The sequence below is a fragment of the Rhinopithecus bieti genome, unplaced genomic scaffold (assembly GCF_001698545.2).
Source record: "Rhinopithecus bieti isolate Rb0 unplaced genomic scaffold, ASM169854v2 scaffold_1618, whole genome shotgun sequence".
In the NCBI taxonomy this organism is placed as follows: domain Eukaryota; kingdom Metazoa; phylum Chordata; class Mammalia; order Primates; family Cercopithecidae; genus Rhinopithecus; species Rhinopithecus bieti.
Window position 1 is genome coordinate 7374035 of NW_016803937.1, and position 102619 is coordinate 7476653.

The 102619-nt window shown below is 42.1% G+C and overlaps 1 protein-coding gene across 1 annotated transcript; it reads right to left on the reverse strand.

The window, feature by feature from the left end:
* Positions 1–29436: 29436 nt before the first annotated feature.
* HSD17B2 (hydroxysteroid 17-beta dehydrogenase 2) lies at positions 29437–94199 on the reverse strand. The gene is made up of 5 exons (XM_017861086.1): positions 93671–94199; positions 59795–60007; positions 57015–57200; positions 36746–36883; positions 29437–29886 (listed from the first exon to the last, which is right to left on the reverse strand). Exons 1-5 carry the CDS (start codon positions 93933–93935, stop codon positions 29525–29527), a joined length of 1164 nt encoding a protein of 387 aa, XP_017716575.1. The 5' UTR covers positions 93936–94199; the 3' UTR covers positions 29437–29524.
* Between the last annotated feature and the right edge of the window lie 8420 nt (positions 94200–102619).

The window sequence follows — 102619 nt, forward strand, 5'->3', positions numbered from 1 at the left end:
CTTTCTTCCTTCCTTCCTTTCTTTCTTTTTTCTTTCTTTCTTTCTTTCCTTCCTTCCTTCTTTTTTTTCTGATATGTCTTTGTCTGGTTTTGGTATTACGATAATACTGGCCTCACAGAAGGAGTTTGGAAGCATTCCCTACTCCTCTATTTTTCACAATAATTTGCGTAGGATTGGTAATCGTTCTTCTTTACATATTTGGTAAAATTCAGCAGTGAAGCCATCGGTTTCTGGGCATTTTTTTTTTGCTGAGAGGCTTTTTTATTACATCTTCAATCTCATTACTTGTTATTGGTTTGTTCAGATTAAGGATTTCTTCGTGGTTCAGTCTCAGTAGGTTGTATGTGTCTAGGAATTTATCCATCTCTTCTGGGTTTTCTACTTTATTGACATACAATTGCTCACAGTAGCCTTTAATGTTGCTTTGAATTTCTGTGGTATCAGTTATAACATCTCCATTTTCATCTCTGATTTTATTTATTTGGTCTTCTCTCTTTTTCCTTAGGTAATCTGGATAAAGTGTCATCTATTTTGTTTATCTTTTCAAAACCAACTTTTGTTTCATTGATCTTTTGTAGGTTTTTTTTTTTTTTTTCTGTTTCAATTTTGTTTATTTCTACTCTGATCTTTATTATTTCTTTTCTTCTACCAATTTTGGGTTTAATTTGCTCTTGCTTTTCTAATTCTTTAAGAGGTGGTTTATTTGAAGTTTTTCTACTTTTTTGATGTAGGCAGTTATCAAAAGAAGCTATCACCTTCCCACTTAGTACTGCTTTCACTGTATCTGATAGGTTTTGGCATGTTGTGTTCCATTTTAATTTGTTTCACCTTAGGCCTCTTACTAGCAATGACACTCGACCTTAAAACCAATAACCTTAAACTAAAGTACCCATTAGAGACATTCAACTTCTCCAATATACTAGGTTTGTATTCCACCACAATTCACCATACAATTCACCCACACAAGCCTATTCACAGGCCAAAATATGGCCTCACTTCTAGACCTAATTTGACTAGAAAAGTCTATACCAAAGACCCTTTCACAAACCCAAGTTTCAGCCTCCATTACCATATCTACTCAAAAAGGCCTAATTAAACTCTCTCTCTCTTTTTTATCCCATCCCTTTTAACCTACTCTTAATTAATCTATTACCCCAAGTAATTTCAATTGCAACATAAACACTAACAAATATTGATCAACCAGCAACTTCCACCAATCAACATCCATAACTGTACAAGGCAGCCACACCCACAGAATCTTCATGCAACAACCCCGCTCCCTCACCCTCAAAAATCATTCAACTCTCTATACTATTGAAATCTATCATAATTACCACCCCATCGTACTCAACTATTCACCGAACCAATACCAACTCTACTAATAACACTAATAATAAAGTCCCTCTAATGTCAATATTTAACTCTCATGTTTCAGGTTATTTCTCAATAGCCATCATCACAGTATAACCAAAAACAACCATCATATTGCCCAAATAAATAATAAAAAAAAACTATTAACCCCACGAAAGCTCTGCCAAAATTCAACACAATACCACAACCCACAGCACCACTAATAATTAACCCTAGACCTCCATAAATAGGAGAAGGTTTTAAAGAAAAACCTACAAACCCTGTAACCAAAAGAACACTCAATAAAAATCATGCATATGCCATTATTCCCACATGGACTATAACCATGACTAATGATATGAATAATCATCATTGTACTTCAACTACAGGAACACTAATGACCAATACCAGCAAAACACACTCGCTAACAAAAATTATTAATTACTCATTTATTGATCTTCCCACACCATCTAACGTTTCTACTTGATGAAACTTTGGCTCACTTCTTGGTGCCTGCCTAATTCTCCAGATCATCACGGGATTATTTTTGGCCATGCATTATACATCAGACACCTCAACTGCGTTCTCTTCAGTTGCCCATATCAGCCGAGATGTAAACTAGCCGAGATGTAAACTACGGCTGAATGGTCCGCTATTTTCATGCTAACGGCGCTTCAATATATTTGTCTGCGTCTTCTTAACACATTGGCAGAGGCTTAAACTACAGATCATTTATATTCCTAGAAACCTGAAATATTGGCATTATCCTCCTATTCACAACTATAGCAACAGCATATATGGGCTATGGGCTCCCATGAGGCCAAATATTATTCTGAAGCACTGCAGTAATTACAAATCTACCATCAGCCGTCCCATATATTGGAACTGACCTTATACAATGAATCTGAGGTGGATTCTCAGTTGATGAGGCCACGCTTACACGATTTTTTGCCTTCCATTTCATCTTACCCTTCATCATTACAGCTCTAGCAACTATTTGCCTTTTCTTTTTACATAAAACAGGATCTAATAATCCTTCAGGGGTATCATCAGACCCTGACAAAATCACTTTTCATCCCTACTATACAACAAAAAATATTCTAGGTTTCATTTTTCTCCTCTTCCTTCTAATAACTCTAGTACTATTTTTGCCTGACCTTCTGAGCGACCAGATATTTACACTTTAGCCAACCCCCTCAACACCCCACCCCACATTAAGCCAGAATGATACTTAGTGCTTGCATATGCAATCTTATGATCCATCCCTAACAAACTAGGAGATGCACTGGCCTTTGTATTCTCCATTCTCATTCTAGCAGTTATTCCCATACTTCACATGTCTAAAAAACCAAGCGTAATATTCCGGCCAGTAAGTCAATGCCAATTCTGAATGTTACTGGCTGACCTGTTTACACTCACTCGAATCGGAGGGCAGCCAGTAAATGCCCTTTTATTGCCATCGGAAACACAGCATCTGTTATGTACTTCTCTACCATCCTTACCCTCATACCACTAATTGAAAATACACTACTTAAATGAAAGTGCCCTTGTAGTATAATTCAATACTCTGGTCTTGTAAACCAGAAGTGAAGAATTCCCTCCCCAGGACAACTCAGGGAAAAAGCATTCGCACTTCACTGTCCACACCCAAAGCTGAAATTCTAATTAAACTATTCCCTGAATTTTCTCAGCACACACTTTAACTACCATGCCAGTGCTAATTAACTAACACTAATACATTAGTGCTTTTACATACTTTGTGCATTACTGTTAGTCCCCATGGATAATATATAGTACTATAATGGCTTATTCGTACATAGTACATTCATATATGAGAGTACATTATAATCTAGTGCACATACATATAAGCACATATTAACAATCCCTTAGCCAATTATTGCACATCTACTGTTTTGAACCATACAATAAAACCTCACCCATATGAATACTGACCCGTACTAAAAATCCTTAATATTACATAGTACATACATTCGTTTATCTGACATAGCACAACTCAGTCAAGAAATCCCACACCAACATGGATATCCCTTACCAAATTTTGGTCTCTTAATCTACCAACCTCTGAGAAATCATCATCTCACTCAGCAGTACTACCGTCCTTGCTCCAGGCCCATAACACTTGGGGGTGACTATCCTGAAACTATGCCTGGCATCTGGTTCTTACTTCAGAGCCATAACATTAAGATTGCCCACGTGTTCCCCTTAAATAAGACAGCTCGATGGACTAGTGACTACTACCCTATTAACCAGTCACAGGAGCACTGTCATTCATTTAGTATTTTTAACTTTGGGGGATGCTATCACTCACCATCGCAGAAGGCCTGGTCCTTTCCGAATCCACTGTAGACGAACTCGGATTTGATTCCTGCCAAATCATTGTAGAAGCTGTTCCCCTAGTCCTGGGTAGGTCCAGAAATTCTGTACAAGAGTCAGGGCCTGGAGTCAAGAACCTTAGCAATCTACCTGGTGCTCTATTCTAGTGTAGCTGAGCTGTCACCCAAGCCTCAAGACAAAGCCCTTCCCACTCTTCCCTCCCCTTTCCTTAAGCAGAGGGAGTGTCTCCCCATTGCCAGCACTACCCCAGACCTGCAGCAAGTACTTACTGGCTATGGCTGATGTTCACTCAAGGCCCAAGCACTCTTCAGGAACATAAAAGAACCGAAAGTAAATTTGCCAGAGAAGACATGCCTTGCAGACAGACATAAATTCTATAGAAACCAGGTAAGTACTCAAACCAGAAAGACACTTATCTTTATGCCAGAAAAGACAAGAAGTCTTTTATTATCCCAGGAGTGTTGTGAGGTCCTTTATTAAGGCAGTCTTATAACCAAAGCAAATCCAAAATGAAGCCAAACACCTCTACCAAAAAGAGGGTGGCTTGGCATCAAAGAAGACTCACCAGGGCAGAAAAGGCCAGCCATGAAAGGCAAACCATGGAAGTGGAGCTCCAAGGACCCAAGTGACTACTGAACACTAACTCCACGAATTGCCAGTTCCTCCTGATAGTGATATTTCTTCAGGTCCCCCTTCCAACACCATTTATGTCAAACTAAATCACTAACGGAGAGAGCCTCTCTAAAATAAAATTATATTTATTTGGAAACAGGGCATTGCAATGGGAATATGTATGCCATAGTAAACTATTAAGTTGGTGCAAAACTAATTAAAAGTAGTGGCAAAAACCATGAATACTTTTGCACCAATGTGCACTAATATGTGCATATTCAGGGAGGAAAAGGAAGACAGACGTTTTTAAAGGAAAAATCAAGAGGATTACATAATTCTTTTGAGATAATTATCCTTGGTTAAAAGGATCAATAATGAGGGTAGTGCCAGTTCAGGACTGGACAGGCAGTTGCTGGGCAGATGTCCTCACAGCAGGTTTTGTTTGTTTGGTTTTTTTTTTGTTTGTTGTTGTTGTTGTAAGGTTGCAATGGCCTTTGTGCAAGATTGTGGCTTTTGCAAAGTGTTTGTGATTGTTTTTATCAGGCATTTATCCATGAGAACCTCCCTTCATGGCCTTTTAAGACTCCATTTGTCAGTTTTTTTGTTTTTTTAACACAAATGACTTTATATGTATTAATTTATTTTGTTTTGTTTTATTTTTCGAGACAGAGTCTTGCTCTGTTGCCCAGGCTTGAGTTCAGTGTTGCCATCTCGGCTCACTGCAACCTCCACCTCCCCAGTTCAAGTGATTCTCCTGCCTTAGCCTCCAGAGTAGCTAGGATTACAGGCACGTGCCACCACGCCCAGATAAGTTTTGTATTTTTAGTAGAGATAGGGTTTCGCCATATTGACCAGGCTGGTCTGGAACTCCTGAGCTCAAGCGATCCTCCCGCCTCACCCTCCCAAAGTGCTAGGATTCTAGGCATTAGCGTCAGCACCTGGCCATGTGACTTTATTTTTATACTGACAACTTTAACCGTACTATCTTTATTGTAAAATTCTAATTTATCTATCTTCAATTACTCTTAAAGAATCCATTGTTGCCTAGTTTACTCTTTATTTTCTTGCTGAAGACCAAACAGAAAAATAAAAAAATGAATGGAAAGGGAAGAAGACAGGAAGAAAAAAAAGAAAAAGGGAGGGGGAGAGAGGTAATAACAGAAATAAACAGAAAGAAAGAAAGAAGGAAAGAGCCATCAGAAGGAACAAAGAGGTTCTCATCCCTATCGTACCCTCTCTAAATATCTCTTAGGTGGCCAGAAACTTAACTTTTTCTGGGAATAACCCTCAAGCAATTACCAACCCAACTGATATCAAAACATCCCATCAGGTGGAGAAATTCGGAGATGTGTGTTTAACACCATTTCGTAGGATTTTCCTAGCGATTAGGCTGCAGTTGCCCTCAATGCTGGCCTGCTTGATAAGGCAGCTTGTAAGACTGCTTTCTCTTCTCTTTGCTCCCCTCCAAATTTTTCCTTCACCTCCAAATGAACTGCTGGCACATGAATCCTCATCTTAAGGTCTGCTTCTGGGAGATCTCAAATCAAGGCAGCAACTCTGAACCAGAGATTTGAATAATAGCTATTGGTAATGTACGAATGACAGATTAATAGATAGATAAAAGCTTGGACAGATGGATGAAATACATGGATGGATAGATACACACATCCATTGTGATGGGGTGTGTTTATAGATGGGGATGGTTGATTAATATATGAAATCAAGAAGAGAATCATTGGAAAGGAGAAATATTACAGACATTTTTATCTGGAAGTTCATATTAATTAAATTCAAGTTTTACTGAATGCATTAAAATTGCTTTTAATTTTTTTTAAATTATCATTGAAAATTTTAACCCTATACAATAGTAGAAAAACTACTAGTATCATAAATTTCCATATATCCATCTTCTAGTCTTCAAAAATTATCTACTCGTAGTCATCTTGTTACATTTCTACCTCCACCCACATATCCCACTCTATATTATTTTAAATAAAATCCCAGATTTCATACAGTTTCATCTGAAAATATTTCACTATATATGTATAAAAGATAAGGACCCTTAAATAATAATCACAGTATTATTATCACATCTAAAGTAATTAATAATTTCTTAATATCATAAAATATCCAATAAGGATTCAATTTTCAAATTGTCTAATATATTTACCTAATTTTTTTTACAGTTTTTAAAAGTCATGATCCAAACAACGTCTCTACATTGTGGCTGGTTGATGTTTCTTTTAATCCTCTTTTAATCTGTGTATCTCTGCTCCATCTCTCTTTTTTTTCTTCTCATGCATTTCTTGAATAATTACTTGATACATTTTAATTTAACAAAAACTTGGCCAAATCGAATGCAAATTACATTTTTGCTTCCTATGAGTCATGCAATTTATAACTCAGGGTGAAGCCAGTGCTTTGACTTTATTTCTTACTGTCTGAAGACTAATAGTGGAAACTGTTATTTATATTGTGAAAAGCATTCTTGAAATGTAAGTGCTTGGAGGCTGTGGAAACAGACATATGTATATGAAAGTAAAATTAGGAATTCTCAGAAGCTGGATAATTAAAGAGAATGAGAAAGCCAGCAGTAAATGCCAAATTACTGTGCTTTATAAATCTGGAAATGGATCATGCCATTTCCCTGCTTAAAATATTTCTATGCATTTCCATTACACAGAGAAGACACTCCAAACTCCTTATCCCGACCCTGTGTGATCCTGGCCTGTCTCTCCAACTACAAGCTCTCCCTCTCCCTCACTACACTACAATCACATGGCCTTCTCTCTAAACCTCTGATCACATTATGCACTTGTATTCTCAGTCTGGATAGCATTGTTTCTAATTCTAAAAATGCCTACTGACAGTGGAGAACTAAGAAAGTGCTGAGTACTTCTCAAGTTTAAAAACGTATAGCCAAATCTGAAAGCAACAGACAAGCGGCCATGGGGGATTTTAGCCATAGTAGTAAGCAGAAATAAAAATCTTGTGGCACATGTGGGTATCTAGACAAGCAAATTCTTTAGGAACTGGACCTTGGACCTATGCTTTGAAATGGAATGACCCTTGGTGATCGCTCATTTGGGTATAGAATTCTGGGCTGAAATTTGTTTTCACAGACACATAGACCAAGACCTATGACTCCTCACAGACCTTTTCTGTAAGCAGTATTAAAGAACGAGCTTAGGAAAACAAAGACAGTTGTGTCGTGCAAGAAGCATTAGTGAGGACAGAAATCAGCAAATATTAGTTGGAAAATCTAAATATACAACTATTGTAAATTGTATAATTATTTGGTTTTAAAATAATACCAAAGACAAAATAACATAGAAGACAGGAGGGGAGCATTTTAAGGGGTTAAACTGTGCTTACGTCCTCGATTTATTTAAAAGGAGACCTAAAATACAAGTTTATGTAGATATGATTTTTAAAAATATAACATTTAAGTGTACATGTTAAAGTTCTGAGTAAGCACTAAAGGAACTGAAATAGATTATGGTTAAGTTAAAAATAGAAGGTCAAAGAAAACTGAATTCATCCAATACAAGACAAAAAGAGGAAAAATAAATAAACAACAGCATATAGCATGGCATAGAATAGATAAATAAATGAATGGAATATAAGAAGCACAGAAATACACCCGCGTCTATACGGTCAGTAATATTTTTTTTAAAGGCATCACAGCAATTTGGTGGCTAAGTCTTTTTAACAAATGGGGCAGGAACAACTGAATATACTTGTTTTTAAAAAAAGAAGTGAAACATGACCCCCCTATTCTCTCTTGTGTGGGCCATGCAGGTGTAAGAATTTCTCAAAACTCATTGAGCCATATGCTTAAGATGTGTATGTGTGTGTGTGTGTGTGTGTGTGTATTGTATCTAAAATATTACTTAATTTTTAAAATCTTTATTAGAAATGATTACATCTGATTCCTTATCAACCTTTGTTCTCAGCCTAAATGTCAGTTCCTCAAAGAGGTCCTCCATAACCATTCATTGTAGGTTAAATTTAATCCTTAGTTCTTTACCTGCTCCCTGCCTCCACACCCTTTCTATGGGTGGAACTTACTTCCCCATCTCTGGATTGGGGATTGGCCGTGGGACATGCTTTGGCTAATGGAATCTAGGTGGAAGTGACAGTATGTAGGTTCTGACTTTAAGTCTTAGGAGGCATCACGTGTTTTCACTTTCCTTTTGTACTTACGCTCTTCCCATGAGAAGAGCTTCTGCTGGGTAGCCACTACACCTTCAGCCTACTCCCCAGAAGGAATCCAAGCTGAGGGAAGCCATCCTAAACCAACTGAGCCCAATCCACAGCTTAAAGCAGAACTGCCAGGCTGCACGCATCCTCAACAACAGACCCCCAGTTGATGTGAGAATAAATGGTTGTTGTTGAAACTATTAAATTTTGGAATGGTTTGTTACACAGCATTTTGAAGGTCGTAGCCACTCAACACTCTACTCTACACAAGTAAGCCTTCTTTGATTCTCTCTCATGTTTCCTGGTTTATTTCTTTGCCAGCAATTATTGAAATTGGTTTATTAGTGTATTTGTTTGCTATTTCATTGATTATTTCCCCACTAGCTTGTGGACTCAAAAAGGGCAGAGACCTAATCTTTTTTATTCATTGTTTTATCATTCATGTAGAGCCTAGGTCCTGGCATATAGTAGTTTCTCAGTGAACATTTATTAAGCTGAATTGAACACTGCTCTTTCTAGGCTGGTGGAGGGAATGACATCAAAGGAAGTTTGTTTTAGAGGGGGAGACCTGATCCTGTTTCAAGGTTGAGAGACAGAATCCTATAAAAAGGGAAAGACTGAAAAGTTAGTGAGAGCTAAAGATAGAGATAGAGATGGAGATAGAGATAAAAACAGAGACACAGAGCTAGAAAGAGATAGAGATAGATAGGGAGAGAGATACAGTCATGTACAGCATAATAACATTTTCGGTGAATAATGAACCACATATATGAGAGTGGTCCCATAAGATCATAATGGAGCTGAAAAATTCCTACTGCCTAATGATGTCATAGCTGTCATAAAGTAATAGCATATTACCTTTTCTATGTTTAGATGCACAAATACTGACCATTGTATTACAATCGCCCACAGTATTCAGTATAGTAACATCTGTACAGGTTTGTAGCCTAGCGGCAATCAGCTATAACACACAGCCTAGGGATATAGTTGGCTCTCTCACCCAGGCTTTGGTAAGTGCACTCTGTGATGTTTGCACAACAAAATTCCATAACGATGCATTTTTCAGAACATATCCCTGTCATTAAGGGACACAAGACTGTATGTCAATAGCTGGCTGAATATTATCTCAGTGTCAGGAATTTCCTCTCCTTTTTCTGGGTATTCCATGAAACTGTGTTCCTTCCTACAGCTTCAATATTCAAAGCTGTCAGGGTTAAGCCTAACTCCCTAACATGGGTTTCAAGCTTTTCGTGGTGCGACCCTTGCCAATCTCACAGTTACATTCCAAGTTCCGCCGAGCAGTGTGTGGCTTACAACACACCCAAGTTTGTATCTGAGGCTTTGCACAAATGCTGTCCCCTCTGCTTCCCTCTTCTCTTGCCCAGTAGCTTTCTTGCAGCTGGCACCTGTTCTTGCTTCAAGTGTCCCCCTATACGTCACCTCCAGGAAGCCATCTCTGACTCACTGGTTGGATTAGATGGCCTATCCCTCGCCACATGTTGGCACTGATTGCATTCTTAATAATAACTGCCATGTACACGAGGCAGGCTCTAACAATTTTATATGCACGCACTCATTTCAGATTTATAACAGCTCTCACTATAAGGCAGGTATATTATTGTTCAGTTCTTCAGATAAGAACAATGAAGCACAGAGGGAAAGAGTAACTTGTCTGAGATCCCGCAGCCAGCAAGCGGTACAACCAAGACTTAAAGTTTGTCTCTGAAGCAGTCTGGATTCAGAGTGTGGGCTTTTCATTGCTACACTTAACTGCCATACTACGTTGTAGAAGGTCTAGTACATTACTGTTCACTAGACATATACTGTGAGCCACGTATGTCATTTTAAATTTTCTAGTAGCCACAGATTTAAAAAGTAAAAAGGAACAAGTGAAATTAATTTTGATAATATATTTTGTTTAGCCCAATATATCCAAAATGCTAGCATTTCAATGTGCATGTGACGATAATTGGCGTGACTATTGTTATACTGAATTTTCAGTCAAAAAGTTATTGAGCATTTTACATTCTTCTTTATTTTTGTACTAAGGCAACCAAATCTAAGGTATATTTTACATTTTACAGCATATCTCATTCGGCACCAGCCACATTTGAAGTGCCTCACGGCTACATGCAGCTGAGTGTTACTTTATAATCCCTGAGAGTAATCTATAATCCCTGATTATAATGCTACAATCCCTGAAAGTAAGGGCTGCATCTAGTTAATTGTTGTAACCATCCCCCCCACCTTCCCAGCATAGTAACTAGCACACAGTGGGTTCTTTAAAATTTCAAAACAAGTAAGTCGTTGTATGAAAAAGACACTTGCACACGCATGTTGATAGTAGCACAAATTCACAATTACAAAAATATGGAACCAGCCCGAAATAAAACGTGATATGTGTATATATATATATCTATATATATAGTGTGTGTATATATATGCGTATGTGTATATATATGCACATTATGTGACATGTACACACACTATATATACACACACACATACACACATATATATACACACACACTATAGAATACTACTCAGCCATAAAAAGAAACAAAGTAATGGCATTCGCAGCAACCTGGATGGAGCTGGAGACCATTATTCTAAGTGAAGTAACTCAGGAATGGAAAACCAAACATCGTTATGTTCTCACTTACAAGTGGGAGCTAAGCTTTGAGGACACAAAGGCATAAGAATGATACACCCATTACCCAATGTGTAATATTTTATTCCTCACCCTCCTCCCATCTTTCCCCCGACTTTGGGGACTCAGGGGGAAAGGTGGGAGAGGGATTAGAAACAGAATATTACACGTTGGGTAATGGGTGCGCCACAATCTCAGAAATCACCACTGGAGAACTTATCCATGTAAGCAAACACCTCCTGTTCCCCAAAAACTATGAAAATGAAAAATAAAATAAAATTTCAAATCACCTTATTGGTCACGTGGGCCTCCTCATTGGCAGATGCTTGGACTACTAACTAATTTCCATACCTTCAACTCTACAATATCATCAAGTCTTCACTTTCCTTTATTTCGTTCTCATTCAGGCCCAGTAAACTTAGCCTGGGGCCACATGTAGGATGACCTCCCAAACTAACTGGGTCTTGGGAAACATGGAAGGGCTTACAGAAATAGCCCTTGGTTCCCTAAACCCAGATACTATCTCCAAGGAGGAGGTTACTGTCATAATGTCAAGAAGCTATGGGATGATGTGGTCACTCACTTGGCAAACTGTCCATTCAGAAATTTCATCCTCTAAGCCATAGGAATGTCAACCCACTAAAGAATCTGCAGGCATGGAAGACTGATTGCATTAGTGGCCCCAGTTACTCATCTTTCCCTGCATACATGCCCTTTGCCATGTGACTTTGCAGCTCCTGTCACTGAAGAGGCAGAGTGTCTCTTGACTTGCTTTGGACAATAGAATATGATCATAGCGGGGTGCCAGCTCTATGCCTAGACCCCAGGGGCTTTGCGTGCATCCCACTTGTTCTTCCTCATGCCTCTGTCATTGCTATGACATAATGGCCAGGCTGGACCTCTGGAGAATAAAAGCTATGAGAAGCAGAACTGAGTCATCCCAGTTTTTCCTGCTGGGGTCAAGCTGCCTCAGCCAACAACCTGTCTATCCCAGATATGCAAGTGAGCCCAGTTAAGATCAACAGAGCGCCCTGGCCACCTAACCCCACAGACCTGTGAGGAGACAAGGCTTATTGTCGTGTGTTTGTTAGGAAGTAATAGTGTGTCAGTTGACAACCTAGTCAGCAGAAGAAGAAAATAACATTAATTAAGTGCCTGTTGTGTACTAGGCACTCTGAATGGGTGCTTTCAATATATTTTCTCACTCAGTCCTCTGTCTTTTGTAGATGAAGAGGTTTTGCAAACATTATTTGCCCCCAACCCACAGTTAGTTAATAAGTAGCCTAATACATAGTGATCTGAACCTAAATCTATCACCAAAGCCCAGATTTTTTTCTCTATTTAGGAAGATCTGCTGAGCACTGATCAGAAGTGCTGTCTTAAGATGAATTGGCCGGGCGTGATGGCTCAAGCCTGTAATCCCAGCACTTTGGGAGGCCGAGACAGGTGGATCACGAGGTCAGGAGATCGAGACCATCCAGGTCTACACAGTGAAACCCCGTCTCTACTAAAAAAAAAAATACAAAAAACTAGCCGGGCGAGGTGGCGGCGCCTGTAGTCCCAGCTACTCGGGAGGCTGAGGCAGGAGAATGCCGGGATCCCGGGAGAACACCGGGGCGGAGCTTGCAGTGAGCTGAGATCCGGCCACTGCACTCCAGGCACTGGGCGACAGAGCGAACTCTGTCTCAAAAAAAAAAAAAAAAAAAAGAGAAGTTGTTTGCTGTTGAGAAAGTGTCCCCACCACAAATGCACATGGACCCAGATTCCTGTGGGTGTGACCTTATTTTGGAAATAGGGTTTTTGCCTGTTAAATTATGTTTTAATGAGGGCATACTGGGTAGGTGGGTGGTTTAATCCAGTGACTGGACACAGAAAGGGGAAATCTGGACATGAAGACACACAGACACAGAGGGAAGGATAGGATGTGAAAGCAGAGGTGGAGGCCTGGTGCAGAGGCTCACTCCTGTGAATCCGGGACTTTGGGAGGCTGGAGGCCAGTGGATCGCCTGAGGCCAGGGAGTTGAAGACCAGCCTGGCCAAACATTGACAAAACTTCTGGTCTCTACTAAAAGTAACAAAAAATTAAGGCTGGGGCGTCGTCGGTACATGCTTGTAACCTCAAGCTACTCGGGAGTCTGAGGGCAGGAGATCACTTGAACCCGGGAGGCGGAGGCTTGCAGTGGGCTGAGATTGTGCCATGCACTCCAGCCTGGCGAGACAGAGTGGAGACTCCATCAGGAAAGAAAGAATGAGAGAAAAAAGAAAAGAGAGATAAGAAGAAGAAAGGACGGAAAGAAGAAGGAGAGGGAGGAAGGGAGGAGGAGTGAGGAGGGAGGTGAGGCGAGGGAGGGAGGAAGGGAAGGAAGGAAGGAAGGAAGGAAGGAAGGAAGGAAGGAAGGAAGGAAGGAAGGAAGAAGGGAAGGAGGAAGGAAAGGGGAGGTGGAGAGTTGGAGTGAAGCCACCACCAAGGTCCCGGGGTGGCATCCACTGCAGCTGGATGGCAAGGAAGGATCCCGCCGTAGAGACTTTAGATGACATGGCCCTGCAGACACCTTGATTTCAGATTTCTAAGCTCCAGAAATAAATTTCTGTTGTTTTAAACCACCAAATTTGTGGTGCTTTATTACAGCAGCCCCAGGACATGAACAGAGTGTTTTCAAAACGGGTAGCTTTAACACTTCTTTTGTTTTTGCGTTTCTTTTTTTGACAGTTACCAATAGGAAGACATATAAACCGTTGCAAAGAAGCAGAATAACAGAGTTGCTAAGAGCATAATTCAGGCTCCAGAGATCTCTTAGGCTCAAATTTCAACTTCCGCACTTGCTAGTTATGTGATCTAAGGCAAGATACACAATCTCTTTGTGCCTCGATTTTCCTCTCCATAAAACAGGACTGATGCAACAAATTGGATGCATCTCTGAGGAATCATGCTGAGTGAAAAATGCCAGTCCCATAAGCTCACATGCTCAATCGATTCCATTAAAATGATGTTCCAGAATTGACACAATTTGAAAACTGGAGGACAGATCAGTGGTTGCCAGGACTAGGAACGCAGAAATGTGGTTGACGTGACTATAAAAGGGCACGGTGAGGGATCCCTGTGGTGATGGAAAGGTTCTGCACCTTGACTATATCAGTGGCAATTTCCTGGATGTGAGACTGCTAGAGTTTTGCAAGATACATCAGGGGAAACTGCATCATGGGCTCAAGGGATCTCTCTGTATTACATTTCATAACTGCATGTGATCTGCACTGATTTCAAAATAAATACTTTAACTTTTAGAAATGGAGCTAATAAGAGTATCCACTTTAAAACTTGTGTTAGTTTGTATCTCGATGAGTGAATGAGTGAATACATGAAAAACAGGTTGGACAGGGCCCAGTGGAAGTGCTCATGAGTCTTTATCATGATCAGTTATTGCTCAGTACTACATCCTGTTTCAGAACCGTTTTCAGTCTTGCATCTTGAAAGGTACCTGTGCATGTGACACCTGGGCTCAGTCTCTACTTTCTCATTGCCATGAGGCAATCTGAGTAGATGGTCATTCATACAGGTGAGTCAGACGTTATGACAATTGTCTACAGTGCACAGAGCCTTTCCAGTATCACTTCATCCATGCAACTCTGGAAAGAAGGCGCTTTCACATAGTGAGGGATCCAGCAGCCGTGCATGGATGCTTGCAGCAACCAGTCCGGGGCATGTTAGCATGGGTCTGAGCACACTTGGTTCTCTTGGTGTGAGATGCAGTCCTTTACTCTCAGGGATTATAGCATTATAATCAGGGATTATAGAGTCCTCTCAGGGATTATAAGGTAACCATCAGCTGCATGTAGCCACAAGGCACTTCAAATGTGGCTGGTGCTGAATGACATATGCTGTAAAGTGTATAAAATATACCCTAGATTTGGTTGACTTAGTACAAAAACAAAGAAGAATGTAAAATGGTCAATAACTTTTTGGAAGACACTGCCTACCTCCCAGAGCAGCCCATGGGACTACTAAGCACAGAGCTTTGCAGGCAGCACATGGCTGCGCCCTGTAAATGGTATTAGGAGTACTTAAGGCAATCTTCCAAAGATGGAAACAGTGGTAGTTTGAAACGTTCCTTTTCTGTATTCACACAACCATGTACACCCTTCTCTCTTCCCCTCCCCATTCCCAACCCCAGTGTCTGAGAAGTCTTTATAATTTAGGAGTACCCACGTTACTGGCTGACCAAACCCGAGGAGGTTGGTGTTATCTGAACTCAGCACTTGTTTATAATAGAGAACTAAGTCAAAATCTCCATCGGAGACACAGACCTTATAATATTACTATCATGTCAGCACAGAGACCTGGAAGTTTTAAATTCCATGAAATTCTATGCTCAACGATTCCCTCCTTTATACACTTTTTATTGAAGCACAAATCATAGTGTACACCTCAGTGAATTTTCACAAAGCGAGGGCGCTTGTGTAACCAATGTCTGTACTTAAAACAAAAACAGAACATGGCCAGCCTTCCTGAGGCCCCCTCATGTCTGCTTCTAGTGAAGAGTCCCCTCCACCCAAAGTAACTACTATCCTGACATTTATTTATTTATTTATTTATTTATTTATTTATTTATTTATTGGAGATGGAGTCTTGCTCTGTCACCCAGGCTTTAGTTCAGTGGCACAGTCTCGGCTCACTGCAACATCCACCTCCTGAGTTCAAGCAATTCTCCTGCCTCAGCCTCCCATGTAGCTGGGATTACAGGCACCTGCCACTACGCCCAGCTAATTTTAGTATTTTTAGTAGAGACGGGGTTTCGCCATGTTCGTCAGACTGGCCTCAAACTCCTGGCCTCAAGTGATCCACCCACCTCGGCCTCCCAAAGTGGTGGGATTATAGGTATGAACATGAATTAGGTTTTTCTTTTTTTGAAATGTATATAAATGCTTGGGCTTGAAGCAGAACTCCCTTCTTTTATGTAACAGTGTGGGCCAAGTGGGCAGAGGGGACCACTAGGATTTGGTTTGGCCTTTGTGTCCCAGATCAGATCAGAGAAGGACAAGCAGTCGGGAGTCACAGGGCAGAAACACTGGAGCTCCTGCTCCAATAGGTGGGATGTATCACATATGAAATAGTGAAGTTATGAAATGCTTCATCCCTTAGCGTCTATTTTGGCTGGTATGAGTCTAGCTACACCAACTTTTAAAAAAATTAGTTTTAGCATGGTATATCTTTTTAAAAATCTTTTTACCTTCAGTCTTGGGATGTTTCTCTTGTGGACACTCACTTGTTTTCACTGTCGTGGTGGACATTAACCCTCAGGAGTTTGAGGAAAGTGTATTACTGTTCACTACAAAGTGAGTTTGGGGAAGCAAAGTGGTGTTGTCTCTGTTCTGAACCCACTCTGACCTTCTCCAGCTTCTCACCCAGTGCTGCTGCTTTATGATTTGCCAAAGTGGGGCTGTCTCCCATCTCTCACCAAGCCAGGAATCTCACTCTCAATTACAATGAAGCAGAAGTCACAGGACACAGCGATATAGAGATGGGTCAGGATGTTGCACTCTCCTTTTACTTCACAGCAATTATGGTGCCAGGTGTTACTGGCTCTGCCTCCTCGAGCTTTTCTTGTGCTTTTCTTCAACCACCCATTCACAGCTGTCCTGAGAGGGAGAATGTTCTGTCCCTTTTATCATTTCACTCAGGATAGAAAGAAAAGATCCATGATGACACTGAATTAGTGTGCTTTTACTTTATTTGAAACACTAATGAGGCATCTTTTCTCCAATTTTTCAAAAGCGTATAAATGCTGACAGTAATTTTCAAACAGGAAAATCTGACAATTTCAGCATTGCATTATTATAAGAAATAACACCTCAACAAAAGGCATTTACATACCACTTACGTCTTCTACCTTCCTGCAGATGAACATGCCTTTATTGGAAGGGGCACACAGACTTTGGAAATTTAAGAAATTTCCTGACTTAGGATATTTGTTACACGTAGCACCAGGAGGTTTCATGATCCTTCTCAGGAGGAAAGACTTTCTGACACCTCCCAATAGATTTCAGTAAAGCTTGGCACATAGTAGTTGCCAAGGGATGCCTTGGAATGAATGGACGATTATTTCCTCACCTCCTGAGTCCTAATCTTCCCATTTTTCTTGAATAACAGTCCCATTTGCTGGGTGAACAGACCATACATCTCTACAAGGTCACTAGCAGCACCCAATGTAACTAAGAATAAATCTTGCATCTCCTGATATGGCTTGGCTGTGTCCCCACCCAAATCTCATCTTGAATTGTAGCTCCCATAATTCCCACGTTGTGGGAAGGACCCAGTGGGGCGTAATTGAATCATAGTGGTAGTTTCCCTCATACTCTTCTCATGGTAGTGAATAAGTTTCATGAGATCTGATGGTTTTATCAGGGGTTTCCCTTTTTGCTTGGATTTCATTCTCTCTTCTTGCCTGTCGCCACATAAGACGTCCCTTTGCTCTTCCTTCATCTTCTGCCATGATTGTGAGGCCTCCCCAGCCATGTGGAACTGTGAGTTCATTAACCCTTTTTACTTTATAAATTACTCAGTCTCGGGTATGTTTTCATTAACAGCATGACTAATACACCTTCCAAGCTCCTCACCCATTTAACATCAACCCTTACACCTTAATTAAAATAACCCATCAGCATGTGGGATAAAAGGCTCTGAAATCATGCAGTTTATATATGAAATCCTGACTTAGAAAGAGAAGGTGAACTTCCATCTAGGATAGGAAAGAGAGAGCTTCCTTTGACCTTTCGCCGCTCTTCAATGAGAACTGATGCTTCTCTTGGTCTTTCCTGATGGCTAAGTTGGAGCTCTGACCGAGTCATCGGAAATAGCCTCAGCCAGCCATGGAAGAAGCTGTCTGGAACATCTAAACCAATGCCCTGTTGTCATCAAGAGTTGGATGGCAAATCAGTTGCCTTTCTCACACAAATTGTCATCAACTGGGGGTGGCTGTGTGGTGCACAACGCTGAAAGAGAGTCTGAGGCCATATCTAGCCTTGGTGGAAGAGTTTCCTGGTCGCTTAGCAATCTCTGCCCTGGTAATTGTTAGGAAAAAATCAATCAAAATTTGGAACCAAGACAAAGAATACATGTGTAGTGTTTTTAGGATCATGTAAACAATGCCAGAACATTGTCTAAAAGACCATGTAAGGACAACCTGACTTTTTGAGGAAATGTGACTTTGTTTGCTGTACAACTTGTATATTGTCCCAGTTCGGTAAAGTAGATATTAAATTGGAGAAAACGAATAGAGTGCCAATTACTTTTCAATGTTTTTTAATTTTTATTTTTAAGTTCTAGGATACATGTGCAGGATGTGCGGGTTTGTTACGTAGGTAAACATGTGCCATGGTGGTTTGCTGCACCTATCAACCCATCACCTAGGTATTAAGCCCAGCATGCATTAACTCTTTTTCCTATTCCTCTCCCTCCCCCAACCCTGCCTCCCGACAGGCCCCAGTGTGTGTCGTTACCTCCCTGTGTCCATGTGTTCTCATTGTTCAGCTCCCACTCATAAGTGAAAACATGTAGTGTTTGGTTATCTGTTCCTTTTAGTTTGCTGAGGGTAATGGAGTGCCTGTTACTTTTATACCATAGAGATGCAAATAATTTCTGACCAGGATAGAGCCTAACCCCAAATGATGACTACATTGCTCCAAAGAACCTTAATCTGTTCTGTAGTTTTACATGTAATTTAGCAATCTAATTCTACCACCATTTTTTAAAGGACACTCTATGTTGTATACCAGCTTCTTATCTCCTCTCATCTCCTCTCTGAGATTATTTATCTCATTAGTGAGTTAAATAAAACTTTGATGTATGCTCATTGTATATTTGTATGAGATTTTAACATTTTCTGAAAATTATTTCTTAACCCTGTGGAAAGAGGAGGGAGGTAGCATGAAAGTCATGAGTTTTCCCTTCCTGGCCTGGGGTCCGGTGGAGGAGAGGGGCCTGAGGATGTGGCCAACACAGGCTTGCACTGTGCACCTCATCCCAGGCCCTCCATGCCAGGGAACCAACCCTGTAGAAAGAAATGCGCGTGCATGATCAGTGCCTGCTTGGACCACCCAGTTGTCTACCGATCAGAAAGACCATGTTGCCTTTCAAAATCATTTAGCGACCTGATGAAACCCTACCACCATTGTATAAGGAAATGATGTATTGCTTCAAGCCCAGCTCAAAGAAGTAAGCTTAAATAAAACTTTACATAGTCCAAAGTCTTCTCTGCATTGCAGCATCTTTCCTAATGCTTTGCGCTCATGTTTTAGTTTTTCTCCTATCATTACTATAGCACTCTATAATTAGCCATGTGAATAACAACTTATTGTGTGCCTTCTAGAGCCAAGTAAGTTCTAAGTACTTATTATAGATTAATTTATTTAATATTGTAACGGCTCCATTAGACAGCTACTATTAATCATCATCCTCTTGGCCGGGTGTGGTGGCTCATACCTGTAAACCCAGCACTTTGGGAGGCCAAGGTGGGCAGATCCCTTGAGGTCAGGAGTTCGAGACCACCCTGGCCAACATGGTGAAACTCCATCTCTATTAAAAATACCAAAATTAGCTGTAATCCCAGCTACTCAGGAGGCTGAGGTGGGAGAATCGCTTGAACCCGGGAGGAGAAGACTGCAGTGAGCCGAGATCATGCCACTGCACTCCAGCCTGAGTGACAGAGCAAGACTCCATCCCCAAAAAAAAAAAAAAAAAAAAAAAATCATCATCATCATTATCCTCTCCACTTTACAAATGATGGTTCTAAGGCACTAGGAAAAAATCAAGTAAGATCCCCAAGATCTCATAGCTCGTCAGTGGCAGAACTGTGACTTGAACCCAGGAAGCTGACTTCAAAAAGAAATTAGCCACTGCATAATTGCTACTTTTTAAAAATTGGAGTTGAACAAGTTCAGATTAAAAATTTTGCTCAACTCCACTATGTCCTAGGTGTGTGACTTTGGACAAGTTAATGTTCTAAGTCTGTTGTGTTATCTAAAAATTGTGATGAGAATAGCACCTACTTCATGGAGTCGTTGTAAGGATTGGATTGGTATATCCAAGTACAAGTTGCCCCCATTATTCACCGTTTCACTTTCTGTGGTTTCAGGTACCTAGGACTACCGTGGTCTGAAAATATTAAGCAGAACATTCCAGAAGTAAACAATTTATAAGTTTTAAATTTCACTCTGTTCTGAGGAGCGTAATAAAATCTCATTCCATCCTGCTCCCTTCCACCCTGCCCTGCATAGTGGGGATTCATCCCTCTGTCTAGTGCTTTCACCCTGCTGACGCTCCCCACCCATTAGTCACTTAGGAGGCATCTCAGTGATCAGATCAACACTTGCTGTATTGCAGAACTTGTGTTCAAACAACCCTTATTTTATTAATAATGGCCCCAACATGCAAGAGTAGTGCTGCTGGCAATTCGGACATGCCACAGAGAAGTTGTAAAGTGCTTCCTTCCTGTAAAAAAAAGATGAACGTTCTCAACTTAATAAGGAAAGAAAAAAATGGTACACCGAGGTTGCTAAAAGCTACAGTAAGAACAAATCTTCTGTTTGTGAAATGGTGAAGAAGGCAAAAGAAACTCATGCTAGTTTTGCTGTTGCACCTCAAACTTGAAAAAGTATATATAGGTCTGTACTACCCCTGTTTCAGGCATTCACTGGGAGTCTTGGAACAGATCCCCTGTGGATAAAGGGGGATGACTGTGAAATTGCTCAACAGAGTCCCTGGCATGTAGAAAGTCATCAATGATGATTGTTACCTCAAAAAAAAAAAAAAAAAAAGCAGTAGGGATTTTATCAGGAGGAATAGGAGGTATAAGCCTCATAATTTGTTCATATTAGGTTTTGAAAAGTAATTGTGGTTTTTGCCTTAAAAAAAAAAACAATGTAATGGCTAAAACCACAATCACTTTTGCACCAACCTAATAAAAGATTCTCCTGTGACCTAGTGGGAGGGAGAAGCATTAGCCAACCCACAGTGAGAGGCCCCATTTGGATTAGACTGTTCATGAAGTCCTGGGTACAGATTCAGAGCCATGTTGACCTTCTCACTATCTGGCCTCAAGCTAGAAAGGACACTCCAAAGTGACCTCTTGGCCTCATCTTCATTCAGATACAAGAGAAGAAAAGTGTGACTATTACTACCACATTCATGGAGCCCTTATTAAATGCCAGGCACTGGCTGAACCCTTTGCATTATCATCATAGTTAATCCTCACAAGCATTTTGTGAGATGATCATTACCACTGCCTCTGTGTTCAGAGTAAAAGGCAAAAAAGAAACCTTAAGATGCAGAGAAGTTGAGCAGCTTGCTTAAGGTCACCCAGCTTTTGAACAGCAAGCCCGAGATTTGAACCCAAGTCTTTGTGTCTTATTCAGTTTGCGCTTCTGTAATAAATTACCATAGACCGAGTGGTTTGAATGACAAACATTTACTTCTTACAGTTCTGGAGCCTGGAAGTCTGAGATCAAGGTGCCGGCAGACCCGGAGTGTGTTGAGCGCCCACTTCTTGGTTTGCAGACGGCTGTCTTCTGGTCGTGTCCTCACACGGTGAAGGGAGAAAAGCAAGCTCTCCCTTGTCTCCTCTTGTGACAGCACTAACCTCATCACAAGGACTGCATCCTCACAACCTAATCACCTCCCAAAGGCCCCAAATCACCTCCCAAAGGCCCCACCTCCAAATATCATCCCATTGAGGCTGAGATTTTGACACATGGATTTAGGGGGTACACATTCAGACCATAACACCAAGTGACTCCAAAATGCCCATGACATACTGCCTTGCTGATCTGCCACCAAGTAGGTGACATTTGGAGCAATATTAACCAGGATTCAAACCACAAAAGCAAAACCAAAATGCATCTGCTATGCCGGCGGCTTGGGGAAGGGTGAGCAGTTCTTTGACCTAAAAATAAGGAGAGCCACCTTGTGTTCCCACAAGTTGTTTGCACATCACCCCATCCCACTTCATCCCAGCAGGTAGGACAGTGTCCTAGCCAGAGAGAGGGGAGGGACAGGAACCTAGAACGATGCATAAGGGGAAGTGCACATCCCATCGTTCTCACAGGTAGGGCCTTTTAGAGAGTGAGTTCTTCTTGGAGTCATTCATCCTGAGGACACATGAAGATGTGGGCCTGAGTGTTAGCCATAAACCTTTGAAAACACTGTGGCGATGACGATGATGATAATGATGATGCTGGTATGAATTAGAATGTTGTGCTTGCAAGTAACGTAAACTGAATTCTGACCATCTTTTACCAAAAGGAGAGTATTTTTGAATGCATATATGATTCACACAATCAAGGCAAGCTTGGAGGACTCGGCTTAAAATGTTGGATTGGGGGCAGACAAATGTCTATAAAGGACCAAGAAATGTGAGACACACCTTCCATTTGTGGGAGACTGTCAGCCTCACCCTTCATGTTGACATTCCATTCCCTAAGAGGGTCATATGTTTGTTCATACGTCCAAGTCCTGGAGCTAAAATGCTGGCAGAGGCAGGATGTAGGCCTTGTGCCTTCCATGGTTGGAAGAAAATCGCTGCTTCCCATCAAGATCTCACATCTGGGCAATGACCCCCAAGTAGGAAACTAAGTGGATGCTGCACAGCCACACCCCCTCCAAAATATCCAGCGTTACAATAGCAGTGGCATGTACTGGCCTAGCTGTCGTATAATTTTCAGACCTATTTTGCAACTCATCTTTGATATTCAACATGGAAGTGTGTGCTTTTCGTTCGTCAATGAATATTTCTTGCCTGAACATTTAAGCCTTACCAAAAAACCCTACCCAGACCAAAGAACAAGTTTCTATTCAGAACCTTCTCTATGTGGAATTAGTTCGCCTCTGACAGTCAGGAGAGAGAGCGCAGGGGAATGCCAAAGAGAGGGGTGATGGGTCCAGCAATGAATCATTACCTGTAATCAAAATAGGAGAAAGAACAGAAAATGGAGCTAAACAAAAATCTCTCTATAATAAAATTCTCTGGGAAATTACCTGGTGGGAGAACATCTTCACACAGGTGGAATTACCTGAGAGGAACAAATAATTTACAACAAATGCTTTGAGTTTACTTGTTGATCCTCCTGATTCCCATGGTAGGTTGGGAGTCTCACTTTAGTCATCTCTATAGTTTGCAATATGGTAAATAAGTTTTACTGTCTTACTGTGCTAGACACAATGTACATTCTACTGTTATCCTAGCTAAGCATAACTCCAATAATCTAGGATTGCCAGTGGTCAGCTAAAATCTTTGATTTCCACATCGAGGCTCAGTAAGGATTTTGTTTTATCTTGTTCCAGAGGGACTGTACTCATAGACTTTAGGGATGAGATCCCAAAATAAATTTTAACAGAAAAGTTGCTTTTCTGTGGGAGAGGGCCACTAAATGGTAATACCACCCACCCTAACTACTTTCTCTCTTTTCATGTCTACTCTCCTCACTTTCTTTCTCCCCTAGGACATTGAAACATTGTCTGTTTTCTCTGTTAAGCATTCTTTTATTCCCCATTCTTTACTACATCTATTTCGAGAGTGTGTATTTGTCAGAAATTAATTTTGTTGCCTAAAAATAGAAGTTCATCTTGAAATAGTTCAAAGAAAATGTATTGGTTCACACAATTTGGAAATCAATCCAAAGGGTAGGTCTGCAGGTATGGCTACATTAAGGCACTCAAACTATGTCATTAGACCTGAGTTTTTCTTCATGGTTCTGCTCCATTTTCCTCTATCCTGTCTTCATTCTCTAACAGACTCTCTCTCCTTGGTGGGCTCTAGAAGCTTCCGTTGTTACCATGGAAAGTACAGTTCAGCAGCTGCTCATTTCTCTCAGTGCCCATTAATAATCTTCCCACCAAAAATCTTTGATTGGCCCTTCCCAGGTCACGTGCCTACCATGAACTAATCACTGGAGCCAAGGATATAGGTTGGTAGGTCAGCCTGGGTTACACCCTGTAGTAGTGGGGGTAGGGGTCCCTTGAATGACAGTGTCACTAAGATCCCAAAAAGAAGGAAGGCAGGGCAGGCAAGAGAGTAAGCAACTTTACCCTACAAACATATTGAGGTCTCCCTATTTTGAGCCTTCACATCTGTCCCCAATTTCTCTCTTCCTTTTGTTTCTATTTCTTGATGTGGAATTCTGAGCTGGGTGTTGTACTGGGACTCAGAAACACCCATCTAGTTCTGCCATGTCCACCAATGATCTTGGAGACCTCAGAGGGAGATATGGGCCTACAAGACCAATCAGTAGAGAAACAGTTTATTTTGAGCCCCACCAGAACAGGTGTGTCCAGGAGTCCTGAACCCCTGCATGGAGCATTATATGTAGGCTGGACTAGAGACTTTTACTGGGCAGGAGTTAACCGCCCCATCAGAGCCTTTTGCATGGAATTTCTCTTTCTCTGAATTATACCATCCAGACATCTAGAATGGCATTCCAGAACATGGTCTTTATCACTAGTATAATGAAACTGATGAAATTTAATGTTCTATTCCAATAATATAATAGAATTTGTTTGTAGGCCTTTTATCGACTCCCTGTGTAATAAAAGAAATCATATTTCCACTGGATGCTTTTCCTGACTTATCCTGGATCTGCTATGAGGATGGTCCATTTTCCTGCTGGCAGCACTGGGAAAACAGAGAAAGGCAAGAGAAAAAGAGGGTGGGTGGGTTTTGCGGGTGATGCTGTATAGCCAGGTAGTAAAAGCACCTTGTATCCTACCCTTGAGCAGGACAGCAGGACTAGGAAAGGGGAAATTCTTTCAGCCAGAAGTCCTGTTGTTGAACCACCATTTCGTCATGCCTTCCCCCAGGAATACAGTGAATTGTGGATGTGTGGAGGGCTTCACTCTGCCCTTGGCTCTTACTGGTTTCTTACAGTAAATCAGGGACATCAATTACTGTGTAGACATGGTCAATGCATGAAGGTATTTTGTATGTAACACTTGTCTCTTTTGTTTTCTGAGAAACTGTGTGTATTGCTCTAAAGTGAAATATATTTGAACCTTTATTAGTGCGTTCAGGCAACCTTGTCTCTCCTGCTTTAAAACAGATACATTTGAAGCTAAATTCAAGATTCTCTTCCCTCCTCCTTCTCTTTTCCTTGCTCTTTTCCTCAGGATCTAGATCTGTAGGGACTGGTGTATTCTCCTGGCATTGGAGAAAGAGCATTTGTCTTATCTTCCAGTTGGGATTTCTCATCATCACTTTGGCCCAGGCTCAAGGCTGCCAACACCGAGTGGCCTCCACTACAGTGTTTCCCAACCCACATGCCAGCACCCTGATTCTTCCAAGCTCTGCTCCCTACTCTCCTGAGGAGCTCCAATTGACTTTTCCCAGATCTCCTCATTCCCACTCAAAGCCAAAGGAGTCATGATGGAGGCTAAGGTCTGAATGTTTGTGTCCCAACAACCGGCACTATTCACGATAGCAAAGACTTGGAACCAACCCAAATGTCCATCAATGATAGACTGGATTAAGAAAATGTGGCACATATACACCATGGAATACTATCCAGTCATTAAAAGGATGAGTTCATGTCCTTTGTAGGGACATGGATGAAGCTGGAAACCATCATTCTCAGCAAACTATCACAAGAACAGAAAACCAAACACTGCATGTTCTCACTCACAGGTGGGAATTGAACAATGAGAACACTTGGACACAGGAAGGGGAACATCACACACCAGGGCCTGTCATGGGGTCGGGGGGAGGGGGGAGGGATAGCATTAGGAGTTATACCTAATGTAAATGACGAGTTAACGGGTGGCAGCACAACCAACATGGCAGCATGTATACATCCATGTAATCAAGCCTGCACGTTGTGCACATGTACCGCTAGAAGATTAAAACAATAAATAAATAAATAAATAAATAAATAAATAAATAAATAAATACTAATCCCCTTAAGATGTGGGCCCTTTGGGAGGTTCTGCTTTCATGAATGGGATTAGTGCCCTTATCAAAGAGATCCCAGAGAGATCCTTCACCTGTTCCACCATCTGAGGATACAAGAAGATGAAAGTCTATGAACCAGGAAGCAGGCCCTTACCAGACACCAAATCTGCCAGCATCTTGATCTCGGACTCCCTGAGAACGGTGAGAAATAAATCTCTGTTGTGTAGAAGCTGTCCTGTCTATGGTATTTTTTTACAGCAGCCCAAATGGACTCTGACAATGGGGGTGGCATGAGAGGTTGTCAATCTTTCTCTGGCTAAATAGAACATCTTGTGGTTTATTTTGCTCCCAGGTAACCCCAAAATCATGTGGAAGCCCTTCTTCAGGGAACCCAATATGAGCTTCTCTGATCTGGGGTTCTCAGACCCATGGGGGTGTCTATTCAGCACCTTCTCCTGATGGCTCACAGAGTTTTCAACCCTTGGGAAGCTGCAGAAGAGAATAGATCCCACACTGTCATCTCAGCTCTCTTGATGTCTCTCACTGTCTTCAAAGAGTCTTCCCCACTTCTTCTGTAGCCTGACCACATACCCCACAGCCTGCTCACTCCACGACTTGGAGGAGTGGTTCTCAAATGGGGGTGTGCATCACCTGGAGAGCTCCTTGCAACACAGGTTGCTGGCTCCAACCCTGTTTCTGATTCAGTAGCTGTGGTCAGTAGGACAATGGTCTTTGATATGATTGGGGCCTATGTCCCCACCCAAATTTTATGTCAAATTGTAATGTCCAATGTTGGAGGTGGGGCCTGGTGGAAGGTGATTGGATTATGGGGGTGGATGTCCCCTTTGGTGCTGTTCTAGTGATAGTGAGTGAGTTATTGTGAAATCTGGTTGTTTAAAAGTGTGTAGTACCTCCTCACCACTCTCTCTTCCTCTTGCTCTGGCCATGTGAATATGTGCCTGCTTCTCCTTCACCTTCTGCCATAATTGTACGTTTCCTGAGGCCTCCCTATCCGTGCTTCCTGTACAGCCTGTGGAACTGTGAGCCAATGAAACCTCTTTTCTTTGTAAATTATCTGGTCTCAGGTATTTCTTTATAGCAGTGCAAAAGTGGACTAATACAGTTCTTAACAATGATAATGTTGCACGAATCCTCAAAGCCTGTGAATACGTTATCTTATGTGGCAAAAAGGATTTTGCAGTGGTGATTAAATTGAAGATCTTGACTTTGGGAGATTCCACTGGACCATCTGGGTAGGCCCGATATAATCAGGAGGGCCTTATGAGCAGAAGGCAGCAGAGTCTATCAGAAAAGATGTGACAATGGAAGAGGAGATTGGAGTGGTGCTGCCATAAGCAAAGGAATGCAGGCCTTTGGATGCTGGAAAAGGCAACAGAGGAAGTCTTCCCTGGAGTCTCCAGAATGAACACAGGTCTGCTGAACACTTGATTTTAACCACTGCATAATTGCTACTTTTTAAAAATTGAAGATGAACAAGTTCAGATTAAAAATTTTCCTCAACTCCACTATGTCCTAGGTGTGTGACTTTGGACAAGTTAACTTGCTAAGTCTGTTGTGTTATCTAAAAATTGTGATGAGAATAGCACCTACTTCATGGAGGTAATAGGGCTAGTAGGGTGTTAGTTGCTAAGGCTAGTAATAGGTTAATTATTCTTTTTTGAATGTTATCGAAACTAGTTGATTGGAAGTCAACTGTACTGATTATACTAAAAGAATAGGATCCTCATCAGTAGATAGAAATATATAGGAACAATCAGACTATATCTACAAAGTGTCAATATCAGGCGGCGGCTTCAAAGCCGAAATGGTGGTTGGATGTAAAGTGATGTAATAATTGGCGGGTAAGGCAGATAATGAGGAATGTTGATCCGATAATGACGTGGAGTCTGTGGAAGCCTGTGGCAATAAAAAATGTTGAACCGTAGACACCATCAGAAATAGTAAAAGATGTAAGACCCATTTCAGAATTCTGACCTCCAAAACTGTAAGGTCATGCCTTTATGCTGTATTAAGCTGCTACATACGTGGTAATTTGTTATAGCAGCCATAGGAATATAATACAGAATTGGGGTGGCTCCTGAGAATCTGCATTTCTAATAGTTTCAGGTGATGCTAATGATTCAGGTCCAGGGATCACTCTTTGAGGACTGTTGGCTTTCAGGGAAGCACTCCATCCCCAGTGCTCTTCCAAACTTTGGACTATAAGCTAAACAAATCACTTGTTCTCTCAACAGTGCTGGAAGCATGCAAATAGAAGTGTTGGCTTCAACAACACTTATCCCCAGAAAGTGCCTATTAGGGAAATCAACATTTAGACTGATTTTTTTTTTCTTTCCATTCTGCTCTGAAAGAATGGTGGAGAGCCACTGGGCTGTCACTATGACTAGCCATTAAAAACATATCGTGTTAGTATTTTATAAGTATTTATCTTGCTATATGGCTATTTATTTTCTCTGAGAGACAATTGCAGAGCAGTGTCATGGTATATACTCTCAAGAAATTGCCAAGGAAAACAGAAAAAGAGTCTCCACATTCTAGAAAGGAATGGAACAGATAGGTTTGCAATGAGCAAAGTATTCTGGTTCCCTTTATGCACCCTCTGCTCACCAACTCCTCCCCTTTTGCCACACCAAACTGACTTTGGCCATACCTCTATAATTATCTGACATTGCTCCCTTCCACTAAGCTCTTCCAGGTAATGATATTGACTTTTCCATCCCTGTATGCTCAGATGGGGGTAACAGTGATGGTTACTATGGGCCCTAAACCAGTCAGCCACATTCCCTAGATCTGCCAAGAGGTCTCCTGGGTTCTGTTTGAGATGGGAGACCTTATCCTATTGTCTCCAGAGTTCCTGGTAGAGGAAAAAAAGAGGAAGGAAGAGAACGAAGCCCTGATGATTTACCGTGAATCCAATACCTTGGGTGTAGTAGTTACAGAATATCAATGCAGTCAGGAAGACTTGGAGGATCCATTAGACTGTTGCCCTTGCCATTTCTGCCTCCTCCTTCCCTTCCCTCTCTCTTTCGCCTCATCTCTCTCTGTCTCTTCTTCTTCTCTTGGCAGGCAGTGGAGTTCAACCCAGGATTTGAATTCTGGCTCTGCCTTTTGCTAGTGTGTGACAAGAAATCTCTCCGATTATATTAAGTAGGGGCAAAGATACCCACCTCAATTCTCTGATGTGAACTAGATGAAAGAATATCTGCAATGTATCTGGTGCATAGTAGGAGCTCAATTAACATTCTCCATGAGGCTGTTGCTACTCTGCAGCCTTCTCGCTACAAAGTATTATTCAATCAATGAATTTCACAGAGAATGCAGAGTAGGAAACAACTTTAATGAGAAACCCAGTTTCCCTTTCATTTCAAGACTATGACATTCCCACTTCTTTGAGGTCTTCCGTCGTCTAGGTGGCCTTCCTCTTATAGTTAGGCATGCTTAGAGCTCTGGGCATGGGCTTGTCTTTGCCAAAATTTCTTTCAATCAAGTAATTATATATGCCAATAGGCAAATAGAAAGCAAGACAGAGCCACAAGTAAGCGCCTTTCCCTGGCGTGTAATAGGCAAAGGGGCTCTTCGCCGAGATAGCATGCTGGATGTCCCGCAGCACCGGAGAGAAGTCCGTGCTGGCCTCCGAGTTGATGAATAGGAGGAAATTCCTCTGCGATAAGATGTAGTCCTGGCCGTAGTCTTCCTGAACCTCAGCGGGTAGGTGGTCCAGAATGTCCTTCTCTAGCTTTTCCCACTTGTCACTCGTGCCTGCGATACCTGGGGCGAAAGGAAAGGAAGAGTCAGGTCCTGGGAAGGCCAAAGAAGTCAGGGAGCAGGCGCTCGTCTCTGTTGGGAAGGATGGGCCTTTGCAAATGCCATTTATTTATTTATTTATTTACTTTTGTGAGACAGAGTCTTGCTCTGTCGCTCGGGCTGGAGTGCAGTGGTGTGATCTCAACCCACTGCAACCTCTGCCTCCAGAGTTGAAGAGATTCTCCTGCCTCAGCCTCCCAAGTAGCTGGGATTACAGGCATCCACCACCATGCCCAGCTAATTTTTGTATTTTTAGTAGAGATGTGGTTTTGCCATGTTGCCAGGCTGGTCTTGAACTCCTGACCTCAAGTGATCTGCCCACCTTGGTCTCTCAAAGTGCTGGAATTTCAGGTGTGAGCCACCATGCCTGGCCTGCAAATGTCTTTTAAAATGTGTGCTTTATAACGGCATTTATTATCACTTCTAAACCTACATACAGAAAAGTGCACACATGATTGGATTTTTCCAAACTGGTAGCCCATGTGACCAGCAAACAGATCAAGAACAAAACAGGGCTGGGCACAGTGACTCATATCTGTAATCTCAGCACTTTGGGAGGCCCAGGAAGGGGAATCACTTGAGCCTAGTAGTTCAAGATCAGCCTGGGCAACAGCGAGATCCCGTCTCTAAAATATATATATATACACACACACACACACACACGTATACATAGACATGGACATATACACAGAAATTTAGCTGGGCACAATGGTGCTCACCTGTAGTACCAGCTATTCGAGAGACTGAGGCAGGAGGACCCTTGAGCCTACAAGTTGGAGGATGCAGTGAGCCATTATATGACTGCACCACTGCACTCCAGCCTGGGCAACAGAGCTACACTCCAATTTTAAGAAAAGAAAAAGGGGGGGAAAAAACAGAACAGGACCAACCTTGCAAGTCTCTGCTCTCAGCCCACTTCTCAGTAACCATTTTCCTGATTAACAGGATAGATTCATTTTGGCTGGTTTTGAACATTATATAAATTGAATCATATGAATAGTACTCATTGTTTAGCATCAGCTTCTTTATTCAACATTATGTTATGTGTGTTGATTCTCCTTTCAGCATAGTATTCCATTGCATCAAAATCCCATGAATTATTTATCCGCTATACTGTAATGGACACTGTGCTTGTTTTCAACTGGGCCTTTACAAATGCTGCTGCCACAAACACTCATGTCTTTTGGTGACTATTACATGTATAATATATCATGTAATGTCTACAATATAATATATACTGTATATAATATAGTATATATACACTCATATAAACATATATACATATAATTTTTTTAATATAGAAGTAATGTCTACCTTTATATTTAAAATTAAATGCAGGATTTTAGGCTGGGCATGGTGGCTCATGCCTGCAATCCCAGCACTTTGGGAGGCCCAGGTAGGTGGATCACCTGAGGTCAGGAGTTCAAGACCAGCCTAGCTAACACAGTGAAACCCTGTCTCTACTAAAAAATACAAAAATTAGCTGGGTATTGTGGTGGGTACCTGGAATCCCAGCTACTTGGGAGGCTGAAGCAGGGAGAATTGCTTGAACCCAGGAGGCAGAGGTTACAGTGAGCTGAGATCATACCACTGCATTCCAGACTGGGTGACAGAATGAGACTCCGTCTCAAAATAAATAAATAAATAAATAAATAAATAAAATACAGGATTTTAAAAATTTAATCTATTTAGTAGATATACTTTTCATTGATGTTTTAAAATATATGAAATGTAATTTTAATATAATTTACACTTATATTTAAATTTTAATATACAAATTACATATGATTAAGTATAAATATACATTTTAAATAAAGGCAATACCTGCTTATTATATAAAATTAAAGAATTTATTCACTTTAAAATGTAGCGGCTCTGCCTCCTCATTATATAAAGTGAATAATAAGGAGATGTGCGTATTTTAAAAATTAATCTCCTCTACGGTAGCTAACAGTTTTGTGTACCCTTCTCCATTCCTTCCTTGTTCGTACAAACATACATACACACAGAAGAATTTGATTTATTTTTTTAAACCAAGAAATAACAATAACAAAAAGGATCATACTATAGTATTTATATTTTCCATGAATTTGTTTTGGCTTAGTAATAAATCACAGACCTCCCTTCTCATCAATGTCTATGGATTAAACCAGAGCAACAGAATTTCCCATTGAACAGCTTTTAGCCAACCACTTCGCTATCCAAAGACCTTCCAGTTGTTCCTATAGGTTTCAGCATTGCAAGCGCTGCCGCAGTAAATAGACTTTCACAACCTATTCATTTGTACTTTGGCTTTACTTCTGTAAGCAAGAGTCCTCAGAGTACAGCCTGGTCAAAGGCATGTTCATTTTGAATTTTAATAGCTACTGCCAGATTACTTTCCAAAAAGGTTGCAGTCTCCCACACTTGCTCCTGCAAAGTGCTTGGTTGCTCAGATAGCTGTGGGGATGAGCCCTTGCTAGCTTGGGTGACTCCTGGATATCAGGACTGTGGAGAAGGAGGGGTGCTTACTTGGAAATGTGGGCCAGTAAAATCCAATTATACTCATGGAAATGCAAACGGAGTTTCAATTGCTCATTTCTTTTCAGGAAGGCACACACTGTGCTTAAAGAAATGATTATCCTGACAATGACTCTGGAGGCTTTTAGGTCCTGAAAAACATGTTTTCGTGAGCTAGTATTCCTCTTGCTACCTCTCCCCATCCCTGTCTTCATAGGCTGGGGGTTCCTTTTCCTTTCCACCTCCTCCTTCTCTAAACACCTCATGGACTTTCTGGCCACTCTTGTGGGTACCCTATCCAGAGTCCCCAAAGCTCTCTTTGTGAGTGACAAAGCCATCAGTCTTTTGCCATCAGTCCATCATCATCTCCCACTTTTGACACACTTGCCCTACCCACCCATCCCATGCCACTTTGGTGCTACACACAATGAAGTTACTGATATGACCTGTATCAAAATCCCATCTCTGCCTCCCATCAGCTCTATGGCTTTGGAACTTCCTTAACTTCTCTTGAGTCTCCATTTTCTCACTGCAAGATGGGGATATTATGATACCTACTTCATAGGTGAGGATTAAGGGAGATAATGCACATAAAGCACTTAAAACCTGCTAATCTAGCATGCAGTATGATTTAGCTATCTTATTTCAGGGCACCAAAAAAATCTGGAATGTCTCTTAGAATGTCTTCAGAAGCTCCTTGTCTGTGTCCCTAAAGATTCCTTTTCTTGCCCCCACCTTCAAATAAGTATTAAGTATGAAGTGTCATTCTCCAAACATGAGCTCTCTGCCTTCTGCTCTTGGGCTTCTTGCCTTCAGAGAGCTCATCAAATAACTTTAAACTGGGGGCAGCCTGATTTAAAAGGAAGAACCCAGGCACTGCATCTCAGGATCTGATCTCAAATTTCCCACCATCACGGTGTACGTGGGGTACCAGATCCCCACCCTAGGGCATGTTATCCACCCCAGCTCAGCACCATCACCAGGAGAATAATGTCAATGAAACCTGCTCCTCAAAGTTGTGGTGATTGGAGTATACATAGAAAGGGTGGAGGTATAAATTGGAGCAATATTTTAGAAAACAGGTTGGTATGATTCAGTAAAGCTGAAGCCAGGAAAACTATGATCTAGTCATTCTTTCAGAGGCATTTGAACCAGAGTAACTCCATCTTGAATAGGGGCTGGGTAAGATGAGAATGAGACCTGCTGGGCTGCATTCCCTGGAGGTTAGGCATTCTTAATCACAGGATTAGATAGGAGGTTGGCAGGATTGGTATCACAAGATACAAGTCATAATAACCCTGCTGATAAAACAGGATGTGGTAAAGCAGCCAACCAAAACCCACCAAAATCAAGATGGTTGTCCTCACTGCTCATTATATGCTACTTATAATGCATTACCATGCTAAAAGACACTCCCACCAGCGCCATGACACTTTATAAATGCCATGGTAATGTCCAGAAGTTGCTCTGTATGGTCTAAAAGGGGGAGGAACCCACAGTTCCTGGTCATCCCTCCCACTTTCCCAGAAAACACACGAATAATTCACCCCTTGTCTAGAATATAATCAAGAAATAACTATAAGTATACTCAGTCAAGCAGTCAATGCTGCTGCTGTACCTAAGAAATAGGCATTCTTTTGTTCCTTTACTTTCTTGATAAACTTGCTTTCACTTTACTCTATGAACTCACCCCAAATTCTTTCTCATGCAAGATCCAAAAACCCTCTCTTGGGATCTGGATCAGGAGCCCTTTCCGGTAACAATTTCACTCTGGAGCATGTGTCATAGGAAAAATTCAAGCACACAAAAAAACAAAGTACATGTACCAGAAAGTTCATAGCTGCATTGTTCATACTTGTTCAAACTAGAAGGGGCACAAACATGCCATCAACAGTAGAAAATCATGGCATATTCACAGAATACTACACAGCAATGAAATGAGTGGACTACAGCTACACACAGTGGAGATAAATTGTCAAATGAGAATGTTTAGTGAAGGAAGCCAGACACAAAAGGATACATACATATTGATTCCATTCAAAGCACAAAAGCAGTTAAAGTCAAATGCTATTGATTGGGATGGATATAACTCTACAAAGAAAAGCAAATCAATGATCATTACAAAAAGTAAGAGGTGATTACCTATTGGGTGGTTGGAGAGGGCTGTGATGGTAGAGGATCATGTAGGGGCTTCTGGGTGTTGGTAATGTTTTATTTTTTTATCTGGGTGTTAAGTACAAGAGTGTTTATAATAATTTGCTGAAACATGTGCGTATAATGCTTTTTTCTGTTTATGTATTTCTCGATTTTAAAATAAAAGACCAAAATCAGTAAAGAATGTATGGTAAGTGGGTATCCCAGTGCCTGGTAAGAACAGCTCTCCAGAACTATTATACATAGCAATTATATTGAATCTCCAAAATCATAACTTAACTGCAGGATTGCTCTCTCGTCTAAACGGAATTTTACATCTGTGTGTTGGAATTCTCTTTGGGCTGTGTCACCAAACCCTCAATCCACCTGCCAGATTCAAAATCAAGTTCACCATTTCCCTCTTCCACCAGCTGTCAACCAACTTTTCTCTCTCTGTAACCCAGTCTCTCAGTCCAACCAGGACATTTGGCTTCACCTCCGACCCATATCTCTTCTCTATTACCTCTCCTCAATTCTCCTCCCCACCCAGGGAGTCCCCAAGTGGGTAACCCCTCTCAAGACTTCATCTTCTCTGCATTTTTATCGCTCCAGTCCTGCCTCTCATCCTGGTGACCCATTTCCCTTTCTCTGGGTCTCTGTCCCTTTCTCTGAGTCTTGTACCCCCTCTACAACCTTAGGAGGTTCTCAGCTACCAAGTGTTTCAAGCCAAAATTTCAGTGTTTTTTGGGATAACATTCAAACCTTTAGGGTTTGTTCTTTAGTGCGTTTAGCAATACCTTCCAGTCTGTGGTCTTTTATTAGACATACTTTTTATATCTTCACTTGAATCATCAATGAAATATTTGATGGCCCGTAACTAAAGACTGAGCCTTGGGGTAGGCTGCCTCTGCCCAGAGTTCAGATATGCAGGGAGGTGAGTGGAGAGAATGGCCATCTCTGCTTGGAGTGGAGAGGAGGTGGGTCATATTCTTTAGAGGGAAGGAGAAAAATATTGTTTCTGAAATATAAAGAAGCTGGGGAAGGAAACCTTCTTGGCCAATGGAAACAAAAGACTAATAAATGTTACTCCAGGTATCTGCTCAAACTTTTAGACGAAAATAAGCGCTCAAGCTAAATAAAGAAATCTGGTATGAAACTAATGGATTATATATCGTTAAACAGGTTTGGGTGGGGCAATGAAAATAATCAAAATTGGTGAGAGTTAGTTAGGGATCATTTTTGAGCTGCGTTCCCAAAGATCAAATACAACTCTACCATCGAGAAAGGGAGCGTGTGTCCTAGAAAGGACCTGCTCAGAGCAGGCACCAGGGGACCAGGGTTCTAACCCAGGAGGCCTCTGCTTGCTGATGACTTATGAGCCAATGCATTTCCTTTGTGAAAGGAAGCAGGGGTGAAGCCATACACGGAGAGCCTGACACTTAGAAGAGGCCCACCCATCCCAAGTCCTGCTGGGTGGACCCTGAGAGCTGGAGAACTCTGTACACATGACAACCCCATCCCAACCCCTTGCACTAAGAGACTTAACCAAACTCCAGCACGGTTTCTAACAGTATAAGGCCCTGTCCCTTGGATGACACCAGCCCCTCACTAAAATGCCTGCCTAAGAAGGCTCAGCCTTGCCAGAAAATTTTACTATTTGTTCTAGCCAACACACCCCTGAGAGGTCCCTGATTTCCCTTTCCTGAAATACTTACTAAAAAAGAACTTTAAATTGTAAATATATAGCTCTTACAATGCAGAAGCATTTCTCTCCAGGATCTGAGAGCCATTCCTTTGGAATTGAATCATGCAGAAGGATCAGACCTGTTTCTCAGTCTCTGTGGGAAGACAGAATCTGGACTTCTTTTATTGCCAAGCTGGCCCCTCTGCATAGACACTGATGGACCTTTATACTTTTTCACTAATCTGACTTACTGAGCCCCACTTTCCCCTCTCCCTCATTCTCCTTTTAAAATATTTAAAACACCTTTGCACAAATCAAAATGGAGCTTAGCTCTTTCCCCTACAGTCAGCAGTTACTGAATCAAACCTGTTTTCACCACTCTAACTGATGTCTGGCTGTGCTCATCTTTGACAACACTGGGGTTCAATGTGTGCTCTGTCAGACCAAGAGGACCTTCAGGGTTCCTTTCAGAATGAACATCACAGGTTCTTGGGCTCAGAAACCTACTTGTTCGGAAGCCTCCAGGTTGGATGGAAACAACTTTAATTCCCCACTTGGAAAGCTCGATTCTCATAACTGATGAGAACATGGTCACAGCCGCCTTTGATGAGCCATAAGATGCCAGCTTTGCCATTGGGGCCCCTCCTATGGGAATAAAGGGAGAAAAAGAAGTAAAGTTAGATATGTTCATTTGTTCATCCAATAAATATTTAATCGGCATCTACTGTATGCCAGGAACTGGTATCAGTGACTTGGGCAGACAAAGGCAGACAAGGGCCCCTGAGCCCAGGTGAGCAATGTTCTTGCTCATTCCCACAGAGTAGCTTCATTTGCTTCTGCCCTCCTTGTCTCCCCTATTGCAGCTGGTAGGATGACAAACCAAGTTGAAGGCTCAATCTTGCCCAACTCCTAAGCAAAACATAATTTAGGGCTGGCTGCGGTGGCTCACGCCTGTAATCCCAACACTGTGGGAAGCTGAAGTGGGTGGATCCCCTGAGGTCAGGAGTTCGAGACCAACCCGGCCTCTACTAAAAATACAAAAATTTGCCGGGCGTGGTGGTGCATACCCGTAATCCCAGCTACTCATGAGACTGAGACATAAGAATCACTTGGTTCTTATGGTGATTTTGGTGAAGCTCCGTCTCTACTAAAAATACAAAAATTTGCCAGGCGTGGTGGTGCATACCTGTAATCCCAGCTACTCATGAGACTGAGACATAAGAATCACTTGGACCCCAGAGGGCAGAGGTTACAGTGAGCTGGGATCACGCCACTGCACTCCAGCCTGGTGACAGAGTGAAACTCCGTCTCAAAAAAAAAAAAAAAAAGTAATTTATGTAAGATGAAGAGCATCTACTGACCAGGCCCTGATCTTCTAGGCTGACCAACCTACCTTCTGAGGTTCCTGGTAAACATATCTTTTTCGGGGGAGGAGAGTCCACTATTCAACCCACTACAACACCTACAATTGAACTGATTGGGCTCAATACTTGTTGCAATGAGGAATAATGTGCATCATGGGGAATGGTGGGGCATTTCTGTAAGAGGGTGTGAGAAAGGACTTATTCTAGGGCTAGAGCAGATGCTAAATCATATTTAGCTCAGAAGTTGGTGAGATTGAGCCTTAAACTGAGTTTGTCACTGGACCAGCTATAAGGAATTAATGGAAGGCAAGATCAAAGGAAGCCAGGAAAGGGAGTGATCTGCTTGGAATAAGAGTCTCTGCAGATGTCATTGAGGCAAGGATCTCTACAAAAGACCATCCTGGATTACGATGGGCCCTAAATCTCATTAACGATGCATGTCCTTATCAGAGACAGAAAAAGAGAAGACACAAAGGAGAAGGCCATATGAAAATGGAAGCAGAGATTGGGGTTGTGTCGCACAAGCCAAGACGCACCTAGGGCCACCAGTAGCTGAAATAGGCAAGGATAGATTCTTTCCCAGACTCTCAAGAAGGAGCACAGCCCTGCGAACACTTGGTTTAGATATCTGGCCTCGAGAACTACGAAAGAATAAATTTCTGATGTTTTAAGCCACTCCGTTTGTGGTGATTTGTGACAGCAGCCCTAGACTATGAATTGAGGTGCATTCCTGGTGGTCTTCAGCAGGAAGACACTAAGGTTATGAAGGAGCAAAGACAGTGAGAGCTCACAGTGCCTCATGAAGTCTCATAGGAAGACTAGACCCATAACAACAGGGCTCCCAGTCTTGGCAAAGATTTCCCAAGTCAAAGAAGCATCCACTGGGTAAATGGACAAGCAAACTGTGGTCCAGTCATATAATGGAACACAACTTAGCCATCGAAGGGAGTGAGCTTGATACATGTAACAACATGGATGTCTCAAAACAATTATGGGCAGTCAGAGAGCCAAACAAAAAGGGTGTGTACTCTTTGGTATAATTCCCTTCATATAAAGTTCTAGCAAATTAATCTCTAGTGAAACAGATCAGTGGTGACCTGAAAGGTGGGGGTGCTATGAATGTTGTGCCCACCCCCGTCAAAACTCATATTTTGAAGCCCAAACTCCTAGTGTGATGGTATTTGGAGATGGGGCCTTTGGAAGGTAATTAAGTCCTGAGGGTGGAGCCCTCGTGATGAGAGGGATTAGTGCCCTTTTAAGAAGAGATACCATTGAGCTTATTTATTCTCTCTCTCAGACAATTGGTGAGCTAGTAATTTGTTGTCTCTCAGACAATTGGCGAGCTAGTAAACTCCTCTTCCATTTTTGGTTTAAGCTAATTTGGAGTTTGGCCCTGTCACTTAAAACAAAATGTCCCAAGGCTTAACTGATATAATTTTAACACAATGTCTGGCATCAAGCAGGGTCTCATTAAACTGGTTAATCTTGCCGCAGATGGCCAGCGGATTTTTATGTAAGTGATTTATAGTTTCATGAAATCTTAGTGTTTGAAATCCAACTCCTATCTATTACTAGTAAGAGAGGCCAAAGAAGTTAAAGCAACTTGTTCAAAGTCACAGTGTGGGCTGTGTGGCAACCCCAGTTTATGGGGTTAGCCAGAGTTCTCACTTCTCCACGACCTTTACAGATGATGAAGGTTGGTCAGATAGAAGGCAAACAGGTGAGCAGAGGAGCCAACACTGACTGCATTCAAATCCTAGCTCGACCATTGATTAGCCACCTGTTATCAGGAGAGTCGCTTTATATTTGGCCTCTGCCTTTTTATTTGCAAAGTAAGAATAGTGATAGTACAAGCATCATAGGATCGTTGTGAAAGTTAAATTAATAATGTATTAGAATAGTGCCTGGCACAAAGTAAGCTCCATGAAAGGGCTTCCTAGTATTAGTGCTACCTAGGCTTTTCAAAATAATATCTTAATAGCCCAAAAGGCTCCATATGTTCACGGTTTCTTAGAGTAATAAGTGCACCTGCTTCAGAATCTCCAGCAACTGTTGTTTATTATGTAGATTACTAACAGCCACCCTGGACCCACTGAATCAGAATCTGCACTTAATACTTATTCAAGTAATCTTTTGAATATTAAATCTTGAACTATTACATTAGGGTTTTGTCACATATTTGTGCACATGAGCTTTCGTGATAATGCACTGCCTTATGGATAAGTGCTGTGGTTTGAATGTGTCCCTCCAAAAGCGTAAGTTGAAACTTAATCCCCAATGCAACACCTCCCCAGTGTTAGGAGGTGGGGTGTACCAAGAGGTGATTAGGCCTTGAGGATGGGGTGAATGGATTAATGCCATTATCTTGAGAGTGAGTTCATCATAAAAGGGGAGTTTGGCCCCTTTCACTCTCTTTCTCTTTCTCATTCTCTCTTGCCCTTCTACCTTCTGCTGTGGAATAACATAGCAAAAGACCCTCATGAGATGCCATCCCTTTGATCTTGGACTTCCCAGCCTCTAGAACAAAGAGCCAATAATTTCTGTTCATTATAAATTACCCAGTCTGTAGTATCCTGTTATAGCAACACAAAACAGACTAAGACAATGAGTATGACATATGAAGTTTGTTGAGAGTAGATCATATACCACATTAACAATCTAAACAAAAAGGGTGCTTTGAATCAAACATTTAAAACTCATTTGTCTTTTGCATTATTTTGAATGCTGCAAGAACTGCCAATATTAGACCATGTCTTACCTATGAAATGGCAGTATTATATGGTTCAACCTCATAGATCCAATCTTGCTGTTAATGCTTAAGATGACGTAAGATGAGATAAATATAGGTGTCCATGGTTGCTGATTAAGAGCCACTGTGTCTCAAGGCTTTCTGACCTTACATACCCCTTCATTGTCTGTCCAGTTACAGCCTTTAATTTTTTAATTTAACTTTTAATTTTATCAAGGTAAAAACACTTAATATGAGTTCTACCTTCGTAACAATTTTTTTAAGTGTGCAATACAGCATTGTTAACTATTGGCACAATGTTGTATAGCAGATCTATGTAACTTATTCCTCTCGCATTACTCAGACACTTTGAATAACCTAATATTAGGTAACTTAAGAGAACACCCCTTGTTATTCACTTAATGTTTGTGTTTCCAAAAAATTCCTATCTCAAAGCCCTAATCCTCAGGATAGCTGTATTTGGAAATGAGGACTCTAAAAAAGTGAAGTTAAATGAGATCAGAAAGATGAGGCCCCTGATCCAACAGAATTAGTGTCCTTATAAGAAGAGACACCAGACACTTCACACGCTCTCCTTGAACATGCACCAAGGAAGGGTTATGTGAGGACACAGCAAGAAGGTAGCTGTCTGTAAACCAGGAATAAAGCCCTCACTAGAAAAGCAACCATGCTGGCATTTTGATCTGGTACTTCTAAACTGCATAACTGTGAGAAAATAAATTTATGTTGTTTAGGCCACACGATTCGTGATATTTTATTGTGGCAGTCTAAGCAGACTAACATACGTAGTCAACAACAGGACCTGTCTTAACCAATAAGGTACAGAACTATGGACTCTTTCCACTCTTCCTAGACCTAGACTGCACACATTCTATCCTTACTTAGCATAGGCATGAAAATCATCCCCCCTCTTCTAAGTCATATTCCCCCACATGCCTCTGTGAACTATTCAGTCAATTTGTTCCCTGGGCTGTGTTCCCTTACCTGGCAAGGGAATAAATTCAGCATTCATTTTGTTGATTATTCTGGTGGTCATTTTCTTTCCTTTACATTGTGGTATATTGTTGACAGTGGGCTAAAAATAAGGGATTTGAAGTTACCATTCTGAAGCTTACAAAAGAATTGTAAGCATCATGTTTTCAAGGTTCATTCATGTTGTAGCATGTATCAGTACTTCACTCTTTGTAAAGCTGAAAACTATTCCTTTATATGGATATGCCACATTTTATTTATCCAGTGACCCGTTTATGTATACTTGAATTGTTTATACCTTTGGCTATTATGAATAATGTTGCTATGCCCATCTATGTACAAGTTTTTGTTTGAACACCTGTTTTCTATCTCTTACATATACACCTAGGAGTAGAATTGCTAGGTCACACAGTAATTCTAAGTTTAACTTATTGAGGAACTGCCAAATGTTTTCCACATCCGCTGAACCATTTTATATTTCTACCAGTAGTATAAGAGGGTTCCAATTTCTCCACATTCTCACCAACATGTGTTTTTTTCTGTGTTTTATTATTATTATTATAGCCATCTTAGGGTGTATGTTATATTATGGTGGTTTTTCATTACGGCCATCTTAGGAGGTATGTTATCGTATTGAGATTTGATTTCCAGCCATTGTGTATTTAGAAGGCCTCTGGTGATGGTGATGCAGCTAAAGCTTGAAAATGTGGTCTGAGGATTAGTACCACCAACATCACTCAGGAACTAGTTATAGATTTGCAGAATGTTAGGCCCCACCCAGACCAATCCAGTCAGATTCTGCCTTTTAGCAAGATCTCCAAGTGATGCCCACATATGTCAGTGTTGAGAAGCAATGGAGTAAGAGATAGCCCTAAATTGCCAACACTTCCTAATTACCATTTAAACAGACCAGAGTTAGGGTTTGTATGCCCCTGCTTATTTATGCCCCTGCTTATTTTACATGTTCTTGCTTAACAGCCTGGAAAAGTAGAAAGCACATAGTACTTGGAGTAAAACAGACCCTGGTTCAAATCCTGAGTTTATCACTTACCAGCTATACAAACTTGGGTTACAGAGTGCTTGATCTAGAAAATTAATTAATATCTGCATTCTGTGGATGTTAGAATGGACACCTTGGACACCTATATTTATCTCATCTTATGTCATCTTAAACATTAATGGCAAGATTGGATCTTTGAGGTTGAACCATACAATACTGCCATTTCATAGGTAAGACATGGTCTAATATTGGCAGTTCTTGCAGGGTTCAATTTACATGTAGGCATGTAAATCTCTCACACAACCCAGCACGAGGAAGTTCACTCAGTCTTGCTCTACCCACCTTCCCCCTTGTCCCACAAGAGCCCTGCAGAGTGTCAGGGAAGAAAATCTCAGCCTTGGCTTCCTGTTTTGCCACTGAGCAACTGAGGGACTGGCTGAATGACTTGCCAAATGATTCTTTTAAGGCAGCTGGCTCAGCAAGGAAAAGTCCAGGAATGATCCCACAGTCTAGACTGAGACAGAACTCAAGGCTGAAACTGTGAACTTCATTAGATCCTTTAATTTGTAGACTTGTAAGAATCTCTAAGATTGCTTGCTTTGGTGTAAAGTAATTTTGATGTATTTTAAACAGCTTGGGCTGGACTCAGTAGCTCATGCCTATGATCCCAACACACTGGGAGGCCAAGACAAGAGGATTATTTGAAGCCAGGAGTTCAAGACCATCCTAGGCAACACAGTGAGACCCTATGGCAAAATAAATAAGCGGATGTGATGGCATATGCCTGTATTCCCAGCTACTCAGGAAAGTGAAGTGGGATTATTGCTTGAGCCCAAGAGTTCAAGGTTATATAAGCTACAATCATGCCACTGTACTCCAGCCTGGGCAACAGAGGGAGATCTGTTTTAGAGAGCTTTATTTTCAACTCTTCTTATTCAAGCATAGCATGAGGGCCTGAAAAAGGTTTTGGGCCTCAAACAGAACAATTTTCCAACTGTTCTTTGTACCATTAGAGTTGTTTCCCACTTCCTCTAATACTAGGTTAAAAAAATAAAAATATGAAAACTAAAAAAACAACAACAACAAAACAGCTTGATGTGGCAGACAACTGTGATTACTATCTCTCAGTCAAGAGGTCCCTTTGACTCGGGTACTTCCTATAAACCAGTGACTGTGCTAAGCACTCAGAACACGTGATGCATTTAAATCTGCAGCCAAGATCAGAGGTTTTCAATTGGGGGTGATTTTGTACCCCAGTGATCATGGGAAGTATCTGAAGATGTGTCACAACTAGGGGTGGGTGCTACTATTGTCTAATGGGTCAGGGACACATATGCCGTTAACACTCCATAATGCACAGGACAGTCCCCTTACAGAAAGAATTCTCCCCACCAAAATGCCAGTAGTGCCAAGGTTGAGAAATATTGCCCTGGACTCAGGTGCTACATGACCATCATTTGAAGATAGAGACAGACAAGTAAGGTGACCTGACCCAGGTCACCCAGCTAGTAATCGAAGAGCAAGATTTAAGCCAAAATGACACAAAATCTCTGAGGCCTGGGTCATTTTAGAAGGGCTTGTTTTCAAGCATAACATGCAATTGCACACGAGTGTTTACGCGAACATTTCTGAAGAGGAAAACTGGCGCTTTTAGGCCTCTCAAACAAAAGTTTTTCCAACTACCCTTTGTACCGTCAGAGTTGCCTCCCGTGCCTCTGATCCTTGGTTAAATATTTATCTAACTGCCTTGCTGGGATTTGTGTTAAAGAGCTATGATATTTGTGTGGGAGGGATAATCAACATGTTATTACAATGGGGACAAGTCTCCTGTAGTAGACATGGTCAAATCTGGAAGGAGTGACCTGTTGGGGTCACCTCTTCAGGAGCTAGTAAGTGATGGGGCAGAGGATGAAGGGTTACTCGGTGTCACAGTCAGAGGCAGTTGTACCAGCAGCTGGCAGATTAAGAAGCTACAGGCACACAGACTGTCAGCTGCTGCCCCAGATCCTCGTGGTTGATGGTTTTTAGGTTGTCAATGCCACTGGGCCATTCACTGCATGCCAAGCTCAAGATTGATGCTTAAACATGCGTTATTTCATCTCATCTCTCCATGGTCCCCAGAAGAAGCAGTTACTATTATCCTCATCTTAAAATGAGGAGGCTGCAACTCAGAGGTTCAGAACTGTTCCCAAGGTCATGCAGTTGTCATTGGTAAAGACAGGATTAAAACCCGGGCAGTCTGTCTTCATTCTGCTTGCCTGGCATCCTAGAAGATTCTTACCTGTATTCCTACATGATGTATCTTACTCTTTCCCTTTCGTGTTCCTTTCTTTAGGGATGGAATATGTAGGAGGGAAAGACATCGGAGGGAAGGACATGGTTGACTCTAGATTGCATTTCTTAGAGAAGAACTTAAAGAAGTAATGTTTCTCCCCATCCCACTCCTGGAACTTCCCACCCGTAGGAGTGTATTGAGAAGACATGGGTTATGTTGACTTTATTTCCACACAAGAATGGGAGTTAGACTGGAACAAGCATCTAACAGTGGAGCTGGTAGAAAGCAAAAAATGGCCAATAAGGTACCACTGGGAAGAGCATCTGAGACCCTTTGGCCTTGTGTTTGATGCGGTGGTAACATATGGTTACACTGAGTCACCAGGGAAGGAGGTGGCTTAGTGAGTCAGAATATGAAACTCAAGTTCAAGTTCAAGTTGTAGCTTACAGACCAGTCACTGAATCCTTCTGACTTTGGTTTTTATAACTGCAAAATGAGGATAGCAACATTACAGAGGTTATTGGGGTCACATACCTGAGAGCATTCAACAAATGCCTGAAATGTAGTGGATCCCTCATAATAACTCTTAATATTTATTAGATATCTACTACATGCCAAGCACTGTTCTGAGTGTTTTAACATCAGCTCTAAATGTATTTAATGGTCACAGCTGTCACAGGAGGTAGATTCTAGTGTTATCCTCAGGAACCTCATTTTAAAAAATGAAAACACTAAAGTGTAGAGAGTTTAAGTGACTTTCCCAAGGACACAGAAAGTGATAGAAATAATAGCTAACCCTTACATAAAATTTACAGTGTCCACATAAAAACTTGCACAAAAAATATTCAGAGAAGCATTATTCATAATAGCCCAGAATTGGAAAGAAGCTAAATGTCCATCAACTGATGAATGGATTTTTAAAATGTGGTTATACTCATATGCATATTCAAAAAGCTGCAAAGAACCCTATTGAGGAGAACGTTTTGGGAGTTTCAACTTTCAGACAAACATCCTTTTAAGCAATGTGTACGTTCCAAGTCTAGCTGCCTCTGCCCAAATGAGAGGCACATGGAACTTCTCACTGAGGCTGGACAACCAGGTAGAAGGTCAGGAGAGGGCGTGGAAATTCTGCCTGATAGAGACAGCAAGGAGGGTAAGAAGTGGCCAGTGGGCACAGGGAACTGAGCAGTCTTTAACAGAAAACAAAGGAGCCAAACTTTAATGGGTAAATAAGGTTGTCGAGAAGTAGAGGCTGCAAGTCACCTAGCTTTTGAAGGAGCTCAGGGGAAAAGGGTAAAAGAAGCTCTCACTGTTCAGCTCCCACTTACAAGTGAGGACGTGAGGTATTTGGTTTTCTGTGCCTGCGTTAGGTTGCTAAGGATAATGGATTCCAGCTCCATCCATGTCCCTGCAAAGGACATGATCTCATTCCTTTTTATGCCTGCATAGTATTCCATGCTGTATATGTACCACATTTTCTTTAATCTATCATCGATGGGCATTTGGGTTGATTCCATGTCTTTGCTATTGTGAATAGGGCTGCAATGGAAAATACATGTACCTCAGAATTTAAAATTAAAATTAAAAAATAAACAAGTGCGGGGCAGTGTCCATTAATAAAAATAATAATAACTCATAGCCTTCAGGGAAGACACACTACACATGAGCATCTATGCTAAGAACTTTATGAGGATTATTTTATTTAAGCCTCAGAATGCCCCTATGTGGTCTTATTTCCTCCTCTTATTCATCCACTCTTATTGCCTTTAAGGGGACAAAAGTGGAGCTTAGAGAAGCTATAGGACCTCGGGTTTTCCAGGAGTGTCACCCAACCAGGAAGTGGAGAGGAGAGCCCTGCCCTCCTGGCTCCCAGCCCAGCTCAAGGAGAAAAGGATTGAGAGTCTGGGGAGGAATCATTCTTAGAACATAGCCTGGGGTAGAATGAAAGGCCCAGGGAGAGAGAAGGAGTTAGTCGGGAGGAAGAAGGAGGAAAGGCTGAAGAGGAGAATGAGTGACAACAGAAGGAACCAGGAGAAGTTAGGGAAGTTCATGCGGGACAGCTTCAGTTTGTTTGTGAGAGTTCCAGAGAGGAGGGGAATAGAGCAGAGAAATAAACAGCAAACACGATTTGCAATGATTTTTTCTTCTATTCTGCACACCTCTTGCCTTCCAAGGAGGGCAGATCCAATGGAAGTGTTTAGTTTATTGAGCAGCTAAGAGTAGGTGGATGTGATATGAACGTGTGGTTATGGGGGAAGGAAGGAGAGGGAAAGATAAGGAAAGAAACCACGGAGATTTGGGAGCCAGGAAGGACAGGGAGGGGGAAGTAACCAGGGTGAGGTGGCTGGCAACTGAACACCTTCGGAAGGAGGAAAAAAAAAAAATCTAAAGGGAATTTGCATTAAATGGTGCTTTGTGGTATATGGAATCTCCAGTAAAATCTGCATTTTCTGGAGTTGGCTCTGCCTTTTTGGAACACGATAAAGTGCTAAGTGTTCCTTCAACATGGTGTAAAGAATGAGGAGAAAGTGTTCATGGAGACCTGAATTACATAAGATTGGGAGGAATGAAGTTTAAATTCGAGGGAAAAAAGAAAAATGTTTGGAATCGGTAATTAGGTGCATGTGATTTGTTGTAAATCAGAGCTCGTTTAAAGTCAAACCAGACACATTATTTTCCCACAGCTGCTATAACAGATTACTACAAACCTAGCAGTTTAAACATTACAAATTTATTATCTTATGATAAAATCAAGGAGTCAGCAGGGTCATGCTCCTTCTGGAGGCTCTCGGGGAGAACTAGTTCCCTTAACTTTTCCAGCTTCTAGAAGCCACCTGCATTCCTTGGTTTCTGGCCCCTTCCTCCATCTTCAAAGCCAGCTGGGTACCATCTTCCAGTTTCTCTCTGACTCTGACCCTCATGCCTGTTTCTTATAAGGACCCTTGTGATTGCATCAGATCCATCCAGAATATCCAGGATAACCTCCTCATCTCAAGATCCTTCACTCAATCACACGTGCACAGTCCCATTTGCCATGTGAGGTAACAGGCTCACAGGTTGCAGACACTGAGACGTGTATGTCTCTGAGGTCCCGTTATTCTGCCTCCCAGACCAGCTGCCTATTCACAGCAGCCTGAGATAGTTTCTTCATGGTTATTTACTCTGCAGCAATGAATAACTGCAACAGAGTCATCAATTCCAGCTCAGTTTTTCCTGGCTGGTGCAAAGTTCCATGATAAATCTATGCCACCAAAATTCTTGTCATTCAGAAGGTGACAGAGGTGCCAGACTCAAGACAATCTGGTGGGTCAGGGCAACCACGTGCTTCTTCTGGAACCCTTATTAGTGACTGACTGCCTCTCTGCCTCCATGCACCTTGCTTCAGAGTGAAAGTAACAGCAATGAACTCCCAAATAAGCATGTTTTCCAAAATTGCTATTCCATTAATTTTGCCAAAGATATTTCAACAAGTCAGCATCACATTAGATGTTAATTTCTGTGGATTTGTTGGTTACATATTGCCTTTTACACATACCTTGACTTTTCTAATCCTTGCGTTACATTCTAGTTTTTTCTTTTCCAGTTCAAAATCTTTTCTATTGTTTCACAAAACTCTCCAGTAAGTGCTAGAGAGTCCCTTACTGTGTTCTCTGCTGAATTCCCCTGTTCCTTATCAATTACGGTGTTATGGACTGAATGGTTCCCCCCACCACACAGAAAAGTTTATATGTTGCAGTCCTAACCTCCAGTGTCTTAGAACGTGACTGTATTTGAAGATAGAACCTTTAAAAAGATGATTATAGTTAAATGGGATCATAAGAGTGGGGCCCTAATTCAGTATGACTGCCATTCTTATAAGAAGAGGAAGAGATACCAGGGGTGCAACAGACAGAGAGATGACCATGTGAGGACACAGCAAAAAGGTGGTCATCTGAAAGCCGAGAAGAGAAAGCTCAGGAGAAACCAACCCTGCCAACAACTTGGTCTTGGACTTCCAGCCTCCAGAACTATGAGAAAAAAAATTTCTGTTTTTTTAAGACACCCTGTCTGTTGTATTTTCTTATGGTAGCCCTAGCAAACTAACACAGAGGAAAACTGATCGTTTCAGAGCTTTGTTTCTTTAATTTTTAATATTTTGTGAGTACATAGTCAGTGTATATATTTATGGGCTACATGAGATGTTTTGATACAAGTATGCAATGCATAACAATCACACCAGGGCAAATGGGGTCTCCATCACCTTAAGCGTTTATCCTTTGTGTTACACACAATCCAGTTATACTCTTTTAGTTATTTTTAAATGTACAATTAAATTATTATTGACTATTGTCACTCTGTTGTGCCATCAAATACTAGATCTTACTCATTCTTTCTAACTATTTTTTGTACCCATTAACCATTCCTACTGCCCCCTCCTTAGTTCTCTCCACTGCTCTTCCCAGCCTCTGGTAACCATCATTCTGCTCTATCTCCATGAGTTCAATTTAGCTCCCACAAATAAATGAGAATATGTGAAGTTTGTCTTTTTTGTTGTTGTTTTTTTGTTTTTTTTATTTGTTTTTTTTGTTTGTTTGTTTGTTTTTGGCAGGGACGGAGGCTCGCTCTGTCGCCCAGGCTGGAGTGCAGTGGCCGGATCTCAGCTCACTGCAAGCTCCGCCTCCCGGGTTTTAGCCAGGATGGTCTCGATCTCCTGACCTCGTGATCCGCCCGTCTCGGCCTCCCAAAGTGCTGGGATTACAGACGCCGGGCGCGGTGAAGTTTGTCTTTATGCTCATTATGTTATTTCACTTAATATAATGACTTCCAGTTCCATCCACGTTATTGCAAATGACAATATCTCATTCTTTTATATGGCTGAATAGGACTCCATTGTGTGTATATGTACCACATTTTCTTTATCCACTTATCTGTTGATGGACACTTAGGTGACTTTCAAATGTTGGCTATAGTGAACAGTGCTGCAACACACATAGGAGTGCAGATATCTTTTTGATATATTGATTTCCTTTCTTATGGGTACATACCTAGCAGTGGAATTGCTGGATAATATGGCAGCTCTATTTTTAGAGCTGTTCTCCATAGCAGTTGTACTAATTTACACCCCCACCAACAGTGTACAAGGGTTCTCTTTCTCCACATCCTTACCAGCATTTGCTATTGCCTCACTTTTGGATGAAAGTCATTTTTCCTGGGGTGAGATCATATCTCATTGTAATTTTGATTTGCATTTCTCTGATGATCAATGATATTGAGCACCTTTTCATATGCTTGTTTGCTATTTGTATGTCTTGTCTTCTTTTGAGAAATGCCTGTTCAGATCTTTTGTACATTTTAAGTGAGATTATTTGATTTTTCCCTGTAGAGTTGTTTGAGCTCCTTATATTTTCTGGTTATTAAGTCCTTGTCAAATGGGTAGTTTGCAAATATTTTCTCCCATTCTGTGGCTTGTCTCTTCACTTTGTTGATTATATCCTTTGCTGTGCAGAAGCTTTTTAACTTGATGTGATCTCATTTGCCTGTGCTTGTTGGGTGTTACTCAAGAAACTTTGCCAATTCCAATGTCCTGGAGAGTTTCCCTAATGTTTTCTTATAGTACAATAGTTTCATAGTTTGTGGTCTTAGATTTAAGTATCGAATCCATTTTGATTTGATTTTTTTATATGGTGAGAGACAGGGATCTAGTTTCATTCTTTTGCATATGGATATCCAGTTTGTTTTCTCTTTCTTTCTTTCTTTCTTTCTTTTTTTTTTTTTTTTTTTTTTGACAGGGTCTCACTCTGTCACCCAGGCTGGAGTGCAATGGAGTGATCATAGCTCACTGCAGCCTCTACCTCCCTGAGCTCAAGTGATCCACCCACCTCAGCCTCCCGAGTAGCTGGGACTACAGGCACATGCCACCATGCCTGGCTAATTTTTTGTAGCGACAGGGTTTTGCCATGTTGCCCAGGCTGGTTTCGAACTTCTGGGCTCAAGCAATCCACCTGGCCTCCCTATGTGCTGGGAATACAGGCATGAGCCACAGCATCTGGTCACATTTTCTCAGCACCATTTATTGAATAGATTGTCCTTTCCCTAGTGTATGTTATTGCATTTGTTGAAAATGAGTTCACCATAGATGTGTAGATTTATTTCTGGGTTCTCTATACTGTTCTGTTGGTCTGTATGTCTGTTTTTATGCCAGTACCATGCTGTTTTGGTTACTGCAGCTCTGTAGCATAATTTGAAGTCCGGTAATGTGATTCCTGCAGTTTTGTTCTTTCTGCTCAGGATATCTTTGGCTCTTCTGAGTCTTTTGTGGTTCCATAAAATTTTGGGATTGCTTTTCTATTTCTGTGAAGATTGTCATTGGTATTTGGATAGGGATTGCATTGAATCTATAGATTTCTTTGAATAGTATGAACATTTTAAAAATATTGATTTTTCCAACTTATGGACATGGAATATCTTTCAATTTTTTTGTGTCCTCTTCAGTTTCTTTCATCAATATTAGATAATTTTCATTGTAGAGATCTTTCACTTCTCTGGTTAGGTTAATTCCTGGGTATTTCATTTTATTTGTAGCTATTGTAAATGGAACTACTTTCTTGACTTTTCTTTCTGATTGTTTGCTATTGGCATACTCACACCTGTAATCCCAGCACTTTGGGAGGCAGAGGCAGGCAGATCACAAAGTCAAGAGATCGAGACCATCCTGGCCAACATTATGAAACTCTGTCTCTACTAAAAATACAAAAAAAAAAAAAATAGCTGGGCATGGTGGCGCACACCTGTAGTCCCAGCTACTCAGGAGGCTGAGGCAGGAGAATCACCTGAACCCAGGAGGTGGAGGCTGCAGTGAGCCAAGATCACTTCACTGCACTCCAGCTTGGCAACAGAGCGAGACTCTGCCTTAAAAAAAAAAAAAAAAAAGTATGCCACTGATTTTTGTAGTTGATTTTGTATCCTGCAACTTTACTGAATTTGTTTATCAGTTTTAATTGTTTTTGGTGGAGTCTTTAGTTTTTTCCAAATATGAGATCGTATCATCTGCAAACAAGGATAATTCAACTTCTTCCTTTCCAACTTGGCTGCTCTTTATTTCTTTCTTTTGTCTGCTTGCACTAGCCAGGACTTTCAGTATTATGTAGAATAACAGTGGTGAAAGTGGGCATCCTTGTCATGTTCTAGATCTTAGAGGAAAGGATTTCAGTTTGTTCCCATTCAGTATGATACTAGCTATAAGTCTATTGTATATGGCTTTTGTTAGGTTGNCCTGCAACTTTATTGAATTTGTTTATCAGTTTTAATTGTTTTGGTGGAGTCTTTAGTTTTTTCCAAATATGAGATCGTATCATCTGCAAACAAGGATAATTCAACTTCTTCCTTTCCAACTTGGCTGCTCTTTATTTCTTTCTTTTGTCTGCTTGCACTAGCCAGGACTTTCAGTATTATGTAGAATAACAGTGGTGAAAGTGGGCATCCTTGTCATGTTCTAGATCTTAGAGGAAAGGATTTCAGTTTGTTCCCATTCAGTATGATACTAGCTATAAGTCTATTGTATATGGCTTTTGTTAGGTTGAGGTGTGTTCCTTCTATACACAGTTTTTTTTTTTTTTTTTTAAATTGAGGGTTTTTATCATGCAGGGATGTTGAATTTTATCAGATGCTTTTCTTAGCATCAATTGAAATGATCATATGGTTTTGTCCTTCATTCTGTTGAGATTATGTATCACTCTGATTGATTTGTGTAAATGTTGAACCATCTCTGCATCCCTATGATAAATCCCACTTAGTCACAATGAATGATCTTTTTAATGTGCTGTTGAATTAAGTTTGCTAGTATTTTGTTAAGGATTTTACATCAACGTTCATGAGGTATATTGGCCTGTAGTTGTTTTTTTTTTTTTTTTTTTTTTTTTTTTTTTTTTTTTTTTTTTTAACATATATTTTCTTGTTTTGCTATCAGAACAATATAGGTCTCGTAGGATGAGTTTGGAAGTATTCCCTCCACCACTATTTTTCAGAATACTTGAGTAGAATTGATATTAGTTCTTCTTTAAAAGTTTTGTAAAATTCAACAGTGAAGCCATGAGGTCCCAGCCTTTTCTTTGCTTGCAGACTTTTTACTACAGCTTTGAACTCATTACTTGTTATTGGTCCGTTCAAGTTTTGGATTCCTTCATGGTTCAATCTTGGTAGGTTTTCTGTAAGAATTTATCCATCTCTTCTAGGTACTCCAATTTATTGGAATATAGTTAGTCACTCATAGTTGCCTCTAATGATCCTGCAAGTTTCTGTGGTGTTGGTTGTAATGTCTCCTTTGTCATCTCTGATTTTATTGGGTCTTCTCTCTTTTGTTCTTACTCTTATTAAACGTTTGTCAATTTTGTTTATCTTTTCCAGAAACCAATTTTTCGTTTTGTTGATCTTTTGTATTGTTTTCATTTCAATTTTTTATATTTCTTCTCTGATATTTATGATTTCTTTTCTTCTACTAATTTTGAGGTTGGTTTGCTCTTGCTTTTCTAGTTTTTTGAGATGCATCACTAGGTTGTTTACTTGAAGTGTTTCTACTTTTTTAATGTAGGCACTTATAGCTACCAACTTCCCTCTTTGTACTACTTTCATCACATCCCATGGGTTTTGGGATGTTTGATTTCCTTTATCATTTATTTTGAGAAATTTTTAAATTTTCTTCTTAATTTTTTCATTGACCTACTGGTCACTCAGAAACATCTTGTTTAATTTCCATGAGCTTGTATAGTTTCCAAAATCCTCTTATTTTTTATTTCTAGTTTTGGTCCATTGTGGTCAGAGAAGATGCTTGATATTATTTCATTTTTTAAAATGTTTTAAGACTTGTTTTGTGGCCTAACATATGGTCTATCCTTGAGAATGGTCCATGAGCCCAGGAGAAGAATACGTATTCTGCAGCCTTTGGATAAAATGTTCTGTGAATAACAATTAGGTCTATTTGGTCTATAGTGCAGATTAAGTTTGATGTTTCTTTGTTGATTTTCTGCCTGGGTGATCTATCCAAAGCTGAAAGTGGAGTATTGAAGTCTCCAGCTATTAATGTATTGAGGTCTATCTCTCTGTTTAGCTCTAATAATATTTCCTTTATACATCTGGGTGCTCTGGTGTTGGGTGCATGTATATTTACAATGGTTATATCCTCATGCTGAATGAACACCTTTATGACTATAAAATGACCTTCTTTGTCTCTTTTTATGGTTTTGGTCTTGAAATCTATTTTTCCTGATATAAGTATGGCTACTCCTGATCTTTTTGGTTTCCATTTGCATGAAATATCTTTTTCTTCTCTGGACAGTGCTTTGTTTCTGTCTTTACACAAACTCCCGGCCCTGTTGAGTACATACGCCTCCCATCTCTTCTGATTTCTTGCTACTGTTTTAACAGCTTTATAAAGTACATTGGGTGGTTTCTAAGTCCTACAAATAAACTCATTTCTAGAGTGTCTCTGGGACATGAAGGTTCAAAGCTGGGTGTGGTGGAGGAAAACTTCATACATCTTGGTGAGTCGGTGGGAGAAAGAAGAGAGAGGCATGGGGAAAAACAAATCCAAGATGACTCAAAGCTCTGAAACTCAAAAGACTAGGACAGAAAGAAGTTAGGGTCCAGTTTCAATGTTCTGCCTATGGCTAGCCAGTTACCCCAGCATCATTTATTGAATAGGGAATCCTTACCCCCATTGCTTGTTTTTGTCAGGTTTGTTGAAGATCAGATAGTCATAGGTGTATTGCTTTATTTCTGGGTACTGTATTCTGTTCCATTGATCTTTGTATCTGCTTTTGTACCAGGACCAGGCTGTTTTGCTTACAGGTAGCCCTGTACTATAGTTTGAAGTCAGGTAGTGTGATGCCTGCAGCTTTATTCTTTTTGATTAGTGGTGCCTTGGCTATTCATGCTCTTTTTTGGTTCCATATGAATTTTTAAATCTTTTTTTCTAGTTCTGTGAAGAACCTCAATGGTAGTTTAATAGGAATAGCATTGAATCTATAAATTGCTTTGGGCAGAGTGGCTATTTTAACTATATTGATTCTTCTTATCCATGAACATGAGATGTCTTTCCATTTGTTTGTGTCATCTCCAACTTCTTTGAGCAGCGTTTTGTAGTTTTCCTTGTAGAGATCTTTCACCTCCCTAGTTAGCTGTATTTCTAGGCATTCTAGAGGGCTGACAGCAAGTTTTGTTTCAGATGGGTTAACTTGGTGATGATCTTAAGAAAATAGACGGACATAGCTGGGTGTAATGAATTTGCACAACCAGAGGGTGAGAATAAGAGTGAAATACATTATTTATTTTAACGTTCAGGGTTTCTCTTCAATAAAAATACATGACAACAGAGTAAGGTGTTCTGGCTTAGAAAGAGCTTTAGAGGCCAAGTCGAAGATATGTGGAAGGGTATGCTCTGTATTACAAGTTATTTTTTGAGAGAGGGTCTCACTCTGTCACCCAGGCATGAACAGTGGCATGAACATAGCTCACTGTAGCCTCAACCTCCCAGGCTCAACTGATTCATCTCAACCTTCTGAGTAGCTGAGACTACAGGCACATGCCACCATGCCTGGTTTTTTTTTTTTTTTTTTTTTTTTTTTTCGTTTGTTTGTTTTATTTATTGATTTTTATTTGTACAGACAAGGTCTCACTATGTTGCCCAGGCTGGTATCAAACTCCTGGGCTCAACTAATCCTCCTGCCTTGGCCTTCCAAAGTGCTGGAGTTACATCCTTGAGCCACCACACCTAGCCTTGTATTGTAAGCTCTTTGCTTACCCATTCATTAATCCATTTTCCATTTTTCACTTGTTCACACACTTGCCTTTCTTCATTGATTAACTGAGCTGCTGCTGCATGCCAGACACTGGGCCTACAGCACATACTCCACATTTTGGCAATAACTAAAGTGATCTCATATGCATGAAGGTGTTGCTCAAAGTTGAGAACAGAGAGGAAAAGAGAAACCTCCTTGTCAGCGTGCCAAGGAGGAGGCAGTACTCTGTTATTTCAGTAAATATTTATTATATAAGTGAGGCAAAGAGTCTGTGTGACTTTCCCAGAAGTACCAGACTGTTCCAGGGAAACGAGAAAGGTGAGGCTTCCACACAGGCCAAAATTGTAAAGGCTAAGTTCAGAACAAAGATTAGGAAAATATTGCTGTGTGTTTTCTCAGGATTCATTTGCTTCGGCAAGGTAGCAGAAAACTGGAAATACTTTAGGGTTCTCACACAGCTAAAATATAATACTCATGGCTCCTAACCATCCTGGAGAAACCTTCGTCTCCCCCAGCTCTCTCTTTCTCTCTTTCTCTCTCTCTCTCCCTCTCTCTCTCCCTACCTTCTTCTTTGCTTATGCCTCAGGCGAACCATGACTGTAGTCAAAGACAATAGCAGTTAATTTTAAGAACGTTACTGAGTTAAAGCCAGGAAACAGAATGTGATGGACAACAATATTTGTCTAGGAAATACGAAGAACCCCCTCCCCCACCAAATCATTCTAGAACTGATATTTACATTACCAAAAAAAAAGCACAAAACACAAAAATCAAGCAAACAAACAAAAACAGCCTAGTCGTACCGTTTATTTTAAGAAATTTTACTGAGAATTAATTGATCCAACAGTGAAGAGTGGTACTCCTCTACTTGAAGGCAGGGTCCTAGAGTCCAGAGCCCATCCCTTTGGCTTCCCTCTCACCTCTGCAATGACCCAGTGACCCAAAAGTCAGTTCAATGGATCTTCCCCAGACTGAATAAGAGCCCGAGGAACCCCAGTTTGAAAATGTCTGTCCCAGCAAAGAGGGTGTGCTATGACACACATGGGCATTGTTTATGAAAAGGCAAGACTGTTCAGCCCTTGACTCAAGTTGTGTACTATTTGTTCTTGGAAACAGAGAGAGACAAACCATCCAGTGTCATCACATCCTGACCCAGCTTGGTTGAGGCTGCTCAACACTGGGGATAATCTTCGGGTTAACAATAGCAGGCAGCTTGTGTTTGACGGCATGAACAGAGGGAAAGTATGGCCTACTCAGCTTACAGGGAACTGAACACAGTGTGTTAAATTGACGAAGTGTTGAAAACAGGTTGCCTGAAATGCTGACATTATTTGTAATGTGAGATTTCCTGTGCAATTCTAGCAACCTTGTGTGTTGGCAGTCACTTTATGAAGATATATATGAACCCTAAATCCCCAGTAATAAATGGATGAGTTAGAAGGCAGATGAGAGTTTGTACATGAAAGAATTTGGAAGAGGAGAAAGGTTTTATTGTGTGAAAGTCAACAGGGGATAAACAATTTGACTAATCCTGACCCAACCCTGCCTTTGCATGCCCTGCTTTTTTATTCAGCCCACAAAGAATGCCATGAGCCATGTCTTGTGATGGGCACCCCATAACCACGTATGAAAATGCTGACTCACCTCCCATGCTGCTGACATTCACCAGCCTTCCTTTGGATTTCCTAAGAAGGGGCAAAAATGTCTTTGTGACCTCCACAGTTCCAAAGAAGTTCACGGCCATGCATTGTTTGTAGTCAGTCATAGGAAGAAGCTCCCCATCAGATGGAAAGCCAAGCACCCCAGCATTGTTGACCACAGCCCACAATCCTGGAGACAGAAAACCATAATGAGTGAGTGTCTGGAAGAGTAAGTGAATAACACAACCTGCGACACCTGGAAGACCGTGCAAGTGGTGTTATGTGTGAGCCAGGTCTCCCGTGGGATTACAGTCTGCCACTGGACAAAGGCAAGAGTCTTAGGGAAAAGGAGTAGGAGTGGGAGGGGAATTCCTGTAACAGGAAGCCAGATGTGCAGAGATGTAAAGCAGAACATTCTGTTCCAGAAACTTCAGAATTTACTAAGTGAACCAGCAGGTATTGCAGATTAAGGGTTTGGCAGGAGCCATTATCCTGAAAGGACCTCTAATCCTTGTTAAGGTGTTTAGATAGTGAACCACTGATAGGTAACCAGCAAACCACTGATAAAACAAATTCCCCACCACAGGCATGCCACATGGGAGGACCCCAGTCCATGGAGGCTCTGTATGTCTAAAGGATTTTAGGAGATGGATGGCATTGTAAAATGTGAATGCTGTGAAGATTAGTGTCTGGAAAGTAATGGGGAAGGAAAGATGGGTTGCCACTGGGATAGCCAATTGGGATATCCAAGGAGGTCATTGGGATAGCCCAGGTGGAAGAAGATGAGGGTCCAGTGCATGCAGTGCTAAGACATAGCGCTATGCAATGGTAGGAAGGGGCTGGAAGGTAACTACCCAGGAGGTAGACTTGACAGGACTAGGGTCAGTAGGATACAGGGATTGAGGATAAGCTGAGGGTCTCAGTGACCCACAGGTTTCGGGCTTGAATGACTGGTTAGTTGGTAGTGCCAGTGTCTGAGCTGTGGGATGCAGGAGAGCAGAACGATTTGCAGAATGGCAGCAGGGAATAAAAAAAAATGAGCAGTTTTTGACATGTTGAAGCTTCTGGAGTATAAGGGAAGATGTCTGGTAGATAACTTTGTATACGTGGAGAAGAAGGGTTAGGTTGGTAATATATTAGTATATTTGGGAGTTATTGGTATAAACCAGTGTTTTTTGGCCCTGCCCTAACATAAGCATCACATTGGGAGCTTTAAAAACTAACGATACCTGGGACCCTATCCTAGGGACTGATTTAATTGGGTTTGGGGGATCTGTTCAGTCACACAGGGCCTGGTGCTTCAGAAGGGTCCTGTACGTGTGTGAAAGTTTCAGTCTCTGCTGTCACCATCTTACATTCCTAATAATTTTCCAAACTCAAACTAGGGGCCCCATATTTTCATATTGCATTGGGTCCGCCAAGTTACATAGCCCATCCTGGACCCTAGCATGGGTAATTTTCAAATGATTCTAATGTGCAGCTGGATTGAGAACTCTCGGTATAGGGAGCAAATGGTATGGCCCCAGACACATGGAGTGGGAAGTCTGGGGATGCAACCCTCAGAAGCATTTGTATTTGTGGGGAGACAGAGGCAAAGTTTCATCCAGGAGAAGTGGAAAGAAAGATTGGAGAACTAGGAGAACAATGGGGGCTGGGGACCCCAAACCATGGAGGAGAGTATAAACAACATGCTTAAATACTGCAGGGAAGTTAAAACCTGGGTCTTCCAGCAATCCCATTACTGGGTATACATCCAAAGGAATATAAACCGTTCTATTATAAACATGCATTCACACATAGGTTCGTTGCAGCCCTATTCACAATAGCGAAGACATGGAATCAACCCAAATGCCCATCAATGATAGACTGGATAAAGAAGATGTGGTACATATACACCATGGAATATTATGCAGCCATTAAAAAGAATGAGATCATATCCTTTGCAGGGACATGGATGGAGCTGAAAGCCATTATCCTCAGCAAACTAAAGCAGGAACAGAAAATCAAACACTGCATGTTCTCACTTGTAAGTGGGGGCTGAACAATGAGAACACATGGACGCATGGTGGGGAACAACCCACACTAGGGCCTGTTGTAGTGAGGAGAGGTAGAGCTTCAGGAATAATAGCTAATGAATCCTGGGCTCAATACCTACAGGGTGGGTGGATCTGTGCAGCAAACCACCATGGCACATGTTTACCTAGGTAACAAACCAGCACATCCTGCACGTGTAACCCAGAATTTAAAATAAAAGTTGAAAAAAAAAAAAAAACCAACTAGGTCTTCAGGCTGATACTCATTAGCTTTGCTAGATTAGTTAGGGAGGCAGAGTGAGAACCAACATCAAATTGAAGGTGAGGAAGAGAATCAGAGAGCTACAGGAGCTTGGCCATGAAGGAAAGAGAAGAGGAGGGGTAATGGGTAAAGGAGGACAGTAACCATGAAGGTATTTTTTTCTAAGCTGGGGACTCTAATGCATGTTGCTATTGTGGACAGGAAAGCAATGAGCTGGGGCTGGTGGAGTTGTTCTTGGGAGAGTGACTGAGAAGTTGGTGAGAATGAGATAGAGGTTTCTGTAAGTTCTGTGTAGATGGGCCCATGTCTGAGTTATTCCGAAGGTCTTCATGTTGATAGAGATCCCCACACAGGGTAGAGGTTCAGCACAGGTGTGCTCCAGTGCAAGCAGAGGCCAGAGTGGAGTAGGGGGCATGATCAACCCAAGCTGGAACAAGAACTGGGTATTCAGGAGGAGGGTAAAGGCACCGAGGGTGCTGGCGGCAGTACCTCTGTCCTGCAGCATTGCTGCAACCTTGCTGTAAGCATCTTTTATCTGCACTGGCTTCGTGACGTCCATTTGGAGCACCGAGAGGCGCGGGGAGCAGGTTCTTCGCAATTCCTCAGCTCCTGGGCCATTTTCATTCAAAACTCCGGCAAATACTGTGAAGCCCAGCTCATCCAGATACTTGCACAAAGCGTGACCAAGCCCGCAATCACCACCTGCATAGGGTCAGGGGAGTAGGGAGTGAGTTAACCACAGTGACAGGAGAAAATATTTAACAAGGAAAACATTACGTTGTTTAGGATTCTCCATGCTCTCTGAAGAGAGGGGTTCCTGGGGAAGTTTCTTTATGTGCTAAGTGGGGAGGTGGGAGGAGAAGTCAAGCCATACAGATACATTTCTCCATATAAAGAAAGGGATATAATGTAGAACTGAGGGGTGGTGGGTGGGCATAGGTGGAAAGAGAAAGGCTTGGGGCAAGGGTAGTCCAGGAGTGACTGGTGGCCAAAGAAATTGGGAAGGAAAACCAAGACATCTAATGGAAGTAGTTTTAGTAATCTACAATGTGTAGTGTTTGATGTAACCTCACTCACTCTGTAAAACCTTCAGTCAAACATTCATTACAAACTCATACTTTGGACTCGGTTTTGCCTTATGGAGACACAGGGCAATAACAGAGGCTGCCCACGGGGGCCAGTTCGTTCTGGATTATAAAAGTTAAAAGTTCATGGCCACCTGTGTTTCTCACCCTCCTGGGCCTTTTTCCCTGTCTATGACTGACCCTGAGCTATGGAATAGATGTCAAGCCTAGAAAGAAAGTTACAACAGAAACCAAATAGAAAGCCCTAATTGCATTGCTCTGTGAAAATGGAGAGTAATGTAATACACAAAGTATGACTTAAGCTTCTCAGAATTTGAGATAAGAGTGTACCCACCCAGCCAAGAGGGTATTAGGGACCCCGGAAAGAGTGTTTTATACCCACAAGTGCAAAATGTAGATGTCTGAAATTCCCAAGTTGAAGATAACGTCAACATTAAATCACCCTTTGAGCTACATACACCATAATAAACAAATAACAGTTAATGTCTCTCTCCTTTTAATGAGAAAGTATTTAACATTGCCTGTGTCATGTGATCTTCCTTGGACTCCTGCAGGGATCTCTTTTGTCAGTAGTCAGACATCTCCACCAAGAATTGGGAAATAAGGAAAACTAGAGTACATGCAGAGAATCAACTCAAAGATCAGTATGTGAGTGGGCAGAAAAGAGATCTCGCTTCCAAGCTAACAACAGGGGCCTGAAATCTACTGTCCCCAAAGAGAGGACAGGTGTTCACATACACTGTTGATAAACATGTGCAGGACTAAAATCAACCAATGTGAATTCGCCTATCTTTTGACCCCAAAAGTCTCAGTATTCATCCTAGAGAAATACTTGCAGGCACATAAATGATGTTCTTTATAGCACTGTGTAAGAGCAAAAGAAGGAATTAACTTAAATGTCCATGAATAGGAGAATGGTTACATAAATTATGGTACACAAAATGGAATACGACAAAGCAGTTTTAAAGATGGAATAGAACTATCCAAAATGACATGGATATTGCTCCAAGATGCTTTGTTAAGTGAAATAAAATAACTTGCAGTATAATAATAATTAATAAAATCCAATTTAATGTAAAAAAGTAGGAGAGTTGCTTCTATACATACCAAGGTGTGGAAATGTAAAAACAAACAAACAAAAAAGAATTTGGAAGGAGAGATCCCTAAGTTCCCCTTAGGAAGAGAGGCAGAATGGAGGGGGACCTTATCTTGTAATGTTTACCATTTTTGCTACAAGAAAGTACTTTTTTCTTTTTTTAAAGGCTATGCTAATTAGAATGGAGATTGGCCAGCCCTCTAAGTGTAGAAAAGGGTGGAAAAGAGAGAGAAAGTCTGGCATGGTTAGCATCTGCAAACACTGCCAGAGAGAGAATGATAGTCATGACAAAAGGTGTGTGTGCTCCTGTCCTTCTGACACCACCATTAAGATATGAATGCCTCTGGTTGCCATCACTGATTGCATTTAACGTTTGCTCCATCTCCTTCCTTCTTATGTCTCCATGTGTGTCGGTGCCCAGCAAATAGCCCTTGAGTTTCCTCCCTGGGGCTGGCCAGAGGAGGAGATGGTACCAACTGAAACAGATGCAAGTGTCTGGACCATGTGATAGACACCTGCCTTAGTGTAAATTAATGCATTAGAATTCTGGTACGAATACATAATAATATGTGTGTATAACCATTTTGTGAGCCCAGTTCCTGAAGAAATGGACCTGTTGCTGGACAAATCCAACTTCTGGATCCACAGTGCTGAGGCCAGATGCTGAGCACTGGCAAGTTCACCAGCCAGCAGACCAATGCTGTGTGGGTCTCCCTGGAATCCCCTAAATACCACTCGTGGTCAAGTCTATCCTATAAAATTATTCCCGAAATGTCTACAGTAGAAATTATCCTTCCTGTCTTACAGATGAGGAAACTGAAAACAAGAGATGCCAAGATCACACAGATGGTAGGGATCAACCTGGACTCTTTATTGGATCCTAAATCCAAGTTCACCAGTCACTGTCATACTGGACCAGCCACCTTCTCCTTCATCTGTGTGAGCAGAGAAGGGAGGTTTGGGCAAGCTAATCCCAGGATGATCCTCTTGTGGTCTGTAAGAAAGGGTATGAATTAACCTGAAAATAACTAACTTTGAACCAGTTTGAAGTGAAAAGTACCTGGAGCCTGATTATACACACCCTGCTGGGTGAGGCCAAGAGTTTCATGGACAGCCTCTCCCATTTTGTGATGTACCATACCTTATGCTTCTGCCTTATTATTGGCACAGCTAGATATATGGGAGCCATGGATTTTAAAGCACCCAGTTCCCCTTAGAGGCTTGTGTGATGTCAGGATGCCCAGCATATTCCTTCTACACAGAGAAGAAAACTGCTCTGCAGTGCAGAGATGAAGACCATGACCTTGACTCTACAGGGCATATAAACACCCCACCAGGGTGTCTGCTGCTCTCTGGAGAACTAAGACAGGGGGAAAAGGGTCATCCACCCAATTAGAGCTGCTGACCATGAAGGCATGCAAACTGTCACCTGTATCCAAACCTGAAGTCCATCATCTGCTCCCCAAATCCACATGAGAATCATGAACTTTGCACTTAGCAGTCCTTCCTTTGGCCTTGCATCCCACAAACACTTTGATGTGTTCAACACTGTGTACCTCCACACATGATGCTGAGAGCTTCCCCTTCCCCACAGGGGTTCCATCCATAAGTTTGTAATTGTCCTGTGTAACTCCACAGCTTGTCTGAGGCTGATTGGACCAGAGTCAACCAGCTTTTCTCTTTCAGAAATGTGGGGTTGTGGCTGCAAGATCCAAAGCAGTGTCTGATACTGTCTGACCCAAAAGGACATTAAACTCAATAGCAAATGGGGGCCCTGGGGGGCTGTCTTCCTTCATGCACATGGAGATATGGGCTAAGTCCTCTTGAAGAGTAACAAGAGGCAAAGCTACAAATAAGAGCAGAGTCTGAGGTCAGATGTTGTCCACAGACATAGACGAGCATCTTCTTGGCTCATGATAGCTTTCCAGTCTCTGGTAAACCTCAAGTGACCTCTTCCCCATGTGTGCCTTAAGAAATTCCACATCCTCATAATAATCCCTCTTCTTTCTCAAGTTAGTTTCAGTATCTTTCCTAAACTCCATCTTTTTCACTTACTGCAGACACTAAAACTAGTTATCTCTGCTTTGGAAAACAGTCCTCAAAAGGTTAAATGTAATGTTACCAGACAACCTAGCAATTCTGCTCCTAGGTGTGTACCCAAGAGAAATGAAAATATATGTTTCCACAAAAACTTGTACACGAATGTTCATAGAAGGATTATTCATAATAACAGAAAACAGGAAACTAACCAAACATCCATCAACTAATGAATGGATAAAAAATATGGTATATCCAACAGTGGGATATTATTAAGCCACAGAAAGGAATGAAGTTTCTATGCTTGCTACAGCATGAACATTGAAAACATTATACTGAGTGTAACAAGCCAGTGCGGTAGATAAAGGGATGAGAGCAAGGAGGAGACATTGTGATCTTGACTCCTTTTCCTCTGAGCAGAGGGTACTTTGTCACATTTTGGAAGGCAGTGCCTTTGAGCAGCTTCATGAGCCTCGGATCTGACTCTCTTAGGAAAGTTCCTTGGAAGAGCCTACAGGTGATGACAGTGTTGAACTTTAGGCAAGCCCTGTAATCCTGGAAAATTGCAAAGGTTAAGAAATGTCCCCACCCTTTTGTGTTCTGGGAAGCAGCTCACTGCAAATAACTCCCTTCCCCATATGACTTAGATGAGACTCACAGGTGCTCCCACTTGTTTACCTGTAACAAGGCCAGACCCAGAGCCTCCAAACTCCCTTTCTTTGTTTTTGTCGTTAGTTGAACTGCCTGTTTCCACTGGTCGGTCAGAACAAAGTGTTAACCTAACTTTGGTGTAGATTCTCTCCTTTCCCCAGGTCCTGGGCCACCCTCAGCCTGAGCCAGCAGACAAGTCCTCTTTACAGACCTTCCTGATCAGCCCTCAATGTCTGTCTGATTGTGTCACTCTGATCATCCCAGCCCGCAACACCCACTTCTTTCTAGCCTTGTTTATGCCTCTTTAGCAATGCAAAACATTTACTGCCTCATCTTGAGACACTTGCAGATTATGTGGTCAGAACATTCCCTCTACTGCAATAATCCTTTTGAATAAAATCTTTCCTAACTAAATCTGAGTTTGCTTTTATTTGGCAGTGAATTAATGAAGCCAGAGATCAAAGGAGACCATCTGCTTGTGTTTACCTCTGAGGCAGTGTGGCATAGGGGCATGGGTGCAAATCTAGCCCTGCTATTCCTGCCTGTCTAACCCTAGAGAACCTTTCTAATTGCTCTCTGCCTCCGCTTCCTTATCTATAAAATGGGCTTAATAATGGTACCCGTGTCAGTTAATATTTGTGAAGTGCCTAATAGAGCCTATTCCAAATAATTACTACATCGGTCTTTTTAAAAAACAATACTGCGTCTTTATTTTAATTTTCAGGTGTTTCCACTCACATTATTGGTAAGTGTAGCGTTTGCCTCTACTGACTGTCAGCTGAACATCTTGGTTAAGACTCAGACTGCCTGATTCTCCTCTTCCACTTACGGGCCTCGGGAAAGTTCCATATAACCACGTGGAACCTCTGCTTCCTCACGTGGAATGTAGGGTTATCATAATACCCCCTCCTAAGCTGGCATGGGAAGTCAGCAAGACAGGATTTCACACTGGCCCAGCGTGTTGTGAGTGGCTGTCATTAGTATCATGGCTCTAACCCTGGCATCATTTCTGACTTATGATGTTAGAGATCAGGCTGTGCTAGCCCCTGGTGTCTATGAAGTCTTGAGGCAGTTCAGGGGTCAGAGGGCCTTGAAAAAATCTGTGGCTGAGGAATCGCTCCTTGAGGAGAGGGAAAAACCATTGTGTACTCCGGAAACCCGGCGACAAAGCCAGGGCTTTCGTGAGAAGGTGGAAGGGTTTCATAAGAGTTACCCAACAGTGGTGTTTGAAAATAAGCACACCGGGTATGGATTGCCTGTTTACCAAGTTCCAGCTAGTTCACATGCATTTACTCATTGAATCCTCTCAATCATCGTGGGAAGTAAGTAATGTTACCATCACCCATTTACAGAGGCGGAAACTGAGACGTGGATGGATGAAGTCATTCAGCTAAGACATAGCAAAGGTAGTTTGGAGCCAGGCACAGACTGGGATATAAACAACTGGGGTATAAAATATTCAAATCCTCCAAAGCACAAGGCTTAGCCCATAGTGGATGTTCAATAAAAAAGCACATGTTGGATGAATAGGCATTGAAGAGGGCACTAGAATAAGAGTGCCTTACAAACCAAGAGAGGGTCCTTTGTCGCTAGAGTTGAGGGCACCTGACTCATAGTAAGTGCTCAACAGGATAGAGAAAATGCTGAGGTTGGTGTCAAACTATGTCATTTGGGATCATTCTATCTCTAGCAGCCTGGAAACCCATCAACCTGGAACAGGCAATGAGTACTGGAGACCCATTTGTACAAGATTGGAGTGAATTTGAAATAGCAGTTAATTCTAAAAATATTAATAAAGTCTCCGTTTATGTGCAAATTGGAAATAATGTGAATCACCTTGAATTTTAGAGCGTTAGGAACTGTATATTGTAGTTGCAAAGTGTATTTATGCTACTGCCACATGGGGGCACCATATTAGCTGGTGAACGGAAACACCCCATCATTTGTTGGTTCAAGTCTTAAACTGGGCAAATTGTGAATAACGCGTGTTTGGGAGTTCCTCAGGCCAGGCCCCTTGAATGAAATGCATCCACCCTGTAAATACAGGACTGAGTGATGGGATGCATGTGCTCTGGAACACAAGCACTGTCCTTTGGAAGCTACAGTTAGAGAGAAGGAAGGGGGGGAAGAATTTACAAACCTGTCAATGGCTTTTAGTCATTAATAAAACATCATACAAGAAATAAAACCTCACAGTCAATACTGAGATCAATAAAACAAGACCTTCTCCATAATCTCACCAATACTGCATAACTCTCATAATGTTCATATTCTTTTTCTTCTAGTCTTTTTTCCTACATATCGTTCTTTAACAGTTATAGCACACATAAAATTCGACAGCTGATTTTTAAATTACTATTATATAGACCAGTTTTACATATTTCTACATAGTCTTCAAAACCATAATTTTTCATTACTGTAGATAAAATCATCCTTATTAAAATGCAGCCAAGAAAAATGATGAGAACCTGGATTCTGGAGCTGGGAGACCTGGGTTCAAATCCCAGCTCTGTCACTTAACAGCTGTGTGACTTTGGTTGTCACTTAACCTCTCTGTGCCCCAGTTTCCCCAACTTTAAAATGCAGTCACACTAGGACCTGGCTCATAGAGTTGTCAGGAGAATTAAATAATTTGATATATTAAATGAATTGGAACAAGGTCTGGCACAAAGCCACTGCTCTCCAGGTGTTTATTAAATAAATGGTAACTTTTTTTTTTTTTTTTTTAAACAGAGTCTCACTCTGTCACCCAGGCTTGAGTGCAGTGGCACAATCTTGGCTCACTGCAACCTCCACCTCCCAAGTTCAAGCAATTATCTTCCTCAGCCTCCCGAGTAGCTGGGATTACAGGTGCCCGCCACCACGCCCAGCTAATTTTTGTATTTTTAGTAGAGACGGGGCTTCACCATCTTGGCCAAGCTGGTCTTGAACCCCTGACCTCGTGATCCACCCGCCTCGGTCTCCCAAAGTGCTGGGATTACAGGTGTGAGCCACCGCGCCCAGCCCATAAATGGTAACTTTTAAAAAAACCCACACTACACTATTCCTTTCACTGGCTCCTTCTAGTTTCTGGAACCAAAAGGGTTTTCAGTTCAGTTCTCCTCTCAGAAGGTCATCACCGCTATTCTTGCCACAGTGATGAATCAGCCAAAGATCACAGCTCTGCTTTCTGAGTCCTTACCCCTAAAGCTCCTCCGAGAACCCCCTTTGCCAGTGATATCTTCAACCACCAGCAGCTTAAGGCGGAGGTGCTAACAGGGTTGGTATCTTCAGAGGCATCAAGACCCTTTCTCATAGTGGAACCCCACTTCTAATAGTAGACTGGACAAACACAAATCAAAGATCTACTATGAATCAGCAAAAGGATGTGATCTGAATAGGCAGTTCATTTGTCCCACACAATTAATTTTGTAAAAATTTGAACAAAGACTCAGAATCGAGAGATTGTACCTGAAAACTCAGAGCCAATGATTTCTCTTGATTAACCAGGAGATGAGCCAGCATTCCCACAAGGGACCCATCAGCTGAGGCTGAGGACCTCCGGGCCTCCCCCTCTGATGGGGTATGCACTCCAAGGAACAAGGTTCACTCATCAAGAGCTCACACACACATTCCCATCACCAGCTTCCCTCAGTAATGTGGCCTGCCCTGAGCCCACCATCACCAGCTTCCCTCGGTAATGCGGCCTGCCCTGAGCCCATAGCCTTTTGAGCTGGAGACCCCTGACATAGTTTCCCACTTACGAAGGTCATCTGAATCAAAGCTGTTTATCTGGTTGAAAGCCTGTGGGAAACTAGTGGGAAATGGACTTTCCCCACCCTTTTGTTTAAGACTTAGGCAATCCATCAGATTGCCACCCTCATGTTGACATTGCCTGTTCCCCATAAAATAGATTAAGGTATAATAAAATGTTAGATAAATACAACAAAACTCCAGCATACTTAGGACTGCCTTGAGGTCAAAATAAAGCTCAACTCTTAATCCAGTGAGAGCAACTACTTGACATCCCACCTCCTTTGCCCTCAGCATTCTTAAAAGATAACAGTTGTCGGGTGAGGAGGCCTTGGGAAATAGCTAGATTTTTCATGTCAATTTTTTTGATGAAAACAAATGCTTTTTTCTTGGAACACAACCTTGATGAAGAATTCTCCCATATTCTTGTCATTCCTGTGTTAAGATGAGCAACTGAAATGCCCGGGAAATTAAATATTCACCCAAAGTTACACAACGGGAATGTGGTAGAGTCAGCCCTGAAACCCAGGTTTGCTCTTTGCAAAGCACATTCCTTTACTGTCCTGGTGCCACTTTTAACTTCTGACACTTCTTCCTACCTGTCTTCACCTCCATTCTTTTGTTCACTTATTCATTCAGGGAGATCACCGTGTTAGGTCCTAGCAACCACCACCCATAAAAGACAAATACTCTCTGGCTTCACGAAGCATACTGCTTAGGAAAGAGGTTTTCACTCCTGAGTCCCACTACAGTCTAAAAAAAAGTCAACGCCCAGGTCCCATCCCCATAGAGTCTCATTTAATTGGCCTGGATGGGATCAGTACCCACTGGCAACACTTTCTGAGATCTCTCCAGGAGATTCCAAAGTTCAGCCAGGATTGAGAGCCACCAATGCAGGGCAGTGATTTTCAACCACGGACAATTTTGTCCCCTGGGGAATATCTGGCAATGTCTGGAAACATTTTTGGTTGTCATAACACAGAGTACTATTGAGGCCAGGGATGCTTCTCAACATCTGCCAGCCAACATCCAGCCTCAAATGTCAACAGTGTCAAGGCTGAGAAACCCTGGTCTAGAGAGAAGATGCACATTGGATAAATAATTACAATATTGGTGAACGTTATTAATAGGAAAGACTTAGGAATATAAGTCATAGTCTACTTTGACAGAGAACTCCAGGTTCCTCCTTAAGGGAACCCTCTTCGGAAAAAACTATGGGCAGGAAAGAGAAGAAACTAGATGATCTCCCTCAGGGTATGGACTGTCGTGGGTGGTCTGGTTCACTGGTCTAGACCCCACACCTACTGAGCGACTGTAGTAAATATTTACCGAATGACAGAGTGAGCAACTGAGTAAATGAAGAAGTATCACTGTCCAGGCACCACCCATCACCTTCTCACAGTTTCATGTGCTTGCCCTGTCCTCGCTCCCTGGACCCACTCATCACCCTCCCTGGGCCCTGCCATCTGTCCACAGTGCCTAAAAATCAGATTCTTTCTTTTAAATTACCTTCATTTTTTAATAGGAACATAACTTGGGAAAAGTTTCTCAAATTCTGTATTCACAAAGGAAACTGAACTATACAGATGGCTCATTCAGCATTCAGCTAAGACTTGGTCACCATGAAAATTCGCATTACCCTTAGGGCACAGGTGAACCAACACAAAGCTGACGTGGGAATGAGTGGGGCAGGCGGGCCCTAATGACTTTTGCCCATGAAAGGGGACTACGTCCAAAAAGTTTGAGAGCCTTATGTTTATATATGTTATCTCGCTTTATGCTTGCAACGTAAGGTAAGGTGCTCATTTTTTAAAAAAAGCAGATTTTATTTTTTAGAGCAAATTTAGATTTACAAAAAAATCAGAAAGCTAGTACTGAGAGTTCCCAAATACTTCGCATACAGTTTCCCTGTCATTAACATCTTATGGCTGGATGCGGTAGCTCATACCAGTAATTCCAGAATTTTGGGAGGTTGAGGCAGGAGAATCGCTTGAGCCCAAGAGTTTGAGACCAGCCTGGGTAACAAAGGGAGACCGTGCCTCTACAAATAATTGAAAAATTAGCCAAGTGTCCTGGCACACACCCCTGGCCCCAGCTACTCAGGAGGCTGAGGTGGGAGAATCACCTGAGCCCAGGAGGTTGAGGCTGCAGTGAGCATGATCACATTGCTGCACTCCAGCCTGGGTGACAGAGCAAGACCCTGTCTCAAAAAAAAAAAAAAAAAAAATTAACAACAGCAGCAAAAATCTTACATTAATATGATGTAATTACACCTTCTACAATTAATGACCCAATATTGATACATTATTATTAAGTAAATTCTATGCTTTATTCAGATTGCATTACTTTTACCTAATGTCCTTTTTCTGCTGTAGGATCCTGTTCGGGATATTGTTACATTTAGTCATCCTGTCTGCTTAGACTCCTCTGGGCTATGACAGGTTCTCAGACCTGACATAGTTGACATAGTTGATGGTTTGAAGGAGTGCTCATCAGGGATTTTGTAGAATGACTCTCTGTTTGAATTTGTCTGATGCTTTTCTCCTGATTAGACTGGGATTATAGGTTTGGGGGGTTTGGGGAACGAAGATTAATACGAGGTAAATGCCATTTTTTTTTTCACTATCAACATCAACCATCACATCACATCACATCACATCACATCACATCACATCAACTACTCACAATCAGGGTTACATAGCATCTCCATGTGAACGTAAGACCACTCGCTGATGTACTGAAGATGTTGACCTGGATGAAAGTAGTGTTCATCAGTTTTGTCCACTGCACAGTTGCTTTTCCCCCCTTCCCAAAGCTGTATGCTGTTTGGAACGAAGCTGTTGTGCACAGACCACACTTAAAACTGGGAGTATAGGCTGGGCACTGTGCTCATGGTCTGTAATCCCCCAACATTTTGCAAGGCCAAGGCGGTGTTGGATCATGGAGGTCAAGGAGAATCGAGACCCATCCTGGCAAAAAGTGTGAAACCAACGTCTCTACTAAAAATATCAAAATTTGCCGGGCATGGTGGGGGCCGCCTATAGTCCCAGGTACTCAGGAGCTGATGCAGGAGATTCACTCCAGGGAGGTGGAGCTTGCAGTGAACTGAGATCGTGCCACTGCACTCCAGCCTGGTGACAGAGCGAGACACCATCTCAAAAAAAAAAAAGAAAGAAAGAAAAGAAAAAAAGGAAAAGTGGGGAGTCATGCTGCTTCTTTAGGGTGGAATAGCTCCATAAATTAATTGGAATTCTGCAGAGAAGATTTATCTCTTCTCTCTCACTTATTAATTTGTTCAATTACTTATTTATATCAGTTTGGACTCATGAACATTGATTTTATACTTTGGGTTATAGCTTACTACTTTATTTATTGTGTTGCTCTAATTCTTCCAGTTTTGGCTATTTAGAGCTTCCAGTTGGCTCCCATAAAAATAGTGTACATTTTTTCCCATTTTACAGATGAGGAAACCAAGCTTCAGAAAGAATATAAAAAGTTTCCAGCCTCACCCAAGTGAAAAAGCAGAGGTGCAATTTGAACTCTATGTCCATAAGATTCTAAGACACCTGTTTGGTTGGTTGGTTGGTTGGTTGTTTTTGTTTGTTTATATTTCCTGTCTGACACATTCTCTCTGAATATAGTCAACTTCCATGAATCAATGACTGGTGTATATTTTACCTATCATTGTGAATAAGCAATAGCATTTTTGAGGTTACCAATCTGCTATGTATTATACATTATAGAGAAACTTAATCAGCACCCAGGTTAAGAAATGGAACATCACCAGCTCACCAGCAATCTCCCTTGTATCTCCTTTCAGTTGTCCCCACCCCTCATAGGTTACCACGATCCTGACTTACAACAGCATAGATCTGCTTTACCTGATTTTTGTTTTAAATAAATGGAATTAGGTATCAGTCCTCTTTGTGGCTGGCTTCTTTTGTTCATTCTCCTATGTTTTCCTGTGGTTTGGTTAATGGAAGTTTTTTTGTAAATGTTCCAACCATATATTTCACAAGAATGGCTACAAGTGAAGTAACACTTGTAAAAACACGTTAAACAACTACCTGAAAAGTAAATTTGCTTAAGATTAGCATAACACAGAAAAGAGAAAACGAAGTAGAGATACAACTAAACCGCCCCACTATCCCAGGGTCCTTTTTATCATTATCTAAGGTTTTATCTAAGTAGGGCAGCCTTACTAATGTCCCTTTTTTTCATGGGAAAGATGCTTCCTGACTGACAGGATGTCATTCTTGCCAACACATGACCAAAAACTCACTCAGCTGCTTCTAAAATATAATGGTACAAGATGCAACTTGCCAAACTTGAATAAAATCCAAGATGTCTGTGATTTACAGTTTTCTATCCTCTGTTTCATTACTAATTACCACCATTGACCTAGTTCTTTACAACAGAGATGTCCCCGGGCAAGCTTACCCTTCTCATGCCACCGTGGACACTGTTCAATCAAATCACCTCTCCCTTAGAATCTACTCACCCCAATACTCCTCACCAACCACAGAGGAAACCAATTTGCCACCCTCACTCACACCAGAGCACTGTGTTATTTTCTAGTTGGATCCACGTTTTCATTGCATGGTTTTCCGGTTGAATCCAGGCTTCTCATTTCCGCTCCATTCTTACCACATCTCTCCCCAACTCACGAACTTGCTCTGATACCCACTTGCCTGATAGGTAATGGATACAGTATACCGTCTGGATATTAATAACTCCTACCATTTGCCCACTCTAGGGAAGTTTTCTACATTTCCCAACCTTAGGACCTACCTTCTATTCTAGTTGGGCTGATTTCTTCATCATCTCACATATATCCTGCTTACTCCATCCTGTGTGTTCCTGCCTATTCGTTATCTCATTCTTTCAATAGCTCTTTGTTAAGCATGTGTCATGTACTCTTCTACATCATGGGGACACGGCAACATGTAAAACCATCCAAGTCCCCATCCCATGGAGCTTAGCTTGTAGGGGGTGATGGGAGACATTCAATAAGCAAACGTATTGATGTCAGGTGGGAAGAGATGTTTGCAACAGAATAGTGACTGGGTGCCAGGATGCCATGTTCGGGGACAGCAACTCTGAGTGGGTAGCAGCTGAACAGCTATCCCAGGGAAGGGTGCACCAGGCACAGGGCAGAGCAGGTGCAAAGGCTCTCAGACAGGAACATAATTCTCAGTCGAAGAGCAGAGAGGCCATTTTAACCAGAGGAGAATAAGCAAAGAAGAGAATAAAAGGAGCTAAATTATAGCAGTAGTTCAAGGCCAGTCCATGTGGCCTTTAAGTCAGTGATTTTCAGTCCCCCCCACTGCCCATCCCCACCCCACCCCTCCCCGACCAGGGAACATTTGACAATGTCTGGAGACGTTTTGGTTGTAAAACGGGGATGGGCTACTGATATCTGGTGAGGCCAGGGAGCTGCTAAACATCCCAAAGTGCATAGAACAGACCCCACCACAAAGAACCATCTGGCCTCAAATGTTGAGAGAGCCGAGGTTGAGAGACTCTGCTTTCAGCCATGAGGAAGACCGTGAGTTTCATTGTAAAGTGTGATGAGAGATATCATCAGAAAGTTTTGAACCATGGTGTGACTTGAGTTAGGTTTAAAGAAAAACAGAAATATTTCTATTGGACAGCACCCTTCCTTTCCTGCTAAAGACACTAGTGGGGAAAGAGGAAAAAAATGACACCCCAAAGAGATGAAGTGGGAGTGGGGACAGAAAGTAACATTTCTGGAGGTTGGGAAATTAAGTTGGAGGAAATGGCTAAGTGGTATGCTAAGAATAGGGCAGGGCTGGGCACAGTGGCTCGTGCCTGTAATCTCAGCATTTTGGGAGACTGAGGCAGGTGGATAACTTGAGGTCAGGAGTTCGAGGCCAGCCTGGGCAACATGGTGAAACCCCATCTCTGCTAAAAATGCAAAAATTAGCCAGCTGTGGTGGCACACGCCCATAGTCCCAGCTACTTTGGAGGCTGAAGCAGGAGAATCGTTTGAACCTGGGAGGCGGAGGTTGCAGTGAGCCAAGATCGCACCACTGTACTTCAGCCTGGGTGACAGAGTGAGACTCTGTCTCAAAAAAATAAATAAATAAAAGAATAGGGCAGTCTGTTAATGGCTATGAGTTTTTTGGGAGGGTGATAAAACTGTGGAATAAGTGGTGATGGTTGCATAACCTTGTAAATACAGTGAAAACCACTGAAATGTATACCTTAAAGAGCACATTTTATGGCATGTCCATTATATCTCAATAAAAAGTTATATTAGGCCAGGCACAGTGGCTCATGTATGTAATCCCAGCACTTTGAGGGGCCAAGGCTGGAGGATCACTTGAGGCCAGGAGTTTGAGCCCAGCTTGGGCAATACGGTGAAACCCCGTGTCTACTTAAAACACAAAAATTAGCTGGGCATGCTGGTGCACATCTGTAATCCCAGCTACTCAGGAGGCTGAGACATGAAAATCACTTGAACCCAGGAGTCAGAGGATGCAGTGAGCCAAGATCACACCAATATACTCCAGCCTGGCTGACAGAGCGAGACTCTGTCTCAAAAAAAAAAAAAAGTTAGTTTTAAAAAAGAATGGCGCAGTCTAATATTTACAATGTCTGTGATGACAGAGGAGCCCTGAATTTTCTGGAAAGCATATGACTTTCATCTGATCTATGTGCGTGGCTTTTCTTTCTTTTTTTTTTTTTTTTTTTTTCAGTATGTGGGTTAAGGTAAGTGATTAAGGAGAAAGGGCTCATGAAATGTTTGGGCTGATAGCAGAGTAAAGAATAAGAGATGAGAGTTCATCTTCACTAGAAATCCCAGCCAGAGGTAACTTGGAGAAAGACAAGCTTGGGAACTTGTAAACACGCTGTGGAAGGCATGGATAGACCTCCCTTAGGTCATCATGTAAGGACTCACACATATGATCTCTCTTTTGTTGGTTTTGTTTTGTTTTGTTTTGTTTTGTTTTGTTTTCACACGGAGTCTAACTCTGTCGCCCAGGCTGGAGTGCAGTGGCACGATCTCAGCTCACTGCAAGCTCCGCCTCCTGGGTTCAAGCTATTCTCCTGCCTCAGCCTCCCGAGTAGCTGGGACTATAGGCGCCCGCCACAATGCCTGGCTAATTTTTTGTGTTTTTAGCAGAGACGGGGTTTCACTGAAGCACATGATCTCTTGACTTCATGAGCATGGTGACCTTAACTGATATCTGAATCACTTTGATTATCAGGAACAACTGCTTATTAAATAAAAATGATAATGAACTTCTATCTATGGTCATGCATTCTATGTTAGAACTTCTTTACATAATACGAGGGGGAGATGCTCTACCAGTCCAGTACCATCCATGTTCAGTGTTGTGTGAGCTCCCCAGTAGCAACATAAGATGAAACTTTCTTTCCACGGGCAGCAGCCCACAAAGTCTTCTCTGTGCACAGTCTCAGAGTTGATAGAACATCTTTAGAGGTCAACCACAACCAAAGAGTGTAATCGGTTCACTCAGCTTCTCTCTGCCCCCCATAGTGGACTGGGTGCTACAGGTACTATGGTGACCAAGATGGACAGAGTTCTTGGCCTCAAGGTCTTACAGTCTAGTGGAGAACTCAGAGTCCATGGCTAGTGCTGTGAACTTTCCCCAGTCCTGCTAAACTTATCATTGGTTATGTTGGTGTTTTTTATCTTAGTTTTCAATCCCTGCTACTTAAATAAAAAAATAAATAAATATAAAAACTTGGGAGAATGAAAAATGGAGATATTTCAATTTTCTCTTTTCATCTCTGTAGACTGCAGGGGTGTGTCAAGTGTAGTTTGCTTGGGATGTGCGCCTCTTCCAAATCTTCTCTACCTGTAAGACTTTTGGTTTGACTTTTTCCCGTGCAGTCCAGGTGACTCTGATCACTAATTCCCTGATGTACATGGGCTCCTTCTATTGACCTCTGCATTTGCCATGCAGCCGAAGCCTGTGCTACCAGAAAAAGAAACTTCTTAGCAACTTTTAGCTAATAAGTGCTGTAGTTGGAATGTGTTCCCCAAATTTCGTATGTAGTAAACTTAATCCTCAAATTCATATGTTGATAGCATTGAGAGGTGGAGCCTTTGGGAGGTAATTAGGACTAGATAAGGTCATCAATGGGGCCCCCGAGAGGGGACTGGTGGTTTTATAAGAAGAGGAAGAGAGACCTAAGCTGGCATGCTCTTGCCTTCTTGCCATATGATGCCCTCCACCATGTTATGATGAGAAAAGGAGGTCCTCACCCAAAGCCAGTGCCTTGCTCTTGGGTTTTTCAGCCTCCAGAACTGTGAGTGAATAAATGTCTGTTGTTTTAAGGCGACTAGTTTGTTATACTTTGTTACAGCAGCTCCAGGAGACCAACAAAGTGAACTACCTGTCTCCTACCACATGTGATCTTCAGTAGACTTCCTAACCCTGCCCAAGCTAAGAGAAAGGATGCTTTTTCCCTGGATTGTGAGTTTTGAGCATAAAAAATAGAGAGATGGGCAAGAGCTAGATTCAGGGCCTAGCTTTGTCAATTACTCTCCTAGTGGGACTAGGAAAAGCTAGTCCGAGGGAAATGCATGCCCAAGGTCTAGCCTTCTGTAGATAGTTTCTGAGCAGGTAGAAGACCTCAAGGGATGCTCCCTGCTATGAGCAAACTAGAACTCACTGACAATTCCATTCACAAGAATCTCTCACTAGAACCTCTCACTAGAACCATTTGGATACAGGACAGTTCCCTTGCTCCAACCAAGGAGGAACAGCTGCCCACACTCAGTTCCCTGGGTCTAAGAGACAGTCAGACAATATCTTTGTTAAATTCATTATTTGCAAAGGCCTGAGGCAGAACACCAAAACAGAAAAAGAGGTAAGAGGATCCAGGCGTAGCTTCTCAATTTTTGGCAAACCAGAACGCCCACCCGAATAACAGAGAGGAGCACAGCCTCCCCAGTCCCACAGCCCATCAAGGAGGGACCTGGGATTGCTCATTTTTCCAGGAACCAACCCCTATAAGAATAGTCTCAGCAAGCTACCTACAAGACTCCTCAAATCTCGGATACAACTTGATCCCTGGTTACATACCGCACAGACGTTATTTCCTGAGCACCTATGATGTGGTTGGCTCTGCATAAGGCACTGAGGGCACAGTGTGATCCCATCCTTGGTGATGGCGAGCCCTTGATAGAGACCTGCACCAGGTGCCAAGGGCACATGAAGAAGCATCCAAAGTCCATGGGGTCTGGGAGAGAGCAGGGAAGATTACACAGCTAAGCAAACTCTCAAAAGTAGTATCCCCATTTTACAGATTAGTAATCTGAGGCTCTGAGATGTTAATTATCTGTCCCAGGTGACACACCAAGCAGCTGGAAGAGCTGAGAAGCTACAACTAACTGATTCCAAAGTCCAAGTTCTTTTTTTTTTTTTTTTTTTCAAGTTCCGGGATACATGTGCTGAACATACAGGTTGGTTACATAGGTATATATGTGCCATGGTCGTTTGCTGCACCTATCAACATGTCACCCTGGTGTTAAACCCTGCCTGCATTAGCTATTTGTCCTGAGGCTTTCCCTCCCCTCACCCCCACCCCAACAGGCCCCAATGTGTGTCATTTCCCTCTGTGTGTCCACACGTTCTCATAGTTAAGTTCTCACTTATGTGTGAGAACCTGCGGTGTTTGGTTTTCGGTTCCTGTGTTAGTTTGCTGAGGATGATGGCTTCCGGCTTCATCCATGTCCCTGCAAAGGACATTATCTCATTCCTTTTTAGTCCATGCTCTTTTTGCGCTGCTAGATAATCTCTCTCACCCTGGGAAGAAGGCACTTGCCTGACTAGCGGTTGCAGTCTTCGTTGGCTCATGCATTCATTCATGCATGCACACATTTCTTCAATACATGTTTCTTAAGCATCCACTGCATACTAGGAGCTGTATGAAATGCTGTTATTACAGAACTGAATGAAATAATCAAGATAGTCTAGTGGGACTATGACACAGATATTTACTCAATAAATATTCAATTTCAAGGTGAGAAAAGTACTATGAAGGTAACAAATAGGATATGAAGATTGAGAAATACACCTAGAGACTTAAAGCCTGGAGAACAGAGAATACCTGTTCAAGAAGTTAATATTTAAGCTAGTAGTTATCAACTGGCAGGGATTTTGTCCTCATGGGGCATTTGGCATTGCCTAAAGACATTTTTTCTTATCACAACTGGGGAGCAGATTACTGTGTCATCCAGTGAGTAGAGACTAAACATCCTATAATGTACAGAAAAGCCCCAATGACAAAGAAATTTTCCAGCCCCAAATGTCAATAGTGCCAAGACTTAAAAACAAAAAAACAGAAACCATGACTACAAGCAGTTAATTGTCATGTCTTCGACTAAGACATGAAGGTGAAGAAGTAAGCCAGCCTGTAAAGCAAGGAGGAAAAAACATTCCAGGTGAAAAGAAGAGTACATGGAAAGGCTTAAGAGCTTGGTGCTTCAAGCTAACCAGCAGGGGAGAGGTGTGGGATCTGGGGGCTCAAATTCCACAGGGCCTTCTGGTCTTGGGCAAAAGTTTGGGTTAGAATTCTCTATAGCAGAATGCCTTTGATGGATGCTAAGCCAGAAAAAGACCTTCAGGCTTCTCTGCAGAGAACAGGTTAAAGAGACAAAAGTGAAATCCCAGAAGTGAGCGAGTAGCCCTAAAAGAAATGACGGTAGCTTTGACTACATCAGAAGCAGAGGAGGTGACGAGCTGTGGACTTATCTAGGTGCACTTTGAAAGTAATAGCCTCAGCACAGAGAACAAATTGTATACAGGTGGGCGGTGGAGGAGATGGGCAGAGAAAGGAGAATGGAGGGGAGCTCTTAGGATTCTGGTCTCTACAGAGTGCTGGGTAGTGCAGCTCACCAAGATGGGGAACACTGAGCAAGGGCCAGGAAGGGAAGGGTCCCAAATCAAGAACTCAGTTTCAAGCATGTAAAGCCTGAGACACCCAATGGAACTGGGTATATAAGGGTTGGAGAGGGAAACTGTTTATACGAGATTGTGAGCTGTGATCCATTCGTAAAGTAGGGCTGGCTATCCATTGACTTCACCTGGGATGGAGGCTCTCTAAAGAAGCGTCAATGCCCAGGCACATGCCTTAGATCAGGTGAACCTGAGCTCTGGGAGTGGGTGCCCAAACATCATTATTTTTTTAAAAGCCTCGAGGTGATTCTAACACACGGTGATGGTTGACATCCACTAGATTCGAGAAGCTGTCCCAAGGTGGAGACCTTCTCTGTACACATGCAGCCCCACCGTGGGACTAAGAAGCCTCACCTTTGTGCCTTACCAAAGGAACTGTCTCTAGTTTGTGTCTATTGAAAAATTCCATCTCTGCTGCATCGGCAGTTGGCTGAAGTCTATCTGTCAAAACAATGAACTGCTTGTAGTCTCCGGCATTCTTGTGTTACCTGCAGTTCCAGACCTTTTGTTCCAAGACTCTCTTGTTTATGGCAACGTCAATCTCCTGGAAGAGCCCCAGGGCTGTTTCCTCTCTTTCATTCTTTGGCAGACAGAATGTTTGCAATCTCTTTGTTGAACTTTCTTTCCAAAATGCTCACAGCATCTTCTGACACTGTGTACTCAAAGCAGGAGATGCATTCAGACCTGGCCTATTCTTCAAGGTCCAGTTAAATCTCCATTTCCCTTTATTATTATGGGGCACCCATCATGTGACTTGCTTTGTACCTGGCATTTGGGGACACCATGATCCACATGAATGACATGACTCCTGATCTAGGACAAAGTGTCTCAACCTGAGAGCTATTGACATTTGAGGTCAGGTAATTTCTTTGTGGTGGGGGCTGTGCTTTGCATTATAGAATGTTCAGTGGCATCCTGGCTTCAACACTCAATACCTGTAGCATGTTGTCATTCCCCCCCTACCCTATAGATTTTGGCAACCAAAAATAACTCCAGAATTGCCAAATATTCCCCTAGGTAGCCAAATTGCTCCCAGTCAAGAACAACTGCTTGAGAGAAAGAGTATATTAAATAAATAGTCACAGAGAATGCTGATAAAGAATATGAAAGAGTCATAAACAGGAGAGATGTAATTGAACAGAGAGATATAAGCTCAACCTGGGACTACCTGTTCTAGCCCAGAAAGTAGCCAGGATTATTTTAATCATAATGCATTCTCTTATTACTTTATTGTCCTTTGTCTTCTTTGATTTCCTACAACAGCATTCACTGGTTGTGTACTATGCAGCCAGGCACAGCACTAAGCATTTGGCATGCTCATTTCATTTTATTCTCATAACTATTCTACTGACTACAAGCAGTTCATTGTCATGTCTTATACAACTACCATATAACCAATATTGGCACCACAAACAATCGAAGATTTCCTATATAAGCAAATTGCCTTTCTAACCAATAGCATGGCATATTAGTCTTGCAAACTAGAACAAAAGCTCAGACATCTATAATGTCCACTTTTCCTTATCTCTTAAACAACAGCCTCCTAGTTCATCAGTTATCACAATCCTTTTTGTACTATTAATGTCTGTTTTTCAAGTCCTTCCTTCTGGATCTCCAAATCACTCCCCAAATTTCTCTCTTCCACCAAATTTTTTCTTTTGATATTCATGTTCCCTGGAGCTAATTCCCCATCTGCTCTTTCCCTTTTCCACCAAAATTCTCAAATTTTCAGAGTTTCCCACTAACATCATCTCCTGGCTGCCTTTGCACTGGGACTCCTTCCTGTACCCTTTCCTGAAAGAATCTCTCTAATCAGTATCCCTAAGGCAGTGAAACACAGAGCTATCATCTCATCTCATTCACTCTCTCCTCCATATTGGATGTTGTTTGTAACTATTTTCCTTGGAACCCTACACCACCTAGGTCTCCCTTCCACCTCCTATCCTATAGATATGAGTGGACCCAACCGCCCAGTGCCCTGTCCTAATCTCTGTGTATGCGCTTCTCTCAGATATCTTTTTAGCTTTCAGAGCTTCATTTGTCCTACATATGTGGAAGATTAACCTAATTTTATCTTCCATCTTGGGCTGTTTCTTGGATTTTAGCCTCATTTCTCCAATTTAATTTGGACACCACCACCTGAATACAACCTTGCCATTTCAAATTCAACATGTCTCAAACAAAAGATACTATATTTTTCACAAAGTCAGCTCCTTTTCCTCAGTCTCGCAAGACCTACAGTTTCTCTTCATTGTAAAATCACCCTCAGACCCTCAGAATCATACTCCATGTTTCTTTGTCTATGCATTCATTCCTTGAGCCTGTTGTGGGGACCGTGTTTTTCACTGGGGCCATCGTGCCTCCCTGCATGGAGCTTATAGTCCATCTGGAAATACAGGCAGTCAAAAGAACAATCAGAAAGGGCATTGAGTCAAATACAGGCAGTCAGAAGAGCAATCAGAAGACAGCCATGATAGGGAGAGTCCAATGTGCAGTGGGTCTCTCCTTTTCTTCTCTGACTAGGTCCAATGAGACAGCAAGTTCTACAGGACTTTCTTCATAAAGTCCCTCCAGTTGGCTGCTTGCTCTTCCAACTAATGGCCTCTACCCCAGCCTGCTACATGCTCTTGCCTCTTCTCACTTCTGCCCACTTCTCTGAACTCTCACACCTTACACTGTCTTGTAATATCCTGGGTTTTTGCCTACCTACTCCTCTACACTACAAGTTGATTCATTGTCATGAATGCATGCTATTTGCCACTGTATTCCCAGTACCAGGCACAGAGGTGCTCAATAAATGTTGGTGAAATAATGAATGAATGGATTCTAATCCCCTTTCCACACTACTAATCAGAGTTCTTTTTTAAAACCCTCCAATGCCATTGTCTTCTTCTCTAGCTCTTCCCTAAACTTCATGCTTTAACAGCGTACCAGGTAGGTTCTGAAGTAGTAATCTAGAGGTGGCCAGATAACAACCCCCAGACATGACTGGGAATATTTGGAAAACAGTGAGGAACTTCATGAGCAGAGGGCATTCATGATTGCTCACTGGAAAAGTGCCACCCCTGCTAACGGAGGGAGATCAGGAAGTTCCTGGCTGTTCAGTCTTCAGTGTTCTCTGGCGCTATGGGATAAGGATCTCTCTCTTTTTTTTTGTGGTTTTTTTTTTTTTTTGAGACGGAGTCTCGCTCGTCGCCCAGCTGCGATGTGCAGGCGGATCTCAGCCCTCATGAAGCTCTGCCTCCGGTTTACGCATTCTCCTGCCTCAGCCTCCAAGAGCTGCGGATACAGGAGCCGCCACCTCGCCGCTAGTTTTTGGTATTTTTAGCTAGAGACGGGTTTCACCGTGTTAGCCAGATGGTCTCCATCTCCTGACTTGTGATCCGGCCCGTCTCGGCCTCCAAGAGTGCTGGGATTACAGGCTGAGGTCACCGCGCCGCGCAAGGATACTTAAGGAATGGAAGTGAGCTTTGCCGTAAGATTCTGTGCCTGAACGTGGAAGGTGCTTCGGTCAACCAAGCAGGTCTGAAAAAGCTGGCGGCCATCGCCCCTTTCCCTCAAGGGGGCGCACTCGCCATCTACCTGTCTGCACTGCTTGTATTATCTCCTTGAGCTAAAATACCTGCATTTGAATTCCAGCACTGCCAATTACTTATTTGTCACGTGGCCTTAATTATATAAACTTGAAAACCCCAATTTTGTCATCGTTGAGCGGGGTTAATAATAAAAACCATTTCATCAATATCTGGACCATGATCACTCTAGAATATGGGTATTGGGTATATTGCATATATTTGCTCCTCTTGTGTACACTTAAAGATTTACATCCTTTTTTTTTTTTTTTTTTTTTTTTTTGCCATCTTGGCTCACCACAACATCTGACTTCCAGGTTCAAGTGATCCTTCTGTCTCAGCCTCCCAAGTAGCTGGGATTACAGATGCCCACCACCATACCTGGCTAATTTTTGTATTTTTGGTAGATATGGGGTTTCACTATGTTGCTCAGGCTGGTGTTGAACTCCTGGGCTTAAGTAATCCACCCACGTTGGCCTCCCAAAGTGCTTGGATTGCAGGTGTGAGCCACCATGCCTGGCCCATAATAATTTTTAAATATCTTATATAAGATATATCCTGGCTGGGCGCAGTGGCTCATGCCTGTAATCCCAGCACTTTGGGAGGCCGAGACGGGCAGATCATGAGGTCAGGAGATCGAGACCATCCTGATTAACACGGTGAAACCCCATCTCTACTAAAAAATACAAAAAACTAGCCGGGTGAGGTGGCAGACACCTGTAGTCCCAGCTACTGGGGACACTGAGGCAGGAGAATGGCATAAACCCGGGAGGTGGAGCTTGCAGTGAGCTGAGATCCGGCCACTGCACTCCAGCCTCGGCGACAGAGCGAGACTCCATCTCAAAAAAAAAAAAAATAGATATCCTATAAGGTGTTTGTGAGAATTAAATGAAATTAGGCGTGGAAAGTGCTCCTTACAGTGCCTGACACATAGGAAGCCTCTGATACAAGGCGGCTCTCAGTAGCACAGTCACACCACTATCCTAGCCATGAGGGTCTTGCGGCACTGAGACCATGTTATCCATTCATTGGTTTATTTGCATTATGTCTTCCTCCACTAGAATTAAGCTTCATAAGGGCAAGGCCTTATTCTGTTTTTGTTCCACACTGTATCTCGAGTGTGCATAGTAGGCAATTGGTACTGAAAACATTAGCCTTAAAACAACCAGTTTCAGCCCCAGACACAGCTCACATCAATCACTCATCCTGCTCCCAGTCAGCACCCTTCACTCCCCACCTAAGAGGTAATGCCCTGTCTCATAGAGATGAGGACTCAGGAGGAAATGCAACAGGTGAACAGTTTGCCTAGAGCAAAGGTCTTCACAATCCAGCACCTCCCAAAGACTCTCTGTAACAGAAGAACCAAAAAAACAGCTCAGGGTAAATTATCAGGAGAAAAAACTCAAGAGGCTAGAGTGGTCCCAGGAGAAGCTCTCAGCGAGGTCAGAGCTTAAAAGGGCAAGAACCAAAGGTAGACTGCACAGAGCCAAAAGTCTCCACACTGGAGAAGCATTTGTCAGTGAAAAAACTGGATTAAGCTGAGACCTGCATAGCAAGTCTGCTACAGAAAGAGGGCTTGCCAGCCAAGGAACAGTCAAAATGCAAAGAACAAAGGAGCAGGGCCCATTGTATGAGGCAGATGAGGCACATTAATCAATGGCCCAGAAGACAGAAATCTCATTGCCTATTTTCCTTTCATCTCCTTTGCCAAGGGAATTACTGGACTAGAAAAGATAGGAAATAGGTAAAAATCATTATATTTTATGAAGCAGCTACTATGTATCAGGCAGCAACATATATTCACAATCTTGCTTAATACCTAGAAGAGATATCAATCATGATTCCACTTTATATGTGAGAAAAATTAACCTCAGAGAGGTGAAGCAGCTTGCTCATGAGTGCAGAGCTAGCGAGTAGCCTAATACCTTCATTTAGATACTGTATATCTTAAGAGAGAAGCTTAAGATGGATGGGGGGCTCACTGGGGGTAAACAGCCCAGTGCTGACCCCATTTAAGTTCACGGTCAAACCTCCCTGGACCATTTTCATACCAGCTGCAGTTTAGACACAGCATCTGCTATTTAGATAGTTGGTTTTCTTTTGTTTTTTCTCTTTTCTTTCTTTTTTTTTTTTTTTTTTTTTTTACAGAGTCTCACTCTGTCACCCAGGCTGGAGTGCGGTGGTATGATCTCGGCTCACTGCAACCTCTGCCTCCCACGTTCAAACGACTCTCCTGCCTCAGCCTCCTGAGTAGAGTAGCTGGGATTACAGGTGCACACCACCACACCCTGCTAATTTTTGTATTTTTAGTAGAGATGGGGTTTCGCCCTGTTGGACAAGCTGGTCTCGAACTCCTGACCTCAGGTGATCTGCCTTCCTTGGCCTCCCAAACTACTGAGATTACAGGTGTGAGCAACCATGCCCGGCCAGAAGAGTTGGTTTTCTGAACCTAGTGTGACAGGGGAACACTTCTTCCCCACTTCCTATGCTCTCTGAAATATGGAGGGATATCTTTCAGCGTGACATTCCTGGCCACTCTGGCTCCCCTACCCTCCTTCCCCCCAGGGAGGTAGAGCAAAGTATCTGATTGGTGAGTTTGGCGGAAAGAACCGGACATGAACATTTTACCTGGTGCAAAAGTCTTTTCTCTCTCTAGCAGGAGAACCAAATGACAACTCAGAGAAAATGATCAGGACTGAGAAGGAGAGGAGAAAACCCAAGAGGCCAGACCATCCTGTGGACACTGTCGTCTCTTCCTTCCAACCTCCCAGCCTATAAAACACCTGTGCTAAGCCCAGCTACCCAGTCCAGGCCCCATCTGTGGGTGAGGCCTGAGACTTTTCCACCTTGCCTTGGCTAAGCACCGTTATTACCACAAGCCAGACCTGTGCTCCAATATGCATCTATCAGGAATAAGGCTGATGTCTTAAGCTCCCTGTCTTGTTTCTCCATTGGTTCAGAATTCGGGGGGACATGGGGTTTAGGGACTGACTCCACCAAACAAAGCAACAGCATCTGGTGAAGAACCCTGCATTTGTTCTGATTTAATTTCACCTCATTTAGCTCCAGTTGGGTTTGCATTGCTCATACCAAGATGGTATGTGGTATTAACTCTGAGTCAACAGCTCGGAGGAATGTCAAGAAAGAAACTGGAAATGGTTCAGAGGAGCTAAAGAGAATGATGAACGTTCTGGAAACTAGGCCATGGGAGGAATGGTAAAAAGAATGAGAAGATTTAGTTCAAAGAAGATTTGGCTCTGATATGATGCAGTCCACATGTTTCAAGGGCAATCATGCAAAATAATACTTTAATTAGGTTATGTGACTTCCAAGAGCAGAGTTAACTTCAAGGGAAGAATATTTTGCTCATTATAGGGAAGATATTTACAACTATTAGCATTGTAAAAAAATGAAATAATTTCCACCAATAGAGGGTCAACTCCCTGTCACTGGGATTATTCAAAACCCCAGTGGATGAAATGGGATGATGCTGAACAGGGTGTTCTGGTGTTGGGAAATGGTTGGGTCTGAAATAAAGTTTATCTATATGATTTTTATAAACCCTAAAGTGGCTGAATGAACTGTCTTGGCTCCTCACCCCTTTTGCCCCAATATCACAAGTGACCTAAAACAAGGAGGGCAGGCCAGGGGCGATCCCTTGCATGTGGCCAGATCCTGACTGGGGAGCCCCAGTCCCCACACAGCACTTGCTAATGGGAGGGAACGTGGAAGGCTCAGAGCTCTACGTGCTCTACTAGGGAAAAGCTTGGCCCAAGAGGAACTTCTTTTTCCCTTCATCCTTCCTTGAAGGAGTCTGTGATAGCCCAAGTAAGAAGACAGAGGCCCTGATAGCAAACTAACCCGCAGAAATGATGTCAAGAGATGCAACTCCATAAGCAAGAGAAAAGTTTCTTCTCTGCCTGCTTCTCTCTGCAGGAACCAAAGCAGAAGTTGAAAGTTAACATTTGGCCACAAGAATGTGTTGTTTGATCTATGGGATTGTTTAAAAAACAAGAAAGAAGCTAGATGCAGTGGCTTACACCCATAATCCCAGCACTTTGGGAGGCCGAGGCAGGTAGACTAGCTGAGGTCAGGAGTTCGATACCAGCCTGACCAACATGGTGAAAGCCTATCTCTACTAAAAATACAAAGTTAGCTGGGCATAGTGGCGGGTGTCTGTAAACCCAGCTACTTGGGGGGCTGAGGCAGGAAAATTGTTTGAACCCAGGAGGAAGAGGTTACAGTGAGCCGAGATCGTGCCATTGCACTCCAGCCTGGGTAACAAGACCAAAACTCCTTCTCAAAAAATAATAAATAAAATAAAATATAAGAAAGAAGTCATTGCCAACTTGTTTTAAATGGGAGATTTCACACACAAAGATCTACAATTTTCAATTTGCCCTGAAATACCACAAAAGTGGCAAAGTGGCAATAATTGACTGGCAGTAGGAAGCAGCTGCCTTCTCTAGTCAGGGGTTATGTGCTCCAGTTTGTATGGAACTTACCACCCTCCACCAAGTTCTAGACACTGAGGCCAAGTGCAATAGTTCCGGCTCACACCTGTAATCCCAGCACTTTGGGCGGCCGAGGCGGGAAGATCACTTGACGTCAGGGGTTCAAGCCCAGACTGGTCAACATGGTGAAACCCCATCTCCACTAAAAAATACAAAAATTGGCTGGGTATGGTGGCAGGCTCCTGTAATCCTAGCTACTCGGGAGGCTGAGGCAAGGAGAATTGCTTGAACCTGGGAGGCAGAGATTGCAGTGAACCAAGATCGCACTACTGCACTCCAGCCTGGGCGACAGACTGAGACTCTGTGCAAAAAAAATTTTAACAAAAGAAAAGAAAGGGGAAAGGTTCAGGACAGGAGATAATAAATTTGTTTTAAAACATGCCAAGTTTAAAGTTTCAGGCTAAAATTCTGGAAATATGAGTCAGGAGCTCATCAGAACGTCAGGTATACAAAACCACGATTTGCCAGTCCTCTCACAGAGGAGACAATTGATACCACAGGAGCAGGTATGACTTTGCTACTGGGTAGGGAATGCAGCCAAATAAGAAGGTGAAGTAAAGACAGAGTCAGAGGTTACCTTGGAGGAAGGGTAAGAAAAAGAACCTGGAAGAGTCAAAGGACAAAGAAATGGGGGAGAAGCATGGAAATGCAGTTCTTGCAAGGCGAACGAGGCCATGAAAAGAAGGAAAATATGGTCAGCGGTGCTGGAGCAGAAGTCAAGCTCTGGTGATTAGAGGACACCAGTGACCCTCAGAGAGTAGTTTCAGCAGCCTGGGGGGAGCCAGTGGATGTTCTATTTGTGCCACTTCCTGGGTAAGCAGGAGCACGCTCAGAACCAAATCAGCACAAAGCTCTGTCCAGGGCAAGCCAACAACTAAGTCACTATGGAACAATGGAGCTTTCAACAGCTCAGCCTTGTCATTCTGCCCTTTTTATGCAAATGACCCCAGCAAAAAGAAGAGCAAAGGTAAGTACTTCAGTGAGTGGGCAGATTGGGACAATCTTATTGTGTCCAACTAACGACCATGAAAAGGAGAGGACATTTCACCCCCATGGCTGGTTCACTCACGGCACATTTGCTCATTAACACTGTGTTAGGCCTAACGTGCTCAGAGACTGAGAAGAGGCACATGATCATAAAAAGAGACCTGGTTCCTGCCTTCAAGCAGCTTGCAGTATAGTTGGGATGGATTTCCATGCCATCAGAATACTCCCCAATCAAAACACTCCATCTATAATGCCTGATACAATCATTGTTCAAACTTTCACAAAATTACCTGGGTTAACTACACCTTTTTATGCTTCCCTGTAGTAGGAAAAGGTAAAACTTAAACCTCATGATAAGTGGGGACATTTGTTCATGTAAAAAGCATCTGGTAGACTGGATTATAGACTCACTGAGGACCATCCTTTCAACATCCACCATCACTTTATTGCTCATGCTTCGCCAGCATCTATCTACAAATCTAACCAAGTTCTATTTCATTATTTCCAACTTCCAATGATATTTCACTTGAACTACGTTTCACTGCTCTCAGACTCAGTTCTGAAGTCAAGCTTAGCACATGGCATCTCTCAAGTCATCACCCTCTGCAAACATCCCTCGCCCTGTCTGTGGTACCCTTATTTCATCATCCCTCATAAGCATCTTCTACACCCAATCAATTGCCAAGCTCTGTGTTAGGCAGAGTCATGGGCGCCTATAGACATTCAATATTTACTTGTTGGTTGAGTGGACACATTTTATATTCTGGGTAACCTTTGTAGGCTAACACCAACTATGGATCTAACACTTCTAATGACAGTGGTTAAGAGGATGGCTTTTGGTAAGCGTTGGATCTGATCTGGGTTTAGTCCAATCTCTGCTACTTAGTAGCTCAGTGACTTTGGACACATTCCCTTGTTTACAAATGTAAATTATTAGGGTTGTGAGAATCAAATATAAAATGCATGTAAAGCTCAGAGCACAGAGATGTTATTTCTCTTAGTCTCTTAGTCCACTGTCAATGTTTATCCATCTAAATAATATAACGTGAAATCCAAAGGAGTCCAAACCCCAAGATGATACCAATGGTATTCAACTTGAGAACCTTAGTTGGACTATTCAATAATTGCAAGAAGGGATCTTCACTGACCTGAGACCCTTTCTTATGAGCATAAAATATTTTCACTGAAAACAGATCTTACTTCTCCTCCTAGATCCATTCTCCAATATAACCAGTTTTGAAATTTTCAATTAAAAATTATCTAATGCAGCAAGCTTTATTGAGTGCTAACTATATTCATTGTAGCTACTTAACCAATTAGGCTGGAATACCTTCCCACTTTCCCACGGGAAAACTACTTTTAGATTCTTAACAAGGTCCCTCTTTCTTTGTCAAGCTTTTACCAGCCCCACACACAAGACTTGTGTCTGCCTGGGATCCACTTTGGGAATTAACCTGGAGGTTTCTTATATGCCCCATCACACAGCCACAGTTGGGTGTGGCCATGTCTTTCCCAGTGGTCCATGAAGCCCTGAGGTGTCTGCCCTGTACCCAGTAGATGGTGAATCAATACTGAATATTTCAGATGGTTGAGAAAGATTGGAGGGGGCAGGATTAAAGGCCAGAGGATAGAAAATTAAAGTTACCTGTGCATCTCCTGCCAAGCTTAGAGGGTAGGCTGAGGACAGCACATAACCTCAGAGGAGGGGTAAGGAACTCCAGTGAATGTGTGTCCAAGATGAAGGAAAAGTAGGAATTTTGATACCATCACTTGAGAGTAATTGTATGGTCTTAAAATTTCCTTCCCCCTTTGCTTCTGGAAAATGCATGGCACATACTGGGCTCTCAGTGAATATTTATTGAATGAATACATGAATGCTTTCGTTTGTCAACCTTTTCTTTTGTTCTTTTTGTTCCTTCGTGTTCTTCCTAACTACTCAAGCTTTCCCCCTCACCACCCCAATACAGTCATTCTTCCTCTCCTTCTCTCTCTCTCTCTCTCTCTCTCATTTGCTAACTCCATCTATAGTCGTATAAGATATGTAGGGGTGTGTGTGTTTGTGTGTGTGTGTGTGTGTGTGTGTGTGTATTATTTTCCATTTACAGAGGAGAAAACAGAAGTCCCAAAGTCCAAAATTGAGCACCAAAGTTTACACAGCTGTCCACACAGCTAGTAATAAAGATGCAGCAAATAAGGTCCTATTGCCCCAGAACCCTCCCACTTTTGTGTGCATTAATCCAGGGTGCACTTTGACTCCCAGCAGCTATCACCTGCCACTCTTTCCCCAAAGGGCCAGAACCCACTTTGCCAGCCAGTGTCCACATGGTGCCAGAAGTGCACGGAATTAAATCTCCCCTCCTCCCCACATCCAAGGGGGAAGAGGGGTGACTGCCCTTAACTAATGATTGACAGCTGTGAAGGCATAAAGACGACAGCTCTCCAGTCCCCAACTGGCACAGCTCTGATGTGTGATCCACACTACCCCACGTCTGCCCAGGGTGATTAAGCCCAAGTGATCTTCAGAGGACTTCTCAATGTCACACCCTTGCCTGGCTTCTTCCTTTTCCCTGCCCATCTTCTCTGGAAACCCTCCTAATAAATCTTTCACACAAATCCTCACAGAAAGCACTGCCTCTGGAGACCTAGCCTAAGGCAAGGTAGATGGAAGATTCAAACCCAAGCCTGTCTGTCTTCAGAGTTTTCTCCCACTATGTTGTGGTTGAGATGTTGTTACAATCATGCCGGTCTGCTCTTTGCTCATTTTACAGTTATACATTGAAAATGCATCATACAACCCCATCTCTACTAAAAATACAAAAATTAGCCGGTGTGATAGCACGTGCCTGTAATCCCAGCTACTTGGGAGGCTGAGGCAGAAGAATCACTTGAACCCGGGAGGCAGAGGTTGCAGTGAGCTGAGACCATGCCACTGCACTCCAGCCTAGGCAACAGAGTGAGACCTCGTCTCAAAAAATAAAATAAAATAAAATAAAATAAAATAAAATAAAATAACACTAAAATCCGGAGGACTACGAATCCACCTGGACGCTCCCCTAACCAAAACCGGACACACCCACCACCCTCAAATGCATCACACATACCTTTTAAAATTTGTGATGGCCGCTGTGGCTTTCAGGCATGCTTGGAAGACAATACGTATCAAACGCACCCTAGAGTGCGTTGCTTTTTCTTACTATATTTATATTGTCTCTAAGGCAACAAACTTTTGAACATATTAGCAAAATGAAATCAAGGGCTCAAAGGGGAGAAAAAAAGGTTACTTTTTTGACTTGTCTTTGTAATTGCCTCTCGCCTGGGTCCATAATTAAGTACAAACTAAAAGGAGCTTTAGCTATTTAGTGCTCTCTTTTAAGTATTTTTATTATATGAGTAATGTAATCACATTAGAGAAATTTGAAATCCAAGGGAGAAAAAAAACACGCAAATACTCTAATCCAACTACTAACCAACTATTTCCTTTATAAACTATTTCCTTTCATTTACACACTATTTCCAGTACACTAATCCAACCATATACAAACTATTTTCTTCCAGCTGTTATCACAGCTTTTCTCCCAGCCCAGGGATCTATGCATTTGACGTGGTTGCAGACTTGTTCCAATGCTGGGGTTTCCTGTGTGTTTTCCTTTGGCCCAGGTGGTTTTCCATTTAACACAGTTCTTGGGGCTGTCATATTTAATGGTCGCACATTGTCATACCCAGAGGATGTACCATATATTATCACCCTTTTGGTTGCTTTTGATATTGAATATTAATCTTATTAAACAATAAGATTGTGTTGAACGTGCCATTTTGGTTTTGCTTGTACTCTTTTGTTTTCATGTTTCAGATTATGTCTTTAAAATAAATTTCCAACACTTGAATTATCAGATAAAGGAACAGTATGTATGGCTTTTGATGTACACTGCCACATTTTTTGCCGGTCCTGCCCCACCAAAACGCATACTAATCTATGTTATCATAAGCCAATGTGAAACAAAGGTCATTCCAAACTCAGCATGGCTTCTCATTCTTTAAAGAGTTCTGGTCTAACAAAATGAATTATTTTAAATTTCTCGATTTCATACAAAGGTTTTGAAACCTTGTCTAGAATTATATGAGCACATAGCATTCCTCATTAAAATGACAGAGAATTTGAAAATAACAAAGAACGTGAAAGTCACATTTCAGTCATCCTTAAATATATGTAGTACTCATCCTAATTCTAAACTTTCATAATTGCTATAAGCATTTCATGTAGGGATTAGTCCTTAAGCTTGAGTTGCCTAATTAATTCAGTCATCCTTACTCAACAGTAAACACGGCACCTTTCAGTGGCTGATGTGGGCTCACTGAGTTGGGTGCATATTTTGTGAGCGTTAATTCATGCCTGCATCTTGAAATGCAGAGGATAAAGAATGTTGACAAAATAAGCAAGCAAGAAGGAATTCCCATTTTTCTCAGCTACCCTGTGGTTTGCCTGAGTTCATCATAAGCTTTCCTAATAGAACAGGACACAGAATAGGAAAATTGAGACTCTTACAAATTTCACCGATAAGCCATTTGAGAATTCTAGTAAAAATGTGGAAAACCCAGCCAGACTCCCAGATACATGATTCCAGGTGATGTCAGACATTCTTGCAGATAAACATCCCATTGACTGAATTTTCTCCCCGTAAACTTTCAAAAATTAATTTAAATAAGCTTGTTTTCTGTGGCACATCAAACTCCCAACAAGCACCACTTGAATTTTGTTTCAAGAAAGCATTTTACTTTAACACAATAACAAAGTCTGTATCTCTGTAAATTGCCAAGCCCCAGATTTTCTCCCAACCACATCCCCATCCCATTCTTGCCTTCATCCTGAGGCCCATGGTCAGAGGGGTAATGATCTCCCACAAATGATTCCACAGTTGATTTTTTTTTAATTTGGCAGGGATTTCTGGGTTAGGATAATGTTGGGTAATCCTAATTACAGCCATATCCAAGCTTAAATTCCATAACCAAACAAACCAGTTTTACAACTCAAAGAAATTTAATTTGGCCTCACACTTGCGGTGGGGAAACACACACACACACACACACACACACACACACATACACAGAAGAGAAAACTGGCAGCTCAGCTAACAGGCAACCGAATGTTGGACACACTGCCAGCTTGGTCCAATTAAGAAACATTAGAGGTCTAATGAGGAACAGTTCAGACAGGACACAAGGTTCTTGACAGCAGCCAAGCAAACTGCAAAGTCTCCAGCCCAGGTGAGCGAATCCCTTCAATATTTCAAAACAGCAAGGGGCCAGTGGAACTTGGCTTGTAAGCTTTCTTGCATACCTAGGGAAGAAGGGTCTAGGCGGAGAACCTGGCCAAACAATGATCTCAGAACAAAAGTCCATTTAAGCCTAAAAAACAATCTATATGGGACATTCCTGGGTACAACAGAACACATGAAATATTGCCATTTTGCCTATTAATATTTATTCCTGGGAAATTAACAAACTTATTGTCTGGGTGCACTTCATCCTCTCCTTCCCTCCTGCTACCAGCCCCTTCAAATGCACCTCCTGGAAAAAACTGAACCAAAGCAATGTCATGAAAAATACTTGGGCGAGGGCTTTCATTTACTCCATGCCAAGTATTTTATTTTTAAGCCAGATTTGACAAAGTCCTGCTAAGGCAAAGAAAGTTTCGGATCGTGCCCTCAGTGAAAATTGCAGTGCCGTTCTGCTTACCTGTCACCAGGACTGCCTTCTGATCCACAGGTAACAACTCTTGGCCAGATAAGTAAGTATACATGAGGAAACATGACAGAGATAAGAAGATCAAGCCCCAAAAAGGGGACAGGATGAGTAGGCAGACTGCACAGAGGCCCGCCAGGCACACCATCCAGTTCCACAGCTGCCCCGAGCTCTTCTTGTATTTGCAATATACTGTCCCGCACAGTACTGTGGGGACAGCCAGGCAGATCCATGCTGTGTCCGAGAAGAAAGTGCTCATTCTCAGTGACTCGCTGCACTTTCAAGTGCTCAGGGCCAGTGAGTCTAGTGGGCAAAGGCTGACTGGAGGCAGCCTGAGTTATGTGAACAGAGAGTCAAAAAGGGAGGGGAGAAAGCAGCCCCAGCCCCTTTCGACTGAGCAGAGATTAAGCATAATCATATTCCCAGTGGGTAATTTAAACCAGTGTGCACTTCAACATAAATACCGAGGCACTTCCTATTTGACCACTCTCCCCCTCCCTGCTCCCTGCATACACAACACATGCACATACTCACCCACAAACACACACCTTCTATTTATTTATGACAGTCCACCTCTGGAGAGATGACTAATTGGATAATAATTGACAGAATTCGAACTGCACGGAGAATAACAGGAAAATCCTCTAGCTCCCGGGAAAATACTGTCTTCTTCAAGAGCCTGCAGTGTGTCTGGGTGCTGAGTCCTTTTTCTGACTCAGGAGTGAGTGAGTGAGAGAGAGAGAGAGAGACTGTGTGTGTGTGTGTGTGTGTGTGTGCGCGAGCGTGCATATAAATTCAGGCAATCAATGAAGTTTGGAAAATAGATTCTGGAAGGGAAGGCACCTGTGATCCGGTCCATAGCTTCAGGACTCCTACCAATCCCAACTGAGGCAGGCTGAAGGGTTGGATGGAGAGGGATATGAAAGTAGAGGAAGATATTCCTTGGCAGAGGAAAGTGCTTTGGTCTTGCCTGAGGGGAAACATGCCAGGGAGAGATAATAATGGCAATTAACTAATAGCGGCTAATATCTGTTGGTACTTTTTTGTGACAGAGGCTGTGTATAGCTGCTTATTTGTTCATTCGCTTTATTGCAAGCCTATTCTATGCCAGCCTCCATTCACTGGCACTCGGCTCATACTCCTTGAATACAATATCCTTATGAAGTTGGTTCTAGTATTATAGTAATTTTACAGGTGAGGAAACCAGGGCACAGAGAGGATAAGAGACTTAGTCAAGATCACACAGCAGTGCAGTCTTGCAGCCTGATCTCAGAGCTTTATGCTCCTAAGCATTCTATTCCACTGCCTGCTTTAGGCAAAAAAAAAAAAAATTAAAAAAATTAAAAATTAATACATTATGTGCTAGATCTTTCCTATTTTCACCCCATTTCAACCTTGTAAAACGCTTTGAGGTGGATATTATTATTATGGTCAATTTACAGAGAGAAAAACTGAGGCTGGGAAAAAATAAATCCGTTACTCACAATTGGCTTAAAAGCCAGCACTCTGCAGCTACAGCACCACCTAACAGTGCTGAGCCAGAGAGGAGCCAAAGCACCTGGGCTCACGGCATGCCCCATGTGGGCCACATGCCCGGCTGGAGGGAGGTGAAGTTCTGATAAAGGCTGGGCTTTGGCAAAGCTAGAGAGAACCGTTCTCTATTTGAGGTCGGTTTCCCTGTATTCAAATCTAATCTGAGCTCCACCACTGATTAATTACATAATCTTGGGTGGGTCACTTTACCTCTCTAGACCTTCATCCCTTCAGCTATAAAATCATATCATATCCTGCCTGGAACAGTAGAAGGAACCTCATAAATGCTAGTGATTCATGTTTTTTAAACAGGAGGAGAACGAAGAATAAGAGGAAGTCGTGTAAAACAAAGGGTCCAATGGAACATAGACTTGTCCCAAAACACGTGCTGGAGTTAAATGAGGGGCAGGAGGAAGAGGGGAGAGGATGCCTTTTGTGGATGATGCTGGGGAGGCAGGACTTGGGAAGGAAGGGACCCAGCAGTATACCCCTGTAAAGGGAGGCGAGCAGAGCCCACCTGGGCTCAGAGCCAACTCAAGACCCAAGGGAGAAGGGGTGGGAAGCAGTGTCTTGTGAACCGTTACTGTGCTGCGGGACTGTGGGGTTGGACAACAAGGCAATTATGAGGGTCTACATGCAGTGATGGCAACTCTTGTCTGCCCTCCCAGCCACATGGACATTTGAGTCAGGGAGATGTTACCAGCTGCAGGCTGGGAAGCTTAGGGGCAGGGATCTGGAGTTGTCTTTGGCTAGCCCTGAACTCTCCCTCACTCCACAGACCCCAATTCCTTCCTGGGTGTCCTCTGAGCCACAGGGCACCTCTCACAATTCTTGTGGCCTCACCAGCCCAGAGCATCCTGGCAGTTAGCTCCGGTCGAAAAACAGCTTCCAGGTGAGGAGACAGGACTAGTTATGGCTCTTCGCTGAGAGTATTGGCATTTGGTCAGTGGCTCCCACATTTGGGCTGGGCCAAACACCTGTACAGGTTTCCTGCCAAGTGCATGTCCACATGAGAGGAGGCGACTTTTCTCCTGGAGGCAGCCCCTGTGACTTCCCAGACCTGCTCTGTCCTGGGGCTCCCAAGGAGAGGGCAAAATCTGTGAGCAAAAGCCACCCTCAGGCCACACAGAAGTCCCAGGAAGGATACTCCATGAGCCCTTATGGTGAAGGGGATGAATAGTATTAAGAACATGAGCTTTCAGGTCTCACAGACTTTTAAATTGAGTTCGAATCCTGGCTTAGCTGTGAGTCACTGGGCAAGTTACCTGCCCTTCCTAAGCCTCAGTTTCCTCTTCTGTAAAATGAGGGTAGGAGGAGTCCTGCTTCCAAGGGCTGTTTTGAAAAGTGAATGACATCATTCTTGCATTGTCCCTGGCACTGACAGGCACTCATGGATGGTAGGCACTTTTCTCATTTTTGGGGGTACCAACTGCCTCTTAGCCTTTTTCCTCTGGGCAGAGAGACAGAGGTTTTTGCCAGCTACCTCCTCACTCATTTATTTCTTCTTTCAGTTCAGCACCCAGGTGTTTCCCTTGTCATCCTTCAGAAATCTGTTTAAACGTCACCTCCTGTCACCCAATCTGAGTATCCCCTATCAGCATGCCTTATTCATTGCCTTTGTTGCACTTAGCTCAAGACACAATTATATATTTACTTTCATCATTTTAAGAACATTTTCTGTCTCCCATACTAGACCATAAACTTCATGAGGGCAGGAACCTTATCTGTTTATTGTTTTTCCTTTACTGTTCACCAAATGCCCAGTCCAGTGCCTGACACATCATGTGTACGTAATTAATATTTGTTGGATGAATATAGGAAGGAGAACATCTCTATTGAAAGCCTTCTACGTGGCCAGTTCTGCACCAGCCATGAAGGAATTCAGCAGTGAATAATATAGACCCGGTTCCTGGCCTTGCAGACTTGAGGACCCAGTGCTTCCAGGAGGCCTGCTGCAGGAGCAGGGACTAGTGGAGGCGGGGTGTGCATGGTGGTGGAAAGGAAGGCTATTTACCAGTTGGGGAATATATGGAATTGTAGAATCCCCAGGTGAGAACTAGCCCAATCCTTTCTGAGCCCTGAACGTCCTCATCCTGACCTCAGGGTCGGTCCATCTGAGAGCTACCACTGAATGAAGATTTCTCCCAATCTATTGAGCTAAGTCGTGTTCCTTGTTTGTGCCCACCATTTTGTCCTGAAGCTATTCTCGAGGCCATCATGGCTTGGCCAGTGTCCCTTTTCTGGCAAGCTTGCTCTCAGCCTTCCAGGGAAAAGGAGCCAATTGGACCAACTCATTCTTGCTAATGATGCCGGTGGGTCAATGTGCCATTTCCTGCTGTCAGCAGAGGGGCCTTTTGGAAAATGCCTTCTGAAAACAAAACATATTACCCAAAAGAAAGGATTGCCTCCCCACCAAAAAAAAAAAAAAAAAAAAATGCTGGGCAAAACAATGCTGGGAAGAAAATGCTGAGAATCCTCCAATGTATACTTTATTAGAATTGGTGGATCGTGAGTTTAGAAGAGAACTTGAGGAAGGAACTGCCCATCTGAATGGGGATTCTCTCTGTAACATCCCCACCAAGTGGTCATCTTGTCTATTGCCAGAACATCTCTGAGGACATTCACTGCCTCTGAAAGCTGATTTTCCCATTCAAGACGACGGCTCGGGATATTAGAACCTTCTCCTCTAGGCCAAATTCGTCTTGACATTTGTCTTCTCTCTCCACGTGGAGTCAGAGGATGTCTTGTCCTATTTCTTTCAAATATTTGAAAGATATTTCAGAGCTCAAGCATTTTTAAAATCACGTTGTTACAATAACTGAAGAACATTTTGCTATGATGAGGGTAACATAATGATGGCATGATTTGCTAAGCAGAGAATGACTGTGTGTTGACGTCATAGTGACCCAAAGTTCAGGATATGGACAGGGTGGTACAAGCCATAACAGATCATCTCAGGGACATCACAGAGATCTTGTTGGTAATACGGGTTTTTTGTTTGTTTGTTTGTTTGTTTGTTTGTTTGTTTGTTTCTTGCTTTTTGAGCATTAGGGTAATAACTAATGTTTTAAGTGTTTGTGATTGTACAAATATCATGTATTACATATCTATCTATTTCATACAGTGGGCAGGGGTGAGGAGACTAGGAGAAGATGGCCAGAAGTTGGGGCTGGACCATGTCTTTTTTCTGTCTTTGAAATAGTATGTGGTAAAGAGGTCTAAACTCCTCAATTATAAATTCCAAGTAAGTCAGATCCCATTTTTTATAGGGTTTCAGGGATCTGCAGCCACTTCTCAGAATAGCATCCAATTTCTTACATCTCCCCTGAAAGATTAGGCCCAGAACTGGGCACAACAATTTCAGTACATTGCAAAGAACATAGACTAGAATAAGATTATCACCTCCCCTATCCTTGAAGCTGTATTTTTGCTTATGTGTCCAAAGACTTATTTGCTCTTTTAACAAAAGTGCCCTATTCTTGACTACCACGGTGTTTGTTATCAAACAAAATTCCCGTTTTTATAGTTTCTGTGTCACTTTTAACTTTTTTAGTAAAATATCATACTCATGTGGAGAAATTATCCAAAATATAAATAAATATCCATTCATCCATAATGATATAAGTTATCAGTTAAGTGGATGAGAAGAGACAAATCTCACATGCTGAAGCATTATAAATAATGGACATAAATACTCCTTGCCTCAAGGACTTGGAGTGTAACTCTCCATTAAGTGTGAGCTACACAGGGTAACTTTCTTCCAGAGTGCAGTATGAAAACAGAGAAACAGAGCAACTTTACCATGAAGAAACCTGACAAACACTACCTCAGCCAGCTAGTGAAGGTCAGCACCAACAATGGCAAATCATGTTGATAGTATGATGTGATTAAAAAAAAATGGCAACTTTATCATTGCAGAACATTCTACAAAATACCCAACAAGTATTGGGTCAAGGTCACCAAAAAATAAGGACATTCTGAGAAACAGTCTCAGCCAAAAGAAGCCCAAGGAGACGTGACCGACTAAATGTAATGTGGAAACCTGAGACAGAAAAGAGACATCAGGTAAAAACCAAGGAAATCTGAATACAGTACAGACTTTAGTTAATAATAATGTATCAGTATTGGTTCATGAATTGTGCCAAATGCCTCAGTGTGAGGTCAGATGGAAATTAGCATCAGAACTTGGTATGTAACCAGGGCTTTTGCAGAGTGGTGTGTGTGTGTGTGTGTGTGTGTGTGTGTGTCTGGGGTCATGTATATGTGTGTATAACTGTATGTGTGTGCTTGTGTACAGGTGTATAGGTGTGTAGGTGTACCTGAATGTGTCTGTGTGTGTGTGAGTGTATGTATGTGTATACGTATGTAGGTATGTGGGTATTCGTGTGTGTGTACATGCGTACATGTATGTTTATGTACTCATGTGTGCTGAGGTGTTTGTGTCTGTGGTTATATGTGCAGCGTGTGGGGAGGATGTAGGGAGTGTGTGGGGGTGTCTCCATTCATATGTGTGTATATGTGTGTGTACACATGCATATGTAGATATGTGTAAGGGTGTTATATATGTGCACACATGCATAGGTGTGTGAACGTGCATGTACAAAGGCATATCTACATATTCGTGTGTGTCTTTGAGTGAATATTTGTGTATGTATGTGCATGTGTGTATGTATATGTGGATGTGTCTATCTCTGTATCTGTGTCAGTATATGTACATGTGTGCATATGTATACATATGCAGATGTGTATATCTCTGTGTGTAGGTGTATGTGTGTATGTGTATATACATGGAAATGTGTACATGTATCTCTCTGTATCTGTGTGTAGTTATATGTGTGTATGTGCATGTGTGTGTATATACATAGAGAGAGAGAGATGGGTACATCTCTGTATCTGTGTGTAGGTAAGGTGTGTATGTGCATGTGTGTATATATATAGATGGGTACATCTCTGTATCTGTGTGTAAGTATATGTGTGTATGTGCATGTGTATATACGTACATGTGAATGTATATATATATATCATATCTATGTGTAGGTATATATGTGTGTGTGCATGTGTGTATATACATAAACGTGTATCTCTCTGTATCTGTCTGTAGGTATGTGTGTGCATATGTGTATATATTTAGCTGTGTACATGTATCTCTTTGTATCTGTGGGTAGGTATATGTGTGTATGTGCATGTGTGTATATACGTAGATATGTATGTGTATCTCTCTCTGTGTGTAGGTAGGTATGTGTGTGCTTGTGTGTATATATGTAGAGGTATACATGTATCTCTGTATCTGTGTAGGTACATGTGTGTGTTTGCATGTGTATATATATGTAGACGTATATGTGTGTCTCTCTGTATCTGTGTGTAGGTGTCTGTGTGTGCACGTGTATATGTGTTTGGATGTGTTTGTGCACGTGCACTGCCAGTGAGTCAACCAGTCAATCCACTCCCAACAAGGAGGCCTGCTTACAGCTGCTGGACCAGAGGAAGGCTGTTGAAGATGGGTGTGGGTTCCTTCCTTGCTCCATTACAGCTCTCAAGCCCAGCTACTAAGCATCTCCTTGGGCTCTGCAGTCTGTAAACTGGGGATAACATTAATAGTCTCTCCCCCATTGTGTTCTTAGGAAAGTCACGTGAGATAAATGCTGGTCAAATGTCAAGTACAGTGTCTGGTCTAGATTTCTCATTCAATAACACTTGACTTCAGGAACCTCCTCCTGACCGATGGGTCAGAAATTACCCTGACTTGCATGTTCTTTACTTATTCTGTGACTTTCTATTTGTGGAGACCACTCCCAAGCCAACTTTGCCTTTATCTGCCACTTATGACTATAAATCCAAGAATGAAGCAATAAGGGTAGGGAGAGGCAATCCACTGAAATTAAACAATAGATTACCTGATGATTAGCTTTTAGTCCACTCCCTGATTCATCAATTATTTGCTAAATGTTTATTCCAGACCAATAATTAGAGATACAGACCCCTCCTTGCCCTTGAGGCTTAGGTGTGCGTGAGGAGTAAGGCATGCTCCTGCATGCCTTGCCTTCCATACACAGTGAATCAGTGAATTCTGTTAGGAAAAGACAGATTGAAAGATCCCTGAGCTCTGTTTTGATTTTTTCTCTTGGATACTGACAAGGATTCTCTGTCTATACAACTTTAATTCTCCTAAATACATTAAGAGATCAACACGTATAAAAATGTTTCTCCCCATGTGTCCCAGTATTTCTCTCTCTCTCTGTCTCTCTCTGTTTTTTTCTCTCTCGTTCATGCTTTCTCTCTCTCTCTCCCTCTCTTCTTATTCTCCCTCCTAAATGGCTTGAATTTTACATCCACCATGTCCCCTTCCTTTCCTCACTCTTGGAAAGGAACAGAGTGTGAGAATTCTACCCTGAACAGGGGGAGGTGATAGAATGGATGCCCCTCTATCACTAGGCTGAATGTTTTTTCAGACCCTTCCAACAGCAGAGAGGAGGCCTTGCGTCCCCTTCCATGTTGGTCAGCCAAGCCAGAGCAACCCTCTGTCAGGGCAGTGATGACAGTGTGACCTCCTGAAGTGGTTCTTAGATGGCGTCTGGAGAGAGTGCCCACTTTCCCTGGTCTATGGTGAGATGCTGACCACCAGCAAGGACAACATATTGAATTTCCATAAGATCTAATTCACCTCATTGAAGGGACTGTCTTCAGAGATGATAGCCTTCCTCCTCTTTCAGGCATTTAAAATAGCTTTTTGTATATGAGACCACTGAGGTAGGTGATCACACTTAGTGGTTGTTGCTGTTTGATGTCCTTACCTGGCAAAAGTAAAAGTTGGCAAGCCTACATGACTTCCACAATTTTGGTGAGAAATCTTAACCAGCATTCAAAGTTCAAAGATATGAGAGCCCCACTGACATACAACATGGTGGCTTTGAGTTAGACCGACCTGGGTTAGAATTCTAGCTTTGCTACTTAATTGACAATGAGACCTGCTCTCTCTGCTCTGAGCCACTACCTGCTCACCAATACTGCAGATAATACCTAACTTCTATTGGTTATAAGGACAGTCTATGTAGGTGGTCTGGCATGTCACAGTTTTTCATGGTAGCCATTATCACAAGAGTCTTCTTGGTCCCAACAAAAATTCCTGCAGTCTAATTCTTTCTGGCTTCTGTCCTTTCTTCTTGGGTCCTACAACCTGCGAAATAGAAGCTGAAGGCAACTAATATACAACTTTGGCACGAATAGTCATGGCCAAGTTTCACAGAAGGAAACACACTTGTATCTGTATCTCCAGAAGGGACATTAAACCTAGGTTGAGACTGTTAGAAAGAAGATACTTAAATATTTGGGAGCACAGCTGAATACCAAAAGTAAATTACATCATAAGCCAGATGTTCCAGGAACTTCGTTTCTTTTTTTTTTTTTTTTTTT

Bases quoted from the DNA above. Each gene is read 5' to 3' on its own strand.
- HSD17B2 (XM_017861086.1), bottom strand. From the start codon at position 93,935: ATGAGCACTTTCTTCTCGGACACAGCATGGATCTGCCTGGCTGTCCCC. The intron at 60,008-93,670 runs GTAAGCAGAACG...GACCCTATGCAG, and splicing joins GAAGGCAGTCCTGGTGACAG to GTGGTGATTGCGGGCTTGGT. The intron at 57,201-59,794 runs GTACTGCCGCCA...TTCTGTCTCCAG, and splicing joins AGCAATGCTGCAGGACAGAG to GATTGTGGGCTGTGGTCAAC.